The sequence below is a fragment of the Ictalurus furcatus genome, chromosome 17 (assembly GCF_023375685.1).
Source record: "Ictalurus furcatus strain D&B chromosome 17, Billie_1.0, whole genome shotgun sequence".
NCBI lineage: Eukaryota > Metazoa > Chordata > Actinopteri > Siluriformes > Ictaluridae > Ictalurus > Ictalurus furcatus.
In genome coordinates this window covers 12,229,673-12,348,788 of record NC_071271.1, presented here as the reverse complement: position 1 = coordinate 12,348,788, position 119,116 = coordinate 12,229,673, and the positions used below count along the sequence as shown (strand labels likewise).

General features: G+C 40.1%; 7 protein-coding genes across 10 annotated transcripts in view; 4 read left to right on the top strand and 3 right to left on the bottom strand.

The window, feature by feature from the left end:
* Positions 1-19,224: 19,224 nt before the first annotated feature.
* Positions 19,225-29,475, bottom strand: hic1 (hypermethylated in cancer 1). 2 transcript variants are annotated; one of them, XM_053646946.1, is made up of 2 exons: positions 29,407-29,475; positions 19,225-21,746 (listed from the first exon to the last, which is right to left on the bottom strand). In XM_053646946.1, exon 2 carries the CDS (start codon positions 21,727-21,729, stop codon positions 19,513-19,515), a length of 2,217 nt encoding a protein of 738 aa, XP_053502921.1. In that variant the 5' UTR covers positions 21,730-21,746; positions 29,407-29,475; the 3' UTR covers positions 19,225-19,512. The 2 variants fall into 2 exon arrangements, with proteins under 2 accessions (XP_053502921.1, XP_053502920.1); XM_053646945.1 differs by lacking the exon at positions 29,407-29,475 and adding an exon at positions 27,241-28,699.
* LOC128621720 (uncharacterized) lies at positions 29,012-37,006 on the top strand. Its single transcript, XM_053647677.1, has 5 exons — positions 29,012-29,050; positions 29,570-29,677; positions 31,257-31,346; positions 31,836-31,880; positions 35,896-37,006. Exons 1-5 carry the CDS (start codon positions 29,012-29,014, stop codon positions 36,301-36,303), a joined length of 690 nt encoding a protein of 229 aa, XP_053503652.1. The 3' UTR covers positions 36,304-37,006.
* A 1,050-nt stretch (positions 37,007-38,056) lies between these two features.
* Positions 38,057-50,707, bottom strand: tsr1 (TSR1 ribosome maturation factor). Its single transcript, XM_053646944.1, has 15 exons — positions 50,566-50,707; positions 49,977-50,080; positions 49,660-49,888; positions 46,717-46,851; positions 46,116-46,567; positions 45,601-45,763; positions 44,403-44,584; positions 42,835-43,049; positions 41,957-42,116; positions 41,730-41,840; positions 41,314-41,446; positions 39,026-39,142; positions 38,802-38,942; positions 38,606-38,680; positions 38,057-38,437 (listed from the first exon to the last, which is right to left on the bottom strand). Exons 1-15 carry the CDS (start codon positions 50,681-50,683, stop codon positions 38,259-38,261), a joined length of 2,514 nt encoding a protein of 837 aa, XP_053502919.1. The 5' UTR covers positions 50,684-50,707; the 3' UTR covers positions 38,057-38,258.
* A 1,604-nt stretch (positions 50,708-52,311) lies between these two features.
* Positions 52,312-85,597, top strand: taok1a (TAO kinase 1a). Its single transcript, XM_053646943.1, has 20 exons — positions 52,312-53,339; positions 65,739-65,979; positions 66,111-66,182; positions 67,811-67,912; positions 68,112-68,157; positions 68,373-68,469; positions 68,851-68,964; positions 70,184-70,275; positions 71,253-71,346; positions 71,485-71,566; positions 71,983-72,150; positions 73,900-74,106; positions 74,869-75,003; positions 75,206-75,442; positions 75,565-75,693; positions 76,597-76,800; positions 77,065-77,304; positions 78,479-78,691; positions 78,791-78,973; positions 80,372-85,597. The coding sequence occupies exons 2-20, from the start codon at positions 65,848-65,850 to the stop codon at positions 80,876-80,878; spliced, it is 3,054 nt and encodes a 1,017-aa protein (XP_053502918.1). The 5' UTR covers positions 52,312-53,339; positions 65,739-65,847; the 3' UTR covers positions 80,879-85,597.
* A 1,900-nt stretch (positions 85,598-87,497) lies between these two features.
* Positions 87,498-100,245, top strand: tp53i13 (tumor protein p53 inducible protein 13). Of its 2 annotated transcripts, none has more exons than XM_053646949.1 (9): positions 87,498-88,049; positions 88,179-88,253; positions 90,499-90,531; positions 92,237-92,295; positions 92,612-92,690; positions 95,298-95,426; positions 96,038-96,223; positions 96,331-97,057; positions 97,937-100,245. In XM_053646949.1, exons 1-9 carry the CDS (start codon positions 87,951-87,953, stop codon positions 98,044-98,046), a joined length of 1,497 nt encoding a protein of 498 aa, XP_053502924.1. In that variant the 5' UTR covers positions 87,498-87,950; the 3' UTR covers positions 98,047-100,245. The 2 variants fall into 2 exon arrangements, with proteins under 2 accessions (XP_053502924.1, XP_053502923.1); XM_053646948.1 differs by having other exon boundaries at positions 90,496-90,531.
* Positions 100,246-100,379: 134 nt separating this feature from the next.
* On the top strand, positions 100,380-109,001 carry mmp20b (matrix metallopeptidase 20b (enamelysin)). The gene is given in 9 exon segments (XM_053646950.1): positions 100,380-101,958; positions 103,643-103,881; positions 105,203-105,351; positions 105,534-105,659; positions 106,327-106,774; positions 107,450-107,580; positions 107,667-107,823; positions 107,898-108,001; positions 108,120-109,001. Coding segments are annotated over 9 exon segments (1,596 nt in total). The 5' UTR covers positions 100,380-101,817; the 3' UTR covers positions 108,221-109,001.
* A 4,969-nt stretch (positions 109,002-113,970) lies between these two features.
* Positions 113,971-119,116, bottom strand: part of npat (nuclear protein, ataxia-telangiectasia locus) — an 11,381-nt gene continuing 6,235 nt past the window's right edge. For both annotated transcript variants that reach the window (XM_053647410.1, XM_053647409.1), the window contains 6 exons: positions 117,769-117,867; positions 116,177-117,532; positions 115,859-115,971; positions 115,663-115,753; positions 114,311-115,554; positions 113,971-114,160 (listed from right to left, as the gene is read on the bottom strand). In XM_053647410.1, coding sequence (XP_053503385.1) covers positions 114,080-114,160; positions 114,311-115,554; positions 115,663-115,753; positions 115,859-115,971; positions 116,177-117,532; positions 117,769-117,867 — 2,984 coding nt within the window. In that variant the 3' untranslated portion in view covers positions 113,971-114,079. The remainder of the gene's footprint in view (positions 114,161-114,310; positions 115,555-115,662; positions 115,754-115,858; positions 115,972-116,176; positions 117,533-117,768; positions 117,868-119,116) is intronic.

Genomic DNA, 119,116 nt, shown 5'->3' with positions numbered 1-119,116 from the left:
GGGGTGAGAGAATGAGCGAGAGGAGGAGAAAGACTGACAGTTACAGAGAGAACATGCTCTTTGCAGTAGACAGTGTTCCCCAGCTTATTGTAAGATGTGCTGTTTTCCTTCAGACGGACCTGGTCCCCTTACCCAAGTTCTCAGATAAAGTGCACATGTATCGATGTCCACCAGATTCCGCTTTAGAGCTGAACCAGTTTTGAATTATTAAAATCCGCAGCAAAGGTACGTTCCCGGCACGCGCACATACACACACACACGTTAGCTAAAAAGAAAGGACAAAAGCATCGAAGGTGTGGTTATGCTTTTCCTCAAGTACAGGGCAAGAACAAATTCAGTTGTCAAGAGACAAAATATTAAGAGTAAATTCAGAGCAAATACACAAATGCTCTGCTCACAGCTCTCCTTATCCTACCTTGTCTACTGAAGGTATATCAGTATTACTAATACAGAAAAGCTCATTTCACTAGGCTAATAATACATTATGACAAATAGGCTAATTTAGGAAGGGTTATTGGTTAGCCAAATGGTTTTACATATTTTAAGTTTTAAAAAAAATACACATTTTATGGATCAGCCATTCATGTATCTTGTCAGGCTTGTCAGAAGAGTTAGCTGATTTGAAACTCAAAATCCAAACAAATGGACCCATCCTGTTGTGTTCCCTTCAAAAAAAAAAAAAAAAAGAAAAGAAAAAGAAAAAGAAAAGTACTTAAATGCAATTTTAAAAATGCCTTTTTTTGATGAGTGATTTCCCAACAGGAATCTATCTACTCATCAAGTACAAGCGCAAGAAGGGGAGCTTTTGAATTGCCAGACAAGTAAGATAAGATAAAAGATAAGATTACACTTTATTCATCCCAGAAGGCAAATTTAAGATATGGGGCTGAGTAAATCCTCCTCCTTGTCCTGATTTGGTGAAAGTTTATGGTCCACATCATTTGTTTGTTTTCTCCTGATTACAGCATGTTGGGTGCCACAGATAGAGTTACTTCTGAGTTCTCAGAATTTATTCACTGATATACACTCACTGAGCACTTTATTAGGAACACCTGTACACCTACTCATTCATACAATTATCTAATCAGCCAATCGTGTGGCAGCAGTGCAATGCATAAAATCATGCAGATATGAGTAAAGTTCACATCAACCATCAGAATGTGATCTCAGTTAACCATGGCATGATTGTTGGTGCCAGAAGGGCTGCTTTGACTATTTCTATAATTGCTGATTTCTTGGCATTTTCACACGCAACAGTCTTTAACTTTACTCAGAATGGTGCAACAAAGAAAAAACAGTTCTGCAGACAGAAACACCTTGTTGATGAGAAAGGTCAAGACTGGTTCAAGCTGACAGAAAGGCTACAGTAACTCAGATAACCACTCTGTGGTGAGAACAAAGGCATCTCAGAATGGTGTGGGGAATGTTTTCTTGGCACACTTTGGGCCAGTTAATACCAGTCAATCATCACTTGAATGCCACAGACTATTTGAGTATTGTTGCTGACCATGTGCAACCCTTCATAGCCACAATTTACCCATCTTATAATGGCTAATCCCAGCATGATAATGCACCATGTCACAAAGCAAAAGTCATCGCAAACCAATTTCATGAACATGACAATGAGTTCAGAGTTCTTCAGTGGCCTTCCCAGTCACCGGATCTGAATCCAGTAGAACACCTTTGGGATGTGGTAGAACGGGAGATTCACAGCATGAAAGTGCACCTGAAAACTCTGCAGTAACTGTGTGGTGCAATCTTGTCAACATGCACCAACATCTCAAAGGAATGTTTCCAACATCTTGTGGAATTAATGCCATGAAGAATTGAAGCTGTTTTGAGAGCTAAGGGAGGCCCTGCCCAGTATTAGTACAGTGTTCCTAATAAAGTGGTCTGTGGGTGTATTATAAACATCTAGTGGAATGTGAGCAGAACTACACCAAGTACACTGACTTGAATCACTTTTGAATTGAAAAATCCCACCATTAAATTGACAGTGCAGTAATATGACATCTCTATTAGTAATATTTTATTATAATTTTATGTTCTTTCAATTTTGTAATGACATTGATTTGTTCCAGCTGAAGAAATCATTTGTTATACTGATTACACTGAGCACCAAATAGGCTTGTGTGATATAACGATTTTATTATCCCTGATTACCGGACCTGTCAACCTTTACGCATTTTATGTAGGGGCCCCGCAAGCTAACATTGGAGTACACAAGTACAGGTTATTACTCAAAAATATCCCTTAAAAGCAGTCTTTTTCTGTACAATATAAACGGGAGCCAACCAGCATGTGAATCTGGAAAGATTTGCGCAGGTGTTTTGAACTCTCCAGTATTAACTCACAATGCCTGGAAGCCACGCCCCCTTCTCCCAGGCTCACATGCTCTCAACTGAAATAGCGCAGGCGCCCTCGCTTTCTATCGAGGTAAATGGCTTAACTACCATCGACTTTAACCTCTAACTTTAGATAGGCCTGCAATGAAGTGTCAAATCTAACACTCTCCAAATAATGGTAATGGTGATGTTCATTACAAAGTGATAACATAGTTTTTTTTTTTTTTTTTACCAACACAGCTGCAGATGTAAGCAGTGAAAATTTCAACGATGTGGACATTAGAGAATCGATTTGTAAAAGGACTGTTTAAAAAATGTTCTGTTATGTTTTTGGGTTTGTTTGTTTGTTGCTCTTTACTGCGCATTACTGCAGAATCACTTAAAAATCTACCATGCAGACTTCACAGCTGATAATATTATTATACCCTCTTTATCTCTGAAATGCTAGAAATGTTCATTTTATCAGCTATTGGCTCTGACTGATTAAATTGTTTATTGCGAATTTTAAAATTATTAGCAGGAAAAAAAATCTATATTGCACAAGCCTAGTACCTAATGCTAAGCAATACTTGATAGCAGTATCAGTATCCTATTAATATCCAACCCTAGTAACATGACATCCAGCTTCTATTTAGGGTGTTGCAGGCGTGATGACCCCATGGAGCCTGACATCACACCTCAGCTATGTGTCGATGTACAACCTGCATCACACAAAAGGTGCAACGCCTAGACACGTACCACATGCTGTGCCGCCGGGAAACACAGCAACACAGCACCATGGGTCTGATGGACAAACCAGACACGCAACAACAGCACACGACTACAGAGGAAAATTAGACTGGGCAGTTCAGAGCAGCAGAATGGCCGGTTTCACCTTTATTGTTGTGGCTGACTGTGGCCTGGCTTCCTGACACCTTCCGCTCAGGCTTAGACACAGATGGCCACGGCTGGAACAAGTGCGCCCGCTGAGAATGCATCCAAACACTGTAGAAGGAAGGTTGGAGTGTGTGTGTGTGTGTGTGTGTGTGTAGCAGGTTCAGGCAGACTAGGATGGGACAGCAGGTTTGGGTGACCCATGACCTGCTATGAGCTGCGCCATGTGTGTGTGTGTGTGTGTGTGTGTGTGTTTGAGTGTGTGTGATGAGCATGTGCATACCAGCACCTGTAGCAGTCAAGTGGCCAGACAGGGCTTTCTACAGAAGAGTTGGCTTTGATGGAGTCAAGAAAGGATGCTTCTGGAGACATTGTGTTTGTTTGTGCGTGTATGTGTGTGTGTGATGAACTGTGGGGGTGTTGCTGTCTGACAGGAAGTGTGGGTCAGCTGTATACGTGTGTGTGGCCGGGCCTGGGCCAGAAGGTCAGGGCTGGGCAGCCCGCAGGAAATGGCCAAGACATTCCGGCCTTGCGCAGGCGGACTTAACCCCTTCACTACGAGCATAAACATGCAGTACACATACACACATGCAGACTGTCTCCGGAACTGGAAACCTGACGAAAGACCATGCATACACAGCTCATTGCTAAAAATAGATCATGACTTGATAGGGATCTGTTTATTTGGTTTTTGGATGCTTAATTATTCCAGTTATTATTCTAGTCCACATGTTCAATTTACCATTACAGCACTGATAACCACAGAGCACATAAAATTGTTTGGCGTTCAGTTCTAAATATAACCCCACCGCCTGCCCTTGACCTTGACCGCCTTCCCCGAAGACACACATACCAACCCCACAAACAGATTTACCTCCCACACTGGAAACAATGGTGAGCAGCACCCTTGTTGTGTAACACACACCCCTCCAACCCACCCACAAATGGTTTGTCCTGCCTGCTACAGCTGAAAGGCCGACTCTCTGGAGTGCACTAAGTAGAGGGGAGTGCGGCTCCTCTGTGGCCACAGGGACACTCTGGGGAGCAGAGACAGGAAGTGACTCTTGGAGATGAGGAATTCTCCAGCAGTGGGAGACATTTCGGAGAAGTGTGATGCCATAACGGAGCTCTGAAGGCCCATGCTGGGATTGACAGGCAGGAAGTGGAGGTCTGTGGCAGGGCACGTTTACATTCCTGCGCTCCAGTGCTCTTGCATTAATGGTCTTTTATAAATAGGTGAGGGATGAGTCACGAGCTGGCTGCTAGCCCCGAGACCCTGCACCTTAGGAGTGGCCCTGCGGGACAGGCAGCCCTTTCGGCTTCCTGGTGCCACATGCAGGCAGGGCTTCGGTCCACAGTCGCTCCCAGATAGCAGGCAGAACGCGCGCAGGGGTCTTCCTGTTTTGGGATGCTGCCCTAACCTTGAGCAATTTCATTTTCCTGCATCAACCTGCAAAACAGACAGCTGTTATCTTTCTGCTCTCTATTTGCATCCTGAAGCGTTATGTTTTCCCGTACCCATGTCATGCTTTCAACTCCAGCTCTTTTCTCTTGTCTTGCAGAATTAGTTGGGGTTAGTAAAAACTCCAAACACTTTACAGTATGTGGTGAGGTTCTCACCACATTCTACCAGGTTCTGTAAATGCAGTTAAAATCAAATGCAGACATCCCTGCTTGCTTGTCAATCATGCTGCCCGTTCATATCACTCCCACTCCCTGCACTCTGATTTCGGCTTTTTTGGAGCTGCATTAATAGTTAGACAAATGAGTGTGTGCGTGTGTGTGTCTTGTGTAAGATGAGTATGTCCATCGTGGTAATGGCACTGTTCCAGGTCAAGAGCAGAGCCAGTGAGGGGTCTGTGTGTTTCACATCCCTCTTCAGCCAAACACAAACACACATGTCCGGCCAATCTAATCCACACTGTCTCTCAGCTTGCTTGTGCCAGACGCGCACACACACACGCACACACCCACACACACACTTCATTCCTTCTCCTCTCCAGCTCTTTCTGCATTCTTCCAGTGATCTTCCCCCATTCTCTGCTTACGCTTCCTCATCCTCATCCTCATCCTCCTCTCTCCTCCAGAGTAGTGGCAGCTCGCACCTCACTGGCCTCACTCGCATCATCTTTTTCCACTTCCTGTGTCTTGATCCCTATGCCCCTTACGCCCACTTCTCTTTCCTCCCCCTATTTCTCACAGCTTCTCTCACTGTCTATGTCCCTCTCTCTCTCTCTCTCTCTCTCTCTCTCTTCGGGACGTGACTCTAAGCACAGACATTGGGGCGTCTGCCAGCATATTGGGGCAGAATGTCTAAACAGTGTCCATACACATACACACACTTGCATGTATGGGTACACACCCCCAGAAGCTTGTCAGTGATATTGACGCCAGTTACTAGAACTGCAAGTAAATATCCTCGTTACTCATAGTATTCTTACACATCATATGATTACCAGATATACTTCTGTTTAAGTTAACGGTACAGTTTCCTAACAACATACTCTCACTGCATTTATTTAACACTTAGGGAGGGAAATAAAGAGATCACACTTTCAGCCATCCTCAACGAGCCATACATCTCACTTCAGTTCTCCTCCCTAGCATGTCTCTCTCACACTTTAAATATTTCATTTTTACACTTTTTTCCCACCCTTCTTGCCTTTCTCTCTATCAATGTCACTTTTTTCACATCACACAGGAGAGAGGAAGAGAGTGCAAAGTCCTGTCCCGTGACTGAATTCTGCTATGCTCAACTAAAATGTTTTAGATGTGTGGTAATTTTTCCAGAGTTGGACAAATCAACCATGGGATATGTGATCCTGGGAACAAAAGGGAGGCTGAAAGTGGGTCAAAGTGCCTTGTTAGAAGTGGCAAGAAAGAAAGAGAAAGAGTGAGGTGCAAGCTGTGGCCTGCGCATAAAGCAAGGGAGGTTGGTGCGGTGCAGGAGAGGGCACAGGCAAGCCACACATTAGAGAGAACAAGAGAGAGATGTTCTTATCTGAGCAGCAGTCTGAGCACGCACACGCACACACACACACACACTGTGCTATCAGCGGCGAGTTTGAATCTATAGTGGAACTCATAGAGGACTATAGCTCTCACAATGTTTACTCCTCAGCTAAACACTGGCCAGTTAGGCTTACTAATGGGAGCACTAATCTCCTTCACCATGACATACACTTATTCTTCCTTGCAAACATTTACACACACACATATGCAGGTTCTCGTACACTCTCATCCCTCATCTCATATGCATATACACATGCACCACATAATCACTGTACAGCTTTTGAAAATTCTCACACAAACACGTAGAATATGTCTGGCAATATGCTGTGCATATAATTGCTCTTACTGTTCATAGTGACACCAATCTTTAACGTAAATCCTTATTAGCAGCAGTGGATCACGATCATGTATTTTGGTGGGACAGGACAACATTAATAACAACATAGCCTTGAACAAAATTCAGTTGAGAGGTTATCACACTAGGCCACTGTCTAGTGTATTTGTAGTGCAACTCCTTAATATATGTAGCTAAGAGTCACATGGTCATCCAGCACAGAGTCTAGCAGATCATTTTGAGAGGTTTTAGATGTACAAATGTGTTTTGTTCAGCTGTGTTCAAGGTAATCTTGTTAACTAGGATTGACAGATTCCAGCAGAATTTCTAGCCCAAGTACATCTCAAAAACCACACAAAAGACCTGAAACTAGCCCAAAAAATTTTGCCATTGGAAAAGGGGGACATTTTTCTGCTTTTTCTCAGCCTTTGCATGGAAAACAAGTATTTCACACATATTTCTGATGTACAGGTATTTATCCACTCCATAAATCCCCTTTCCCTATCCTCATCGTTGCAATATATCTTACAATAGAAATGGTTCTGTACATCACAGACACACACTGTCTGCACTTACACTTTGCCTTTGTTTGCAGAAATGTATTATTGTTCATTGTGAAGATTTGCTATTATATTTGTGACCATTGAATATTTTTACCCTGGCAACCATATTAACTGCCCTGACCCCCAAGCAATAGGCAGTGTGATTCCGTCCCCAGATGGGCCTTTTTAGTTCTCACTGCAGTTCTTATTTTTGACCATTAGTTGCGAAATTAACTCTGTGAGAGCTAAGTGTGGAAGTTCGCACACTGCCTTCTGATCTAGAAAGGCAAGTAAATCAGTGGGAACATCTTCTATCTGTAAAATAGTGACATTTTTTTAAAAACGTTGGTCACTCAGAGGTAATCAAATGAATATTTGTTGAATCTCTTATTTAAATGGCAGGGCTCTGCTTCACCTACCTCTATGTATGATTACATTATGTTTCACTCCTCTTGCCTCACCCCCCAGTTGTCATCAATTAAAGCATGAGCTGTTTTCCTTAGAAATGTATCACATTATAACACAAAACTGTGCTATGAGTTCTGTTTTTAAAGCTGCTGTAAGCATTCATTCCCACATCAGTCCTCCATTCTTCAATTTATGCAAAGTGTTCTTAAAACATTGCTTGCAACCACTTTAAGGTTGTGCAGGATTTGAATATGTGCGGCCCAAGGAAGTAACTGCCATCTTCACACATCCGTAGTCAGTTTCGCCACATATACACTATTCAGAGGGTTGGAGGAGATAGTGATACTGATAAGTCTTGTGCTGCCATGCATCTTTCACAGAATTAATAGAGCGCGTGTAATGGTCTCACACAGACCGGGGCAGTGGCTGCTTCACTGGCCACGAGGGAGCAAAGTCTGGAAAGATCTCTGTACACCCAGCCAAACCTGTACAGACCAGGCCTGTTTGAATCTCAAATCCACAGCAACAGAGTAAGAATCAGCATCAAAGAGCCAGCATAGCCTCAAACCGATAGAGTCACACCTTACACACACACACTCACACACAGTATCAAGTTCTGTAGAGTATGTGTGTGTGAAAGAGAGCGTATGGATACAATTCTCTCACCCTGCCAGGTCTTTGCTTAGCTGAGTCTGGGCTTGCTCCCACTGCTCTCTGCTGTTTCTCCTCCCTCGTCTTCCCTGCATATCACTATTCCAACTCTGCAGCTCGTCCAGCATCCCACATCACTAATTCATCACCTTTGTGTGCGTGTGTGCGTGTGTGCATGTGTGCATGTGTGTTAGAGAGAGAGAGACTCATTTGTATTCACTGTATGGTGTAGGGCTATACAATCACAGCTTACATGGTAAAGAAAATTATTTTCTCAATGGAGATATCGGGGCGCACGGTGGCTTAGTGGTTAGCATGTTCGCCTCACACCTCCAGGGTCCGGGGTGCGTGGGTTTCCTCCCACGGGGGTTTACCTGGTCTCCTCCGGGTACTCTGGTTTCCTCCCTCAGTCCAAAGACATGCATGGTAGGCTGATTGGCGTGTCTGTAGTGTATGAATGGGTGTGTGAATGTGTATGTGATTGTGCCCTGTGATGGATTGGCATCCTGTCCAGGGTATACCCCACCTTGTGCCCGATGCTCCCTGGGATAGGCTCCAGGTTCCCCGTGACCCTGAAAAGGAGTAAGCGGTAGAAGATGGATGGATGGATGGATGCAGATATCAGGACTATGTTTCACAACTATTCAGCAATGGAAACATTGGATCAAAATAGTTTTGTTGTACTGATTATACATCATACAAAAACAAAAATATATATATTGCTTTAAACTTCTAGAATCTAAATTAGACTCACCATAACTGAATAAATCCTTTAAATGTTCATTAAATATGCTACAAAATTATGTGTGTGTGTGTGTGTGTGCATGCCACTATAGCATGCAACCGAACAGACATTTATATTTGTTTATAAATAGGATGTCTACATGAATTGTAAATGATATACACTATATTCATTATTGATCACAATGAAAATATGCCATTTTGCACCCTAGTACCTTTAATTTAAAAAGAACTTCCAGTAAGACAACAGTGACAACAGTATATGATTGCGAAGGTGTGTATGTGTGAGTTTGTGCCTTCGTTCTTGTTTTAACACCTCTGCTGTAAACAGTGGGTGGTTCTACGCAAGTAGATACCCACAGCCATGTGGCAGGAAATGGAATGGTTAGATTTATACTCTTGCCCTCCTCACGCCCACAACAACACCACACTTTTTCTGACTTATATTTTTGCTGCTGTGAAAATGAATTAGAGACTGGTTTACTTTTAGTTCAAAACAGTTTGAAATGGCTGTTATTTCTTTTGTTGCCACTGACGAACTGCCATTGGGTTCAGTGGCATCTGCATTTTATTTATTTATTTATTTATTTATTTAATCTTTATTTTTAACCAAGAAGTTCCTTGAGATTAAATCTCTTTTTTAAGAGAGACCTGGCCAAAAAGGCACACCATTAGAGAGTGATTGAATGTAGCTAAAAAATAATTAAATAAATAATAATAAAAAAATACCCACATGCATAATAATAAGGCTGCAAAAGAGAAGTGTTAGTCTGCTTATGTATGCCAAATTGTGGGAGTGAATATAAATGTAGGTTAGAGCCATAGGCAGGCTTTGCTTACAGCAGTTTGTGTAAGGAAATAGTGACACATCAGCACACGCAAGTAGCTTCTTTCAGTTTCCCTCATCCAAATAACTTTTGTTATCCTCAGAGTAATAGCTGATTGCCTGATCTCCATCCACTGTTGCTCATAGCCTCTCTCTCTCTCTCCCTTTCTTTTTGCTGCATGACTTTGGCTACACTGCTCTGTGCCAGATGTCCTGGCAAGACTGAACTGGCAGTGGAGAAGACTTCAGGAGTACGACATATTCATCTAAAGTAATGCACAAAAACAAGGGGATCAACTTCATCTAGCTCAAGAACAGTACCTTCATGCAGACCGAGAAGGAAAAATATGGAAAAGGGCAAAGGTGAATCAGACATTTGCAAGCACTAAAAGTGTCAGAATGTTAATTTATCCAATTATTTATGGTCACTGAAATTGGGGCACCTGTTGTAAAAGGGTATGATGCATCTACTGTAAATACGAATACCTTTGACTGTAATAGTCTACTTCAATCTCATAGTCGCTTCAATTAAAATTCTGTGGGCTGGACACTCTAATCATGTTCCTTTAAAAGAAATCTGTGGCTACACTCAGCACTATGAGGTTCAGATTAAATAAAAGGACACATTCAATTGAGAGTATGAAACCTAAAGCTAAACCCATAGTGCTGTAGTTGAGATTTTTCACATATCCTCGCTCTGCATGTCACTGAGCTGTAGTCATGCAGTGTGTGCTGTGTTGGCAGAGTGTGTGTACCCTTTCGCTCTGCTTGGATGGAGTCATAGCCCCTTGCTGTGATTGTTATGGCCCCGTCAGCACAATATGCACTGTTGCCCTTCTCCACTACACCATTCCCCTCGCATGTCAGTGACGACTCAACTCTTTAGAATCCAGTTGCCCACACACTGTCAAATCCATAAAAGCTTACTTATAGATATATTTTTTAAAATGCTGTAATATTTGTGTGTGTGTGTGTGTGTGTGTGTGTGTGTGTGTGTGTGAGTGTTTCATGCACACATGATTCGCTTGGTAAAGTTCAAATGTAACATGCTTGTTGACAACTCAAAGTGGCATGAGAGCATCATGGGCATCCACTATCAGTCCGCACCCTTTGACATTAGCAAGCCTGAAGTGGGTAGTGGTACCGCTTGCTGCCCGACACCAGACACCTCTGACCCCTGGCATTTCATGTAGAATGACCCACTGGCACAATTCCTTTGGATAGGAAGAGCCAGGCTGGGCATTGAGCACTTGCCTGACACCGAGCCTCTCTTGTTCATAATGAAAAGCAATCATGTTAAACTTCTTACCACCTTTGTAACTTTTCATTTAGTCATTTTAGTCTTTTAGTCATATATGTTTTGCAAAGAAAACACAGGTTATAAAGTCTACCTAAAATACAGGGTGTCCCAAAAGTCTCCATACATAGGGGACTATGTTTTCCAGCACCACATCGGCTGTGTCTTCGTCAGTGGATGTTCGTGGACGGCCACTTCTCTGTTGGTCTGCAACACTTCCAGTCTTTATGATTTTGTTAATAAGTTTGGTAGTAGTGTTGTGTGTGATGTGCTTGCCATGTTTCCTGTTAAAGTCCATCACAACCTTGCGACATCTTCCTGATCCAGCCATGAGAATGGTTTCAATACATTGTTTTCTTGTCAAAGGCATTCTTAAAGGCTATGCAAAAAAAGGTCAAATATATAAATATATATGAAATATGAACTAAGTATGAAAAATTTTGGAAGACAAAAGTGAGTGGTTAGCCAGCTAAAATGTGATCTTCTAAGTTAACATTTGTAAGGAAATAAATTGTTGGTACTACATTAAATATTATTTCATTGAGGTATAGAAAGACAAATGGACAAATGGCATTATGGATCATTTCCAAGTAGCCAAGATCCATACAGGCAGCCCTGAGACTATGCAAAACCAGATAATTTACTGTATTTAAGAGTTCCTACTTAAAAAGTTCATGATTTAAAAGTTCATGATAATGATAAATGTTATATATTAAATGTGATATCTATTAATATAATGATAAATGAAAAATACATTTAGATATATCTACACACTGTAGACAGTGTGTCTAATCAGAGATACAGACCAGGCAAACTAAAACATTTGTTCATGATGTAAAGAACACGACACAGTAAATGTTTATTTTTTTTATAATTAGTCTATAAAATAAATTTGGGTTGGACACGAACCAGCTCTAATAATATAGGCAAGGTTTCATTCTCACTTGGCAATTACACTGAGCACAATTGAATCATTTACTGTTCTGTGAACAGAAGGTGAGCGTATGCAGTGAAAAATGTATTTTTGGTCTGGGTTACTAAGTACTATATCAGGTATCTGAATCAGGTACTATAATAAGCTATAATAAATATGAAGTGAATAAACTGAACGCTAATCATTTTTAGGTAAAGTTCAGAACTAAGAACATTTTCCAATTGAAAAATGTGCAGCATCCTTAAAACCTGTTCTAATCTGCACGAATTGGCTTAAATTCTCAAAGCTCTGTATCTTTGGCTGTAGCACTGAAACAGACACAATCTTCAGGCTTTAAGTGCTGTCGTTTTGTAACATTAATTCTGGTGAAGCTCCTGGAATTTCTCCCCCAAGTCTGCCCCTGCTTGTTTTTATAAACTTTTTATGACTTCATTATAGCTCTTGACATTGGACTGAGTCTTTTTCTCTCTCTCTCTTTTTTTTTTTTAACTTAGCGCAATACTCTACACGTGGCAGAGTCCTGGATATGATTATGTTTCTGATGGTTTCATGAAATATACTTTTGCCATTCATCTTGGTGTGTGCAGGACTGTATTTAGCTCTTTGTGGGGACCAAATGTCCATGTCCATGATGACAGGAAGATATGACAATTTTGACAATGTGGGGATGTGGGATGGTCTCCATGAAGAAGATTGCTTTAGTAGCTTATATTTTTAAAATGATAAGATGGCGGTTCTATTTTAAAAACTGTAAGAGACAAAAAAAAAAGGTCATTTTGTGCTAGGCTAGGTTTAGGTGCATCAATAAAAAAAATAGTTTTTTCTCCTTCTGTCTTAGAATAGTTTTTGAGTTACTCTCGCATAGGCCTTGTCAGGAGAATAATCAATTGTGTTAGTGCTTCATGTTGAACTTTTTGTCATTAATGAGTTTCATTAAAAACTGTCTCTCCATTACGAATCTCCTACACTACTGTTCTGAACTCTGACCTAAAGAAGGTTCCAGTAGTAACCTACACACACACACACACGCATACACACACACATCCTGCCTCACTAGGAAGTTTATCTGTCTGCATTTTGTGATGTAATAATATATACCTAATTTAGAAAACTAACATTGTTATACATATAAAGTAGACAAAGCTTTGCATTTGTGAAACCATTATGCAACTCATTTTATTGCCAAAATGATTTAGAGTACAGATGCAAAAAAAAAAAAAATTCACAATGGCTTTTAAAACAAATAAAAGCCTAATCAAAAATAACATAATATCCCACAATTGAATTTTGTATTTTTACACAAAAAAAACTATAAAACATTTGACATGCAATAAATACATTCATTTCACTAAAAGCAATTTGTAAAAATGAAAACAATATTGACAATGTAATGCAAAAATAAAAAAAATACTGTTCGGTTTTAATTGTATTGCTTTTTTTCTTGGTTGTGAAGTCACATCAATCTAGCAAAAAAGCACTTGAAAGTTGTGTTACATTTGTGTTATATTTGAAATAAGTTCAGAACAAGAAGTGATGTTGACCCTTGAAATCAAAGCAGACATGCTGGTGTGTTAGTTGGCTGGAAAGCAATGGGAACATCCACAGTAAGGCTTTTTCCCCCATTTCTCTCTATTACAGTAACTGAGTCAGGTCATTGTTACATGTCTGCTTTCTACACTGGCTTGCTTTTCTTCGTCTCATGCCACTTCTTTCCCTTCTTTTGGTTATATAACTATGGCTTTTTGAACCATTATTGAATGTGTGTGTGTGTGTGTGTGTGTGTGTGTGTGTGTGTGTGTGTGTGTGTGTGCGTATGCGAGTGCATGTGTGGCCACATATATGAACTTGTAAATAGGTGTGTGTGCAGAGTGTCCAGATGTCTCAGCAATGTTCTGGCTGGTCTGATTTCTGCTTTACCCCATCAGTAACACAGCCTGCGTTTTAGTAATGGTTTTTTAAACTCAAAGTGACACTCCAAAAGGAGCTGGGTAACCTAATTAAATCTGACCTAATCTGGAACACAGAGCAGTGACAGGGATGTCTGCCATCCAGCTGTGTGTGTGTGTGTGTGTGTGTGTGTGTGTGTGTGTGTGTGTGTGTGTGTGTGTGTGTGTGTGTGTGTGTGTGTGTGTGTGTGTGTGTGTGTGTGTGTGTTCGGGGTGGGGGGGTGGGGTCATGCATGACTATCAACAATGCGATAAAATCAGGCACTCTGCTCTGCCATTCTCCTCGTGTTAAACTTTTCCTTTGTTTACATGTTTGAATTGAATTGCCCAGTTGGCTGATTTGAAGCTGCATTCAAATCCAATCAATGTAAGGGCACTGTACACAGCTCTGTGTAACCAGTCCATATTTATGTAGCTTTTTTTATGGACTCTGTCTAATCTGCTAATCAGGACTCTCCTCTATCCATTTCAGAGCTGCAGAATGTTCAGCAGAGTGAGCGCACCAAACCAAACACACTAAAGGAACCATTGACGGACTCGTTGTAAGCCTGTAGAGAACCAGTTCATGTTGTGGGAAGATGGAGCAATAATTTGAGGCCAGGTAACATGATACCGACTCTGAGAGAACAAACTTTGAAATGGAAATGCAAACCCAATTCACTATGCAGTCATTCAATGCTAGGTAAATAAAGAACGTACACCACCTGAAAGAACTATGCCCTTTAAAAAAAAAATACTGACAGCCAAATTAAAGAGTCCAAACCTGACCCACAGGATGGCAAGTTACCCAAGGTGAAACAGAAAAGCGCATTAATCTTATCTCCATATAAACTCCAGAACTCTGACATGTTCTCTCGTTTTATCTCCAGGATTGGTTCCTACATCTACGCACTAGAGAGAATAGTGCACAACTTACTGCGTTCTGCTTGTTAGCATTGAATGTATTTTCCCTCACGTGTCCTTTTATATCATCCTGGAGTTTTCTTCAGTCACAAAGCTCCCTCTTTTATCTCCAGTTATGACACATTTTTATAGTAACTAAGTCTGAGATGATAGCATCGTCAGCTGTTTATTTAGCTGATCTAGCCCCACAGAGTATCTTAACACATGCCTTCATGTTTATCATGGAACTTGATAAGGGCGTGAAGAAAAAGAAACTAGTTTTTCACATAAACATTTAGACAACTGTCTTCTATAGCAAGAAGAGCAGCTGGACGCCACTTGATCAGAAGGTGTGGCCGTGGGCTTGTGGTCAGACCTCTGGGTCAGCCGGTGGGAGGGAGTGCGTATGGATCCAAGGTGCTTCCAGAGAAGTAGAAGAAAGCACCAAGCTAGTCTGGGAGAAGCTGGGATGGCGTGGGTAGAAAGAGAGGGAGTGGTGCGAGCAGCCACGGAGCAGGAACAATTATGAGCCGATGATTTCTCCAGAAATGTGCCCTTTTTATGAGTCAATGTGAAACAGCTGAGTGCAATCAAATTTGTCAAGGATCACTCACTTTTTTAGCACACTGCTGAAAGGCAAGGCAAATGGACAAGTGCATTATGGGTCATTTCCCAATCAGTCAAAGCTCCAGACAGACAGAAAAGAGACAGCACACTGCCAGAGGATTGAGTTTAAAAAGTTCTCATTCAGTCAAGAGTCAGCATCCATAACCATAGATGGATAACAAGACAGACTGTAACTACTGTTACACAGAAGTGTGGGGGTTTGCTGCATATTATGAATAAGAAATTTCTAAGAATCTCTGTGTGTATGGGCTAGATAAGATTATCTCAACATCATGCATGTGGCCATCTTTTGAATCTGATATTTTAGACCATGGGATTGAGCTAGAATTAAGCCTTTAGTGGGACCACAATGGCCATGTTTTAAACACCCGCAGTAACACAGTAATATGCTTTTGATTTGGATGTTTATACTACTCTTCTGCGGAGTAGATTCTGTCCATATAAACTTTAAGGCTGGCTTCAGTAAGCTTTGGTTTCTGCTCTGACTGAGGGAGCTTCCTCAGACTGAGAGGAATATTTCCTTTGGACCAGTTTATGAAGTATGGTTAGTAGAGTGTATTGTTCCACATATTTCTCTTCATCTCCCAAGCTTTGCTTTTCTTCGTTTGGCCCACTCTTTGGATGAGAAGAGTGACCAGAGAGTTAACAGCTCTTTGTAAACTGTCAAACACTGCCTCTGTCCAGAGTAAAAAAGGCATGAAGAAGCAAAAGGAAACGTAAAGCAGGCCAGACATCGCATTCCTTTTCTGAATGGAAAGGAGTCATAGATTACTCTTTTATAATCAGGACAAGACTTGGAACCCCCAACCTCTGCTAACCTCTCTTTTCCTCTCTCTCACTCTCTCCTGCTCTTTACTAGCATTATCTGGCTTTGAGAAGAACCACACTATGCATCCTGCTCACTGCTACTACCAAGATGAAAGTGCACTTCTGCTCAAGTTCGCTTCATTGACTGAAGCACACACATGCTTTCCAATCACTCAATGAGCTCACTTAGACTAAGACACAAGTAATCATGTCACCTTTTCCATGTGTGCATGTGCACAGATTCCCAACTGTGTTAGAAGTTACTGTAATACATCTAGAACAGTACAGAAAATAAATAGTAGAAAATAGTATCTGGAATGGGTATGGATAAAAAAAAATATTGCTACTTTTCTTTCTTGTTTTGTCTGTAGGAAACAGCAAGAAAGATAGTCCCAGAGGTGCTTAATGAATGGCAGAGAAGGGGAGTGTGAGATTTATATCCCCAGGACTAAAATCCACATTTTCTATGTGTATTAATATGTCTGCGGTCACAGATTTCACTGTTATAGTAGTAGTAATATTGTAGTAATATTGTTCGTAGGCTTGAGACAGTAGATTTGTAACTCGTTTGCACTGTGTGTGTGTGTGTGTGTGTGGTGCGTGCGTGTGCGCGTGCGCGTGTGTGTGTACGTGTGTCTAGATCCCTGCTATCCACTTAAAATGTATTGGGAAATCACAGCATTTCTCTGAGGCCCAAACACGCTGGTTTCTTGTGTGTGGTTTGATAGTCAGTATATACAAAGTCTAAGTGGGAACCCAGTCCTATTTTATTGCCAAGGTTTCAGCTGATGCTCCTTCAGTCACACCCTGAACATGGGTCAGTCAACTTTAGAAACTATGCTTCTTCTTTAACAAGTCAACCCCAGTGTTTATCATTGCAGCGGATTATTGATAAACACACAGCATTTTATATACAGCACAGCATTTAACACTAAGGATTGATATTGCTCTGGGGAAGAGGGTGTGTTCAGAGTTGTGCTACACACACAGGAATATTTACAGGTGCTCATGCAGAAATATCCATAGACGATAGTTGAGTAAACTACTCAGAAACATTGTTAATAATTATAGAATCTTTTAAGAAATTGACAACATGAACACATTTTCATATTCATGAAATAACCACAGGTTTGAATAGGACAACTCTGCCATAAGAGAGAGAGTGTGTGTGTGTGTGTGTGTGTGTGTGTGTGTGTGTGTGTGTGTGTGCGAGCGCACTTGTATGTGCATGCTTAGCTATTTCCTAACTTTGTGTCCCCATACTGAGATGGGTCAGGTCCTGAGGTAAGCACCAGTTTCACTTCTCTTTGGTTTAAGAGTCAATCGATCAAATGTGACCCACAGAAACATCAACATGATGACATGCTACAGACAAGTCTCTAGAAGGCAGTGTACTGAAGTTGCCTACAACAATTGTAACATGTTCAGTATTCTCAATAAGGCTGGGAGGGTTATTAGTCTCATCACAGTGCATTTATGGCTTAAGTAAGTCTTCACATTTACCTATTGAGGTTGTAAATGTCAATAGTGGTCAACAAACTCCCCTCTTTTACAAAATAAAAAAATAAAGGAAAATTCCCAGTATCATTGGTATATAAGAATAAGGTACAGGTGCATAAATAATATTGATATGTGACATAATAAGACGTAATATGTCTTTCAAGACTTTGCGAAATTGGGTGCGCTGTTTGTTTGTTAGGTGGCAGGTGGTGGTCGGGAGTGCGGTTGGGGTGATCCAGGCAAGTGTGTACATCACAAGACTGCTTAGCAGCCATGAAATCTGGGATCATGCTGACAGACAGCACGAACAGTCTGAGAGAATTGGGGATTTCACAGGGCTTATCCTGAGTGGAGCAGCTGCTGTGAGCGTGCTGAGATTTATCCATGCTATCAGTGTCAGGGAGAGTGCCCTATGTCTAATCTTCGTGGCTGTCACATTAACAGCTTCACATATTAACCTGAAAGCAACAACACCATGAGTGGGCCTATGCAGCTCTCTGTGACATATACTCTGATTATGGAAGTTTACTTTAAATGCTATTAGATTCATTATTTATCAAATAATGTGGGTTACTTGGATAGAGTTTATATACACTGGATCTGGAAAAGAAATGCTTTTGTTTCGATCGCTATTTGTTTGGTTTTGAGTGTTGTTGAGGCTTGACAGCTTTCTAATGGGTTCACTGTGTTCTCCTGAAGAATGTTTGGGCTGCATTGCTGAATTGTAAATATTACCCGATTTTAAAGGCAACACCCATGCTTAGTCTATCTCACCAGATGGACATGTATTCACCACCATGGATTACTGGCATGATTGGAATATGCACAATAATATGTCAGTGGTGCACTCAAATGGATTTTCTCATTGCTCTTTAAACAACCAGTATGAAGGCACTTGAAAGGGGGTGGGGTATAATATGCAAAAATAGTTCAAACTATATATATGACACTCTGGATATCTTCTCTACAAAATGGGACTTACTATCTCAATGCATAGATAAGCTTAAGTCACTTTACCAAAGTGCTGGAACAATTACTGGCTTCAAGTAGTTGCTCCCGTTTGTATGGGAATGCTGGGCCACTCAGCAAAGCAGGAAACTGATTTATAGGAGATATCCAGTATTCCAAAAAAAAACAAAAAAAAAGTCGTCCAATTATGATAAAATTCCAAAGATGCTGCTTCTCTTTTGCCCAGAATCCCTTTTCCATCTTGGTCAGAAGCCCTGAAAATTGTTCATATGTGCTTTGTTACTTATTCTATATACACTAGTCACACTTATTACACAGGTTAAGGGTATGATTGCAACACTCTTTTGAAACCTATTTTCTTTGGGTTTTACTTACATACAAAAACAAATAAAATAAATAAAAATGTCTTTTTTTGGTTTTCAATTGACTGGTTGGCTCGGAAGTTGGATAAAAACGATCTTATTTGTATATATATATATATATATATATATATATATATATATATATATATATATATATAAATACTGCACTGTTATGTGAGTGTGTCCATGGTTGGAGCAAATTATAAATAACACAGTTCTCCTTTTTTTTTAAATGGCTATACTGCAAAATGTGTAGAGAAAGGCACTTTTAACAGTCAATGCATCCTGTGTGCATTTTTCTGGGTGAAGGTCTCTTTCCTCCTGTGTCTGAGGTGCAGGTTCATTGAAATTGAGGTGAGAGTTAAAATACTGTGGGCAGCATACAAGCATTTAGTTATGTGTCATAGCTGGGCAATTGACCTCTGCTGATGGAAGACAGAGTTGGTGGTCTCCTCTCTAGCTGGGGGAGTAACGGTCAATGGTGCGTGCCTCTGCAGAGAGCTGTTGAGAGGCAGGTGGCAGTGGCAGGACATCCATCTTATCATGGGTGAGGCCTAGGTGCTCTGCAGTTAGTTTGGACAGTGGATAAAGGCTCTCCATGGCCTTGGCATCTGCCAGCAACTGCTGAGAGGCCTGTGCGAGAAGCTCCGAGGCCTTCTCTTGTTTCAGGCCTAGATGTTCAGCTGCATACTTACTTAGGGGAAAGATGCCCTCAGAGAAGTCCATCTTCATCTTGCCATCAGATATGAACCCCCCACCATTCCCTCCACTGCTGTGCATCTTCATGTGACTAATGAGGTTCCGCTGCTGGGCAAATTTGCCACCACACACCTGGCACTCATACGGCTTTTCACCAGAGTGAATGCGCATATGCTCAGTGAGCCTGTACTGCCTAGTGAAGCGCATGCCACAGGCATCGCAGGCAAAAGGCTTCAAGCCCAGGTGGCTACGCATGTGGCGGGTCATGGTGCCACGCTGGGTGAATTTCTTCCCACAGATGCTGCAGGGGTAAGGGCGGGTCAGCCAGTGGGTCTTCTCGTGCTGCCTTAGCGTGGCCGGATCTTTGTAGGTTTTGTCACAGGAGGCACAGCGATATGGCCGAATCATTTCCCCAATGCCCCCTGGATGTAGGTTCTGCCCTGATTTACTGTCTAGGTAGGTGCTGTGGAGGCTGCCGGTGCTGTTCAGGTTTGTGGGTCCATTGGTGCTGGCGGGTTTGTCAGTGCCATTGCTGTTTGGGTTTTCTAGCTCTCCCACATGGTTGAGATCCTCTTCAGCATGGGTTTCCACATGGGCATTGAGCTGCTCAGAGCTGGGGAACCCTTTGCCACATGGGATGCACACATATAGGTTATCTCCAAAGCTCTCTGGCTCATAGGGCATATGATACCTCCCGCGGGGACCAGGGGGAGATGGCCTGCCTTCGCTGCTGCCTGTTTCCTCACTGCCTGTCCCATTCTCATCCTCTCCATCACAGGTTCCTGGCCTGTCATAGCCTCCCTCACTCAGGTTCAATTTCTCCTCACTGTTTTTGTGGTGATTCATATGTTGGTGGTGTGTGTCTTTATCCTGCTCACCCATGCCCCCACTATCATCCTCTTCATCATCCTCATCTTCATCCTCCACACTGTAGGTCATGGGCTCATTCTTCACCCAGCGGTAAATGTTGGAACCATCCCTGCTGCGGTCCCCTGGTTCTTCTGAGGGCTCAGGGCTTGGGGGGCAGGGGTAACCCTCTTGGCCCTGGGAACTTGAACGCTGAAAACGAGGGAGCTGGGGCAGTGGGTTAAGGAGGGGAAAAGACCGTGGAGTAAGAGAGCCAGTGTGGTGTACAGACTCCATTTTCCCTGAGCCATTGGTAGGGCTAAGCAGCGGGCTTGTGCGGTGATTCAGTTCCCCCTCTGGCTCCTCATTAGGGTGACTCAGATGAGGATGGGTAGAATGATGCTGGGAGCTGGGGCTCTTCTTGGACAGGTCTAGGCCGTATATGGGTGAGCAGTTCCTGTCAGCAGAAGGCAAACGTAAACCTGGCTGTGGAGGCAGGGTTACTTGAGTATGAGGGTAGGGCTGCTGGCCCTGTGTAGGGACTGGAGCATAAAGCTCTCCTACATGGGGGGCCAAGGAGTGGGGTGGTAGATCCTCCAATGATTGGCCTCGTGGTGTGCTCATCACCCCACCAGGGAAGCAGGGCTGTATTACTGGAGTGGACACTCGCAGCCGTCCGCCCAGCACTCCACTGGGGCTCATTTTACTGTAAGGCAGAAACCCAGACGTGGGTCGTAAGTGGTATTTCCCATTCCTTTTTAGCTTTTTTTTGCACAGGGCCACCAAGTCCAGCAGCTGCAAATAACTAGCAGCTGCTAGCACTGCACCTATGTTGGGCTCTGTTGGAGAGGTGGGGTCACCTTCATTTAAGCGTCCTGTGTATATATAGTCAAGGATGACTCGGAAAACACCTGGACTCACCATCTCATGGTCCAGGTTGATGAGGTTGTCGTGGACAACAAGGGATTTAAGGTAGAGGCTGCTGGCAGCCAGAATGTTCTTATGAGCACGAAATAGAGCATTTTGCACCACTATGATGACATCACACAAGAAGCCTTTGGTGCGTTGCGTGTTCAGTTGCAAGAGGAGGTGCCTAGCATGACTTGGGACTTCCATGGCATCCAGCATTGTCTTCCGTCCGCCACCTGAAACAGTAAGAAAAGAAGTTCAGACCTTATCCAATAACCTCTATATGAACCCTAGTACACTGTTGGTTTTTAAAATGCTGCCAAAGCCCAAAGTACAGCTGGAAGGCAGCATAGTAAACTGACACTTCAGTTCAGGATGTCATTCTTATGCCAAATTGTCTTGTTTAATAAGTATTGATCGAAAAGACAACTGAAGACCTGTTACTTGAGAAGAGTACCTGAGAGAGGGTCTACGTATATTATTGGTTTGCAGAGAAAAAATACACTGGATTTACAGCCCAAAACAGGTCCCTGCGGTTCACCGCACAAAACTAATGTCAAAATATTTCGAATGCATGGTCCATAAAAAGTCCAAATAAATATTTACAATTCAGCTCCTAATAAACAAGAATATACACAATGGTAAGCACATAAGTATGTGTTCAAAACCCACAGTAAAAAGGCAAAAAAAAAAAAAAAAACATAGGTGGAAAATAGCAGTATAAATGTGTTTTCCTATTGCTGTCTTCTTGATAAAGAATTCCAGAGGTGGTGTGTGAAGTTTTAAACAAAGTCTTACTGAAGGTTTTGCAAGTGTGATGAACAGCAGGTATAAACCAGTGGGACAAAAATGTGTCCAATAAATGATAGGACAGTCGGCTCCCTTTCAGCTCGGTCAAATAAGGAACTACAGACACGCTTACTGTAAATCTTATCAGAACTACAGGGCACAGGGCTGGGGTGCAAACTAATATTTTTCAACATTACATTTTAAAATGATCATTATTACCAGGGACGTTTAACAAAAATAACATCTCTGCTCTGTATTAGATCCTGTATTACAAATTCCTATTACATAACCTATACACATTTTACAGGATGTGTTGTTTAAACACTGCTACAGAGTAAGTGTACTTTATATACAAGATAAAACAGATTTCTGGGGTCCCTTAGGGCTTGACTTCAGTGATGGGAAACCAGCAGCTAAATAAATAAGGTCAGCCATAGTCATCCCGACTTTAGCTCATCCTCTCTTTGTTTATGTCCTTGCACGTTTGCTTCTTTTAAGAGGAATAAGGAAGTCTGTATTTATAAGCTTAACTTTTATTTTTCCCTTAATGTTTTAGTGCATGTTTACCGTTCTGATAGATGATACTGTAAACGTTTCATTAATGTGCAGAAGAAAACATAACGTAGTCAGTACTATGTTAGGGAGCATGCACGACCCGGAGCATCAGTATTGTTTTAAATGAGGCAATGAAAACACATTCTGTTTCGGGTTTTTTGTGTTGTTTTGTTTTGTTTTTTGTTTTTTTTTTTTGGTTGGTTTTTTTTTTTTTATCACGCTACAAAATCAGGGCGATCCGTGTAAACGTGTCAAAATGGCATGAGGGTAAATATACAAGTGATCAGATGCACGGATCTCTCCCTCACACTTCCCTACAGACGGAGTTGCAGTCCGGGCGATGTGCTTCACTGCGCGCGCAGCTGATCAAGTGCGCCTGCACACAAACGCGGTGACACGCTCCTAAAACTGTTCTCACAGCTATCCGTGTACTGACGGCAAAATACTCAGTAACTTTGTGAGTAGACTATAAGTTAACAATCTGGCACAAAACAAACAACTTGCAAAAATAAAAAAATATATAGATCATCTGTAACACTCAGCACGACAAAAAAAAAAAAAACTAATAATAATAATAATAATAATTATTATTATTATTATTATTATTATTATTATTATTATTATTATAAAAGGCCGTAGATAGCAACATATCAAATCATGAATTTTTAGGTCTATAGTACACCTGTAGCACCTGTGCTCCGTTTGCTGCCTGCTTTAAGCATTAGGTTACAGTTCATTTTACGCATTTCTGTTTTTGACATGAAGGAATAGTATTTGCAATAGGCTAATAATAATAATAATAATAATAATAATAATAATAATAATAATAATAATAATCTCAACATCCGCTACAAATATTTACGTCTTAGAAAACATGTTTAAATGTATATAACTACATCCTTTATGAGCCTACACCTTTACTTATTACCGAAACTGTCATGCAGATTAATGTAATGCGATGGTCATCGCCACTAGTGACCTTACACTGAGATGATATTCTTCCTAGATCCCTCCTTGTGAAAATCCCCCACAGTTTGGGGTTTGCCTCAGTAATTTTCCTTAGTAATTCCTTAGTAAACTTGGCTGATCATTTCGTCATTTGCAGGTGTAATATAAATCGAAAGGAGAAAGGGTCATAGCTAAGAACGACAGTGTTTGGGGGGAAAACCCAAAAATTCATGACTTATTGTCATGCTTTTTTTCTCTCTCTGAGTGTGTGTGTTGGTTTTGTCACTGCTTGCAGAAATAATACAACATACCAAAACAACAGCATTTAAAAGAGCTGCGTTAAATGTGCCTGTTTCTAAATATGACCAATAACCACATTTTTATGTCGATTAAGGCATGAAACATCCCCTGTATTCTGTCAGGCGCTCACAGCGTCGAGCGAAAAGGGAAGTGGTAGCACAAGTAAATCATGTTTAAAAAGCTTTGTTTGAACTCCACCGTAAACACTTATATCCTCCTGTACATGTCCCTTGTGCTTCTTACAAACCGTGATTAGACAAATGTGTCTCCTCTGAAGACTTTTGCAGCCTAAAATAAACCCCCAATAACTGAATGTCAAATACCTTACATACCAGTTACATTACAAGTCCTAAAAATGAATGATAATTATCAAAATACACGGACCTAATCTTAATCCTAATAATCCCTTTTCAGATCAGCAGTGTTTGCTTTACTGAAGCCCGTTAAATAAAACACTTTACCTATAAAAAGTAAACAGGTGCAAACACAGAAGTTAGATGTAAGGAAAAGTCTTACTAAGAATAAATCTAAAGACGCTGTATATTTAAAAAAAAAAAAAAATGAAAGTGCCTTCAGGATGTGGTAAGGTAACGCTTATTCAAAATGGCAATCGCCGTATTCCCATTATATAGTCTGGGTGTGATGGACTAATTTGCTATATTTGGTATGATCCATGCTCTTGCTTTAAGGCGGCCCGTGGGTCCTATTTTGGACGGTTTGGTATTCATTAGGCCCTGTGTTTTGTCTGTGTTGTCACTTGGCTGGTTTTGGGTTGAGGCAGGGGTCTAAAAGTGAGGGATTTAAAGTCTGCCTGTACCTACATCCATCTGACCCCCCCCCCCCCCCCCATTTTCTTTCTCTCTCTCTCTCTCTGATTCTCTGTCTCTCTCTCTCTCTCTCTTTCTGTTTCTCTCTCTCTCTCTCTCTCTGTTTTTCTGTCTCTCTCTCTCTCTGTTTCTCTGACTCTCTCGCTCTCTGTCTCTCTCTGTTTCTCTGTCTCTCTCTCTGTTTCTCTGTCTCTCTCTCGCCCTGTCTCTCTCTGTGTTTCTCTCTGTCTCTTTCCACCCTCAGTCTGTCTATCAGCTCTTGACCACAACTCCATCCTCCCATTGAGATTTATTTTGTCCTCAGTCTAGTGCATTATATGTTCAACAAGTCATATCTTATCCATATTTTCTGTTAGGTTATTGAGCACTTATATATAAGTGTTTACAGGTCGTTTAATAGTAGTTATATACGTCGTAATTTTATAGTTAAGCCTCGAAAACTTATAGGCTATAACAGCTGATTAAAAGGCTCTGTTGGGAATAGAATAGAAAACCATCATTAAAGAATATGTGCAGTAAAAAATGTGCTTGGATTTGTTTTCGTAGCTACGTATATAACCCCAGAAAAAAATCATAGTGTTAACAAATAATAGCCTAATAATAACACGTTTGTCATGAAACAACTATTCGTATACAAGTACCAAGATGTTACCTAATAATCCGTTTAATATAGCTACTGAAATAATCTAATCTGATGTCAAATAAATTATGACCAAAAAAAACTTTATCATTTATTCTAAACGGTTAGGACGATCAAATGTTTTACTTAAATCAGCCCAGCTTTTGAATCATGATTTCTAGCCCTGGTGAGTCCTGTTAACGAGCACGATGAGTGATTTAAAGGCGCATTTTTAGTCATTGCTTAAACTATATTTTTTATACAGCCTTATTGTCGTGCACACATTTCAGCCGCTCGGAGAAGAAAGTGCAGAACTCCGGCAGCAGCGCTCTCACTGTCGCTCTGTCCCTCAGCACACACACACACACACACACACACACACACACACACACACACGTGCGCACGCACACACACACACACACACACACACACACACACACACACACACACACACACACACACACACACACACGGACTCGAAGTTCATTCACAAATCCATTTAACACTGCAACAGCCGTTTTTAACACACACCAGCTCAACTTTCAATCACATTTTTAAACGTTTTCCTTCAGGCAAAGAAAGGCACTTACTTCAATCTAACAGTCTAACTGAAAGAAACACACTCTGTTATCCGCTTAAAAAATATTGCTCTGCTCTTTCTCCTCAGCTCCTAAAGGCATCTTGTCATTTTGCGCCACTGTGAGCATTTACAGTTTGGTCATCTACTTTTTGAAGAATTGCTTAAAACTATTTCAATCCTTCCCCCTTTTCTTGCATGTATTTTAACGATAACATACAAGAAATCGATTAGTTGAGGAATATGATGTTTGAATAACTAATAACTCTTTTTAATTCTAGTCTTTATTTAAAAAAAATAAAATAAAATAAACATTTTCGGGATCCCCCCAAACTTCACTTCACCACTTCTACAGGCACTAGTTAAAGTGGCACTAGTTTCAATGATATTCATCATCTTATTCATGCTCACGATGTCCTTACATTTCACACCCTGACAGCAGTTTAAATAACTGAAATGATCTTCACGTGCTTTTGCTTTGCTTTGTGAAAACAAACAACAGTCACACATCAGCATCCATGCCTTGACCAATCGTACAATCTCATTAAACTCTCAAACACCGGGCACTCTTAGGAAAACTCTACTGTCTGTCTTGTCACTTGGCAAATGTGCTGAAATGAACCTAATTAGACCAATAAATACATGTTGTGTTTGCCCAACAGCCTTATAGCCTAATGACACTTTCGGAGCTGAAGCCTGTAACGCAATAATTTAAGGAAAAATGTATTAGACCATGAGGAATTATTCTGTTCAAAAGCGCAAAAGCGCTACAAGACAACTTGTAAAATAAAACAAATTGTTTAGTTTTTATTATTTGTAATGCCACTAATGCAGATACACACTATTTATGTCGTAGCATACACATACACACACACTCACACAAAACGAAAAACAAGAATTAATCTAAGAGTAATAGCCTATGTCCGTATATCGAAGCAGCGGGGATTTTTCATAAAAAAAAAAAAGCCTTTGTAAAATACATTTATAAGCGTTTTAATAAGTGAGCAAATACATACGGAGGAAATATATACATATACACACACATATATATATATATATATATATATATATATATATATATATATATATATATATATATATATATAAGGAGTTACCTGGATACCCGAGATCTTCTACCATCCGCTCTGAGTCTCCGGTAATGATCATCTCAGCTCTCTAATGCACGCATTTCTGACGTCTCAACTCTGAACTGCCAGCCTCCAAAAACCATGCCAGTTTTCCGCACACGACTGCCAACTATTTTTTTTTTTTAAAGATTATTAATTGCTATGAATCTTGTTCGCCCTCCTCTCTCTCTCTCTCTCTCTCGCACACACACACTCTCTCTCTCTCTCTCTTTCTCTCACTCTCCACCTCTTTCCCTCCTCCTATAAAATATGTGCCCTCGCTACAGCATGGCTTTTTTATTGTAGTAATTTCCTTTAATTTGTGTGTGTGTGTGTGAGAGAGAGAGAGTGTGTGTGAGTGTATGTAAAAAGGCGAACGGAGCTGATGATGCAGTGTGCTTTAGCTCTGTGTGTGTGATGTCAGTCTACAATAAAACTCAAAAGGTAAAAGCAAGGGCAGGAACTAACAGTGACCCCAACTTGAACTTCACAACACTCCGCTGCCTCGCCTTAAAGAGACAGGCGTTTTATTGTATAGTTCTATAGAAAAACACACAGGCAGGTGTTAATCCCACACAACAAGGTATCTTCTTCATCATGTGTACACTGAGGGGGGAAAAGATTCATGATGCTTTGTGCTTTAAGAGCGAATCTTATGCTGCCTGATGTTAGTTTCAAATCAATCCACGCTTTAACAAGCCAGAATGAACTAATTCACGATAATGCATGGGGTTTAGTCTGAATACAACAGGAGAAATATATTCTAACAGTGGGGGAGGACTTTGTAGAATGATATTGAATGGGACATCAACTTTACAGAGGTCTAAAATAAGCTTGCAATAAAGTTTTTTGTTGTTGTTGGTTTTTTTGTTTGTTTGTTTTTGTTTTTTTCATTTGTTAAAAGTTTAGCAGAGATATAATTCATTACATATACACAACCTGGGTGCATTTGTGCTCTTTACAAAAGTACTGTTTAAAAAAAAATTGCTTCACTGTTCTTAAAAAAACTGAAGAAATTTATTCAGTGGTTTGTTTATCGTTATAAGTGATTATAAGTCATTATAGGTTAGATATCCAAACTCAGGGTGTTCCTCATTTGATGAATGGTATAGCTTATATTGTGTACATGTTTTCAGATGGACACAGTGACTATTGTCTGTTTGAGTGCATACATGTAAAGTGAACATACACAGGTTAAGAACTAGGCTATAAAACCAGTGAACATGCAGACTACTTACTTTTTTTCCTATCATCTATCTTATATCTACTTGACTTTTTATTGTTTATAGTGAATTATATTGCATTTAGTTAAAAGATCCAATTAATCACACGTGAGGTATATAGATTTGTTGCTGTGTAAAATGAATAAGAGATTCAGTGAAGAATCAGTCTTGTCTGGTCAGCCTGTAGCGCTTTAGCAAACTTCCCTCCAGCAAGGGTAAAAAAAAAGTAGGCCCACCTTTGGCCTGAAACAGTGTCAGCCGTGGTGTGAACCTCATTCTTCTGAATTTAACTCCTATGACTAACTTCACACAGGAAATTCTCAGCGCAATAGGCGTTTTATTAGTCCTAATTTAGATTTTTACATTCGATGCTGTCAGTGGTATCCAGTCACTTTGTTAGATGGGCTAGATTGTGCTATTTTATTTTACTTTTTAAATTTTTTTTTTTTAATGTGTTATTTATGAAAAAAAAATTTGCGTCAAAAGTTTAAACGCACTATACATAAAAGTATAATAATAATAAAGTAATGTCATCAATGTTCAGACGCAGCGGCTGCGTGTCCTGCGTCTCCATGGTAACGGCGCACTGGTCTCGCGCTCACTCAGCTCACCTAAACATGGCCGCCGCAGGTAGGCTACTCTTTGGCTCCGTTCCAATAACCGCTCACCACTGCACTGTAATGTCTGTCCAAAAACAGCAAACTATTTTGACATACCATTTAGTGTGCGGATTAGCACGCGGCCACAGTCGCACCCCAGAGCACACTCTCTCCGTCTGTTTTTTTTAAACCCACCTCGGAGTCATGTCTGATGGACCGCTCGGCTGAGTTCTCTCTCTCTCTCTCTCTCTGTCTCTCTCTCTGTCTCTCTCTCTCTCTGCAGGATTTCCTCATCCACAGATATCCAAAAAAAGTCCTCTGCTGATCGCTACCTTGAGTTATGGTGGAGTCTTCGCTTCTTCTTCTTCTTCTTCTTCTTCTCCCTCTCTGTGTCTCGCTCTCTTTTGACTCCGCACGTGCCGCGGTTTGTATCGGACGTTCCGGTTGGAGTTGCTCTAGGTGCTGAGTGTAGCGACCTGCTGACCGCGCGCGCAGCGACACCTACTGGTTAACGCATGCGCTGTGAGTACCGGAGAGCGCCAGCGGCCAGCAAACTCTGAACCTTCAATATCTTTCACAACGTTCGCAAAATGTATACATGCAGTACGTATGTCTGGTCTTTTAACTCCTAACACCTGTGATATTGATGCACTTTGTATTGGTACAGCTACTGTTTACAGTCCATCTGCTGCTCTATAGCTACTTACAGTCTATCAGATCTCTTTTTACATAATCTGTCAATGGAAGTTTTTTGTATTAGGGATAAATTGTGTACAGTTTCATTCTTTTCCATCTCAATCTGTTATATTAATAGTTGTGGGCAAATTTGTGATTTTTTTTAAACCAGAAATAATATAAAGATATTTATGGGAAAACCCCTGCATGCTATTAAAGCCACCTTGTAATTTTTAAAGGGAATACATTCACAGCAACTTCATAATGCACGATTCAAGAGAGGACAACAGTTGTTTTTTTTTTTCTTCTGAATATTTTTCAGTCAATGCCAGTATATATTATGACTTTACAGCTTTAGTTTGCTGGCTACAGGTTTGTTGTTTTGAGGAGAGTTAAAGTGGCAGTTTGCAAACAGGGACCCTTTCCTGTAGACTAATAATAATAATAATAATAATAATAATAATAATAATAATAATAATAATAATATCACATCTTATATCAATTTAATGAAGATAATCCAACATTAGGAAGATATGTACCATCATATTTATTTATTTCAGGCTTGAGAGCTATCTATTGCTGAAAATTCCACAGGTGTGTTATAATTTAGACTATCTTTCTGATTTAAAAATTGCAGTCAGATTCAAGCTAAATTACTTATACACTCTTAGAAACATTCAGGTTCTTGTTCCTCTGAGGAAACAATAAAAAGTTTCATGGAGAAACCTACAAGTGTTTCCCTTTCAGAAAGGTTTCCAGGTAGAACCTAAGTATCCGGCATTATCAGATGAAACTGTACAGAACCATTGAAAAAAAATTGATTAGGTATTTAGGTTTATGTGAACTGTAAGAACCTCAGCAGTGGCTGATCATGACCCTTACCACAGGAACGTCATTTAAAAAATGCAGACTCCTGCCAATACTTCACCTATACCTCTGAGAGATCTCAGACCCCATTTTGAGAACTATGATAACATGCTGTAGAGGTAATTAAAAAGGTAACTATTTAATTATTAATTATTTAATCATTTGAACTAAGCATAGCCAAACACTTTAAAAAAAAAAAAAGGTACAAAAATATTCAGATGTTTCATGGTTGTATATCTCATTTCTGTGACATTGTTATTTTTAAATGGGTTAGACATGTCATTAAAACCAGTTGCAGAGGTTGTGACTGTGCACTGTGCAGAACTGAGCCTTCTTACTTCCTGAGTAATCAGAATGACCAGTGATACATCACTGATCCCTGATCAATTCTAGCATCGTTATTAATTATACAAATAACTTCACACACTTCAAACTGGCTTCAACAAATTCACTCGTGTTGTCGTTCAATACAGTTGTCATATTGCCATGTTCATTATTCTTCAGTTTTAGCGGCATACAGGTTGTGGTTCAGTGCAGCGATAATAGTGATGATTGAGAGAGACACTCACCTGACAGTAGTCTGTTTGTCACTGCCCCTGAGCTTTGAATCACTTTAACAGATGACTGATGTCCGTTCCAGGGCCTTTCCTTTCAAATTACCCAAGATCAAGATGCTGCTCTTTCACTAGAGTGGTCAAAGTCACAGGAGTCCAGCTTAAAAGAAGAGGAGGTATTGTCTCTCACTTCCAGTTTCCCTTGATGAACTGCTGATAACCTCAGTGAAACAGATAGGCAAAGCTAGACAAAGGACAGATGTGAGCCCTCCAGCACCTGGCTGTTTTTCAGTTCACTTTTAACGCCAGAGTGTGGAATATAATTCATAAGCCATAAGTATTGGTGGCAGAAACAGTGGTTAAAGATAGCAAACAATAGCTTGGGAGAAAGCTGCAAGGTGCAATATGATGTTTTACTGCTTGACCTTCTGGACTTGGATTCCTAAAATAAATGTGGGTCATGATGGAGGTCTTAATATGCAGCGCTCTTTGAGCATATTTTATTTTTCGCGTTTCAGGTCGCAATAGCTGAAGTTAAACTGTAATTGGAAGAAAGGAGAAAGAAATTCCACTGTTTGCGGTAACTGATGTTAGCCACAACGAATTGAAGAAAAATGAATAGAAACATCTATTCATTAATATTCAATGACTGTTTTATTCCGCAGGGTCATGATGAATCCGGAGCCTATCCTGGGAACACTGGGCATGAGGTGGGAATACACCAAGGATACGCTACCAGTCCAGTACAGGTCACACAACATGAACACACAATAACGTAAAATAACAGCAAAATGCTGCAGCAAATGCTCAGATACACTGTTCTTTATCATATCCTCTTAATCAAGGCCTCTGCCAAACTTTAAATCCAACTTGTCCAAACACTATTTAAAGAAATCTCCGTTAAGACCAGTGTTGAACAATGAACTCTAATTGAACTGTCAGCACTTATACACCTCCAGATCGATTATGTAAGCAGTGATTTCATTTGAATTAACAGAGAATACACAAAGCAGCTTCCTTATGACCTGCTGGAAAACCCCAGGTAGACACAGAGTGACATTTAACAATGATGAAGATATTACTTCAGCAAGTTGCCTATATATATATATATATATATATATATATATATATATATATATATATATATATATATATATATATATAAACAAGGAATTGAGAAAAAAGATAGCTTGAGAGGAAACATAACACAAAAATGCCAATTGGTATAAAAATAGTAGCCAAAAAGGATTTGCAAAGGGCATTTTTTCTCAATTCCTTATTTTTTGTTTGCGATAGCTAAATATTTTTGCACCTTGCTGAAGTTAAATCTATGCAATATTCACTTTTTTCGTGACTATTAAAGTCCACGATTTGACTCCATAGCCACACAGCTTCTCACAGCTTCAGGGTTTGATCCTGAGCTCAGGTTTCTGTCTGAATGGAGTTTTGCATGTTCTCTGGGTTTCCTCCAGGTTCTACAGATTTTTTCTCACTTCTTAGAAACATGCTAGTCTAAGTTGCGCTAGGTGTGTGTGTGTGTGTGTATGTGTGTGTGTGTGTGTGTGTGTGTGTGTGTGTGTGTGTGTGCATGGTATCCAGGGTGTATTCCTGCCTCACACACAGTGGTTCTGGGATAGGCTGTAGATCCACCATTATCCATTATCCTTGATCAGGATGAAGCAGTTACTGAAGATGAAAGAACAAATGAAGAATTAAATGGTGCAGGGAATCTGCCAGACACAACAACAAGAACAACTATTTGTATGTTTTCTGTTAGTTTTCCCTGAGGTCCACAGGGTCCACAGCATTTCATTTCAATGCACACTGGGAATGACTAATAACATTCCAATTAAGTTATTCTTACTCCATAAGGACCTGGCAGATGGCCTGAAGTCGATGCAGAGGAGTTTGGGAACTGGGGTGAAGAGGGTAAGATTTAACCAGAGCATCCCCTTTATGGCAGAATGATGAGCGCTCTCTCTCTATTTGTGGTCTGCTCATATGCACGAACATTGACCCATTGCTGCCAGACTCACTCCGTTTGAATCAGTATCACACCAAGAATTTTGCAGTAGGACTGACATTTACATGCACCCTGTCCTAATTCACTCTAATGAGATGTACTGAGACAGCTTTAATGCACGGGCATGCACCAGGAGGATGATTTGCATCCTCTTATTCTTTTCTGAGAGAACCCTGGCCGACATGCGGCTCCATCCTGCGCTGGAAGTGTGTGCCGCTTAGTGGAGATGAAAGCTAAATTGAAGGACTTTCGTGATTGATAGTGATGATATGAGTGCGGGCTTTAATTGGGCACGTTGGGATTGGCGAAAAGGCACGTGCACCACTCTCTGGCCAACTGCTTCTCTGTGGAACCCAATGGCCCAGTGGTGCGACTCGTTCAAAATACCTTCCCAGGCATGTGTCTATTGTTACCAGATGTCATTCTGAAACGTGGCCTTTTTTTTGTTTCAGAGTGTTTAAGAGTGTGTTGTGTACCACGGCCCCATGCCTCCTGTGTGTGTCCTATGTTCTCGGCTGGTTCCCTTCTTTCCCAATGCCAGGTGCTGCAGCAGCAGAGCTAGTGGTTATGGGCTCTGTCTGTGTGTGCACAGCGGACCCGCCAGATGATAATCTGCAGGGCACATGGCTGTACACTGAGCAATCTCCGCCGCCTTCCCTCTCCTCATTAGCCCTACACAGACCAGCCATACGCTCCACTTAAAACACACACACACACACACACACACACACACACCGCAAAAGGGAAGAGTGGCCTTTGTTTTCTGTGTCCTACATACAACCCTTGTTGAACCACCTCCTTTTCTCTCCTCTCCACCATGTAAATCTCTTTTCTGGCTTAATTCTCGCTGAAAACCATATGGTGTGTGACATCATGAGGCCAGGAAGTAGAGAGCGAGAAAGACAGACCAAATGAGAGCAAGGGAAAGAGAACGATTGCACCACCAGGTCTCTGTTCAGTGATGTCAGCAGAGAGGCATGCTCAGAGGCCTGTTGGGGGGTGAGGGGAGCAGGTTGGAAGTGTTTTCACTTTTCTAGATTTCACCCCCACCTGTATAATCAGAGTACAGCAGGAAAAGTAGCAGGGGTGCTTGTGGACTCAGTGAGAACCGTTTTGCATTCTGGGGTTGTCCCTCTACTGGCATGAGGAATGTTTGTGCTCACTCATCATACACACGTATTCTCGCTTTCACGCCATATCCTGTTGGCTCTCTTGGCAGTGAAGTTAAGTTTGGCATATGGATTGCATGGATTTTTTTTTTGCCACATTATGGAAAAGTAAACATTAACATCACTGAAAACAGAACTTTCTGAGAGTTTTGAATGCTACCGATGAAAGCCTACATGTACATCATGAAAGCATATAGGATAGATTCGATCCTATTTGAGCTCTTGATGAGTGCAATGCGTGCAGTATAGTAATGCATGGAGACCTGGAAGAGAAGCAGACTTGACATCTGGGATATACGTTAAAGGCTCACAATGCGAAAAACCGTTTGCACCGAGTTGCCTTAATGAGACAAAAGTGCACATTCTACATCTGTTTGTATTGAACCATGAGATTTTCCATGTTTATACGCTATGATAGACAGAATCTAGGATTTCTCCTCCTACTCCTCAGTGGACTTCACGTCTGTTTCCGCTGCCCTCTCTTTCTCCCCCACTCCCCACTCTGTCTTGCTCCATCTCAGCTCCATCCAACTGCTCTGCTCTGTTTATCTATATCTCTCTCATCCTCTTAGTCTCTCTCACTGACGAGTCGCAATCTGCGCACCAGGCCTTTTTGTCTGACAGCCTCCCTCCCCTCCTGCATTCGCTCGCTGGGTGAACTCTTCAGCTTTGTTGGGAGGTCCTGGTCTCCATACCACCACCACCACTATCCCCCTTCCTGCCAGCTCTCTATCAGCACGTACACACACACATACACACATACACACACACACACACACACACACACACACACACACACACACACACACACACACACTACCCCTCTCCTCTCCTCTGATTAATGGCAGAGCTGGGGAGTATGCCAGGCCAGTTCCTTGCTTAGTGAAGTGAAGGGAGAGAAAGGGAAGGCAAGGCGAGGCAGGGTTGCTGCAGCTGTGGTTTTGGAGTCTGTCTCTCGGCCCCTGCTCTGCCCCCTTTCTCTCTCCATCTCCTCTCTGGCTCCTCCAGGGACACACGCCTTGGCCAGGCCCCAGGAACCAAGAACCAGGGAGTCAGGACTAGGGGGACAAAAAAAGGGGAAACAAGAAAGCAAGGCTGTGATGTATAGCGGGGGCGACTGCACGGGCGAACTGAGGGTGAATTTAAGGAAAACAGCAGGATGTTCAAGTTTTTTTGGCAGGAATTAAAGATAGCTCCAAAAAGTTCAGGGGACAGCAGGAATGCCAGGAAAGTCTGAAAGAATCCTAGGTTACACTTACATTGACATGATATGTGATGAGCTGATCATAGTAGATGGCACATTCTTCATCAGTTATTTATAGAGTATATCCTAATCCCTTAAATTTGGAGGAAATAACTTATGAGGTCAGAGGAAACCCTCAAGGAGTATTGTGTCCTTATTTGGGATATAAATGTAAGTACACTCAAATCTGCTTTAGATACAGTATATGGAGGTGTTATACCATGTGGATTTCAGTGTTCGGTGCAGTTTTGATGTACTCTCTCTCTCTTTTAATGTTTTATGAGCTGTAGGGCTGCAGTGTGCTGACCTCGCTCTCACCCCAATGCCACCCAGCCAGTGCGGGACTCAGGCGCGATTGGCCCCTGCCAAAACTCCACAGCGGCACATCTGCTATCCATAAACGCCAGCCACTCACTTCATCTCCCTCGCCCACCCCCTACCTACTCCACTTCTCCTGTTGGTTTATTTCTGCTTTGCCATCTGAGCAGGCCATGTACTGTTCTCCTGCCATCTTGGGGTTTTTTTTTCTTCTTTTTTCGACTCTGCCCAAGCAAGCAGTGGTTGTTCTCTTATTCCTGTCCTTCGCAACCCCATCTCTCCCTCTTTATCTTGTTCCAACGGAAAAATTTCTCACCCATTATATCCTAAACTGGAAGCCAGCTGAGTGTGGTGGCTGTGAATTAGGAGCCGCAGGATGATCCAGCTCCAAGCCACCAGCCTTAACCCTTTCTGTTCTTCCCACGGCACAGTACTATCACTGTCTGCATGAGATATCCTAATTATATCGCTCCAGTTTGGCTTTGTTGTGAGACATGCATTACTTTCACTCAACACTCAGTAAACCAAACATTTCCTTCTGCAAAGGGCAGGGATGTTTTCGGGTGATCTGTGTGGTTCTAGAGGAAAGCTCCCTATCCACATTCCATTCATGTGTTGCTTAAAGTTAAGGACAATCTCCAGTGTGGGAGGATTAGATTTCCTCTCTAGATCATAAGCATTTGGCCAGGCGCACCACACCCATTAGCTTTAAAAAAAAAAAAAAAAGATGTGTTTAACACGTCCTCACTGAATACCCTGTGTGCACTACGGCCTAAAAAAATGAACAAAGAAAATAAATTGAGTGCCTCGACTTAACCGTCCAGAGCTTCAAGTGCACCCCTAGGTAATAAAGAAGTATTACCCTTGTGCAATTGTTTTATCATTATTTTGACTTTTTTTCCACTGTAATCAAATTCACAGTGTGCAAAAAAAAATATCACATACTGAACTTTTGCTCCTTTATATCCTGGATCACTCTGTCCTTTCCAAGCCCAAGTATTCACCTTTTCTTTTCCCAGACATATTGGCACGAATCTATGGTGGGGTCCCAGCAGAACCCTGGGATGAATCATGTAGCTGTAAGCATGCAAGAGCACTGTCTTATGATAAATTTTACAAACCATAAATCATTGTTTCTTAGAAAAAAAAGGGGGGGGGGGGGGTTCAGAGCAAGGGAGAGAAAGTGTGTGCAGAAAAACATTTGGGAATCCTGAGAGAAAACAAAAGCAGGGTAACATTTAGTGTGTGTGTGTGTGTGTGTGTGTGTGTGTGTGTGTGTGTGTGTGAATGGTGGTGAAAATGGGGCTTCAGGTCAGAGGGACCATTGGGGAGTGGGAGTGGTGGAGGAGACAAAGGAATAGAGGATTGTGGAAACACAGCCAGTGCCTTCGGACTGAAGCCATGTTCTTCCACCAGAAAGTCCAATAGAAGTCTGCTGAGCTTTGTGTATACATACACACCACTGTCTCCTCTAATTTATCTAAGCGTCAGTGGTCAAGTGAGTATAAGGACCATTATTTTTGGTTCGAATTGAAGATGAGCTCATGATGGCATCATTTAATACATGTCCATGGATGTTACTGTCAACTCAGAAGACGTTATTAGTTGAGATTTCAGCAGGAATTCTGCTCAAGATCCAGAGTATTCCTTGTTAAACTTGCAATAAATTCTCTGCAAATTAAAACCGTTGGACACAATGGCACATCAGGTAACGTCGCTGCCTCAGTTCCAGGTGCTCTGGTTCAATCCTAAACTTGGGTTATTGTCTGTGTGGAGTTTCACGTTCTCCACATGCGTTTCCTCTCGGTTCTACACATCTGATCCACCTACATCCCACTAAAGTGCATGTGTGAGCATGGTGTGTGCATGCAGGGTCTGTTCCTGTCTAGTTCTCATTGTTCCAAGGATAAACTCTGGGATCCACCAAGACTCAGACCAGGATAAAGCAGTTCCTGAAGATGAAGGAAATGTCAAAGGCTGAGAATTAACTACACAATACTAAATGGTGGTCATGTGTCATGAAATGGCTGCAACAAGCAGATGATTATATAAAATGGTGCAGTGATTTCAGAATACTATTAGACCTCAGGAAGAAATAAGTTCTCAAACGTCAATCCATCAAACACTCCGACAGCCAAGCGCCTTCATTTTAATACACGCATGCCATCTAGTGGCCATCGCAAGCAATGCTTAAATACAGATTTGTCATAAAGACAAATGTAATATATTTCATTCATTCGTTTATTCTGTTAGAACTGTATACAGTGTGATAGAAGCCAATCGTGTGAAAGTCATGTCCACTGCTTCTGCCAGTCCATAATCATCTTTCCTCTCTCTATTCCATGTCAACATCATGGAGATCCTCCGGCTCCTCTTTCTTCACCCAGGGCACAGGATGAGGCACATAGGGGTCATATGTCCAGCGAGGATACACTCTCTTATACAGGTTCATCAACACTGTGTCCTGAGAACGCAGCTGACTGTCAAATACACATTTCATGTGACCATGTGTACCTGCGTAAAAAGAGGAACAGAGAAAAATACACTTTAGTTTCAATCTCTAACCACAAACATCAAGCCGTTTTCATGCGAGATGTAACTCCACGTGACTCAATTTATGGCTGACTGAAACTCAAGTTTAGTTCAACGATGAAGAATTGTGCTTTTCTCTTTTCTTCTCACCCAAAGCCTCCTTGATGTGTCCTCTCCGTCCCCACTTCGTACGCAACTCCACTGGCTTAAACCACAAAATATCATCTGCAAGGAAAGTCACAAATGAGAAAGTTTAGTTTTGGTAACACAAAACTGCCCCTGCTGCTTATGAACTGTTCCTGAGCTGCTTGTATAATTTCACATAAGCAGTGATCCTCCTCCTCACCCCTGTTGAAGAACATGTAGCGGACAACGGCAGAACGGCGGTTAATCTTGAAGGGGTGTCCACTCAGCACAATCCTCTTCAGCACTACACGCTGAGGGTCACAGCTCAGAAGGCTGCCTGTGGCCACCAGGTCCTGCATTCCTGAAGCAAGAAGAATCACAGTGAACAATCAGCTCATTACAAACACACTTAACAGTAAAGCATGACCAGGAGGTGTGTCTTACCATTGGCCCTCTGTTTGAAGAGCAGGACTCCGGCAGTCGGGAAGGTGATTGGAGCGTAAATGGACACAACCGTAGGAGCATCAGCACGTAGAAAACGCTCCATCTTATGCTTGTCCCCTAAAAATATTTAAATATCTCTCAACTTACAGTGGACTATTGGTAAATCCTCATTTGTAATGTTGCAAGTTCCCCAGTACATGTAACTTTGAACCATTATAAATAATCCATTATAAATAGAATAATAACTTAAAATAATATGTTTTGTTAATGACCAGGAAACTACTAAATGGTGGAACATCTCTATACATTTATCATTATTAATATGCTCATTAATATGCTCAGATGCTCAAAGCCTCCTGCCATCACACACACAACTATCTGGTTAGTTACTTGCTCATGAGCTAGCTTGCATTTGTCACAGATTTTATTTGACTCTCAAAGATCCTTTGGAATTTATTTAAATTGTCAAAATATACCCCAATCAATAACATTAGCTAAGCTGGCACGCAAATTGTGTGGCTAAAAGTTGTGGATACCACATCATCGTCTAATAACTTGCATAACAGACACGATTGGTTCAAACTAAGCGGAGCTTGTTTTGTGACATCACAAACTGAGCTGAACCCTGAATCATTTTTTAAAGAAATCTGAGAATGCAAAATAGAAATAAAACTGACCCAAATATCAATCTACAGTGCTTTGAAAACACATTTGCCCCATCCTGATTTCTTCCATTTTTGTGTCTCTCTCATATTAAATATTTTTAGATCTTCAAATGAAATACAACATAAAACAAAAGGCAACCTGAGTAAACACACAATACAGTTTTTATTTATTTATTTATTTTATTGAAGCACAAAAAAAAGTGAAAAACTAATTGCCCCTTAACCTTCTGGTTGTGCCACCTTTAGCAGCAATTACTGCAACTAAACACTTCCAATAACTGGAGATCGGTCTTTCACTTAATTCTAGGACTAGGACTTACTCCTATACTTTGGATCATAGTCTTGCTGCATAATCCAGTTGCACTTGAGGTTCAACTTGTGGACGCAAGACCAGACATTCTCCTTCAGGATTTTCTGGTAGAGCACAGAATTCATTTGTGTTTAGGTTTCCTTCAATTATTGCAAGTTACCCAGACCCTGAAGCAGCAAAGCATCCCTACACCATCACACTTCCACCACCATGCTTGACCGTAGGTATAATCATCTTTTTGTGGGAACCCTGTCTTCCAAACAGTTTCACTTTCGACTCAGCAATCCACAGAACATTCTCCCAAAAGGTTTGAGGATCATCAAGGTGTGTTTTGGCAAAATTCAGATGAACTTTAATGTTCTTCTGGGTTAGCAGTGGTTTTTGCCTCATCATTCTTCCATGACATTTTTGCCCAGTGTCTTTCTGATAGTGGAGTCATGAACAGTGACCTTTATTGATGCAAGAGAGGCCTTTAGGTCCTCTGACATTGTCCTTGGCTCTTTCGTGACTTGCTAGATGAGTCATTGCAGTGATCTTGGAGGAATTTTGGAAGGTCAGCCACTTCTGGGAAGATTCACTACTGTGCTGAGTTTTTCCATTTGGAGATATTGGCTCTTGCTGTGGTTCTTTGGAGTCCTGGAGCCTTTGAAATAGCTTTGTAATCCTTCCTAGACTGATGTATTTCAATCACCTTCTTCCTCATCATTTGTGGATTTTCATTCAATTTTGCATAATGTGTTACTGGGTAAGACCTTTTAACCAATTTCATGCTGTTGAAAAAGTTCTATTTAAGTGTTGATTTGATTGAACAGGGTTTGCAGTAATCAGGCCTGGTTGCGTTTAGTTCAGCTGAACCCTGTTATGAATGCAGATTCATAGATTTGGGGAATTAGTAACTACGGGGCAAATACATTTTCACACAGGCCCAGTTGGTACTGGATAACTTTTTTGCTTCAACAAATAACATTATCATTTAAAAACTGTATTTTGTGTTTACTCAGGTTGCCCGATATACACAAAAACAGAAGAAATCAGGCAAATACTTTTTCACAGCACTGTTTTTAATTAGAATCAACTGTCCAAGAGGTGTGTGCAGGACTGTTTTGTCTTTTTAATCCCATTTGCACCCACTCCCAAAGGAATTCTGAACAATCCTGCCTGCTTCCGCAGTTATTTTTGTCCCTGACAGTGATAAAGTATTTCTTGAAAATGAATGAACGAACACAGTAAATTAGACAGTCGAGCAACCTGTCCAAAGCACACGTTTACCAACGGGTATGGGTATCACATATAGAAGTTAATAAGGGCCATACCGGTGGTGTGCTGAGAGAAGATGGGAGAAGCTCGGAAGCGTCTGAAGCCACACTGGAACACCAGCTCCTCTTTAGATGCAATGGGCTCGTTGAAACCCGGATGCCGTCGTACCAGCACATGCATCACTGACATCTACACAGAGACCAAAAAACGGGTGCTTCTTATTATTTGATTAATATATTTTTTATTAAAATAAAGCAAACGCACATTATAGTCAAGATCCTGTTATTCTGATCAACTGATCAGATCAAGGGAATCTCAATCAAGGTGGATAGAATGTCTCTAGTTTTAACCAGTACGATCACGTTTTGGAAAAGCAATCAAACTGACCAAGTTGACCAATGAGGTCCTATTCTATTCAGGCTGTACAATTGACAGATGGATGAATGAATGAATAAATGAATGTTTTCGATACCTTCTGTTCATGTGGGAGCAGGGAGACCAGCACCAGGGGTTTGCCTGCCTGAAAGCTCTCCATCACTGAGACAGGCACGTCCTCAATGTGCAGCGTCACGTACCAGCCAATCTGCATGATCACATGACATCACACATTATCAACATCTGAGCAGGACAAGAACATACACCTTGTTTTTTGCATTAATGAGACGTATAACACACTCGCTCTCTCTCTCTCTCGCTCACCATGGCCCCTTCCTCCTCAGTGGCTGCCTCGGCCAGGACGCGGCGACGGGTGCGCTCAAAGTTCTGGAACTGGAAGATGCGCGAGTAGTTGAGAGGCAGGTTCTCCATGGGGTCCCATGGAGAGGAGCGGAAACTCTTCAGACCTCTGTACCTCTGAAATCTGAGACACATCCCCAACCAAACAAAGCTGTGAGTCTGACCTTCACACTTTACAAAAGGATCTGTGTAGGTGTTAAATTTCAAAGTGTGTCAGACCCCCAGCGAGGAACGAAAGATTATTCATATGCACGATGCAACGCAGAGGCTGTAGCAACTGGATGTGGAGAAGCCACTGATTTATCAAAACCGGATACTAACAAATTTCTTTGTAAACAGTTCACAAGAGTATTTACATAAGCAACGTGATCATGAAAATCCAGATAGTTATAAAATCGTCTGGATCATGCGAGATCTCCTGAGTTTGTGTAAATGTACGTACAAGGAGCCTTAATCTGAAGCCTCGACTAGGTTTCAGATCATATGATTGACATGAGTTACTCTGATTTTATTTCAATTGACATGTTTATAAAGCTTATTTATTTCAAGTGCAAAGTTGATATGTGCCTACAGTTTGAGATTCTGCAGTGGTGGAGCTGTATTTAAGGCTCTTTCACCGTTTAGTCGTGTTTTTGCTGTTGTGTTTTTGTGGGCGTCACTAACTAAGAAAATACATGAGTACAAAGAAAATGTTGTATAAATAATAAACTATTGTAAATCTGTCTTGGCATTTTTAGTATGGTTTGGTCTACGAAAACATTTACACGCAACTTTGCTGAAAGATTAATAAATGAGGCCCTTCGTGTTTTAACACAGAGCAGTTGAAACATTTTGTCCTTCACCTTGTCCTAGCAGAAACATCTAACGGTGTGTCCACTTCATCAGGGAACATTTCGTGTGAGCGAGCTTCACGATAGCGCTTCAGCCCGTCTTCCTCCTCGGCCTCATCCATGGCTTCGTCATACTTCTGCTCGGCTCCAACACGGCCTGCAGAGCTTATTTCCTCCTCTTCCTCATCCTCATCATCCTTTCCAGCATCATGACAAGCCTCACCATCCTTAATGAAGGAAGAGTAAGCATGTAGGAGTGGATGATGACAAAAATGTCCTAACACAATATTTGCTTTCACAATACGCTAGAGACATGGGAATAGATTTATTTAGGATGTGGGTAGAATTGGATTCCACACACAACACATTAGCACTATATGTCTAATGATTTGATCATTTAAAAATATTATAAAAGGAACTGAGACAAAGCTAACTAGATCATAATATTTCAGAAAGGTGTATCGTGGACAGATTTATCAAGATGATAATATCCTCTTGCTATAGAACTATAAGCAACCGAAAATTTTTGAAAACCCAAAATCAGCAGCTAAGAGAAAGATTCAGATTTTGTTGCCAATTGTAATTCTCCTTTGAAAATCTTTTTGGTTATATACACGGTTTAAACTTGGTCCAGAAATCTATTTTCTTCTTTGATATCCATCACTAAACACAGACAGCCTTTGTCAGGCGCGAGCATGTGGCCACTGAGATGAGACAGGGGCAAGACATACTGCTGGGGTGAATCCACACCCTGTAGGGGTCAAGCTGCAGAACAATCACAGGTGCACTAATAAAAATAATCTCCCTGAATCATCTGTGGTACCACTTCCCTCCTTGTTAACATCTTGCATTGTGAAGCCCTCTTTGGTGCTCAACCAGACATCAAACACATGCTAATTGGGATTAAAGGAAAATAAAACTTCCAAACATGGGGAGCTTCCCCCCTGCTCCTTTCAAGCCTAGCTGGTATAAATAAATGGCCGCCTGCTCCGTAAACCCCAACAGGAAGCCCTGTCCAAAGTGGAGGAAGTCAGAAGGCTTCTCTCGGGACAGGCCTGCCGCTCCAAACACTATTGTTGCTCTGCGCAGCCTGGCACTAAGACTGAGAGGCAGACACTGAGAAAACAAACAATGCCTCTCCACCATGCAGTGCACAAAGAACCAGTCACGTATGCACTGTTCCGCCAGCAGTGTGCCTGCCCTCCTGCCCGCGCTTAGCCAATCAGCCGCACCTTCTGCCATTACGTACACGTGCTATGCTTTGTCAGCCTGTGCAGTATGTATGAAGTAACTTTGTTCTCATTTCTCACTGCCTTCCTTTGCTATCAGCTTAGACAACACCATGGTAACGCAGAAAATACCGACATATACCAATGGCTTTCTAGGCAGTAAGAGTCACATATAAAAATTTGTATAGCTCTGTTCATGAGCTTTGGAGCCGAGATTCCCAAGCTCACTTTAATGAAAAAGTTATACGATATTTATGATATTACCTGGAAGAACAATTCCAGGAAGCAGGAAACCTGGAAGAAGGGTTAGGCCTGCTCAACCTTGTGTATCTAGTGTAGGTGCCTGGGTACCTGAGACTCATTTTCAGCGTCCTCTCCATCTTCCATCATCTCATCAGCATCATCAGCACAGCTGTCCAGATCATCCTCTTCATCGTTTTCATTCTCTTCATCGTCATCATCCACAATCCACATGGCCTGATAGTCCGAAGTGCCCTTTGGCACCTTCATGACCCTTCGGCTCTTCCTGGCTTCTGAACATCCAGGATCACACAGAATCTCAGTTCGCACACTATATTACTCAGTCCTGACTACGCAATTAACCATAATGTTAATGTTAATCCTACAATGGATACACAGTCTCTCTTGATTTTATAGCTATACAAGTGGAAAATGTATTACAACACCCAATCTTAACAGTTAGCGATATCAGTAATATTCATTATTCAGTAGTCTGGCAAAACTGGCATCCAAACAGGCTTTCAAAAGGTTCCAAAGGCACTTCAGATGTAGAAGAACGCACTGTATCGTTTTATGTTTCTTTAGTAAATTCAGTGCTTTCCCATGTTACTCAGTCATGTAACTTAATTCACCTTATTCACTTAATTCACTCTCACGTCAGTTAAGACGAACATTATCTCTGTTAAATAAATATGGCATTTTTATGTTCATTAATCTTTTTATGTACTATTGCCTTTTAAGTAAAACATTTAAACTGGTCATTTAAAATTTCCCAAAAGCATCACAGTGCAAAGATCATTGTCAAAGTGAGTATCACACTCTATAACAGATTAGACTTTATCATGATTTTAGGAAACTTGGCCCTGAAAGCAAGTATTACATATGATTCATGTTTCCACTCTAATATACTGGTAGACTGCTGAAATAACCATAACTTTGTTGGTGTCCAAATATTTATGGCCCTGACCGTATGCAAGAAAATGCTCGATAATGCAAAGAATTGCTAATAACCACTATAATGAAAATAAGACACCAACTGTCCTTATGCGGTTGTCTGAAATAAGGTTCCTTCAATGTACAGGTGAGCACTGTTCTGGGACAACTTCATCACACCTGGTATAACTTGGGCTTTACTCGTTCATTCATTCAACCGATTTATCTTATGTTTAAACTATTTATTTTGGGACACACAACCAACTAAGGGATTGGCCAAGAGTGTCAGCAGAAATGGGAAAAAATGCACATCTCTAAATTAATGCCAGTTCACGTGTTACTTTGTGTAAAGGATAGATTTCGGCATTTGTTATACCTTCAGCCTCCTGAAGCTCAGACTCAGTAGGCCAAGTCTGTTCTCCATCCATGGGATCCACCTCAGCTTCTGTCTGCACGCTCTCTCTCTGAGAAGGGTCAGACTTCATTAACACACGCACCTCTTCTCCAGCTCCAATCACTCCATCTCCTACACCCCTGTCCTGTGTGGCACACATCAGACACACAAGTGCAATCAGCATGGCTAACTATGATTACTAACAAAAGAGCAAAACCAGTACCATTCAACATACCCTCCATTTGTGATTTCAATATTTTTAGTTTGCATACCCGAACCCATTTTGAATAACAAAATATAGCATGAAATAACTGAATGTGCCATTATTTAAGAAGGCAAAAGTCTCCTGCAAAAGACATATCGATAAATCTTATTTTAACAGTTTCAGCAGTTCCAGTCATTTGCTCAGATTTTTCACAATGCATATTTTATTAGATTCTGAGTGTGTCAAAAAATTACTGCTGAAGATGGACTGCCTCAGTCCAAATTGCACTCACCATCTCCACATCTTGTCCCTTGGCTGGTTTTAAAGGCCGTTGTGTACCTGTGACAATGGGCAGAGGGTCTGTGGGTGCATCGATCTGACTGAGCTGAAAGTCCCCATGGCCTGCAATATGTACCAGCCTGTTCACCTGCAGGGGCCTGCCTCGGACGTACCCCGACACCCGCAGAGTGCCCAGTCCTGTAGGCGGCCCTCCTGTGCCTTCTTGCCTACTGCTGGGGTTGTAAGAAGCACTTTTAACTAGCATGTGTGAGCGTCTTGAGCGGAAGGCCAGTCGCCTCTGTTTCTGTGCCCCCAGGTGGCGGAGCAGCTGCACTGCATCCTGCTCTGTGTCCAGGGGGAAGAGACGTGCCTCTGGGAAACGAGCCTCGGCCACGCGTGACAGTGCACGTCGAGATTCAGTCCGCTTCTTCACCGCCATGTCAGCAATGCCCTGACACACCAAAGCTGAGCAGCACAGACAGAGGTAATAGAATGGAGAAAGCAAACAGTCATGAATGTGAGAATAAAAGGTGTTCAGAGGTACAGAAGGTATACATTAAAACTGTTCAATGTCTGAGGAAGCCTTTGATTTCCTCTCCAGCTTCATCTCTTACCATGACTTGGTAATCCTTGTGCAAAGAGACAGGAAAGGCAGTAATCTCCATAACTGTCCCAACCCTCCATGGACTCAAGCACAAACAACAAACTGTCTGCCACCTTGGCCACGTCTAGGAGCGAGTGTAAGTCAGCTGGAAACAAAAAGGACAGCAATTAAAATTTAAATGAAAACACCAACTGATAAAATATGGATCAATTTCAATGTTTGTTTCAGTAAATAACCAGAGGGCTATTCACAAAGGATCTTAAAGTAGCTCCTAAATAAGGATTAGCATGTTAATCCTAATATAATCATAATATCCTACTCTGTCTAAGAGTAATTCACAAAGAATCTCAGCAATTAAGTCTTAAACTGTGAAAACCAGAGAGCTCCAGATCATTTCTTATACTCTGGACTTCAATTCATATTTAAATGAAAAAGGACATACTTTTACTGCAGTCACACAAGCATGTAAGTGCTATGCAATGAGCCAGTCCGTGGCAATCAATTTGCATCAATATTCGTGTCCATCAAACAGGACATGATTGGGGAAACGGTGCTCAGACCTTTTTTGCCCACAGCCAGCTTGGCAGAGTATGGTTATTACACCATATTACTCTCACAGTTTTAGAAATTTGACCTTAAAGGGGAAAAAGCATTTCAACTAAGTGGTTCAGATTGCATCTCAAATGATAATTACCATAATTTGCTTCTTGTTTGCATGTATTGGGCTTATAACCACACCACTGATATGCACACCCATACAGCTGAGGACAAAAGTTTACATTCCCCTAGGCTAAAAACAGTTACACTTCATTTTTCACAAGCCCCATGTTATCATACATTTCCTGTGTTAAATCAATTAGGGTATTTGTTATTTATTGGTTTATTTCCACAATAGGTAATTCCAAATTAATAGCCAAGAGAGATTTATTTAAGCTTTTATTTACTAGATCAGATTTTTTTTGTGGGTCAAAAGCTTACATACATTTTGTTAGTATTTGGTGGCATTGCCTTTTAATTGCTTAATTTAAATCAAATGCTTGGGGCAGCCTTCCATAAGCTTCATACAATACTTTGCCAGGATTTTTGCCCATAACTCCTGATAGAAGTGGTGTAACTCAGTCAGGTTTGTGGGCCGCCTTGCTCAGACATGCTTTTCCATTTCAGTCCTCAACTTTTCTATGGGATTCAGGTCAGGGCTTTGTTGTCTTTAAGCCATTTTTTTTTTTTTTTTACAACTTTGGAGGTATGCTTAGGATTACTGTCCTGCTGGAATCCACAGTTGTTTTAACTTTGAGTGATATCTTGAGTTTTGCTTCAGTATTTCTAGATAACCTTCCTTCCTTGTGATGCTATCTATTTTTATAAAGTGCACCAGTCCATTTTATAGCAAAACACCTCCACAACATGATGCCGCCACCAACATGCGTCACAGTTGGGATGGTGTTCTTTAGATTAAAAAAAAAAAAATCAGTTTTTCCTCCAATAGATGTTAGTGATCCAAAAGACTGGTGATCACCTGCAGTCTTCAGTCTGTTTTTTTTTTATGCTGGTCTTGGAGTAGGGGCTTCTTCTTTGCATGACAGCCTTTCAGGCCATAGCAATGTAGGACTCTTTAATTGTGGATGTACATAGTGTAGTACCTGATGCTTCCTTCCTTCACCAACTCCATAACTTTGTTGTTGTCTTGGGGTTCAGTTGAACCTTTTGGACAACTGTTTGTTCATCTCTGAGTTAATCTGCCTGTGTGGTCACAAGATTTTTATTGCATACAGTTGTTTGTACAGATGCTTGTGGTACCTTCAGATGCTTGTGGTGCACAGGTGAAAATTGCTCCTAAGGAGGAACTGGACTTGTTCAGGTCCCATTTTTCTTTTCTGAGGTCTTGGCTGAGTTTTTTGGATATTGCCCTGGTATAATGGGCAAAAAGGCCACTCAGAATCTTCTCCAAGTTATTACATACATTTCTGGAATCTTCCAGACCAGGGCAATATTGACATACATATGTAGGACTATATACATTTTTCTATTGATAGATATTTTCTTATATTTTCTATATAGCCAATGTTTTAAAAGCTACTTTTTGGCAGCCGATTTACATCACCAAGATCATAGCTACTAGCGGTGTGTTGTAACAAAAACAAAAACAAGCATGGAGGAGAGGGACACAGAGCGAAACTCCCCACAACACTTCAACACAGAACAGGCATCAATCCAACTAAAAGATGAGGAACTTGTACCTGAAAAGGGAGGCATATCTGTTGTTTGGACGTGGTTTGAGTATAAGAAATCAGACACTCTCCAGAAAAAGATCATTTGTAAGGTATGCCGCAGACCAATCATGCATGCATGCAATTATTTTCTACAGATAACTTTTTCATCAGTTTTACAGAAAATGTAACATATATCGTGATCTATATTGTTTCAAGACATGAAATTATCCAGATCACGATATCTTGATGTATGTAAACTTGGACCCACTGGAATTCTGATGAATGACTTAAAGCTGCAATAAATCTGTCTCTCGTCTATTTTTATAATTACCTCTGATGGGAACAAAGTAATTGACTTGCCAAAAGAAATGTATGGCAATGTGAAATGTGTGAGTATGTGTCAAACAGATTAAATATATTTCGTCTAGGATTTAGTCTAAGGGCATCAGATATTGCCCACAAATCCGATTCTCAACCAGGGAGCAGGTGTGTCAAACAATTTCTGAGCATCTTTCCCAGAATCAAAATGGCATTTTCAGACCAATGTCTGTGGCCAGCTAAGCAGTAACTATAAAAGGGATCAACTCTGCAATACATGATGAATTAAAGAGAACATTACAGTAAATGATTTGCCTCCTAATGTGTAGCAATTCTTACTTCAAAAACTTTTCAATTGACAGCACAGTAAATACATTATAATTATGACTGCTCCAAATATTCTGCTCCAAATAAAGCTGTGTAACCTGTGTCAGCCCTGTAGAAAGTGAATCTCTGTTTAAAGCGTGGAAGGACGAGGCCAAAGCTGTCCCGTTCCACTGTGATTCCCTGGTGTTCATGCAGCACTCCTCCAATTCCATCTGCTCTCAAAAGCCGGGTGACTGCAGCAGCATCGACCTGTGCGTGCAGTCCAATCACAGCCACCAAATGAGGCGGCCCATCTCTGCTGCCCAGCCGGCGCTTCTCTGACAGCACCTGACACACCAAAAACACAACAAAGTTCATTTGCTAATTCTCCTCTACATCAATTTTAGATGTTGTGGACCTTACGTTAATTCCTTACCGAGTCCTTCTTGTTGCGACGGAGCTGATTGGCTTTGTGTCGCTTGTCCATCTTGCTCAGTTCTCGCCGTTGTTTTTTGGTAAGAGCAACCACAGCGACTCTGCCTAAAGGACGCAATGAACTTTAGATCGGTCTAGGGTTAAGATCTGTCCAGTGTTAATGTCATAGTTTAGAAAATCACTTTTCCAATCAGCCCATTTCACATCCTGTTTTATAGGGATTAAGATGGCAAGAATAGGACAATGTCTTTAAAAATGACATAAAAGATCATGTAAAGAGATGTAATAAATGCGATATCAGATCATATCTTCATATCACCAAGCCCTAATATCCATACCTGCAGTGGGCTACCTGTTAGCCAAAAAGATTACCTGAGCTGTGCATATACCGCATGAAGGTTTTTCATTAAAGAACTTAACAGTACTTTATTGTCTGGCTTACCACTGTCACTCTTGAAATATGATCTAGTGCCATTCTTGGCTCGGAAAAGTGAGTGCACTTTAAACACGTGTTTAGGCTTGACAGTCCCGGCTCAAATAATGGCGGAAAGAAATACAAAAAGGAAGTTAAACACGATTTAAAAAATTACCCTTGTTCTCCCGCCCGATCTCTCCCTTCGTTCGATGCTTTCCATGTTTGTGTTCCTTATTTTTCTGTTTGTAAATGCCAGGCCGATGAGCTTGTTGCTGCTCTTTACCGGCAGCCATTTTCCCTCACGCCGCGCATGTAAACTTTAAATGACGTCATATTCCTGCGCCGACTAATCTGCGAGAATTGGAGAAGCCTGCCATCTGCTGCTCAGTATCATCATTGTTGCGGTTTAAGGGTTTAGTAGGCAGAAAATTTGTCCGCAATGATTTTCAGTATATTATATTATAGATGAATAAACTCTCCAGCTATAGGAATTTTTTTTAACTCAGTATCACTTTATCTTCATAAAATGAGCCTTTTATACCAGGTGAAAAAATGCAGAAACAAGAAGGTTGTACTTGTGTATCTGACCTTATCTGGCAAAGTCAGGGAATTGAACATTGCACACTTCAAGAGGATTGCAACAGTAATCCTTTCTGGCTTTTAGCTGACATAATCTCATCTGTGGTGGGTCTTGCAGTGACAGGTTTCCTTCTTAATTTGGGGTTTTGCTCAGGAAATGCCAGCAGACAGAGATATGCCACAGAAAAACTGTACAGGATACAGGAATTATGTTTTCAGTAGCCTAAATGTCGTCACTTTCTTTCTCAAACCTTAAAATGTCTTGAGTGCTTCTCATATCTATCTCACAAGAGAATCCAGTGTCCTGCTCTTGGATTTGGTGTGAATACTGAGAGTTTTAGTGTGTTGTTTATAATGTGTATGGTTAAAATGAGTTCACCAAACATTCACAGCACAATACTATTTCAGCAGTTTGAACTCTATTTAAAATATTATATAAATGTTTTCCATATTGCCAATATTCAAAGGCAACATATACCATAAACTGGCTTGTAGTAGTAGGTGATGTTGCTGTCCTGAATGGTTTTATATGTTGTTGGTGGCTCTATAACGAAAACAAGGTTTGTAGTATGGATCTTTAAATTCATTTTGGTAAGTGGGGTTTTCTTGCATTAAAGTATTACTTCTATGTCAAATGTAGACTTGGATTTTTAACAACACCATAGCTCTACCACTGTGCATTTGTAGCAGGTGAGTTGATCTTATTCTTATACATTGCTCTTTCCAGTGGAGACATTTTTCATGAACTGACTAGTAATAGGTAAATGAGTTGACATGTTTTCCTAAATGCCTTTATAGAGTCTGTCACATTACACCGCAGTGGCTCTACAATGAAAACAAAAGGATGGAGTATGGCTCTTTAAATGCCATTCAGAAAACACAGACTGAAGAGCTTCAAAGCCCCGCTGTTCGCCTGGATACAGAGAACAGAAATCCTGCATTCCCGTTGGCTGGGAGAGCCGGCTGCTCGGGGACCAATCAGCAGCTTCCGCTCGGTGCTCTGTTTACCTACTGGCTGTTTAGCAAACCGAGGACAGCACGATGATGCTGTTTACTTCTAACCTCTTGGTGATGTATACCTCATAATGCAAAGCCACAGTGTCCTATGACTTACTACTGAAAGGTTTGTTAAAAAATTTCCTCACTCGTTTAATGTCTAGACGTAGCTGACTGTACTGATAAACGTTTTTAGATATTTACATTGATCTTTTATAATAGTACAATTTGGAGTCAGATCGAACTACTAAAAACAAATTCTCCATGTTTTTAATTTAACCTTTTAATTTGAATTGGTTGGGTTTGTTTTTGTGTTTGTTTTTTTAAAAAAAAAAACTTGAATTGTTTAGACTGCTAAATCGTATTACACCCATCAACATTAGTTCTTTCAGCCTGCCCATTCTTAAGTATTTTAATGGTCTTTTCATATAATATTTGCATGTGTATATTGAGCTGAGTAATGGATCCGGCTGTTTCTTTTATGAACCGTTTGTATTTAGATATTTAAGAAAACATTTACACATATGCAAATCTCACGTCCTCAAAAAAGACATTTGAATTCTGGGCGTGACTGGTGTTGTCATTTTATAATTGTCATTTTATTATTGTCATTGAAAAGACTGCTGTAATGAATAAGAAAACATGAATGAAGAACTTGTTCTCAGTTGAGTTCTAACTGGCTGCTGGTGTCTTGGTGTTTTACACAGAAAACTACAGATGGGTTAAGTTATTGTTTTGTATTATGTATTGAGCACAGTCAGCATTAGTGAATGATGAACAGGTTTATTTTAGTCATGCAGGCTGTGTGCGTGTTGTCCCAGGGCTGAGTGGGTGTTTCCCGCAGCGTTAGGGCGGTACCAGCCGGCCTTCCAGGAACAAGCAGCAGGCGCAGAGGGAAGAAAAGCACCACAACATGCTCTCACTGTGAACGCGTCTCTATGCGCGCTGTAGCGATTTCCAAATCGCTCTCTGCCTTTAGGTTTTCGGCCTGTTAGGGTGTGGTCGTCTTTTCGGTGATCTTTCCTGCATGTTGGCGCGTTTTTTATGCCCGTCAAACTTGTCAGAGGCGACTTGGAGCTGTCGGACGCCATCTTTAGAACTGCTCAGGGAAGAGGCGAGTGGCTGGGCCACCGTTAGCCCGGGCTGGAGTTTCGCTCTCCTGGATTATCTGCTCCATGCGCGTCCATAGGTCAGCGACGGCAGCGCGGTTTGGAGATCAATCCAGTGTTTATTCAGTAAAGCTCTAGAAAACTGACAGTGAGTCGAGAAAACTGCTGTCGTGCTCGAGTAATACTTTGTGGACTATTTCTCGAGTTGAAACTTAAACAAGGGTACGCTAGCTGACTTTAACCCCCCAGCCTGGCTGTCGGAACGGTAAGTCGCGATGTGCTAGTCAGTTAGCCTGCTAGCTAACTTCGCTGACGCTAGCTAAAGGGTTAGCTAATGTTATTGACACAAAATAGCTGCTCTGTACGTTAATATTAGCTACCCCTTTATGAATGGGAGCGGACTGACTTTTCATAGTATTTCCGTATAACACTAAGCACAGCTATAACTTAGACATTTTTGATAACTAACCTTAGTTAGTTTTTTAGTTAGCGTATTTTTTCCCTAATACCAGCCTTGAAGCTTTCCGTTTTTAAGCTCACAAGCTAAGCTAGTGGCAGTCTATTTGTAAACATAAAACAAAAAAACATTAACGTGAGCTTACAAGTATTGTGTAGAAAGCTTTCCTTTCGTATAGTTTTGTATATTAGTATGTCGTGTATGTTTTTGTGTTGTTTGTGGAGGTGAGGCGTCCATTCTGCAGCCTGTGCTATGTAATAAGATAACCTACTGTACATATCAGTGTAAATCTTACATTAGGGTTTCTCAGACGTTTTGGACCCTCTCAGGACAGATTTATTTCACGAACATCATTTAGATGTGTGTTTGTAATATTTAGTTTATTTATTGGCGCCATATAAGTTTCTATTCCTGATTTTTTTTTTTTCCACTGACTACACATTAGGTTCAAGTTGACATTCCTTACAGACTGCTTGTTTTTGAGTCGTTGAGGTTTGGATGTCTGGTCAAATTAAGAACTTAATAGGAAATATAACGATTTCCACAACTGTAACTAAATAAAAATAAATCAATAAATAAATCACAAATCCCCTGGCTGTGTGTCACACACCCTTGGGTTCTCCAGACCCCACATTGAGAAGCTCTGCAGTACAGTGGGTTATCCCTTGCTCTAACGCTTTTATATGAACCTGAGATGGGTTTGTTGATTTAGTTTGTGATTTTAAGAGTTGGTGTGTTTTGAGCTGAAACACCAATACCGTCAGCAAGTAACCCTGAACCAGCTTATTCCTGTCTGTAACAATGGCTCTTTCTGCTTTTCTTGATGCAAACTGACCAGAGTACCAAGGTGTGGTTTTCCACCTCGAGCTGCCTGTAAAAGAAGGCATTCACACTGTGTGATCTCACACAGTCCTCTTCTTATAATCATCTACACTTCTCAGCCGGTCAGTGTTTCCGTGCAGCAGGATGCACGTACACGCGCACGCGCTTGCTTACGCTCACTTTCAAACCTCTGATTAAACCATGGCCTTGCTGTTGGATTAAAATAACGGGGTGTGAATTTGGTGGGATGAACTCGATGCACCTCGTGCCTCTGTAGATGTTTTCATCCTTAGAAGAAACAGACAGCGCCGTATCCTTCCACCCCCCCCCCCCAAACAGGAAGTCTGATCCCATTTCATTGGAATCTAGATGTTAGATTAGAGCCCGTTTTTGTGTAAATAAGTATTGCTTGTGGTGGAGTTTTGTGACTTCTGTTTCATTTATGGTGTGTATATATACACATACATTTAAAGTCACAAACTCCACTGCTGTGTGTGTCTGCCAAGCGAGTTGTCGTGATTCCTATCACACTGATTGTAAAGGAGCAAGAATGCAGTAATTATAATTTAATAAGCATGTGCTTTAGTGGCCTGCTGGATTTGTTTATGGGTTTGTTTCGCAGACGTATGCAAACCCAGGGTGTGTCAAACTGACTGAATGGTGCATCTGTTAATGGGAGACACTGTCCCCTTTCTCTCTCTTTTTCCTGATCTTGTTGCTGCCACTTAAAGCTAAGCCTCTGTCTTTCTTCCCAGCATCACTTGGATTCCATGCGGTCTCTCCACTCCAACATACAGATTGAATTTGCCTTCTGATTTGCGCTGATGTCTTTAAGTGCTTAGAGAACGTTTTGTCTCCGACTTCAGCTCATCAATTTTGACTTGTTACTGTCATATTAGGTGAGTGTGTACTTGAGAAGAACACTCTACCAGAACTGATAGTTTCCTAGGGTGGTAAGATTGATCTTTCAGATCTCACCAGAGATTGTTCATTACAGATTCATTTTTAACCTTTTTTTATCATATGAATTGAATCATTGTATGATATTTTGTCTGGCACTGTTTTTCACATTAGCTTCACTTCCACTAAACCTGATGTGGAAGTGGTAGCTCAGCGGTTAAGACGTTGGATTTCTGCTCGGTGGGTTGTGAGTTTAAATCCCAGCCCTGCCGAGCTGCCACTGTTGGGCCCTTGAGTAAGGCCCTTAACCCTCATTGCTCAGTTGGATAAAAATGAGATAATTGTAAGTCGCTCTGGATAAGGGTGTCTGCCAAATGCTGTAATGTACCAGAACTGAAAGCTGTATTTTTTTTTTTTTTTTTTTTTTTACAAATGTACAAACCCACTTGGTGCTGTTTATTCTAGAGGAGCAAATTTACTACATATAAAGGTATATTGAACGTAATATCATTTTTAATGGAGTTGGACAGCTTGTTTTGCTGCATGTGAGGTAGGGATGGGCGATATGGATATAAATATAGTATTGTGCACCACAGTTTTTGGCTACAATTGACCGCTGCATGCAGTTTTGAGAGCCTCAGAAACACAATCATTGATCTAAAACTAAAACTGATTTTCTGTAAGCAAACCAGTTCCAGATTGTAGAGGTAGCTCCTCGTTTAGCAATAAACTCCTCCTCAGCTTCACATCCGCCTTCCGCCCATACTGGTTTTCGCTCTGCACGTGAGCTGCGAACGGGTCTCAGACCGTCGCACACAAATACATCATCAACTAGGCTTTATCATCATTATCGCAGGAAGACTAATTCTTATTGTGGGGAGAATTTCTACCGGTATATCACACACGGTAAAATATCGCCCAATCCCCTAATGTGAGGTGAATGTACAGAGGCTGAATTGTTTATAGTGGGTATTTAAGGAATTGCGTACAACCTTGTTTAACCCCACGTCATAATAGGTTTTTTTTTCTTCTATTTGTAATTCTTATTTTCTTTTCACTTTTATTTAAAATTTTTTTTAAACTTAAGGTATAAACTGGGGCATGATTCCTTTCAAGGCCTCTAAATTAAAAGATGTCAAAATGTCCCTCATTTATTCACTAAGGTTGAATATAAATCAGACTTAGACTATTTGCAAATGAAATGATCAGCACAGGTGGAGCAGCTTGCTGTCATGTGACTCACAGGGTTCCTGTCAGGCCATTCGTAAGTACACCATAATCGTCTCTGGGCATGACCTCTACAACTCGAACAGCATTGTGGACAGACGTGCCTTACATTCAGGTCGCACCATTTTGAAAAGGGTGGTGAAAGCAGCTTTCTATTGTGAGTGTTTTCCTTCAGCGCTGGAGTTAGCAGGGTAGTTTAAATACCTCGGATGATTGGGAAGTTACACACTCTTTAAGTGCTGATTAGGTGTCCAGCTTGTGATGAGGGAGTAGCTGAAGCGTGAGACAGAAACGCATGCACGAGGAATTCCTGCCCTCCTTCTTTATTGTCCTGTCCTGCTGCATTCCTTGTGAGTGTGTTGGGTGACATGCTGTGGCTTTATTCAGCGTCTTGCCTCTACAGTGTGCATTGACCAATCCCTTTTGTCATCAGTAGAACGTAGTGTAATGAGAAGCCATGCAACATATCGGCACGGTGAGAATGCAGTCTGTCATTGCTGTGTGTTTGTAAATGTCAAGTGTTCTGTTTGCCGTTGGTACACGAGATTGTGTATCGTCTCCTTGTGTGTTGAAGAATCATGTTGACTATATTAATAGCTTAATTAATTAAGTGTTTGGTGGGAAATGATTAGCAGTGCGCATATAGATGTTAGTCTCATTTTCTGTTGTGTTGAGTTATTGTGGGCAGCGTATAAGGTCATTGAGCCACGTGAGGCTGTTCAGTGTGATTTGTACTGTGGTGTGTGTGTGTTGGCATTAAGAGAGTGGAGCTCAGTGCCAGGGTGCGAGGCAGCTGGTGAGTTGGTGGGAGGCAGGAGCGCAGGCCGGTCTTGTGACCAACGCATCAGATCATTTCTCAGCTCTCAGCATTGTCTGTGCAGCTGATCATCTGAGCAGCGTTCAGTAGGTTGGGGGTGATACCGAGCCAAGCAAAAGCAACAAACAAGGCACTATTTTAGAACACTTAATTCCCATACAGGTTGACCTCATTCATAGACCAGTTTGTGCTCGAGCCCATTACGGCAGTGCAGTCAAATGAAAGCAAGTGATGAGTTTAATGGCATTGATCTTGGAGCCGTACTCCACATGACCTATCTGCATCGTCACGTCTCGTCTTACTTTCACAGAAAGAGTCGATTTGACTAACATGGAGGATGAACAACCACAGACCTTTTCCCATTGTTTGATGGTAAAAATGATCATCTTTTTTTAATCACCACTAATATAAAAAAATTCCACTCCAAAGCCCCGTTCAGACCAGCGACAATTTTCGCAGCGCGAAAAACACTCCATTTAACGTCCCAGTGGCTGTCAATGGAGGTGTTCCCACCCTTCAAAGCGGCAAAAAAATTTTAACGTCAAGGAGTTAGATTTTTTTTTTTGCCGCACAGCGTCAAAAACTGTCTGACCAATGAGATTCGCGCTTTTGTTCACATGCCTGGAGATTTACAGAACTTGACCAATTATGGCTGACTGTACGAAATCAGATGTTCACGATATCTACTGAAATATCAACGCTTCATCTACCCAGATAGCAGCTTCGAGGAATGGGCTACCACTAAAAGATCCTCGCCACTTTTCAAAACGAATCTGTATGCACCCATCTGCATTTGTTGTTGTTGTTGTTGTCTGTTAAAAGCAGCACAACTCCATTAGCGTACTATGATTGGGAATGTATACAAGCGCTTACCAGAAATACACGAGGGGGGAATTTAAAGGTCAAGGAAAAGGTGGCTGCACAGAGCTGTTTCACTGGAACAGAGCAAGTGGGGACCGTTGAAGTTGACCAGCTGTTATTAGCACACAGTTCACTTGTTGTCATAAGGGACAGCGACCGAGTGGCATATTTGTGAAATCTAATTCTCTGTGACTGCAAGCTACACCATCATTAAATTGTCCAAAATTGTGATTTTTACATATTGGTCACATTTAAAAAGTAGGGTTAGTTGATTATGAATGCATTTCTGTAGATTTTTACACTTTATTCACACATGCGATGTGAATAAAATTCGGCAGTTTGAGGTCACATTTTAACGGATATCTGTTAAAACATGTAGATTGAAATGTTGCTTAAAATAGAAGTGAACGTGTTAAAATAGAACGTGAATGTGTTCCCCCCCCCTCCCCCCCACCTTATTGGGGGAGACCAGGGGTAATGGTTATCTATTCTATATCAAATCTATCTATCTAATCGGTTTCTGATATTTATTTTTTTGCTTTTGTGTTTTTGTGCTTTAATTACTTTTCATAACTTATGATTTTAAAAAAATCACTTTTATGACCTTTATAAAACTATATAATTTATATAATAGAATATATAATTATATAATATAATAAGATATTATTGGGACAAGTAAACATTTGATCCTCTGTGAAACAGTGCCTATTAATAAAGTTCATGCATTCCATCAAAACACACAAAATTAACATTTTGTAGTAATTTTCACAATTTAAATTAATAAACAGATCAGTCACATGGGGAAAAAAGTAAGTACACACCTTCAAATCCATAAAATTAGATTCAGGTGTTGAAGATTGGGTGCCAGTGATTAGAACCTGCTTAGGGAGTGCAGGTGGAACCTCTTATTTATACCCCTCTCATATCTAGTGTCTGGTGTTCCCTTTGTTATTGAGGTGTGTGGTGTCATCATGTCAAGATCTAAGAGTTATATAAGGCCTTCAAAAAAAAGTTTGCCTATGGATGAATTGGAGTCTGGCAATGGATTTTAAAAGATCTCCAAATGATTTGAAATGCATCATTCCACTGTAAGGAAAATCATTTACAAGTGGCACAGAACGACTGCCAACTTGTCCAGGACTGGCCGTCCCAGCAAATTCAGCCCAAGAGCAGACCTTCTGATGCAAAAAGAAGTCTCCAAGAACCTGGAAATTTCATCACAGGATCTGCTAGTAAGTCTTGCAACTGTTGGTGTCAAAGTGCATGATTCTACAATCAGAAAGAGATTGCACAAATTTGATCTGTATGGGAGGTGTGCCAGGAAAAAGCATTTGCAAGACTACAGTTTGCCAATGAGCATATACAAGGGCTTTTGGAATAATGTGCTCTGGACAGATGAATCAAAGATAGTTGTTTGGCCACAGTAACGGCAGACATGTTTGGCGCAGACCAAAGACAACTTTTCAGGAGAAACATACCTGTGAAGCACAGTGGTGGAAATGTTATGGTTTGGGGTTGCTTTGCTGCCTCAGGGACTGGACAACTTGCATTCATTGATTCAAGGGTGTACTTACTTTTTCCACTGAAGAATCGCATCTATTGGTATTTCCGTTGAATAAATGATTGAAAAAATCTCTTTCCTTGGGTTTTTTTTCCCTCAAATATATCAACTTTATTAATAGGCACTGTTTCAAAGAGGATCAAATGTTTGCTTGTCCAAATATGTAAAAAAAAAAAAAAAAAAAAAAAAAAAAAAATGCCAACAACTTCCATGGGGTGTACCTATTTTTTTCGCATGACTGTATCTATTGTATGATATTCAAAAACACGAAAACAATTTTGTCATGTGACCCTTTCTGCTCCAAACAAACAAGATGGTGGACGATGTTCTCCTGCAGTTGTTGTACCTGCTATCCTGTTTGATAGCGTTGTTAAAGATTACGCGTATGTCGCGTTGTACAACCTTCAGATTGCATTTTTAAATGATGCAGGCCAAAGCTTCTTACATTTTTACGCATGCACAGTATAGGGATGAGTGTTTCAGTGAGGATGAGCAATTTTTGGAAAACATTTGAAAACACCAGTATAGATGGACAGCGTTTTAAAACGAGAATGCAGTTTTCAGATCTATCCAGATTAATGTGGACGTAGCCTAAAACGAACTGTACTTTACTGTACGTGTTTAAAAGATCCTTTGCACTTTTAGTCCTCTTGAGACATCAGATTCCCTGCTTTGTAAGAATGGTTTAACTTTTTTGAAAGGGTTTATTAAAGAAAAAGTGATGAAGTTGATATTATATTTATAGTGAATTGTTAGCTTGTAACAATATATATATATTTTTTTCTATATCTATATCTGATCTAGCATTTTCTGTTGAATATCAGGATCAGTGCCATCTCTAGTATTAGAACATCATCATGAAGACCTGACCAAATGCTTGGTATGCTGGGAATGCTTTACACAGAGAATAGGCTGATCGATCTTATGTCTCTCTTTTCCTGTCTCTCTGTTTGTGTGTGTATCAGACGGTCTCTCAGCACGCACAGAACTAACACATGCTGTGTCAGAGCCTGGCACAGAGCAGAGTTTGGTGGCTCTTTGCCCACTGGCTCATGGATGCAGTTGCCATGGAAACTGGGGTGTGTGTTCAGTAAGGCTAGAGCAGAGGGTTCTCTCTCATAACTGCTCTGTCCAGCATAACGTGGTAGGACCTTAGGGGACAAGTGTGAGTTGCCTTATTAGTTTCCACTGAGAATTAAAAACCTTTTTAAGGGATCAGTTTAGGGTTGCACATCATACATGTATCATTCTGTGAACATTGGCCTTTGCAATATTAGTAATATGCAATATGTAAATGAGGTGTTTAATACTTTTTTTTTTCCTCCCCATATTTTTGTGAGTGCCATGAGCATTCATATTAACCTCAAATACTCCAGATGAATGTTTCTGTGGGTGCTTTTATGAACCACAATTATTCACAAATAATTTCAGTCACAGTAAGGCATGCCAACCTGGGGAAAAAATACTAATCATGATTAGGGATGTCACGATGCCAAAAATCTAGTAGTCGGTACCGATACCACCAATAGCACACGATACTTGATACCAAAGTCGATACCACGGAGTGGTTTAAAAATAAAATTAAATTAAAAACACTCCTGGAAGACATCCTCCTCTGGCTGATACTGGCCAAAAAAACAGTTAGGGGGGGGTTAATTTTAGTTATCAAACACTGTCTGACAATGAGTGGAGGTGCACTCCTAAACACACACATACACACCTTATACTCTGAATGCAAGCATTAATTTAAATTCACTGATATGGTGGCAGGCCAAAAAGATTTATTAAAAGCATGAACATTTGAATAATAATTATAGGACACGGGCTGAATGGCGATGCATGGTGGCCCATTAGGAGGTAGTTTATAACACTGTAATGTGTATGCAATGCGTTAGCGTCGTTAACAAATAACTGGCTATCGCAAACATTACATGGAGCATAACGTTAGCTGGTTTCACGGCAACAGTGCCAGTTGCCTCAAACAAATATAATATAGGACCGTCTTTCAGGTGCTTTGCCAAATTCCAGGTGTTTCCTCACTTTGTTTGAAATGAACGATAGCATCGGTTGCACACCAGCTTCACAGCATCAATTATATGTTTGTTGTCATCCGCCTCGAATGCGAAGTATTTCCATTTTCCATACCACATTTCCTCTCAACGAGCTGCGGCGGAGCCAAACTTCTGTAGTTTTTCCTGTGTGCGTGGTGGTGTTGTTTTACACCACTTGTGGACCGACTAAAACACTTGCGCGTATTTGTTGCCCCCTTTAGGTCTGGAAGAATTGCAACCTCTGCACCTCCCTTAGAACCGGTACCAACGCTGCTCCAGAAACGCAAGTACCGTCACGTTTTAAGAATCTTGGTACTGAAGTATCGGTTCTCATGACATCCCTAAATGTAGAGTTACATAATTTACTGCCTATCTCAGGGTAATGTTAGAAATTTGACAAGGCTTTCTTAGGGGGCTTTCACACTGGCAGTTTCAACTGAAACGGAGCATGGTTCGCATGAAAAATCAGTAATGTGAAAGCTGTTGTGTGAACCAGGAAGCGCAATATATAGTGAGTCGCATTGTGTTCTCTGTGCGTGTTTATGACGTAAGATGAACACAAATGTACCGGTGTTCAAAGAATCAAGTGAGTGTGAACCCAATGCTGCAGAGGGCGCCGGGAACAATCGCCCTCGGATTCGAACTGCAGCAAACGTGCCCAATGTGAAAATAACCCTCAGCATCCCTAAGTTCTTTGATGAGCTGAAACATGTAAACCTTTCCCACAGTGTGTGTGTGTGTGCGCATGTGCGCGTGCACGCACTGTCCCTCCCACCTTGAGAACATGACCAGTTTTTCTCTCTTGGACTCCCGGCCACAAACGGCTGTAACGTTGTCAGGATTCGGTCGACCACTTTTCTATTGCACCACTCTTGAGCCTGCAATTGATTTTTTTTTTTTTATAAATAAGTGTTTCAACAATACATTTTGCACCACTGCATATACTTAAGCAGGCGTTCATACATATAGGCTGTGTCCGAAACCGCATACTTGCCTACTATATAGTAGCTGAAATACATGTATTTACTATGTATTTTCTATATATATGTATACATACATGCATATATATAAAATATAGTGGCTAAGTGCGTGGTTTCAGATGCAGCCGTGGTGTTTTAAAAAAAAAAAAAAAAAAAAATTCAGGTGATTTTCTGTGGAATGACTGTTCATCTGTTTCGACCGGTGAAGCAAGTGCTGGTGTATTGGTGATGTGAGACAGCAGGAGAGTGGTCTGGGTTGATGACGCATGCTTTTGATAATGAAATGGTAATTGCAGTTCTTTTTAGTGAGATAAAGGTGGTTTGCTGAAATGATGCATGCACTTCTTTAGTCGTAGTGCGCTACACAGAGGCCTGACTGAGAGTGAGAGCGAGAGCTGATGAGTGCTCAGGTCTGATGAGAATGACCGCGCTCTGAGTGTCTGCTGCACATTTTTCTCTCTCTCTCTCTCTCTCTCAGCAGAAGAACACATTGTTCTGCAGTCAGCTCAGCATTTAGTCATTTGTCGCCAGTTTTGTTGCACAGTGTACCACTTGTACTGCTGAGGTTGACCACACTGCTCAGTGGTTTGAAAAAGCTGGTATCATTTCTCTGATGAAAGGATCAACAAAAATCAACACCAAGTGGGTTTTTAAAGTCCCCATGAGTTCGATATTGAAAGTTTTGTGGCTTTCAGTGTGAATGTTAGCCTTAAGGTTATCTAAGCTAGTGTAACATTGGCATTTAGAATATATGTGCATTCCAAGTTAAATTTTTGTCAAGTACAGCTTAGCCAGGACTGTGAGGTAAGCTGATCGCTATCGACTATTTAAAAAGGAGTCACTTGATCTGTCCGGCTGTGACTTCCTGTTTCAGTTGAAATTACGTCCAAATGGCATTTCTCCAGGACCATGGCTCAACACATAACAGTACAGTAGTGCAGTGCACAAGATTACATAAAGTGCAAATACACAACAACACGAGACTTGTGAAGCCCAAAGTATACTTCACTTTTTACTCGTATGCTAGGAACAGCACCACCAGATTTGTATAAATGCGCCTACTTTGTACACACATTTAATTATTTTGCACTATTTAGTTGTTCCACAAGGTGGCACCAGTGACCCAGGGCCGTTGATTATCAAGGTAATCGAAGAAAAAACGGAGGAAACAAGTGCAAGTTCGAACAGGAATGGATGTCTATGTGGATAAGAGATTGTGCAAGGATTTCTTTTTCTTCTAGGAACAAGTGAAGCAACATGTCTTTCTCCTCATTGTTCTTCATGTTGTGATTCTTCTTCTTTGTCATCTTTCACACCAGAAGACCACCTTTACTGCTCTGTACTGACTCTTGTAGGCCAGGAGGGGCAGTGCAAGTCATGCGTGTGTGTCGACTGCCTGTGTACGCATACATGTCAAATGGAGTATACTTTTGAAAGCCTATGACAACAGAACAGCGTTGTGTGAGAATTGCAACAATACGCTTTAAACTACTGAGTCTTGTAGCAGCAGTATTGTTCAATTTAAGCCTTATGTTCTGTTGGGCTCAAACTAATCAATTTTTACTAAAAGTGGAATCATTAATATTAATGCCCCCCCAATTAAATGAATGCTAAAAATCATATTTTATGCTCAGGTTAGGTTAATAATTGTTTAAAAATAGCTAGTCTTTGCTGTCTCTGTCTGTCTTCAGTCTTACTTTACTCCTGCTTTTGCACACACGCTTTCCAAGTATGATAAGGGCTGGTGTGTGTCTATAAATACTGTCTATGTTGAAGAATGTAGATAGGTTGGCTATTTTAAAATGGTTTGAAATGTGTTTGGACATCCATTGCTAGTTCTGGAAACAGAATGAGGCATAAACAGATACCAGAACTGTTTATTTTCTTAGAGGAGAATGCCATAATGGTCAGGAGTCTACAGTGTTTGATTTTGAGTAGAATTTTGACCTTTTTTTTTTTTTCCAGACCAGGTTTTGGCCCATGTAGCCTACAACTCTGGCTAAACAATAATTTTCTATGCGTTCAGACTTAAATATAATTTATTTGCAAAACAAAAGTCTATATTTATTAAAGTCTTTTCATACAGCAGATGGCTCTTTCTGTCTTTCTGTTTCATGGATGAAAGATGAGAACATCTGTGCACAGTGTTTCATTCAGCAGGTTAAAAGAACACTCATGCTATCTGCGGTCATGTTCATAGTAATGGCAGTGGCATAAAGAACTTTTTTTTTTTTTTTTAATAAAAAAGGTTCCCTGTTAGATCATCACACACATCATGCATTTATTTTTGCTCATATAGCAACCAAATTTGTTAGCCAAAGGTGGTAAATAGTAGAAATGTTGGCCAAAGCTGATGCAATAACCATCCACCATTCTTGTTGCAGAATTCTAGTTACATTTACATTTATTCATTTAGCAGACACTTTTATCCAAAGCGACTTGCAAATGAGGAAATACAAGCAAAGCAATCTATCAAGCGGAGAACCATACAAGTAGTTCTACTATACAAGATCTTTAAATTGAGTTCTAGAGAAGCAAAGTGTGCAGGGTCGAGGTGTAAGAGCCAGAGTAGGTGTTTTTTATTGTTTTGTTTTTTTAGGATAATGTGGGGTTGGCATTTTAGGGGTTAGGTGTCCACGGAAGAGGTGGGTCTTTAGCTGTTTTTTGAAGATGGTGACAGATTCTGCAATCAGGATTGAGGTTGGAAGTTCATTCCACCACTGAGGAACAGTTAGTGTGAAGGTTCTGGAAAGGGACCAGATTTTAGAGTTGGACAGATTTTGCATTATTAAATGCGCCAGAACTGTTTGTAACATTTAATGAACAAATTTTGTGCTTGTAGATTTTCATATGAGCTCCTGTTCTCCTCGAATCTTGCTCCTTGGCCAAAAGCCAATGTACCCTAATGGTTTAGGAAAAAACATAAAGATAAAAAAATAATATCTCTCAAATTAGTCTAATGTTTCTATCTTTTGTGTGTATGTTTAGGTATCTGTATGAGGCCATTGTCCTGCAGATGAGCCATATCCGGGGGCTGTTGCGTCGCAGACCCAGATAATTCCTGGTGGCTGCGGCCCAGGCCCCGCCCCTACCCATTATGCCCAACGCTGTTCGAGCGGGGAGCCTGAAGGACCCCGAGATCTCTGAGCTCTTCTTCAAGGAGGATCCTGAAAAACTCTTCACTGATCTCCGAGAGATCGGCCATGGCAGCTTTGGCGCAGTTTACTTTGTAAGCGTTAACCCTTTAAGCCAAAAAGGAACATCGTCTACATGTTTTCAGCTGTGTTTTAATCAACACGGTCATTTTAAAAACACCAAGAAAAGTGTGCTTTCTCACTACAATTTATGCTTTGCTCACAGGCACGAGATGTGCGCACCTCAGAGGTGGTGGCTATCAAGAAAATGTCCTACAGTGGAAAACAAACGAACGAGGTTGGTGTTTGAATTTCATTGCGATTTTTATGATTAATCATGATTCTTACTGAGGCCTGAATCTTATTCTGTTGCTGTGTTAGCTGTCTGCCATTTGTATGTTGACAGTCCTGCTCCCTACTGTTCATTAGCCAGCATGCCAGCATTTTTTTTTTCCCCCGCGTGATCTTTCCCTCCACCAAATAATGTCTTTTTAACCACCTGGCTTGTTTTAAGTAAGGGAAAGTTGGATTTAGAGTAGATTGAGATTTCCTGCTTAAATTTCAATCAAAATAAAAACTCCCTGAACTGTTTGTCATGTATAAGATCTTATGTCACTTCTAGTAGTATTTTTCCTCTGCCATTCATAGGCCATGTTTACACTAGTGCGTTTTACTTTTAAAATGGCGTTTTAAAATGAAAACGATCCTCGCCCACACTGGCGTTTCCGCTGTGTTTCAGAAACGATCTCCGTCTACACTACATGACTGAAAATGCATGTCACATGACCATCCATGCACACTGGGCATGCGTATACAAGTGTAAACAGGACGTTGGTTGCTAGTCACCAGCAGGCACAACAAACCAGCGTTCCATGTAGGGTTTATGCCACTTGAAATGAGATTTGTTGTTGATTGCTCTAATCATAGCTCACTTCTTGCACATGTAGGCAGCTGCAGTATTATAAAATACAGAATTAACTGCACAATGGCTGCTAAAATTGACAACAAAGCCAGCAAAGCTTGCGGTTCAGTCTCCGTGTTGTGTATACGTTTAAGGTAGCGTAACGGTCATATGGTAGGGGCTTGACTAATCAGGGAACGATATACAATGATCCAGAAGACCCAGTTTGGGGCAAGTGTGGGCGGAGCCACGCCTTCGTTTTCAAAAGTCTTCGTTTTAGTCCGTTTACACTGAAACGTGAGCCCGGAGTTTTCAAACTAAAACGGGGTCTTCTGCGTTTCCAAAAGTCTCCTCCGGAGTAGCGTAGACGACAGGCGTAACCATAGTAAAAGTTATGTGTTTTAAAACAAAAACGCACTAGTGTAAACAGGGCCATGGTCTAGGCATAATTAGATAAATAGGTATAAAAACATAAATAACATAATAAAGATGGGTCTCAGCAACTTTGTCATCCGCTGCTACCTTTACAGCTGTTGCTGCTATCAAATTCATGATACAAAGTGCTATAAAGCCAAATATATCTCCAATATGTATTCATGGGGAAAGATAATGACTAATAATGTTGGCTTACACTGAACACTATATGGTTACAATAAACTAACCCAAAGCTTACTGCAGCCGAGCTCATTAGCTTGGATAATCAACACTATTTCAACAATATTTTCCAGTCAGTCATGAGAACTACTGAAGTCAATATTCACAAAAAAACAAGTATAGTCTACACAATAGTCTGTATTTCTATAAACACTAAGGTTAGTTTTCCTGATATGCAGAAGAAAGTGATGGCATCGGCCAGCGTGTTGTGAACGGCCTCACGCTTTAGTCTTTTGCAATGAACACGAGTTAGGACAGTGCCATGTCTGAACCATTTTGTTTGCTCCTGCCATGTGGAGAAAATGTGTTATCCATTCATTCACATCTTTTTTTTTTTTTCTTTTTTTTTTAATTTGTACTCTTTCTCTTAGAAATGGCAAGACATAATCAAGGAGGTGAAATTTCTCCAGAATATAAAGCACCCCAACAGCATTGAGTACAAAGGCTGCTACCTGAGAGAGCACACAGCATGGGTCAGTGTTGCACCTGTCTCGTACACCTGGGAGAATTCAAGACTGCTAATTCACATGTAGTTTTATATGCTTGATTCATTTACTATGCAATACATCATAATTTTCTGATCTGATCACTTGGAGTAAATCTGTGACCTGTAGATGTGAAATGTTGGCTGTTTGATTATATTAATGTTTTATGTCTCCTCTGTGTGTCTAGCTGGTAATGGAGTATTGTCTGGGATCTGCTTCAGATATCCTAGAGGGTAAGCTGTGATATGCTTGTGTAATGTTCTCTCACTGCAGAGATATGGAGAATGAAAACACAGCTTCTAATTAACATGCAGATGAACTGAATGTGTTTATTAGGCTGATGTGTTCAAATGTGTCGACAGCTTCCATCTTCTTGGAGCCCTTCACAAGGTCTGATTTTATTTTATTTCTTTTTATTTTTTTTTATTTTTTTTTTTATATCTTTCAGTACACAAAAAGCCCTTACAAGAAGTGGAGATAGCAGCAATTACCCATGGTGCTCTACAGGGGCTGGCATACCTTCACTCCCACAACATGATACACAGGTGAGTGTGAACCCCTTAAGCAGGTATTATTTTTCTCTCCTGCATACTGATGTGAACGTTCTGCGTATGGCTGACGAACAATCCTCTTAGGCCTTTAAATTTCTTTAAATGTTCTCTTGTAACAGTCTCTGTATGTGTTGGGTTGTGTTTTTTCCCCCCATCAAGTTGTAAGCTTGTGTAAGACTAGTTTTTGAGCCTACTGAAGATCCAGTTTTGTCCTAGATTTGTGTGAAGTTGTGTCCCAAATGCAATATTGTCAGACAGTTTGTCTGCCTGTATCAGCAGAACATAAATATAAACAGTATACATCATCCAGTCTGTTCTCAGGCTGTTTAAAGTGTTTTATGAACTGAAATGTGTCCGTCTTGTCCAATATAACAGAGACATCAAAGCTGGGAATATCCTGCTGACTAAACCTGGCCAAGTTAAACTGGCTGACTTTGGCTCTGCTTCGATTGCTTCTCCTGCTAACTCCTTTGTGGGAACTCCATATTGGTGAGTGCTGTTAGCTCTGTGTTCCTTCCCATGCATCTTCTGCCAAACCCACAGCTCTGTATTCATTTCAGTGCAACACTGTCTGGTCCCAAAACAGATGGGCTGTTTTGATAAATTCACCTGGCTTAATGTGACAGTTGACTAATTTGTGAATTTGATAACTATGAACCATGTTCTTGTGAGTCAATAGAAAATGCATTAAGATGGGTCTGTGGTCTCTTCATCCAGTAAAAATAATTGAGGAGCCACTCTGACTGTTATTTGGCATACATCTGTGGGCAATGGTAGCGCCGTGGTTAATATGTTGGACTAGTGATCAGAAGGTCCTGAGTTTAAATCCCACTGACCTTAATCCTCATCTTCTCAAATGAGATGAGTCCAAGTTGATCTGGATAAGGACATCTGCCAAATGCCATAAATGTAAATCTATGGGGGGGTGGAATTAAAAAAATAAATTAGCTTGCTAGGACATTGAGATGATATGTGGTCATGGTCCAGACTGGACATATGTATATGTTAATTTTTTAATAATTGTATAAAGTAATTTTATACACTCAGCTAGTGGCTTATAATTCCAAACATTTCTTAATTGCTGTTAAATATCAGTTCAACCCATACATGTAATTGGCATGCGCTAGGTGGTAAAATAGTGTTTTTCTCCCTCTACCTCCTAGTATTTTCTTAGCATTCTTTGCACCTTTGGGTTATGTATAATTCAAGCCTCTCATGTTTAAATAAGTTAAAAGTCCAGCTTCTGACTAGAGGTTTTCTACAGAGTTTGGTGTGACTAAAGCTCTAGACAGACTGGATTAGTTTTACATGGGAAGGTGAGATAATGCAATTATTACCAGTGTGGTGTTGGAATTTTAATCAGGTTGGTAATTTTTGATCAAGCGAATACTTGCACTGAACAAAGTATGCCTAGAGCTTTAGGAATGACAACCATGAAGACACTCCCATCACTAACGGGAATAGATCAGAAAGCGCCTATCCCGTACGAAACTATCATAATATCTCGACATCCCCCAGCAGCATTACTTAATGCACATATGTCTGGAAACTGTATCCGGTCCGAATATTACCTAAGCTGATCTTGGACAGTTACGTTGAGTACATGAGGATCCAGGGCAAATAGCATTAAAGCCATTTGTATAAAAAGTCCCTAATGTTATTTTGTGATTTAGTAACAAAATTGAAAATAATCATGTTTCTGTCTTAGGATGGCCCCAGAGGTGATCTTGGCAATGGATGAGGGTCAGTATGATGGCAAAGTGGATGTCTGGTCCTTGGGGATAACTTGTATTGAGTTAGGTAAGTTTGCACCTGTTACAGGAAATGTATTCTGGATTTGTAGTACATTTATGTACATGTACTACTATATACATGCTCTTCTTGTTGTGCTTTTTGGGATTTTTTTTCTTTTTTGTATATATTTTAAAGTACAACCCCAATTCCAAAAAAGTTGTGATGCTGTGTAAAATGTAAATAAAAACAGAGTGCAATGATTTGCAAATCTCATAAACCCATGTTATTCACAATAGAACATAGAAAACATATCAAATGTTTCAACTGCGGAAATGTAAAATTTTAAGAAAAAAATAAGGTAATTTTGAATTTGATGGACGCAACACATCTCAAAGTTGGGACGGGGCAACAAAGGGCTGGAAAAGTGTTTCTTTTTAGTAACAGCTGGAGGTTAATAGGCAACAGGTCAGTAACATGATTGGGTAAAAAATAGTATCAGAAACGCTGCCTTCTTCTCTGGGTCAAAGCTCATTTAAAATGGACTGAGACAAAGTGGAAAACTGTTCTGTGGTCAGACGAATCGAAATTCTAAATCTTTTTGGAAACCATGGACACCGCATCCTCTAAAGTAAAGAGGAATAAAGAAGGACCATCGGCTTTTTATCAGTGCTCAGTTCAAAAGCTAAAAAACATAGTCTTCCATCCCATGTTTACTTCTGAGAGACTCTGCCTCTCTAAGATGCTCTTTTTATACCCAATCATGTTACTGTGTTGCCAGTTAACCTCCAGCTGTTTCTATTTAGTAACAGAAACAGCCTTTTGTTGCCCTTGTCCCCAAGTTACCTTATTTTTTTCTTAATATGGTATATTTATTCATTTGATGTTTTCTATGTTCTATTGTGAATAACATGGGTTTGAGATTTGCTAATCTGTTTTTATTTACATTTTACACAGCGGCCCAACTTTTTTTGAATTTGGGTGGTCTATTGATTCCTCTAGAATTTTATTTTTTTTTACATTTAGTCAATTTTATTTCTTTGCAGCGGAGAGAAAACCTCCACTTTTCAACATGAATGCAATGAGTGCCTTATACCATATAGCGCAGAATGAGAGCCCAGTACTGCAGTCAAGTGAATGGTGAGTGTACGGCATATTGATTTTCTCTGGTTCAAACGAAGTGTCTGTGCACCTCTCCATGCATTATTTAATTAGGCCTTCAGCACTGTTAATGTGACGTGAGTTGTGTAAAAATCAGCCTCTCCACTCTGTCCTCAGGACTGAATTCTTTAGAAACTTTGTGGACTCCTGCCTCCAGAAACTGCCTCATGACAGGCCCACTTCTGAGGAGCTTTTGCAGGTACATCAACAAACGTTGTTAAACTACACAATAACTTTAAGACCATCTGGAGTGTGTTTTGCTGTGACTGATATAATTTATCACTTGTTCAAAACACAGAGAAGGTGATTATAAACATAACACCTGTTATGCTCTGACAGGACTCGCAAGCTTCTTGCTGTTACGGAAACTTTGTCACTAAATGCCAGTGCTCAACTGTGCATATAACCTGCTCAGAGTACTGAGCTTAGGGCACATCATTTAATCACAGCACTGCTATTCTGCAGTTTTCCCTTCGTTCCAGTCATTTATATTGTCGAATATTTGAGAGTAAACATGGACATCTATGAATGTATTAAATTTACTGTCTTTTATATCATACTTATTCATTAATTCATTCATTTGTTCTCATGGCGGTTCCTCCTGCTCTACCACAGCACGCCTTTGTGTTGCGTGAGCGACCCGAGTCTGTGCTGACGGACCTGATCCAGCGCACCAAAGATGCTGTGAGAGAGCTGGACAACCTACAGTACCGCAGGATGAAGAAAATCATCTTCCCCGATCCACAAAATGGGCCAGTGGCAGAGGCCCAGGACGAGGAGGAGGTTAGCTCTCTGACTTGAAGTTTATTTATTTTGCACATTTACAGTATCTCACAAAAGTGAGTACACCCCTCACATTTTTGTAAATATTTGATTATATCTTTTCATGTGACAACACTGAAGAAATGACACTTTGCTATAATGTAATGTAGTGAGTGTACAGCTTGTGTAACAGTGTAAATTTGCTGTCCCCTCAAAATAACTCAACACACAGCCGTTCATGTCTAAACCGCTGGCAACAAATGTGAGTACACCATTAAGTGAATGTCCAGGTGTGAATGGGGAGCAGGTGTGTTAAATTTGGTGTCATCGCTCTCACACTCCCTCATACTGGTCACTGGAAGTTCAACATGGCACCTCATGGCAAAGAACTCTCTGAGGATCTGAAAAAAAGAATTTTTGCTCTACATAAAGATGGCCTAGGCTATAAGAAGATTGCAAGACCCTGACACTGAGCTGCAGCATGGTGGCCAAGTCCATACAGCAGTTTAACAGGACAGGTTTCACTCAGAACAGGCCTCGCCATGGTCAACCAAAGAAGTTGAGTACACGTGCTCAGCGTCATATCCAGAGGTTGTCTTTGGGCAATAGACGTATGAGTGTTGCCAGCATTGCTGCAGAGGTTGAAGGGGTGGGGGGGTCAGCTTGTCAGTGCTGAGACCATACACCACACACTGCATCAAATTGGTCTGCATGGCTGTCGTTCCCGAAGGAAGCCTCTTCTAAGGATGATGCACAAGAAAGCCCACAAACAGTTTGCTGTAGACAGGCAGACTAAGGACATGGATTACTGGAACCATGTCCTGTTGTCTGATGAGACCAAGATAAACTTATTTGGTTCAGATGGTGTCAAGCGTGTGTGGCGGCAACCAGGTGAGGAGTACAAAGACAAGTGTGTCTTGCCTACAGTCAAGCATGGTGGTGGGAGTGTCATGGTCTGGGGCTGCATGAGTGCTGCCGGCACTGGGGAGCTACAGTTCATTGAAGGAACCATGAATGCCAACATGTACTGTGACATACTGAAGCAGAGCATGATCCCCTTCCATTCGGAGACCGGGCCGCAGGGCAGTATTCCAGCATGATAACAACCCCAAACGCACCTCCAAGACGACCACTGCCTTGCTAAAGAAGGTGAAGGTGATGGACTGGCCAGGCATGTCTCCAGACCTAAACCCTATTGAACATCGGTGGGGCATCCTCAAACGGAAGGTGGAGAAGCACAAGGTCTCGAACATCCACCAGCTCCTTGATGTCGTCATGGAGGAGTGGAAGAGAACTCCAGTGGCAACCTGTGAAGCTCTGGTGAACTCCTATGCCTACGAGGGTTAAGGCAGTGCTGGAAAATAATGGTGGCCACACAAAATATTGACACTTTGGCCCCAATTTGGACATTTTCACTAAGAGGTGTACTCACTTTTGTTGCCAGTGGTTTAGACATTGATGGCTGTGTGTTGAGTTATTTTGCGGGGACAGCAAATTTACACTGTTACACAAGCTGTACACTCACTACTTTACATTGTAGCAAAGTGTCATTTCTTCAGTGTTGTCACATTAAAAGATATAATCAAATATTTACAAAAATGTGAGGGGTGTACTCACTTTTTTGTGAGATACTGTATATCCATCATTGTTGCTTTTAGGTTTCTGATTCGTTGATAGTCATGATCTCTAAGCCATATTTTGTGCCTGATTGTAATAGTTTGCTGAGAAACCACAGATAACTGCAGTGAAGGTATTTGTTCACTTCTGTAGGAGCCGGAGCAGATTACAGGTCATACAGGCACAGTGAACAGTGTGGGTAGCAGCCAGTCCATCCCTAGCATGTCCATCAGCGCCAGCTCTCAGAGTAGCTCTGTCAATAGCTTGCCTGATGCTACTGAGGACAACAAGAGTGAGCTGGACCTACTGGAGGGGGACCACACAGTCATGTCCAACAGCTCCGTCATACACCTTAAACCGGTCAGTGCACTAACTTGATGATTTGAGTCATTACAAAACTCAGGGCTGTACATTATCTTAAATATGTTACTCTGGAGGGTAAAAAGCTGCAAAGGTCCTACGCACAATTTTGCATTAAAATGACAAGTGCGGAATATACTCCTAAATGTAGTTCATTGTGTCATTTAACAAAAAAAAATTGAGCTAAATATTTCGAATTGAATTTGTTTTTGAATTATACAGATAATTTAAAGTAAAAAAAAAAATGAATGTATGGATTGTTGCTAAATACTTTTTCACCTGCAGCACTGTAGACAAAACATTTTTAATAAATCGCTCAGGGTTAATTGTTGTTCATTTGAGGATTACTATCTGAAGGTACTAACTCAAACATTAACGTTAGTATTACATTATGGACTTTTTATTTGATTACTGAGGCTAATTGTGTGCTTGTTTTAGACTCATTTTCCAGTTTTTGCTATTTGTTCCCGGCTCTTCTTCTCCCTCAAGTTAAAGAAAAATCATGGTTCATCTGTGTTACAATACACAGTGACTCCAAAATCATAATTGATTTCCAGTTTAGCCTTTTTGACATGCAATGTGACTACAGGCACATGGGGAATGTTTGACATTGCACACACAATGACCATGAGCATCAGTACTTCAAAACTAGAGTATAGAAGCAATTTCTCCTAGAATAAGCAATTGTATTGTCAGACTATAGCAATACTTAAGAGAGGAACTGAGTTTTCTCCATGGTGTCATTTGGTTGTCTTGTTGCAGGAAGAGGAGGAGAGTCAACAGGAGACCCCAGAGGTTCCTAGCGAGCCAACTGAAGAGCAGTCTCCTTCTGCACAGACTCCTCGTCGTCACCACCGCAACAGAGAGCATTTTGCCACCATCCGCACAGCCTCACTGGTGTGACAGCATTTCACTATGCCATTCCTTGCTATGAATCATGTTTTAGTCATTAATTCTCTGGCCTAAAATTCATTTAGGCCCTAATAATAATAATAATAATAATAATAATAATAATAATAAAAATTTAGTTAACTGCACCAGCTTGATGGTAAGTCCCTGAATATGTGCGTACTCAATAATGTTTGTGTGTCTTCTCCAGGTGACGCGTCAAATCCAGGAGCATGAGCAGAATTCAGAGCTGCGGGAGCAGATATCTGGGTACAAGCGAATGCGGCGGCAGCACCAGAAGCAGCTGTTGGCTCTGGAGAACAAGCTAAGGGCAGACCTAGATGAGCACAGGCTCAAATTAGACAAGGAGCTGGAGAGCCAGAGGAACAGCTTCTCTGCCGAGATGGACAAACTTGTCAAGAAGCACCAGACATCCTTGGAGAAAGATGTACTTGACAGCCCTATCATTCAATTCCAAAGCATTATCTTTTTTGCTGTCGTTTGAATATCATAGTCTGTATTATAGGTCTTTTGTTTACAATTGTTAAAAGAACCTTCCCCCCACTTTAGGCCAAGAACTTTGCCAATGATGAGAAGAAGTTCCAGCAGCACATCCAGAGCCAGCAGAAGAAAGAGCTCAACAGCTTCCTGGAGTCCCAGAAACGCGAGTACAAGCTGCGCAAGGAGCAACTCAAAGAGGTTTAAAAACTCCTCTTGACTAACCTGGAATACTTCATTTTCTTAATTCATACCATTTTTTTTTTCTTTCTATCGTATAAACAGCTACTAATCTGGGAGGGTGAAGGTTAAGCTAGCCACTGTAGACTATTTGTTGCTTATTCTGTTTAATGTAATGTTAATGCATAAGGATAAACTGTAGATGTAGGGGAGTCTGTTTTACTTAATCATAATATCCATCAGGTATTTGTCAACACCACATGAGCTTCCAGTGATATGTAATTTTTAAAAAATGCTTTAAATAATAAGCCTTCATGCCACAGCCATTCATGGTTGGGAGCCAAGGGAACAAAACCAGCCATGCTCTCTGAGTGGGAGAGATGGCGTACCCGCTCTCCTGTCAATCACAGTCACACTAGCAGATTGTGTGCGTCTATGATCTCATGCATGTGGAAGAGGGGAGATCTCTCCAACTGTGGTTGGCTGGTTTCACGCATCTCCTGAGGAAGCACATGTTAGCCTTTGCTAGCTTTTTTATGATTGAGGCGAGCTGGCTTGTGGGTGTAAATTGGGAAGTCAAATGTGAGCAAACTGGGGAAAAAATGGAGGTGGGCAGGATAAAAATAAGTAAATCTTCAGTATAATTAAGAGAAATAATAAGGTAAGAGGAGGCAGTGCTCAATCATTTGTACTGATTTTGTCCAAATGTCCTTAAAACTTTTTTCCTATAAAGTTCTTTAAATTTCGAGCTCTCCCTCTACATATCATGCGTTGTTTATTGCCCTCCTGGTATCCTTATGTAATTCTGAATTATGTATTTTATATTCTAAGGTAGCTGTAATTCATGCTAATGCAATTCATATAGATGTGGGTTTGTACAACCAATCACCCAATAACATCTCTTTCACATATCCCTTTTTTCAGGAACTAAATGAGAATCAATCCACACCAAAGAAAGAAAAACAAGAGTGGCTGTCAAAGCAGAAAGAGAACTTGCAGCACTTCCAGGCTGAAGAGGAGGCAAACCTTCAGCGCAGGCAGCGTCAGTACCTGGAGCTCGAGTGCCGCAGGTTCAAACGGCGTATTCTCGTTGTTCGGCACAATGTGGAGCAGGACCTGGCAAGAGAGGTGAGCAGAGCCAGCATCAGCTGAAGTACACCATTTAATAGGTAGTTCCAGCTAGAAGAACATGAAGTGTACTTATTGTTCATCCCTTGTTCAGATGTTTTCCTCAGCAAAGACATTTGGAAATTGAGACGAGAACTCTTTTTGGCTATCAATTGTCTGATCAATTGTTGAGTGATCAAATTTTCTCGTTAATGCCAGAAGTAAAGCACTGTTGTTCTCCACACTGAGACTGCTGGTTTTCTCGTCTTTGTGTTTGTTTTGAAGGAGTTAAACAAGCGACAGACACAGAAGGACCTGGAGCATGCCATGCTACTTCGACACCATGAGTCCATGCAGGAGCTGGAGTTCAGGCACCTGAGCACCATCCAAAAGATGCGGGCTGAGCTCATTCGCTTACAGCACCACACTGAACTCACCAACCAGATTGAGTACAATAAACGCAGAGAGAGAGAGCTTCGACGCAAGCACGTCATGGAGGTCCGGCAGCAGCCCAAGAGTCTGAAGGTAACACACCAACTGTCAGCGTAACGTTTAGGGTGAATGTGAAACATGTTTACATTGTAGGTACTGTCCTGAACTACAGGTAACATGAGTGCCTTTGTCAGTCTGTATATGCATCTTGTTTATAGAGTACATATTGGAGACCTAATGAAGCCACTACTCCAGAAGCACATTCATTTTCTTTTATGTTTAAATATATATATATATATATAAAAATATATAAAATAGCATTTTAATATACAGTCTATTGTGTGTATATGTATATAATATATACTACTCGTCAAAAGTTTAGATACACTCATTCTTTATTTTTATTTTTTTTCCCACATTTTAGAATAATAATAAAGTCATCAAAACTCAGGAATAACACAAATGGAACTATGGGAATTATGTTGTGATTAAAAAATCCAAAGTAAATCAAAATAATTTAATAATGCATCTTCAAATTAGACACCCTTTTTGCCTAGAATTTTCAGAAATGTATTCTTGGCATTTTCTCAACCTATTTCTTGAGGAATCCCCCGAGATGCTTTTTAAACAGTGTTGAGCGTAGGTGGGAACTCCTTTGACACTTATTGGCTGCTTTTTGGAATAGTTCACTCCAAGTCATCAGTTTAAAAAATATTCTTTTGTAAATAAAATGTTATTAATTTCTTTCATTAGAAAACTATGTTGGCACAATTATTTTTGTCTACAAACCGATTTCAAACATTTAATCATACACCTCAGATCAAAAGATTTTAAGATCAGGAGAAACATTTCAGTCGAGTGTCTCCAAACTTTTGACCGGTAGTATATTATTTACATATAAACATATATTAATATAATTCATTTTCTGTTGAAGAGAAGGAGAGAAAAAAACACAGCCTTGTGTACTAAACTGTTTTCAGGCCAAGTGTTATTGAGGCAGTTTTTGTGCAGTTCTTTAAAACTGCTTCAACAGCATTGTGTGGTACAGTCGGTTTAGCACTGCTGCCCCCAGTGGCTTCACTATGGTATTACATTGTACCAGGGAGAAGAGACCTGTGCTATCTTAGCTTTCTGTTACTGGTTAAGTAAATGACTTGTCAAAAAATTCGTCTTGATGATTTTTCATAGTCCGTATTATTGATTATTATTGAGTCAGTCTAATTGCTGCAGTCATAATCCCAGTCCACTCTCACTGTTTGTCCATCAGCCAAAAGAGGTTCAGATCAAGAAGCAGTTTCAAGAAACATGTAAAATCCAGACACGGCAATACAAAGCCCTGAAGAACCAACTGCTGGAGAGCACACCCAAGTCAGAACACAAAACCATGCTCAAGAGGCTGAAGGAGGAGCAGACACGCAAGCTGGCCATCCTCGCTGAGCAGTACGACCATTCAATCAATGACATGCTCTCTACACAGGCTGTGAGTCATGCACATACCAGTCATTTAGTGAAATTCTGGGCAAGGAGGTGATTTTCGATGCAAATTTATTTAAATGGTCAATTTTTCTGTCTGTCACAGTTGCGGCTGGATGAGGCCCAGGAGTCTGAGTGTCAGGCATTGCGGATGCAGCTGCAGCAGGAGCTGGAGCTGCTGAATGCGTATCAAAGTAAGATTAAGATGCAGACTGAGTCACAGCAGGATCGAGAGAGGAAGGAGCTGGAGCAGAGAGTATCTTTGCGCAGGGCTCTGCTGGAGCAGAAGGTTTGGTGCATTCCACTCATAAGCAAATCACTCATCAGTTAATAGAGAATGGAGAATACAGGCTGCTTTTGACTTGCAGCTAGTGTTGGGTCCGAGTCCACCTTTGTCCATTCCGAGTCGAGACAAAGTCCTTAACCAATCGAGTCCAAGTCCAAAAAGGGCAGAGTTGAACTTAAGTCCGAGTCCTTAATGGCCGAGTCCAGAAAGTAATTAAATTGAAAAAAAGATTTGAAATTGCAATTGTAAACTCAACACTGAGCTGTTAAATTAATGTTAACCTTCACAAACCAATGGCAACATAAATTTAATATATACCACTATTACATCCTGCCATTGCCATTTAATATTTTTATTTCTTGTCATCAGCACCTCAAGTAGTTTCATATCAAAAAATGGTTTCAAAGAAAGTAAGGGATATAGAGGTATATGTAGAACTTTTATTATATTACAAGTGTATGAAAATACAAATTAACTTGTTTTGTTATTGTATCACACTATATTGTGACCTCCAGTTTGAGTTGACATTTCAGTGATGTGTCTCCGCCACAGTTATATAGACTGAGCGAGAGAGTACAGAGTAGAGTTACATTTAACAGCAGGTCATAAAAACAAGCTTCATGCTTTATTACTGCTTTTAATCTGTATATAAATGACGACAAACTCATTTCTGAACACAGCTCTGTTCTCGTAACTTTATTTTTATTTTAATTCCTAAAATGGACAAAAATCCCTGTCAGCAGGGTTTGATATTTACTACATTAAGAAGTACATTTCAGATTTTACATGAAATACAAGATTGAAATCACCAAATGCTAATGTTTAGGAGTGGGCAATATGACTGCAATCTTATTTCACGATAACAGTGTGTTTTCTCAGGTAGGTCTATCAGTATTCAAGTAAGAAATACTACAAAAATTGAATAAAGCAATTTTAAAAATAATAAAATAAACTTCACTATACGATATATACAGTGCTTCACATTAAATTTACTGAAGTTATTCAGTCAAAGGAGTGAGTGAGTGATTTTCTCTTTGTCTTTTGTTGTTTGATTAACATTATTGACACAGCAGGGTTATTTTTTACCCTTCGGTCACTTTAAGACCTAATGCACAGATCTAATATATCTAATACCGTCTCCAAAAGTATTGGAATAGTAAGGCCAGTTCTTTGGTTTTTGCTGTACAGTACACTGAAGACATTTGGGTTTGCGATCAAATGATGAATGAGACAGAAGATCAAAATTTAGATTTTTTTTCCCCACAATATTCTAAAAAAAAAAAAATTTTTTTTTTTTTAGCTCCACCTGTATATACTTCTTGTATGTGTTAGGACATATACTTAGTGCTGCCTGTTTTGCATTGTTGATGACCACAATGTTCTCTGCTGTGCGGCCCACAGATCGAGGATGAGATGCAGTCTCTGCAGAATGATCGCTCTGAGCGTATTCGCAGCCTGCTGGAACGTCAAGCTCGAGAGATCGAGGCCTTCGACTCGGAAAGCATGCGCCTCGGCTTCAGCAACATGGTGCTGGCCAACATCTCCCCAGAGTCGCTGAGCAACAGCTTTCCTGGGGCACCAGCCAGCTGGGCCCACTCATCCACTACCCAGAATTCCCAGTGGAGCTGTTGTTCAGGCTCTGGCTATCAGTACCACGCAAATCAGGGAGGAGCGCCTGGCCAGCAGGTCTGGGGAGCACCTGTCTCAGGAGCAGCACCTCCACCTTGGAGCCACTCACCAGGGGGCCTCCTGGGGGCCGTGCCAAAGAGCAGCGGGAGTATGGCCATGAGAAACAGCCCCCAGGCCCTCAGGAGGACCACATCAGGGGGGCACAGTGAGCAGAACATGAGCAGGAGCACCAGCATCACGTCTCAGATATCCAACGGCTCCCACCTATCCTACACATAGACCCCAGAGTACCAGTGCCAGGTCCCCCCCACACACACATACTCACTCATACAGGTTAAGGGACTGCCAAATTGCAGACAGGCACCTAGGATCAGCTAAATGGCACTCAAACTTGCTTGTCCCTACCCGTTTTGTCTCTCTGTCTCCTGATTTTTCTCACATGCAGTGGGTGAGGAACAGATCAACATTGCTCAGGTCAATAGCTATTCTATCTGTGCATGACCGTTAATTGGCCCACATGCAGAGCTAGAATTTTTTTTAAAACACTGCAACTTACATGATGCTCTGTTGATTTCTGTGAATCCTTTTAACTGTCTTTGCAATCCCCACTAACTATTTAAAAAGCATGTACATTATGTATGATGGATACAGAGAACATTTTAAACATTTTGGCCATTTGTTGAACTCCATACCATTGAACTGATGGATTTAAATAGTATAGGGACATTGAACAGACAGCTACACAAGTGTAATAATAATCCTAGACAAAATGCCAAAATGAAGCCAACTTAGAGATGCTTAAGTTCCCATCCTGCCACATTGCCAGCCTGCTGTTATGCCCCAGGTGAATCAGGTGAATGTTCCTCTTCAGCTAGAATGTTGAGTTGTAGTTCGTCTTGAAGAAAGTTATTTGTATTCGCCACAATTTGAGTGCAGAGTGTTGTGTAATATGGTGTTGAGAGTAGAGTCAGTAGTCTTCAGTGTAGGTGTGCAATCATGCACACTCTCATATTGCCAGACATGTGGATTTTGTGCTTTTAAAGCGTTTGTTTTATTGGTTGGGACTTTAAGTTAGGATTTTTTTGGGCCCTTGTACTTTTACTCTCAGTAATAGCAAAATAGTTGGTTTTTTTGTTCTTGTTTTTTTTTTTTTTTTTAAAGTCCAGATTAAACTGTTAGTTGTATGGAGTCTGAGATAAAATGCCAACAGGACGATTTGTCAGCATTGTTGTCGCCATCATGTTTTTTAGAAAGTATTTGGATATCCATAAAATGTTTTGCTTTTCCTCAGGCCAAAGGAACCTTCTCTACAAACCTGCAGAAACTCTAAAGCATCATCCAAACTGAAGGTTAGATGTTCTCAAGCACCTTGAAAATGTAAAGGAAAATTACACGTCATGTCCTTTACATTTTACTACTAGATTTATTTGTGAATCTGGTTTGTTTTTAATGCTTTGCCATCTCATCTAGCAGCGTATTTAGCCAAAGATATCAGGTATATTTTCAAAATTTGAGCTCAGTGAGTGCCTTTTAATTCAGGATTATATTCAGTGGACAGTACGTACATGCAGGGGTTTGATTATTTTTTCATGTCTACGTTAAATAAATAAATAAACCTCTCGTGCTGATTACTGATGCGTGCTGTGGTCTGGGAAAATCCTTTTGTGTAGTGCCATTTTCTAAGTTTTGACATTTTTCTACTGTATATAGTTCTGAAAACTACAGACTTTCCTCTTTTACATTTAAATAAGCCACAAGTAATATTCTATAATTTTGTGTTCCCAAAAGTGAAAATGGAGTTAAACATTGAAAACTTTCCCACTTTGTTCAGAAAAAAATTATTTATGGGTTCTTAAAGTTAATGTGTCAAATCACTGAAATTTCAACTTAATGTGTTTAAAATGAGACGAAGGAAAAAAAAAAAGACCAAAACTTGGTATTTTGGGGGTTTCTTTTGTTGTTTGTCAGAATTCAGCTACAGTAAGAGATTTTCCCAGACCACCACACACAAGACATACCTTATTCGACTACAGGGGAGTGAATTAGTCAACAGTCCGTGAGGGTTTTATAGCTGAATCTGTCTGCCATGCTGGAAACCACTTGGAATGAAATGGATGGAGAGTGTATGCTTACCTGAATATATGATTTTCCATGTTAAATGATTCTCCGCTATATTCTATAGACAGTGGTTTTTGTGGTGCCTTCTTGAAAAGATGCCAAACAGGAGCACTTTATGTGAATTTAAATTTTTATTATTAAGTAAAATGCTTTGACCACAAATTTAAATTTTTACTGTTTGACTAAAAGACAAGCCAGGATCCAATGTCTAACAAACACCAAATACAGGCACAGGACTTCCACATGCTGACTTTCAGAGTAAGGTTTACTGTAGTAGCCATGTATTACAGATACAGTTTGTTCAAACCTTTCTGAACAAAGGACGTGAGGTTTATTGGCGATCAGTCGTTATTACTGTATCATGATCTCTAAACACAAAGTGGGAGAATGAAAACAGAATGAATGTATTTCTTAGCAGTAGCCTCATCAGGGCAGAGTGGGGGTGTGTTTGCGACTGAAGGACTGCATGTAGGGAAGAGGATTGCACATTGTGTTGATCATTAAGGTCATGACAGCAGGCTTATCAGTGCAAATGGGCAGATCTGTATGGGAGCAGGTGCTCACTCAGGATCAAGTCAAATAGCTAAATAGTTTTATTTCATGTGAATATGACACACAGTTGCCAGACAAAGCTTTAGATGTGACCAAACACAGACAGGGAATATAGGTTAATCATTTTCATCCTTGCTCTCGCTTGGTCTTGTGCTCTGTGGAGTAGGTAGTGCTGCCTGGAGCGCTGGGTACATGAGTAGTGTTGCTAATGCCCCTGTTAGCCCTTTTTCTCGGACATCTTCCTCCTCCTCATGTGCTCATCACACTAAGCCAAGATCTACCTGGATCAGGTGTTTCAGCTGACGGATGAGTGAATGCACTTTGAAACAAAAAATAGTTTGCTCTCCAAATCAGTTTTGTTTACACTCTGAAAACGGTGACTGATTGGATCCATAGTGATTGAATTGTTATTTTTTTAACCTTTTAAATGGATTCTGATGCACGCTTTGTTTCTTCCTTGTATGTTTTTTGTTTTGCTGTTGTGCACTTGCGAGTAAAGTAGATTGTTCTCTCTCACTCTCAAGGCAAGACAAATGAGATGAGGCACTGGTGTTTTGTTCTTTTGTTTTAGTTTTGTTTAGTTTTGGTTTTTAATTCAAATCTTCTGATTTTTATAACCCAAAATCCTTACTTACCAAAAGGCATCATCCTTCAAAGACAAAGTTTATTGATACAGTTTATTTAATTAACAATCAATATACTTAAATCCACATGGGTGTGTGTGGAATGTTCATATTGTATATTAAGATAGATTAAAAACATAGTCTAAAACTAGTCATCTATGTGAAACCTCTTGTCAAGAAAGATACTGAGATATATGAACTGTTTGATTAGGTTGTGCAAGTGGAGAATTACTCTGGAGAGGTCTCCAGGTTGAATTTCAGGGATTTGTGTGTTTTTTTTACACTGCACACTTTTTGTTCTCCCAGTTCCATGAAAGAGTTCGGACATCAGCTCACGGCAGTGAGTCTGCATCTATCGTACTCGTCGTGATTCTTTGTTTTTCTCCGTTGCGTTTATGATAGACCTACTCAAGTGAAAGCCTCAGAATATAATGCTTCCATTGTATAAGAAAACTGGTGAAGGTTATCACTCATATCCCCTCCTATAAACAAAGGCTACAGTCCTGATAGAACAGTAGCACAATCTTTGTGTAAACGTTAGGATGTAGACTTAGTTTTGGCCGAATCAGTTTTCTAGTTTTAAATGTTTATCTTTGTGGTTAAATACATTAACACTTTCCCTTTTTTTTTTTTTTCTTTTTCTTTTTTTTTCTCCATAGTTATTGTTTACTTCCATCGTCTGGATAAAGCATTGATTCTTTTTATATTTAATTTTTTCGTTAATTTCGTTAAACTTTTGTCCTACTGACTAAATTTAGGGGATGTGTAATACTGATGTAAGAAATACTGGTATCAGTTGTATACATATATTCGTCTTACATTTTCTAGGTGTTGGAGGTTAAACCTCCATTAAAACACTGTGCCATCTCACAGCAGCCAAGCTCACTCAATACTGCAGTGTCTCCTCTCCAGTGAAATCAGCAGTGGTTATTTTACAGAGTATTGCACTCTATTGCCAACGTGTAAGAAATAAAAATGGATAAAGGAGCTCATAAAAGAAGAAATGGTACATTTCTGTAAAGATTAATGTCAGTATTCATTGTTCTCTGGTTGAGTATCACCACTACAATTCATATGTAATCTGTATCAAAATGTATAGATTGTGAAACATGTTACTGAATGTCTAAAAGATTATGGCTTGAGATTATATTAAAGTATTCATAAATCAGAGAGAGAAAAAAACATCTAGGATTTAATGAACAATTTTGCTTGTACTGTATTGTCTTGATTGAGGAATAATGGAGAGAGGATTGGCTGTAATAAAATCTTTTTAGTAGAAAGGTTTGTCTGGCTTTTTATGTGGGTGGACTGGTTATCAGTTGTTTTATAATATGTGCCTCTTTGTTATAATTAAATTGTTATAATTGTTACTATTTAGTGAAGGCAAACTTAGTATATGAGTAATGCACATTTTTTCTTTCCCTTATCAATAAGCGCAAGTTAATCTAATGAAAATGCATGAACAAGTTTTTATTGTGGACACTGTATATGTATTCAGACAAGTTCTAGGCCATCAGAAGCCACCAGAACAGCGCCAGTGTGCCTTGGCCTCAATTTGAAGTCTCTGGTGGGATGAACACCATTGTTCCAAAACATGTTGCCTCAATTTGTTTTTGATGGTTATGGAAAACACTGTCGAACACATCACTCCAAAATCTCCCATAGGTGTTTAATCAGATTGGGATCTGGAATCTAAAATTAAGATAATTCATTTGAAGCATTAATAACAATAAATATAAATATAAATAAATATAAATAAATATATATATATATATATATATATATATATATATATATATAATCTATCTACAGCACTTAGAAAACAGCAATTTAGCCTGTTGCAATTCATGAATACTTCACTTTAACATTAAAGTTAATCAATAAAATACTTATTTTCCATTAATGTGTAAATCCATTATACATGTACTTGTTGAACATCCTCATTCCAGGTCTGTTCCCCTTTGCTGTTATAAATAACGTCCACTCTTCTGGGAAGGCTTTCCACTAGATTTTGGAGCATGGCTGTGGGGATTTGCCCATTCAACCACCAGAGCCTTAGTGAGATCAGTTACAGATATCAGCTGAGGACAACTGGGGTGCAGTCAGCATTCCTGTTCATCCCGAAGGTGTTCATTGGGGTTGAGGTCAGAGCTCTGTGCAGGACACTCAAGTACTTCCACTCCAACCTCAACAAACCATATTGTTTTTGTGGATTTCGCTTTGTGCACAAGGGCATGGTCATGCTGGAACAGGTTTGGGCCCATTAGTGTCAGTAAAAGGAAATTGTAATGCTACAGCATATAAAGACATCCTATACATTTGTGGCACCAGTTTGGTGAAAGGCCCATATATGGGTGTGATGGTCAGGTGTCCACATACTTTTGGCCATATACTGTAGCTTATGGAAAAAAAATGAACCTGAACACATTACATGTATGCAATATTTGGGATATTTCACGTCACATTACATGACACACACATCCTGGAGATCATGAAAAAAAATTCTAGAAAAGAAAATTTTTTATTTTTCTTTATTTCAAATGATGGTGACATTGACAGAGAAGGTCACTTTGAACATACAACCATATTACCAAAATTATAGACGGAGTCATTTGTTAATTTAAAAAATGTTAAGTAAGTCAGGGTGCACAGGGGCTTAGTGGTTAGCACGTTCGCCAAACTCCTCCAGGGTTGGGGGTTCGATTCCCGCTGCTGCCCTGTTTGTGTGGAGCTTGCATGCTTTCCCTGTGCTGCGGGGGCTTCTTCGGGGTACTCCAGTTTCCTCCCCAGTCCAAAGACATGCATGGTAGGCTGACTTGTTCATAGTGTGTGAATGTGTATGTGATTGTACCCTGTGATGAACTGGCACCCTGTCCAGGGTGTACCCCAATGCTCCCTCGAATAGGCTCCAGGTTCCCCGCGACCCTGAAGGATAAGCGGTATAGAAAATGGATGGATGGACAGATAAGTAAGTCTTTAGAATGTCCTTAATGTCCCTGTTGTGCCATTGTGATTTAACTACTGTGTATTTGTTAATTATATGCTTTAAAAAATAATATGCTTTAAAATCTCAAAATTTATGAGCTAAATGCAGCCATCATCAGCAAAAAAGTAAAAAATTAAATATTTTTGTTGCCTGAGATGGCTTAACACATTTCCGAATGGTTAAAAATGTTTTCGTAAATTCAATGTTTTGAAAAAATGTTTATATACTTTTCTTTTAAAGAAAAGTAAACTTTTAAGTCTCTTTTGTTATTTTACAAATTGTCTATTCCTGATTAGGTAAGCCAGTGGGGGCAAGTCTGCCTGTGTCCACAGTGCGTCTCTACTCCCTACAAACTGCAAACATGCCTTATGGGTGTTCTGCTTTCTTTAGCTCATGTCGTTAGTCCACTAACTTGCTGCAGTGCATTGTGTGATTTGTGGACTGCACAGAATATTTAACATTGTGGGTAATAAAATGGGGATGGGGTTAAACCCCTAACAAATGAGCTACACAGTGAATACAGCGTGGTTTTGGACGTAGCACTGGAGTGAAGGAAGTCTGGTATGAGCCATTTGGGCCACCGTAGTGAAAATGTAGTCGTGGTTTGGGGGGGGGGCGGGGTTTATTTACCAGTGACGTGACATCTGTGTGTCGGACATGTTGCAGTTCTTCAGATTTATGAGACTCTTCATTAGAGATGGTTACAGGTGATGATCGGACATCAGCGTTGTACTGGTGATATTTTTAACTTCGTTTTAAGCCGGGTAATTTGTTTACCGCAATACGATGGCCTTAGTGTGGACAGAATACACACTTTTCTAGACTTCACTGCTGAACACTGGCGGCGGTGAAGTGAAAGAAGCGGGAGCTGAGAGAGAGCTTCTCCTCTCCGCTTCAGTGTTTTGGGATGACGGAATGGATTTCCACTTGTGTTTACACGGAAACCTGCGCAGTGAACAAAGAGTACAGGGGGAGAAAGCAGAGCTTAGTGGACTACAGAGCAGTGGAGCAGGTTTTATAAAAGAGCTGTGTTGTGTTTAACTGACTGTGGAGACTGCAGTGTGTTGTAGTTATGAGGCTCAGAGCTGAGGCGTTGATGTGGGGACTTGTGTGGCTCTGTGTGTTAACAACATGCCACTCAGGACTCACTCAGCACTGCGACAACGGCAAGGTAACGTTAATAAGTGCAAGTATCGTCAGTTTAAAGCCTTTAGGTGGCAGTAAGTGGTTGTTTATTCTCTAATGGAGTTCTTGCTTGTTCTCAAATTGTTTATTTCTTATTCTCAAATGTAACCCAAAGGCAAAGCTGGAGACAGACCTCCCTCCTCCCGATGAGTTTCTGTGTCTGAAGCAGAGAGCAGTAACATCAGCCCCGGTAACATCTCTGATCATAATCACACTGAGGGACACACTCTGAAAATTTTACTCTGTGAAAAAGTAATCTGAAATACGTCACGGTTTCATCGTATCACGATAATTACAACTATGGGATTAGATTTGTGCTGAAAGTATTGAACGTAACTTTTCAAGAAGCGACTATAAATATACAATAAGAAACGGAAAAAAAAACACTTTGAAAATGAAAACAGTGAACTCAGTGAGAACAATTTAACATGGTCTTCAAATAAACAGCATATTCAGTATTACAGTTTTCTATGAATGTGCTGCAAGAGTTATTGTTTATGCTCCACAAGTTTACATTTGCCATTCTGGTACAAATCTCACATGTGGGCAGGGTTTAACAGTGATTTACTCTCATTGGCTAGTGAGATTTAGATTGACAGTGCCCTGACCAGGAAGTAGAGACTTCACTGTTGTGAATTTTGGAGAGAGTTCTGGATGTGGTTCTCTGTATAGTTATAGTGTTTGTACTTTGTAGTAGAAATTACTTACTTACTTAGTATATTAGTTCGTAATTAATATTTGAGGTTTGGGTAGTTTCATATGACAATTTTTTCGAGATGAGCCTTGAGGAGTCATCATCACTGTCATCATTGAAACTCAAGCTGTCGATCCAAATTTCACTAGCCAATGATAGTAAATCGCTGTTAAGCCCCGCCCACATGTGAGATTTGTGTCAGAATGGCGAAAGTAAGCTTGCAGAGCGGAAATGAAAAGTTTGAAAGCCTAAACAAAAACTCTGGCAGCGCATTCATAAACCATGATTAGCGAAAACGAAGCTTAGAAAACTAATAACCACGAACGCTGTTTATTTGATGACCATGTTTCATTTTTACTACTGAGTTCTCTGTTTTCAGTTTCTGTGTTTTTATTCTTTCTCATTGATTTTGTTTGTTTCTTGAAAAGTTGTGTTAAATACTTTTGGCACAAATCTAATCCCATAAAAAACCCAAGCCAGTGTTGAAAATTAGGGGAAATATTTATGATGAAATTTCTGTCCAAAATTTTTTTCTTTGCATATCCGTGTACAAGACTACATGGTGTCCCAAAAGGCTCTGTACATAGGGGGAACTGAACACTTTCTTGCAAAATGTCTTCAAAAAGCTTTCATACTTAGTTTATTTTAGTTTTTTTTTTTTTTTTTCAGATATCCTTTAAGAATGCCTTTGACAAGAGTAGTGTATTGGTCTACCAGGAAATGATACAGCCCTGCTAAAAAAAACCAATAGAAACCACACATAAATTTGAATAGTTTCCAAATACACTTGCATTACAAATACCATTAAATACTATCAGCTAACCATTAACATTACTGTTATTGGTCCTTAACAAATTACCAGTAGAGACCCACAGGGACCATTACACTTTCCATTAAAACCAATACAATTCCATTATAACCATTAAAACCATAAAAAAAATTCTGTGAGGGGTTTGTATTGTTTTTTTCAGCAGGGAGCACAAAGATCATTTAAAGGAACCCATTTGAAGTGCAATTACATGCATAACACCAGGTGCGTTAACAAGAGTTGATCAGGAGTGGGAGAGATGATTCTGTGTGTGTTTACAAAGAAATTGCAATCATGTAAAGGTGTTTTGTAAATAAAGTTACATTTTGCTAAAAAGTGTTAATTTCTGATATGTATGGAGAATTTTAGGACACCCTGTATATTTCGGATTCATGGTATCACAGTATTATGATGAAATATTTGTACAAAATTCACTTTGCACATTCTTGTACAAGATTACACAACACAAGTAAAAGTAAACATAAATAACAAAATGGCCTTATTGTTTTCTTTGTTTGCTGTTTTTTAAGAAAAATATTTAGAGAATGTCTTTTTTCCCATAAAATCTCATACATTGGGCATACATTTATCATTCTCTAAGTAAACTTTTGTGTAAATGAAATGATTACACAAATGATAATTTGTGTAAATTATCCATGCCATAAAATACACAGTTGAATCATACTGCAAAAATGTCCAACTCTGATCTGCTACCAAGTCATCACTTCAGACCAGTATCTGATTGGTGAATCACTAATCACACAGTATTCATGTACAGGAACAAAGCATCATGTGAACCTAAGTTATGTACCTATCTAGTACATGTAGAGAGAAATCTCAGTACAAGTGTGAACATGTCTGGCCTGATGAACCTTGTCCTGAATTGGGAATTTGACCTAATTTGTTATCTTCCTCCCCCTTCTGTTGCAGCAGCTCCTCGATATTTCCACCAAATATTCTCTACAGGTAAAACATTCACCATGTTTAATTAACTTCCTTACTATACTAGTGTTTTTACACTTACACACTAAGAGATATTAGTAAATCAAATTGTTAAACATCGTTAAACATGTCAAGTCAGGGGTCCCAGCTTGAAATGGGAAACACACTCACCTAAGTTCCCTCTTAGTAGATATGGACAAATACACAGACCATCATATGCATGTGAGCTAGAAAGGTGCTAGTAATTAGCAAAACTAATGAGCAAATGCATATTGAGTAAAATCGTAAACTTATCAAAACCCAGACCTACAAGTTATAGTGTACAAGATGTGGCAAAAAGAAAATACAATATTGTATGTGGAACAATAGATATACAGTTTCAATCAAAGTTATTCAACCCCATTGCAAATCAGGTTTATTGTCAAAATGTATAGACTTTCAACGGTTTGCAATGAACAAATCAAACAAAAGCAATTGAAATAGTTCAACACAATAAATGCTTCAAGTGATTTCCCCAAATTCAACTGAAAATGCAACTTATAATGACCTTTCCAGTTTCAAAATTATTCAACCCCTTCATAGCGAGCATCTTTAGTACTTAATAGAGCATCCTTTTGCTGTTATGAGCTGCTGCAAACGAGATGCATAGCCAGACACCAGCTTCTGGCAGTGTTCCTGAGGAATCTTAGCCCATTCCTCTTGAGCAATGGCCTCCTGTTCAGAAATATTCTTGGGTTTGCGTGCTGCAACCGCCTTCTTCAAATCCCACTAGAGATTTTCTATGGGGTTCAAGTCAGGTGACTGTGATGGCCCTGTAGAATCTTCCAGGACTACTACTGCAACCAAGCCTCGGTTGAATTTTAGGTATGGTTGGGATCATTGTCCTGTTGGAAGTTTCAGCTTCCTCATAGACAGCATGTTTTCTCCTAGGATTTTCTGATACTGCAGTGAATCCATCTTGCCTTCCACACGCTTCAGGTTTTCGGTGCCAGAGGATGAGAAGCAGCCCCAAAGCATCACCAAGCCACCATATATGATGATTTATATGATTTTGTGCCGACTTTTCTTGTGCTTTGGGTCAATAATGGTGTACATCTTGGAGTTCTGGCATGGAAACCTTCTGCGTTTAGTACGCGCCATACTGTGCTCACTCAAACCTCAGTGCCTGTTGTCACCAAATCTTGCTGCAGGTCTTTTGCAGTCGCTCGAGGGTTTTTCACAACCTGCCTTCTCAGAAATCAGGTTGCTGCTGTTGATAGCTTCCTTTTTCTGCCATGTTCAGGTATTTCATATATTTTCTGCCCCTAGCTACTTCAAGTATTTCATGTGTTCCAGCTCAACTAATGAAGCCCTTGATCAGGTGTGCTTGAGACAGCACCTGTTTTGCATATTAGTGCTGTTGTGAACGATTCTCTTCAGGGGGTTGAATAATTTTGAAACTGGAGAAATCATTATAAGTTGCATTTTCAGTTGAATTTGGGGAAACCACTTGAAGCATTCATTGTGTTGAACTATTTAAATTGCTTTCGTTTGATTTGTTCATTGTAAACAGCTGAAAGTCTGTAAATTTTGACAATAAACCTGATTTGCAATGGGAGTTGAATAATTTTGATTGCAACCGTAAGTAGATTGCTTTTAATCCTGTCTTCAACTTTGCCGAAGCGTCAGTGCCTGCCAAGGCAAATAGATAATCTACATGATCAACCTTTCATGGCCTTTATCTTTTCAGCCATCTGAGCATGTCTGCATGGATCTGCCCATAACATACAATCACACAATCCCCAACAGGTAGGTTCAATTCAGTACAGTTTTATTTGTATAGCGCTTTTAACAATGGACATTGTCAATTTGCATACTCACTGTGCAAGTTCTATGAACACACACACACACACACACATTGTGCAGCTGTACTCTCGGGTTGTTTGTGGGTTTTTGACTAAAAGGGTTCTGCATGGAGCCCTTTCTAATGGGGAGACACTTTTTTTGTATTGTAGGGTTCAACATAGAAAAAGTCACACATTACGAAGTCCTAAAAATATTATCTGTCTGTAGAGAGGTCCTGTATGTGGAGTATTTTATTCCGTATATGTTGGTTTGTCTCCAGTGGAGCTCACAGGCCTGTAGGAGCTCAGAGTGGACAGTACCTGTACTGCCCTCCTCAGCGCTGGATAAACAACCTGAAGGTAAACTCTAGTCTCACCTAATCCGGCACATAGCTCTAGCTCTTCAGTGGGGAAGAACTCTTTTTAAGCACAGGATCAAGACATTCTCCCAAGTGACACTGTCATTTTAAAAGAAGATTATCCGGATGGAGCATGTGGCATGCACAGGCTGTGAAGTCTGCCACTGATGCTGTGGGGATGTTCATGAGTGTGTCCACCACATTGTTAGCTGCAGTGGATGTGAGTGTTTTGTTAGTGGATGGATGGGGTTTATGATCATTGGGTTGGTATCAGCAGTGAAGACTGGGTGAGAGGTGTTAAATCTTATGAAAAACAAGTTAAACTCGGTTGCCATTGTATTGGCTGCTCCCTTAACTGGTATGCTGGTATCTTCCCCATTCTTCCCCAGACCTGTCTCTCTTTCTCAGTTGTTGTACTCTGCTGTTGGGTTTAATTTTTCCTTCTCTTGTCGTTATCTTCACTTCTTTGTGGACACAAAGGCCCTGTTTTCTTATTGAGGAGTATCTTAATCTCTTGAGGTATCAGTGGCTTGTTGTTGAGGAAAGACCTCACTTTCTTTGTCTTTGAAATTGTATGTAGACTGGCATACAATTGGTAAGGCTATCAGGGTCTGCTCTATAGTCCTCAAAGAAACGTGCCAGAGCCATCACAGAATCCTTTGTAAGACTTTAAAAGGCACACTGGTCGCAGCATAGGTTTGTAACATATAGTAAGATGGAGGTGCCCAGAATTACACAAGGAGGAAGGGCAGTGAAGCTGTTAACATAGATTAACATAGACAAGGTCTAGTATTTTATTTCCTCATGTTAACATTGGGTTACATATTGCGTGAACTTTGACAGCATGGAGGATGGGAGTGCATGACCAAACCCTAGCCTGTATTAAACAAACCATGGATCAGTAAACAGGAAGAAAAACACCACCGACATCCAGCCAATCAGGAAAAGAAGGCATTTCAACATGCTTATCAGTCATATTGGCTTCTGTCACCTTCTGAACCTGCCTGATTTATCCTGATGCTCTACTTCTGCTTGGAGATTTTTGCCCTTATCTTAGCTCTTCTTGCTGTCGATGGTTCCACATGGATACTCTAAAGAACTGCACTTCCCAAGAACCGTTTTAGCCCAGGACTTAACCGTGCCTCAGTGGATAAATTTTCCTTGATACTGCGTCAGTGTTCTCATTAGCATTCAGATATTTTGGCGTGGATTTGTCTTTAAAGGGCTGTGATTTTGAATGGAAAACTGAAAAGGACAAATTTCAATTTGCTCGAATTTTGCGTTTCAAAACTGTTGGCTACAGATAACGCCCACAACAATTGCTATACCTTTAAAGGAAAAAAAGCTGCCTTATGCAAAAAATCATGATAATGATGTTCCAGTTATATTAGCTTATGTATCTTGTCAGTGTTGTTCGTTTTCCTCCGTATGGAATTATTTTACTGTATTTAGGACTTCAGTGTTATATTCACAGTCTTCAGAGACTCTCGGCAACAGGCCAGTAAACATAGATGTGCTTGTATTTTAATACAGGTTAAAATAGAAATGAGCTAGAAATGTTTTTACACTAGTACGTTTTCATTTTAAAATGGCGTTTTAATATGAAAACGATCCTCGTCCACACTGGCATATACGCTGTGTTTCAGAAACGATCTCCGTCCACACTACACGACCGAAAACACATCACATGACCATCCATGCACACTGGGCATAAAAATGTAAACAGGAACTTGGCTGCTAGTCCAAACCAGTGTTCCATGTACGACGTACGCCGCTTGAAATGAGATTTGTTGACGATTGCTCTAATCATAGCTCACCTCTTGCGCATGCAGGTAGCTGCAGTATTATAAAATACAGAATTAACTGTACAGTGGCTGCTAAAAATTACAACAAAGCCAGCAAATCTTGCGGTTCAGTCTCCATGTTGTTGTATATACGTTCAAGGTAGCATAATTGTCATATGGCAAGGGCTTGCCGAATCAAGGAGGGAAGGATCCACAGTGATCTGGGGGAAAATGTGGGTGGAGCCACGCCTTCATTTTCAAAAGTCTTCATTTTGGTCTGTTTACACTGAAACGCGAGCCTGGAGTTTTCAAACTAAAACGGGGTCTTCAGCATTTCCAAAAGTCTCTGTTTTCGAGGCTCGAAATCGCCGTAGTAGTGTAGACGACAGGCGTAACCGTAGTAAAAGTCATGCGTTTTGAAACGAAAACACACTAGTTTAAACAGGGCCTAAGAGCTATGGTGGATTAGTGGTTAGCACGTTTGCCTCACACCTCCGGTGTTGGGGGTTTGAATGCCACCTCCACCCTTTGTGTGCAGAGTTTGCATGTTCTCCCTGTGCTTCAGGGGTTTCCTCTGGTTTACTCTGGTTTCCTCCCCCAGTCCAAAGACATGCAAGGTAGGCTGACTTGTTCGTAGTGTGTGAATGTGTAAGTAATTGTGCCCTGTGATGGACTGGCACCCTGTCCAGGGTGTCTTCTGCCTTGTGCCTCGATTTCCGTGGGATAGGCTTCAGGCTCCCCATTCAGCCCTGTGTAGGATGGTACAGAAAACGGATGGATGCAAGACTTGGAGTGAAGCTGTAATAATTTTCTCATCTCCACAGGATGGCGCCACAGTGCTCCTGTTTCACCCCTGTTCTTTGAAGGACGCTCACAGGAGTCTGGCAGCGGTGGCTCACTCCTGCCTGCCTCACTTCATCCTCACAGCTCATCCTCAACTCAGCCAGCGCAGAGTGAGTCAGTGCTTCACACCACCACCCATCGGATACAGCTTAAAGACTGTTTCAGGAACGGGGACACTTGCTGACTCAGTGTGCTTCACACTAATGAATGTGTCTTGAATGAAGGACAACATCCTATATAGTGTATACATGCAGTTAGAAGCAGTGAGGTTTGACTGTGCCAAGTGTCCACACAACAGAAATTAAATAGCCTGCAAAGACTATTAAATATTCAACAACAATGGATTGACATAAAAATAAGGTGTATTTTACTGTGAGTAACTATTGAGTGGTAGATCTGTCATCAGTACTCATGATACCCTTGAGTATTTTGACTTACAGTATTTAAGCATAATGTACATGTCATAGTATAACCCACTTTATTGAATGCTATTGGTTTGAAATGTTGACATGCAGGAAGCAGAATAATTCAAATGCAATAGCAAAGTTTTCTTTAAGATTTAAACCGAATAAGATGAGAGAGAGAAGCCAAAACAAATGGTAAGGAGTTTTTGTAACAGTGTGTATAATGCCCTTTACTCTGATATTATCCAGCATTACACATGAGAGGACTATGCTTAAAAGGCTGTTTACAGTTACTTTCCTGTTTTATTTCCTATAAGCCGTTTGCCTTGGTCTCCTGGGGTCACACGCTAGAGATGTCCCACATCACCACAACAAGAGTGTGTGAGTGGCTACTCATGTTTTCCTCCAACCTTAACCAAACAACAGCAAGCCAAAGCCAAAATTACAACCTGTATTTGACAAAATCTGCCCCAGTGGACCGTGCACTGGACACCTCTGTGAAGGTCAGTGATCCTGAGCTGCTCCAAATACGGTTAAGGAAAGGCACAAAGCAAACAGGATATGCGATTATTACAATGTATTGTTAATTCTTTGTCTAATATTTTGCCAGTCTCTGAAAGCATGCTGTGAGGAGGCTCTGTCTGTATACGAGGCTACAACAAGAGCAAGGATGATACGATCCATTCTGCAGCGTGCAAAAAGAGAAATGGAAAAAGATGACGAGAAACACTCTGAAAATCCTACGCCGATCAGCTCTGAGTCAGACACGCTAAATCCTACGCTCACACAGCCACTGAACAACGGTGAGGTTAAAGGTTCACTATCTATAGGGCCTCATGGTCATGTTACACCCCCTCTACACACTGCCGTGCACTCAGAGGAGCATGGTGGTGGTGTTGTGGAGACGGACGAAAAGACAACAGCCACACAGATGAAGATGGTGAAAGAGCCACATGGGAACACCAGGGGTGAGGAAACAATGGTTAAGTTGCATGATTCACAGACTGATGTGAAGTCTCACAAGATGAGCAGCACCATGGCTGCAGGGAAGCAGCGCATTAAGACTGATGTAGCTGAACTGAGTGCAGGAGGACGCTGCACAGTTCCAGGTCACTGCGGACCTCCTGATGTGGCCACTGCAGTGTTAGGAGGACCACCGAGGGGACGCAAGATGACCTTCCAGCGCACCGATGAGGCCGTGTGGGCAGCGGCAGCTCTGGGTTTTCTCCTGGTGCTGCTCACGCTTTCAGTGCTCCATACACGTCTGTACCGTAACTGCCGTACACCATCCAGCCTGTACTGGCGCGAGAGCCAGCAGGACTACGAGAGTGTAGCAGGTATGAGCTTACGAATCAAATTCACCAGCACATTTAGCATTTACAACATATTTAATAGGTGACTAGCTTTTTAATCAAGGTAGTCTTAGTCTTCATATCACATAATTATTGCATAATGTTTTCATAGAGCAATTTGTTGGATTTATATTGGGCATATGTCAAAACATCACAGAAAAGATTAGAGAAGAAACCTCATTTATTTATTTATTTATTTATTTATTTATTTATTTATTTATTTATTATTATTATTATTATTATTATTATTATTATTATTATTACAAAACATGACTGTTTGAGACTAATCTATAATTTTTCAGATAAAGCAGCGGTCAGACCAAACATGAATAAATTCACCTAACAGGAAAGGGAAATCATTGATGGGGAAAGACTAAAAATCACATGTTTACTTTTGGTAGTGATTAATTTCACTTCATGTGACTTTGACCTGTGAATTCTTAAACCTCCATCCTGTGAGCCAGTAGAAACCACATGGGAGCGTGGACTTTTTCTTTGGTTAAAAAATAACGGCAGATCTGTTTTTACTCATTAATGTTGTTTGGAGCGTTTCCTCGTTTCCTTAATGTTGTTCGGCGGTTTCCTCGGGGTACTCCGGTTTCCTCCCCCAGTCCAAAGACATGCGTTGAAGTCTGATTGGCATTTCCACATTGTCCGTAGATTGTGCGAGTGTGTGTGCAATTGTGCCCTATGAATGGTTTGGCACCCCATCCAGGGTGTCCCTCACCTTGATAGGCTCCCAGGCAACCCTGTTTGCAACTAATTATTGTTAGTAATGACATTGCAAATTGATTATGGTAGGTTTGTTTAGCAGTAGTAGTCAGCTGCTGTAGAAAGCTATAACAGGTGGTATTTGTGTTGCAGACATCATTCGCAGGAGGCTGAGGATGGTGGGCAGGAGGAAGAGGAGAGCAAGCCAGAGCAGGCGGCAAGAGTGTCCTTTGCTCTCTGACTCCAGCACTGATAACGACTGACTCACTGTATGGGAATGTGCGAGAGGAGTCTGGTCTGTCTAATTGACTAAAACAGAGTCTGCGTTTTTTAGCACTACAGTTCCTTGTGGAAAAGTAAATGCAGGATTCAGGAATTCAGGACCTTAAGCAGGGGCTTTTTTTCCACACCAGTGAAGTCCTTAAATATATACTCTGACATGTTATTTTATTTAAGCCTTTTAATTGTGTTTTTGAAGGTACAGTGCCTTGACAAAGTATTCAGTCCCCAGTGATCATTTCTCTTTTTGCTGTATTTCAACATCAAATTTAAACATATAGAGTGGGATTTTTGTGCTCCTTTTGAAGTGATCTTATCCTCAAAGGTCTGGTGTGGGTGCAGGTTTTCATTCCAACCAAGCAGGAGCCACACCGGATTCCACCTGTTTAACCAGGTGATTTTGTCTTTCAGTAGACTCAGGTGTGGCTTCTGCTTGGTTGGAATGAAAACCTGCATCCATACCGGCCCTTTCCAGATAAGATGGGACACCCCTGCTCTACAGAAATAAAATTAATGTAATTTGATGACAGAATTACTTGGAGAAAAAAAAAATCTAAAAATTGCTCAATTTATAAATATGCACTCCCTCAGTGTGAATTGTGCTTTTGTAGCTATTACAGATTGGAGTTGCCTCAGATTTGTCTCTATGAGCATTGCGCATTTTCTTCCATTCCGCAATGCAAATTTTCTCTAACTTTGTCACATTAGATGCTGAATGTTGGTGGATTTTAAATATGTGCTTTGACTGCCATGTCAGAACATAAACCTTGTCCTGTTGGAATATATATGAACCCTAACTGCAGATGTCATGACAGCAGACCTAATCTGATCTGCCATTTTAGCTGTCGGAGATATTTATTATGCAAGATAAAGAGCCGTTTTTAGGCTTTTTATTTTTTATTTTTTTAATAATTTGGAGGATGTCTAAATACTTTATTTAATTGTATTCACATAGAGAGTCACTTCAAAATGAGCAGAAAAAAAAATCTAATTCTAATATATTAATATACTTGTATCTAATGTACTTAAATTTGATGTTGAAATATAGCAAAGATGAGTAATCACTGGGGGCAGGGGGACACTATATGTAGTTTGCAAGCCATGCAAAACATATTTGCACACAGTATAATGCAAAAGATGAAGGCGAAAGCAGAAGTATTATTGCTGAGATGCATATCCTATATTCAGTATGTTAAAATATGAAAACTGAACCAGTACAATGTTGTGTTTTTTTGGTTTTTTTTTTTTTTTGTGTGTTTTTTTTTAATTTATTTTTTTTATAAAAAGTGTTTTATGTTTATTGTACATTTAAAGGGTTTCTAGACTTGTAGTAATCAAAGAATTTTAAAAACATTTTAATAGATCAGTCTTCTGTTTACATTCTCCCAGAAATCAGCTCTTCCTTCAACTAGGACTCAACTGTGGAGCTCAGCCCAGTTCCTTGAAAGTCAGTTTGAGGCATGTGTAGAGTAGATTTAGAGAGGAACACTGGGGATTGGACAGATTTATCAGTGTTTGCAATTAGGTGTCATCTTGAAGGCAGCAGTTTGCTCTAACAATGACTAAATTGACACCCCTAAAGAATATTGCAAATAAATTCAAACAAAATAATTGTTGAAAAATTCCTGTTTGTTTCCACAAACTGTGATGTTGCTTTGGCGTTACAAATATCATTAATCACAATCAGTGCTATAATAATTTTAAAAAATTATTTCAAAACTTTCAGTGGAAAATGTAATGAAGGAGAATGGATGAGCAGCAGAACATTTTAGCCCATAACCTCTCCCAGGAGGTTTAGACTTGGCTGTAGATGGATCCTTAAACAATATGACTTGAAACAGACATTAAAAAAAATTCAACACAGAAATTGGTGTACTGCACAAAATCAGTGTCTTGCAATGGTCATCTCATTTTCTGTAGCTGAGCCCTACTGAAAAGCTGTGTTTTTCAGCTTTACGCAAACCTAAGGAGAATTTAAAGGAACTGCAATGGTTTCCATGGAGTAGGGTCCAAGGTCTTTCTACAAGTGTTCTCTATTTGTTAACCATTATGGTATGATGCTTGGTGCGGTTATTTTCTCCAGGAGAAATACCACCAAATAGTTTCTTAATCATATGGGTGCAGATAATATTGTCGTGCTGTTTTACTCTGTGCATTAAAGGGTTCCAGATGTTGAAACTGCAGACTTGTGGCTGATTTCTGCTGGTGATGTTGTGTATTATGATAATCTCACACTAGTCTCAGGGTGGTGAAAGCTAAGGAATAGGCATTTTTTCCCTTGAGGACTGATGGACCAATACATCTTGTTGGTACATCATGTCCTAGATTTATGAAATATAATGCTGTTTAATATCAGATTAGTAAATATGTGCTAATGGTCCTCTGCAATCTGAGCTTGATGCACAACACCATGTTTATTATTATGATTATTATTAGAGGTGTTAGAGTTCCACCTACCAGCCCTTCGAAACAAACAAGCCTTTGAAACTTAGTGGTAATCTGTACATTCTTATGCGTGTGAGTGTATGTGTGTTGTGGTTACTGTTTGTGATTCTCACAGCATTGTGCAACTGAAGCAAAATAATAAATTCAGTGCAATGTGTGGCTCATTCGCCTTAGGCTTCACATTGTGAAATTGTTGTAGTAAATAAGAGACACTGAAATAATATGACAAGCTATTAGGATTGCACTCCAGCAACAGCTATTATGCAATTTGCCATGTATTATTATATTCTGAGTGTAGACAGACTGTTGATTCTAAAAGGAAAATGAATGCCTTGGTTCAAATGCAGAATTGATGATATATGGATAAAATATCACTTTGCTCAGAGCAACTCTCCATCCACGTCAAAATATTTGACAAAGCTTGATGAATCAGACAAATGGTATGTTCATGGCATATCTATGTAAGCCTGTCATGTCTTTAATACCCTGCCACCCCTACGTTTCCATTTCCAATAGCCACTTTCACAAGATTTTATAGAAAACAGCCTACATTCCAATAATTCCAATGGGGTTTGTTTTGTTTTGTTTTTTTTCTAATTTTCTCATACAAAATATCCGCTTTCTATAGATGTCGCAATGCCAAGGAGTAATAAGAGTTGAAATGTTTGAGTTTTTTTTATTTCCCAGATCTGAGAGGGAGACTGAGGCTGGCAGAAACTGGATGTGAAATAAAATGTTAGTACAGCAGTATCCTGTTAGATTTACATCTATGTGGAAAATTATTAGCTCTCTGAATATGTTCTTTCTAGCAGATCAAACTGCTTACTGAAGTTTTCCAACTCCTCTGTTTCATTTAATATGACATGGACAGTCTCTAAACTAAAGTTGTACAGATAACATAAATATCTGGGTAAAATATTTATTAAAAGCCACATTTATTTAAAAATGATCGGCAGGACATGTAGCAAAAACAAATGGGTAAAGTGATGTAATTATTGTGGTCTTGGTTTAAGAACGGATTAATTAATGATTAATTAATTAATGAACATATTAATGATTCAGCTCTATAGCTGGTAATGATGATTATCATTATTATTATTATTATTTCATCTATACATTTCCACAAATGTCTTGTTTTTTTTATGTCTTGTGTCCTTACTGAACTCCTCCCAGTGTGTGAGGTTTTTCAGCCTCAGCACTTGATTGAGTCATAGGTACGTGTTAAAAAGCCTTTCCAGCAACCTTGATCATCCAGTCCAGCTCTTCTCCAGCTGGCCGCTTTCAACACCTCTGTGATTCAGAGCTGGACGATGGGGATCTTTTTTGGTTTAGTTTGTGCCTTTGCTGTTTTTGCTCCTCCGTGTCTTGGTGCTCCTCTTCTGCAGGTCGAGCGAGGAGATGCAACATTACATCATTGTGAAAAACTCCAGGATGATGTGGTACTGGCAGCTGTAAGTTTTTGGGGGTTTTTTTCATATTCTTTGATAATACATTATTAATTGATTTACAGTATAATATAAAATCACTTTTGTGATCATCAATGGAATGTTGTATTTAACACTACTCAAGAATTGTTAATTTGTTCTTTGTTGATGAATGTGTTTTTGTCTCTTTACACTGGTGCAGTCTTTTAATTGCAGTGATGCTTCTTTTATTAATGCTAGATATTGGATATGTAGATATGTAAATAGATATGTAAAATATAAAGAAGGCCACAAATAGCATAATCAGTGGTGAAGACATGACTGATGGCCTCTGATGAAGAAACATGCATACAATGGGTCTAAAAAGTCTGCACACACCTGTTAAAATTCGCAAGTTTTTGTGAAAAAAATTATACCAAGATGAATAATGTCAGAACCTTTTCTACCTTTATTGTGAAACTGCAAAGTATATAAGCAAAGTGAAAAACAATCAGATTTTTTTTAGGGGGGAATAAAAACATAAGTGTGCTCAACCCTAAACTAATACTTTGTTGAAGCAACTTTTGATTTTATTACACCACTCTGTTTATTGTGGTAAGAGTCTGTCAGTGTGGCACGTCTTGACTTTTTCTCACTCTTTCTTGAAAAAATATTCTAGATCCATCCATATCACCCCACATCCATGTCACTTCAAGTCACGTCACAGAGTTTTAGTTGAATTCAGGTCTGGACTCTAGCTAGATCATTCAAAAAACCTAGATCTTCTTTTGGTTAAGCCATTTCTTTGTTGATTTAGATGTATGTATTGGGTCATTGTCATGCTGAAAGGTGAAAATCCTTTTGTATTCAGCTTGCTAGCAGACACATGAATGTTTTGTGCTAAAATTGACTGGTATTTGTCAATTCATGATTCCCTCCACCTTGATAAAAGCCCCAGTTCTGGCTGAAGAAAAGCAGCCCTAATGCATGATGCTGCTGCCACCACCATGCTTCACAGCGAGTTTGGTGGCCTTGAATTGACAAATTGACAAATACCAGTCAATTTTAGCACAAAATAATCATGTGTCTGCTAGCAAGCTGAATATGAAAAGGAATTTCAGCATGACAATGACCCAAAACATACATCAAACTTCTTCCCCTCTCCTTATCGATATCTTTTGACAGTGAGATCCTGTACATGCTTTGTAAGCTCTTTGCAGACCATGGCTTCAGCAGTCAGATGAAACCAAGAACATGTCAAGAAAATCCTACAGAAACAGCTGGTCTTTATTTTGGGCTAATCAGAACAATTTCATATATGACAGCTGTATGATAATTACTTTTGAACATGAGATTGAATGTGATTGGTTCATTCTGAACACTAAACTTTTTATTTTTCCCTAAAATGTTTAATATTTTTCATAAAATTAATTTCATTCATTAAAAACTTGCTATTTATATATATATATATATATATATATATATATATATATATATATATATATATATATATATGAATTCTGTTAATATATATATATATATATATATATATATATATATATATATATATATATATATATATATATATATATATATATATCCACTGTAACTACTGTAATTATCTTTTTATTAAGTATTTATCTACACCATAAATAATTCTGATTGAGATGAAGAGGAAACAGGAAAGCCATTCAAACTTCCATTGCAGTCATTTCTTCTTCCTCTCTCTCAGAAATACATCGAACGCTTCTACAGTTTTCAGACAGGTCCCCCTGGTCATAGGAAGAGAAGTCGCCCCTCTTTTTCCTCTAAACTGAAGGACATGCAGAGCTTTTTTGGACTTAATCAGACAGGCAGCTTGGACACTGAGACACTAGCTGTAATAAAGATGCCCAGGTGTGGTGTTCCTGATATTGAGGAATATGTTTACAACCGAGGCAACAGATGGAAGAAAAATGTGATATCTTACAGGTAATAAACTTCAGCAGTATAAGTGTTCAGAACTGGTGATCAGGTGTACAGTTAAGACCAATAGTTTACATACACCATGACTAAAGACATTCAAACTCCATACATTTCACGTTACCATACATTACATTTCCTGTGTTAAGTCAATTAGGGTATCTGCTTTATTTCCATTAGAGGACATTTACACCATTTAGCAGACTTTATTTTTCTTTAGGCATTTATGGCCTTACCTAGAGCAATATTGTTCTCATTTATACAACTGAGCAGTTGAGTTTGTGCAGTGGCAGTTTGGCAGTCCTGGGATTTGACCTCACAACCTTCCGATCAGTAGTCCAGCATCTTAACCACTGAACTACCACTGTTTATTTCAAAATAATAGTTGAGAGCCAGATTTGTACTATTTCAGATTTTTAGTGGGTCAGATGTTTACATACACTTTGTAAGTATTTAGTGGAATTGCCTTTTACTTGCTTAACTTGAATCACGTTTTAAATCTCTTCCTGATATCGTGAGGTGTTGCATTAGTTGCATTAGTACATAATCCTCCTTCCTCATGATGCACCAGTCCCTTTTTCAGCAAAACACCCACACAACAGGATGCTGCCACCTCCATGCTTCATAGTTGCAATTGTGTTCTCCAAATTAAAACCTCACTCTTTTTGTCCTCCACAAATAGCACTGATTATTACAGCTAAACAGTTACATTTTTATTTCATCTGACCAGAAAACATTCCTCTGAAAGACTAGGTCTTCATTCTGGTGATCACCTGCAAACTTCAGTCTGGTCTTGGAGTAGGAGCTTCTTCCTTGTTCAGCAGCCTTTCAGGCTTGGCGATGTAGGATATTCATAATGGTGGATGTACATATTCCTTCACTATTTCATTTGTTGTTGTCTTGGGGATTAGTTAAACCTTTTCAACCAAAATTCATTTATCCCTGTGAGTTCATTTCTGCCTCTTTCCTGAGCAATGCAGTGTCTAAGGGGTCCCAATATTTTTTTATATTTTAGTACAGTTGTTTGTGCAGACTGTTGTGCACTTGTGCATGGTACCTGCTGTTGTTTGGAAATTGCTCCTAAGGAGGATCTGGTCTTTTGGAAGTCCACTGACACTGACCCAATTCTAATATAGCAAAGACAAGCTGAAATAAATCCGTCACTATTTGATTGTTTTAAAATGACCTCTGATGTAAACAAGGTAGATGTCCTAATTTAAAAAACTGAGATTTTATATATTTAGCCTTGGTGTATTTAAACTTTTGGCCTCAACTGTATTTGGCTTTCTCTCAGTTATTAATTAAGCTTACATTTCTCTCGAAATTTCAGCATTGGGAGGTACACCACTGACCTACCTACGAATACAGTAGACTCCTTGATTGGAGCAGCTCTGGACGTGTGGGCTAAAGCCAGCCCTTTACATTTCTTCAGGTCTTCCTCTCAGCAAGCTGACATCATGGTGGAGTTTGGCTCCAAATGTAAGGACCCATGGGGTGATTTCAGCCCTTCAATAATGTACATGAAGTTTACATAGAATGATTTTGGACTGGATGGACATGAACGCCGTGTCAGCCCTCAGATTTTAATGAGACTGACCACTCCTGTTGTCTAATCATGACAATTCATTTTTTTTGTGTGTCTTTATACAAAACAATCCAAGACCATGGCGACAACTACCCCTTTGATGGACCTAAAGGCACACTGGCTCATGCTTTTGACCCTGGAGAGGGCATCGGAGGAGATGTTCACTTTGATGAAGATGAACTTTGGACAGCAGATTCCAGAGGTACTTTTTCAGCTTGCCAGATTAAATATATACCATATCAAAGACTATACTAGTGGGACAATTTAACTAGATACATGTCTTCAATTTAGGGGAAAAACATGATTTGCATGTATAATTCATATCCTAATACACAGTTACGTCTCCCCTCTCCTAATAAAAGCACCAGTGCTGTCAGGTAATATTACACCAAGTGTCAAGATAGTTCATGTCAATGTTTAGTTATTTTAGTGTGCAAATCAGCTTGTTCTTGTTGTCTGTTTGGACATTTCACCTTCTCTTCCAAACAATCCCACAAGTTTTCTATGGGATTAAGGTCTGGTGACTTTGCAGGACAGTCAAAATGAAACCAGTCACACACGGATTTGGTCCCAAGTACCCTACCGTTGTCATCCTTGAACATATGCATGTCAATGTTGTCCTCTGCCTGGACATAAAGCACTAAAGGCAGCCTCAAACTCTGGCCAACATCCAACAATTCGGTTTTATGCTCAATTACATTTACATAGGTGTGCAACCTATTGGCATTGTAAAATACAGTGCTGTATTTATTTATTTTTTAGTCTGAGGAATTTGTCATACCTTGTAGTAAGATGAGAAAATGTAAAAGTATTTGTTTTTCTTAGTAGTGTATTTGACAATGACTGTGGTTTCATGTCTCCCACTCCAGGATTTAACCTGTATTTGGTTGCAGCACATGAGTTTGGACACGCCTTGGGTTTGAAACATTCTCAAAACCCACAGTCCCTCATGTATCCCACGTACAGAAACCGTCAACCACAAAATATGCTTTCCAGTGAAGATATTATGAACATCAACGCACTGTATGGTATAAATTCACTTACTTTCTGTACCCATGTTGTCCACAGAGATGTATTGAATTTCCCCTCATATAAAGTCTTACTTGCTTTTCACAATTAAACATAAAATCATAAATGATATTCCACAGGGCCGAGCGTTACAGCACCTTATTACCCAAGGCTGAATTGGAACTATCCCTTCAACTCTTGGTACACTGGCTTTTACTATCCAAGGGCAGTAAAGGACAAATGTGATCCTGGCCTGTCTTTTGACTCTGTTACTAATATAGGGACAGACATGTTCTTTTTCAAAGACCGGTGAGTCATTAAAAAAAAACCTATATATAAATATATAAAACTATAGACTTTAATTTGGTGCCAAATTAAAGGAAATCTGGTGGTTCTTTTATGTTATGAGAGACATTTTGTTCTGGCATGTTTGGGTCCACTTGTCCACTTAGACAGAAGTCACTACAAACTAAAATTATCCTGATTTGAATGATGGGAGTGTCCACATCCACTGAATGTGATGAGTATGAAACTGATGTAAATAATATGCTAGGGCCTTCACAGTTGTCAGGTCTCAACCCAGTTAAACACCTTTGGGAGATTTTGGACTGATGTGTAAAACTCTCTACCACCATCATCAGAACACCAACTGAAGCAATATCTTTTGGAAGAATGATGTTCATCTCTCTAGTACATTTCCAGAACTGTGTAGAACATCTTTGTTATAGATGTGCACCGAAGTTGTTTTGGCAGCTCATGGTGGCCCAACGCTTCACAAAGACACTTTACGTAGTTTTTCTTTAATTTGTCACCTGCCTGTACATATTGAACTTTTAGAATCATTTAGCATCTGTTGCAAATGACTAAGATACAATTATGATTGTGCATGTAGAGTTAATCAGTGCATATTATTGTACCAGATGAAACTTAAGTCACTCTATTTACTTTTCTTCACATAATTGTTCTCTTTCTTTATCTATAAAGGTATTTATGGATCAAGAATGCTACAAATGGCATAAAGGAGGGTCCCATCAACAGTTTCATTTCAAAAATCAATTCAAGAATTGATGCTGCCTACTGGCATCCACAACACTCTACTACCTTCCTTTTCAGTGGTACTGACCCTCACTGAAGCTGTTCGGTACAATTATGTACCAGACACAATATCTTAATATTCTCCATTCAATCCATTTCCATACAGGTTCCAGCTTCTGGACAGTGAAGGGCTCTCGGATGAAATGCCAGCGTAAAAAAATCACCAGCTTCGGTTTCCCAGCCTCAGTGGACCACATAGATGCTGCAGTCCACGTTCCCAACACTGGCCATACCTTATTCTTTACTCGGGATCAATACTGGAGGTATGTTATAGATGTACAAGAGTCATACATTATTGTATGTACATCATATTTATTCAGAGTTTTTATTCCCTTAGATACAATGAGAATGATAACACCTTGGAAAAATCTAACCCACACGTCATCTCAGATGTTTTCCCAGGCATTAAGACGCCCATCAGTGCAGCTGTTTATAAGCATGGTGGGTAAACAGACAAGTCTGTGTCCTATTTTATCTCAAATAGTTCAGTGACTTGTATACTAAAATATTAAATATTGCTTTAATATTCATATTGTTTAATATATGTATATTTTTCCAGGTTTCCTTCATTTCTTTGTTGAAGCTGAGGTGTACAAATATGATGTAATGGAGAGGAGGGTTATTACAATTAAAAAAGCAAGTTCTTGGCTTGGATGTTAACAAAGAGTTTTAAAAAAAAAATTATAGGCTTACACAATGTAATTATATGAACGTAGGCTGTATTCTATGCCTATAATTGTACAGAATGCAGAAAATCAGACTGCATATAGTGTGTTAATGTGCATCTACTGGTTTGAAAATCAATTTCTTATTCTTCTATCTTCTTTAAAACTACATGAAAAACAGGTGTCTGTGTGTGTTGGGGGGAGGGGGAGATCTTGACCGTCTTCATAGGAATTAAGGACTATTTGCTATAAGCACTTATTATGCTATGTTTGTTTTCAGCACTTGTGTGAACACTAAATACACTGAAAAATACCTAGGCTGCTAATTAGGCAGTATGTTATTTGTTAGGTTTCTATACAATTAGCACAGATTCATATAAAATACTGGTGTTTTAAGCTGGATGAGGGAGCACCTGCTTGAACAGGTTTAGATTTCTGATTAATGCCGTTGTACTACTGGCCACCATTACTTTAACACATTATTTGTTTTATTTTACACACTAGCTGGTCAAATAACTCCGTATGAATATTAGTTTCAGAAAGTGATACTGTAGATGTTGTATAGAGAGAATATTTAAAAGAAAAAATAAATAACTTTTTAATAACCACATAAAACATTAAAATATACAGGCCGAATGTGTAATGATTAATAATGTTGATGTAACTGATTCTTAACATATTAATTATGTTTCATTATGGTTGACCAAAGCCTACATAGTGTTTAAAATCCTACTAGAAATGTACCAAAAAGATAGATTAACATTATCCCAATTTTAAAAAATAACAATAAAAAAGATTGATGTTAGTATTTGTGTGGCCTCCCATAAAAATCACAGCTCAATTATTTTTATGGTATATTATTCCTTTTCATACAGGATTTGGTAACTTTTTTTTTTTTTTTTTTTTTTTTTTTTTTTTGGCTTTAAAAAAAAAAGCAGCTTATGTTGAGTTGGAGGTCAGAGATGGCAGACTTCCAAACTTGAATTTTTTAACTTAAAAATTGGCTCCACACAACTTTCTGTAAATGGTTATTGCATACGACTTATGATATTTTATGTACTGTGAGCTCTTCTGCTTTGCCTTTATGCCAAAAGCAAAAATGGTGAAAAACAAAATTCATACTAAACTTTCTCACAAGATGCATTCAAAAGCAATGTAAAATGTTGACCCTGTAAAAGTCCAAAGCGATTATCAGTCTCTAAACCTCAAACTGTTTAGTAAAAGAAACTACACGACACATGAGACTGTGTTATGTAGTGAAGGTAACCATTAACTCACTTAAGTTAAGGAGGCATGTGATTTTGCTGTCCTGAAGTATGCTAACATCTTGCAGATACAAGCCAAGAGCTTTAGTTAATTTTGACATAAAATATCAGAATGGGCGATGTCAGGGGCATGGTCGTTGGTGTCAGACAGGCAGGTTTGCGTATTTCAGAAACTGCTGATCCCCTTTCACTCATCAATAATTTACACATAATGGGGCAAAAAGCAAAAAAAAAAAGAGTGCGCCCATTGGGAGTTCTGTAGGCAGAAACACCTTGTTGATGAGAGCGGTCAGAGGAGAATGACCAGACTAGTTACAAATGATAGGAATGCTACGGTAACATAAATAAGCACTCTTTACAATGGAGGTGTACTGTATCTGAGAGATTAATAATTCCGCTCTCTCTCTCTTTCTCATGAAAATGTCTCATGAGCATCAAAGGAACACATTATTCAATATATCTGGAGTAACATACCATTCCTTGTTAATTTGTTTTTTTAATGTGTGAACTGTGTTTCTTTGATACTGTGTTCCTCCACAGATTTGTTCAGTGATTCTTGTGTTGTACTGGGGGTGTTTTATCAGTGTGTATTATCAAGATATATGCTTGTATCTTTCATAATGCTAAATGTCATCGTATTAAACTGCAGAATTGTGCCACAGATTTCAAGAGGAATGAGGTCAAAAGCTATTTGCATGTGGTATTTTCAGCTGTGTAGACATGCCATTTCCCTGAAGCTGCTCAAAGTAAACTGCTTCAATGCCTTTACTATAACGTACCTTCCTGATACAGTACAAATCATTCCACTTTATGTATTCATTTCTTTTTACTACTAGAGCAGCCAAATGTCGTAGATCATCTATTATACTTATAACACTTCTAACACAATAATATATTTACCAGCAACTTTTTCAGGAACACTATACTAATACTGGTGACTAGGACCCTAAGACTCTCAGAACAGCCTCACTTCTTTCTGGCACAGATTCTGGTCCATGTTGATGTGACTGCATCACATTACTGCAAATCTCCCATATTACCATATCCCAAAGGTGCTCTACTGGGTTCAGATCTGGTGACTGGGGAGGCCACTGAAATACACATCTCAGATTTTTGCATGGACCAGTTTCAGACAACTTGTGATTTGTGACATGGCACATTATCATGGTGGACGTAGCCATAATAAAATTGGTCAATTCTGGCTATAATCTGTCAAGAAAACATTCCCCACACTGTTATACTACCACCACCCTGATCTCTTAATGCCAGATTTTGGCCATACACATGTCACAAGAGAAATCAAGATTCATCAGCCCAGTAGGGCTGCACGATTATGGCCAAAATGATAATCTCGATTATTTATCACAATTATTCATTGATTTTAGGGACAACATATTTTTATTGCACTTTCACATTTAAATAAGCAGACCGCTGCTTTCACCTCCATGTTGTGCTACATTCCTGCTAATGTACAAATCTTTGCATCAAATTAGACTGATCCTTAAAGTGCATCATCTCATAGAAGAAAATATAAATAAAATTGTGCCCAAAATATAGGATAATTAAAAATAAAAATGCCATCAACCAAATGAAAACAATTCAGGCCTATGCAGAAAAAGCAATAACAGTGTTTACAGGAGGAGAGACACAAGACAATTTCTTTTAGGAGCACTTGTGCACCTAACTACAAAAATTAGGAGGACAGTTGAAGTTGAGGGTTTATTTATGTATTTATTTTTGAGATGGTAACATTAATGTGCCACAATATAACACACAAGTAGCATGAGAAAACTTGAGCTGGTCAATTATGACAGAATTTAGGAACATAGTGTGAGCCATGACACATTAATTTACCTTCTGATAAACTAAATTTAATATTTTCAGTTCATTTTACACACTGTATGCAAAAAAACCACTGTTACCCTGTCCACCTTGTAAAGAAATACAATAAACCTCAATGTTCAGTCTTTGAAGTCTGTTCCTTTTAAATATATTTAAAGCTACACTATTCGACATTTCCCACTGTCATGGTTCTGGGCTGGAGTCAGTTCTCGAACCACTCTGTATATTGTGTATATATCTGAATAATCTCATACAGGATGTGATCGGGTGAGTTCATTTACCTGTCAGATGCAAAGCGCTTTAGTTTAATGGTGTAAAAAGGGACGCACCGATCAGGATTTTTTCGACCAAAACAGATCCAGATACCAATCTTTTTTAATTTAAGCTTTAATCAGGAGGTCATAAACAGTTAAATGTAGGCTCTCTGCTCATGGTCACTGTTAATTGAGTTAAAATAATAGCGATAAGATATAACTTTATTAATCCCCCGTAGGGGAATTTAGCAATGAGAAATACTGTTGGTTAATTGATAAATAAACAAGCATAAAATATTTATTTTTAAATATCTTAGACAATAAAGAGTTCTAATTAAAAGTAGATTAACACAAACATGATCCATATTAGGAAAAATCCTTCTAAGCCTTCTAAGGAAATAGCGAACTAAGCTTAATGTCAAATTGATATTAAATGCAACCCATAGTAATTAAACATTATTTCATTTATATGATTTAGTTATAACTAAGCACATTTTGTCTTTGCATTTTATTAGTTTTCTGTTTGTTTATCAGTTGTTCCTTTTAGATGGGTTCCCCCAGTAGTGTTGTCATGTCTGCTGATATTGTTTTGGGGGTTTACATCAAAACATGGAAACTGGAGCTGACTCTTCTAGTGATATCTGGCAACCCTGAGTTTAAATGAAGTGAATACGCTATGTATTTGAGTTACGGAAGAGCGTGAAGGAGAGCAGCAGTGTACTCCTTCGGAACAGTTGCTAATCTTGATTATGATTGGTGAGGAATTATTTAATAAAGAAGTTTGAATTAAACCCACCTTGTAGTGTTGGCATTATTATTAATTTACTCCGCCCGACGCCGCTGTGTCTACACGAGCAGGTGAAAGTTCAGGTCATTTTGCGGGATCAATAAAAAAAAATGGCGGTTGTGAGCTTGGGCAGTTGAGAGAAGCAGATGATGTTCGGTTTTATTCTTGTCATCATAATGGCTTCTCTGCAGTATTTCCACACTTGTTCGGTTGACTGAGGAGATGAAAAGCGGTGTGAAAGTAACTGTTGTGCGGTGTAGATGCATTTTGGACTTCCTGTAGTTTTTATTCCGATTGTATTATACAACTCCGAACAGGTCACTCGCACCGGTTCGAATAAATATTTATTCACAGTCGCACAAAACACTTTTCAGTCGAGTAAAATGGTCGCACTGTAGAGCCCTGAGTTTATCTGCAAAGTTTTTTCCTGTTCGTCGTGATGACGTCTAATGTCCCCGACAACCTCTGTAGGGCCATTTAGCATCATGTTAATGTCATGCTTTTCCCTCGCAGCGAAACTGGCAGCTAGAGCGCTAAAATGGTAACACCGTTTCCGGGTTTTGGCGTTACAAAATGACGTCACCCCTGCGCCGCGCTATGTGATTGGCTGTAAGTGTAGAAAGCGCTTGATTTGATCAACAGCGGAGTTTTCTATTAGCGGTGGACGGACTTTAGACGTTAATATCGCAGTCGATCATGTTCATTTAATCGTGGGCAGTCAAAATCGTAATCGCGATCAATATCCGATTAATTGTGCAGCCCTACAGACCAGTTTTCCAAACTTCAACTGTCCAGAGCCTGTACCCACTCTAACCATCTGCCTCCGCTTTCTGTTCTTGGCTGAATGGAGTGTAACTTGATGTGGTGCTCTGCTGTTGTAACCCATCCACATTAAGATTTGACATTTGCATACTTTCCTGCTCACCCCAGTTGTAAAGAGACTTCATTTCATCTTGAACCAGTCTGGCCATTCTCCTTTGAATCTCCTCTCTCTCATCTACAAGGTGCTTCTACCTACAGAATGTATGCTCACCGGATGGTTTTTTGTTCTTCCACATCATTCTGTGTAAACTCTAGAGACTGTTGTGTCAAAATCCCAGTAGAGCAACAGTTTGTTTAAAAACTCAAACCAGTCCTTCTGGCAACACCACTACTGCCATAGTCGGAGATAACGAGGTCACATTTTTCCACATTCTGCTGTTTGTTAAGAACATTAACTGAAGCTCAGAACCTATCAGCATGCTTTTATGCATGGCGCTGCTGCCAGATGATTTCAAAAAATGAGATTTCCCTTATTTAGAAGTTCTATTTAGTTTAAAAATCTTCAAGAGAACTTTAAAAAAAGAGGTTTGTAGAATTTACATTTAACAAAAGTATCATGTGCATTTGAACTACTGTACAATGTTTCAGAACTGCCAGTATAATGTAGTACTGAATATAAATAATACATCTTAAATGTACTATATTAATGTAGACTTCAAAATGATGGACTGCAGTGTGTGTGTGTGTGTGTGTGTGTGTGTGTGGCTATACAATAACTAATCTTTTTTATAATAATTTTCCCTGCATCAGTAAGTATTACACACATACAACTATACATATCAATATGAAGCATGAGAAAGAGGAGTATTTCGTTGTTGTGTTCTCGCTTGGTGTTCTCTCTCACTGCCTCATCAGCATTTATTCTGGAATTTTTGCCCGTTTCCTCATTCATCATAATGCAGCGATGAGAGGAACTTGTCGACATCTAGGTCATGTGGGAAGGAATCGAGAAGCTTCTTCTGCTTCTACAAGATAAAAGGAATGACAGACATTTTCTGAACAATGTTCCTTCATAACCGATTATTCTGATATCATACACAAAAGGACAGGAAATGTCTTTTCATCGCTGGACCACGGGTCACGTTCTTCTGCAATGAACAATTAACTCCACTTACCTTAGCTTTCTTCTTACTGCCTGATGAACTTGTGAGGTGCGGTTCTTTCTTCCCTTTAGGGCTTGGTTCAATGTGCTTGCGCTTCTTTCCTTTGGAAGCGCTCGATTTGGCCACCCCAGCCTCCTCCTGGCGCAAGCTGTCTTTTAAAGGCGCTCCTGTTCTGGCTGCACGAGACAGGATCATAAGTGTATGGGCAGCCATGTTGATGCTGTTCTCGCTCCCTGCCTCGCTGGCTGGGCTGCAGGTAGGAAGGTCAGGTGTAGCAGGAGGAGCCAGGTGTTTAGGTGTGGCCTCTACTTCACGCCCATGCCTTGGGGGTGTTCTCAAACCATCCACCACGTCCTCCTGGAGACGACCTGGTACAGGTGTTTTTGGAAGCGGTAGGTCTGAGGAGCCTCTCTTCCTGGGTGGCGTGGAGATGGGACTCTGGCTCTGGATGTCCTGTAGCATCTCCACTGCTTGCTTGGTAAGTGGGCTTGTTTTGCATGTTGGTTTCCCCGAACCGCCCTGAGACACAGGTGTAGGAGATCTTACTGTAGACAATATTGGGGCAGCTGCTTGACGCAGCTCTTGCCAACCACCTTCTACTTCGTTCTCCTTGTTTGCAGTGACATTGGGTGAGTCCTGTGTGACATTGCTCTTAGAGAGCACCTCGGGTGTTTTCACAGGTCTCTGTTCATGTGTTTCCTCTTTGTCTTTTGTGGTGCAGGTAGACTTGGGCCTGAGGCTCTGAGAGGAAGACTTCAAACTGTGCCCAGGGTTCGATAGTGCTGCTGAATCACCTCCCGTATTTGATGTGGGCTGTATTCTCTTTTTGGAATCCAATCTAACAGATGGATTTTGCTGTACAGCACTGTTTAAGAGTGTGATGGAATTAACAGTTCGCTCAATCCCTGTTTCTGTCCGTGTGTGTGTTGTAGCCTCTTTTTGCTGCTGAAGTGTAGAAGTCTTTTCAGATTCCTTTGTTCCTGTACTCTGACTAGGCTCTGATAATCTTATGGTCTCGACCCTTCTCTTGGCATCAGTCTTGCCTAAAATGCAAGGGTGGGTTTGCTTTGTCCTTATGGACTCCTTCACAGCAGGAGAAGCAGCAGCCGCATTTGTACTTGTCTGGCTGGTTTTCTCATCAAAGCAAAGTATTCTTCGGGTACTAGGGCTTGCTCCAGTAGAGCTGTTGAGCTGCTGTGAGCCCTGAGAGCTGTTTGAGATTTGGTTGGACCCACTAACAGGTATTACAGTTTTGCCTGGAAAATAGAAATACCTTCTTTAGATTACAAAAATAATGAGAGAAACAGGTACATAAAGAATTACTATCAGTCTTCTGTTAAGCTTCTTCCTTACTGAAACCTTACCCAATTCCACATTGTCCTGAGGCACTGATTTAGGTTTTGGCACAACCTTTGCTGATTGGTTCACCAAATTCGGACCAGGCAAAGCCAACATCTGGAAAGCAAATTCAATTATACTTTAATTAAACCACCATTTTCCAAAACAGTAAACTCAAAGTTAAATTTCCACCAAAAACTGATGTCTATCAGCATAACATACCTGACTGGGTACCACACTGAATTGTCCTGTACTGTTCTGTCCTAAGACAGACAGTGGGACTGCCATATTCTGTATCATGGGCTGAACTGGTGAGGAAATTATGATGGCTGATGCTAGAAGTATAAGAATGATTTCAATGAACAATAAAGAAAAAAAAGAACATTGATCAAAACACCAAAATCCTGGAAATGCTGAATGTGAAGATTTAATTAAAGACAGCTACGCTTTACAAATTCAAAATGAACTCAATCCGATTACACAAAGTAGCACTTTAGTTTATCGCTAGCTAACGCAGCAGTCTATAGGTCTCTGACTTACCAGGTGAGAAGGGTCGAGCTACATTTGGTGCAATGGAAACCACAGCCCGAGATCGAGGTGGTGTTGCCACAACATGTGCCGTAGAACATACTGCTCCTTCTCCTGCACCACCAGGAAGTAGCATCATACTGGAATGCTGGTCAACTCCTGAACTTGCATCCGTCACAACAAAATAGCTGCTCGGTCCTCCGAATGTTGGGTTAGTGGGTAACAGCTGGATGAAACCAGTCTCCGGTGCCATGGGCCGTGCCTGTGCAGGTTGCAAATTGTTCTGCACACTTATGCCTGGGTCTCCAGCAGAATCGGCCCCCTGCAAGCTGTTCACTGCCTGTGCTGTCTCCTCTGGGGTGATGGAGGAGCCAGGGGTAGAGGGCAGTACCTTAGTCAGAGATTTGGCTGGGGGGGACAGGAAGATTGTGGGAATACTGTCACCACTGATGCTGGAGACAGCTTGGTTTAGAGCAGAGTCGCTGCCCTGCTGCTCCTGCTCATCACTGATAATGATCTTAAGAGCTACTATCTTATTAGGGTCAGACTCAATGGTTTGAGACTGTGAAGGATTGATAACTGTGGAGGAGGAGGAGGTGGCAATAGACCCAGATACAACCGAAACTAATGGCTCAAAGGAAATAGGTCCTGGACTACTGGTCTTGCTCGTATTGGAGCTTGACTCCTCCTGCTGCATTACTGTGTTGAGTAAATTAGCATCACAAATACTGTGTGATGCTTGCTTAGATGTGGAAGTATCATTTGCTCTGTGGATCGAAAGCTCACTCTGTCCTGAAGCTTCAGGAGCTCTTGCAAGTAGTTGTGTTCTTCCTGCATTCTCAACTCCAAATTTATTCCCTGATGTGTCTGCTCCCGCTTTGGGAGTGTTTTCTGTTTGCTTCATGGAAACTGGAGCTTGTTTACTACTTGTTGAAGTTTGAGAGAACTCCTGAAACTCTCGTTGTGGCCTCCCTTCAGTACTGCAGTTCAAAGACATTTCAGACGTTGGAGCATCCACCTCCATGCTTGCTCCCTCTTCAGATAGAGAGGAGCTTGATACATTTGGATCAGATGATGATTTAGACTGTTGTTCAACTTTGTTGTTCAGCTGCCCTTTCAAGTTAGAGCTCGTGCCTCTGGCCTGCTTTTTGCTGACCAAGACTCTTCTGCCTTTTTTGTTTTGAGTAGTTCTTTTTGGAGTTGCTGTTTTTTTAGTAACTGCACATGACTGAGAGGGTGCTGGAACTGGCTTTAGTGTGCTGAGAGGAATGGCTGTCTTCCTTTTACTTTTTGCCTCTTTTACATTCCTACTCCTTAGTATTCTTGTAGTGGTTTCTCCACCTGATGTGGAATCTTCCTGTCCGGTCCCTTTGTGTGTGTGTGTGTGTGTGAGAGAGAGAGTGAGTGTGAGAGAGAGAGAGAGAGAGAGAGAGAGAGAGAAAAGATATTATCTTTTGTCTAGTGCTAAGTGATTTTGTGGTCTATATGACAGAGTTTCAGTGGTATGAGTACCACATAAAATACTACATAGTATTCCACAGAAATATTAACTGACAATGTAAAAGCATGGTCAGTTATACTTCTGAAGCTTACATAATGTTTACCTGTATCTGTAACATCGTCCATATGAACAGGCTCATCACTCTCCTGAGCACTGTTACTTCTATCAGCATTCTCACTACCTTCAGCCGTTTTATTTTTTCCTGAAAAGAATTAAATGGTTGATACATTAACGAGCAGTGTGTACAAGACAGGGATGCACAATACATTGATTATTACATTTCAACTGCAATATGTACACGAGTACTCAAAACAAAAGGTTTTTGTAACCATCCACACAAACGCTCTGTGGGTTCATTCAAAAATGACGCATTATAAATATAACGTAAATGTATATAAAAATGTGTTATTATATTTCTACACATATGCTGGCTGCATATTCAAACAAACGGTGAAGAAATTGTTGGCTTTTTTGACATATTTGCACAAGCAAACTTTTGATCATCTTTGAAACAGTGTCTATTAATAATGTTGATATACTTAAACAACACTATAAGGAAAATTGGCTTTTTCAATCATTTATTCAACAGAAATATCAATAGACGTGCTATTCTTCTGTGGAAAAAGTAAGTACACCCTTGGCCTCAGAAGTTAGTATTGTCCCCTTTAGCAGAAATAACTTCTTGTAGATGTTGTTGCATAATTGTCCACCAGTCTCGGACATCGGCCTGCTGGTATTTATGATCACTCTTCCATGCAATATTCTTTCAGCTGCAAGATGTTTGAGGATTTTCTTGCATGTACTGCCCATTTCACATCCCCCACAACATTTCAGTGGAATTCAAATCCAGGCTTTGACTGGGCCATTCCAAACCGTCCATTTCTTCTTTTTGAGCCATTCCTTGGTGGATTTGCTAGTGTGCTTAGGATCATTATCCTGTTGAAATGTCCACTTTCAGTTCAACTTCACCTTTTGGACAGATGGCCTCACATTATCTTCAAGCACTCTTTGATATGATGCAGAATTCATAGTTAAATCAATGAATGTAAGCTGTCCAGTCCTTAAGCCACCCCAAACCGTAACATTTCCACCACTGTGCTTCACAGTAGGTATCAGGTGTTTCTCCTGAAAAGTTGTCTTTGGTCTGCGCCAAACATCTGTGCTGTTACTATGGCCAAACAACTCTATATTTGATTCATCTGTCCAGAGCACATTATTCCAAAAGCCCTTGTATATGCTCATTGGCAAACTGTAGTCTTGCAAATGCTTTTTCCTGGCACACCTCCCATACAGATCAAATTTGTGCAATCTCTTTCTGATTGTAGAATCATGCACTTTGACACCAACAGTTGCAAGACTTACTAGCAGATCCTGTGATGAAGTTTTCAGGTTCTTGGAGACTTCTTTTTTCATCAGAAGGTCCGCAATTGGGCTGAATTTGCTGGGACGAC

What these genes read in the sequence shown, in the direction of transcription:
- tsr1 (XM_053646944.1), bottom strand. Translation starts at nt 50,683, where the DNA reads ATGGCTGCCGGTAAAGAGCAGCAACAAGCTCATCGGCCTGGCATTTAC. An exon ending in AGGGACAAGATGTGGAGATG is followed by an intron (nt 45,764 to 46,115) that starts GTGAGTGCAATT and finishes TGTGCCACACAG; the next exon opens with GACAGGGGTGTAGGAGATGG. An exon ending in CTGAGGAGGAAGGGGCCATG is followed by an intron (nt 41,841 to 41,956) that starts GTGAGCGAGAGA and finishes GTGATCATGCAG; the next exon opens with ATTGGCTGGTACGTGACGCT.
- hic1 (XM_053646945.1), bottom strand. Translation starts at nt 27,292, where the DNA reads ATGATCATTACCGGAGACTCAGAGCGGATGGTAGAAGATCTCGGGTAT. An exon ending in AGAAGATCTCGGGTATCCAG is followed by an intron (nt 21,747 to 27,240) that starts GTAACTCCTTAT and finishes TTACTGTTTCAG; the next exon opens with GTGGCGGACGGAAGACAATG.
- tp53i13 (XM_053646948.1), top strand. Translation starts at nt 87,951, where the DNA reads ATGAGGCTCAGAGCTGAGGCGTTGATGTGGGGACTTGTGTGGCTCTGT. An exon ending in CCACCAAATATTCTCTACAG is followed by an intron (nt 90,532 to 92,236) that starts GTAAAACATTCA and finishes TTATCTTTTCAG; the next exon opens with CCATCTGAGCATGTCTGCAT. An exon ending in CTCAACTCAGCCAGCGCAGA is followed by an intron (nt 95,427 to 96,037) that starts GTGAGTCAGTGC and finishes ATTTCCTATAAG; the next exon opens with CCGTTTGCCTTGGTCTCCTG.
- taok1a (XM_053646943.1), top strand. Translation starts at nt 65,848, where the DNA reads ATGCCCAACGCTGTTCGAGCGGGGAGCCTGAAGGACCCCGAGATCTCT. An exon ending in TTTGTGGGAACTCCATATTG is followed by an intron (nt 68,965 to 70,183) that starts GTGAGTGCTGTT and finishes TTTCTGTCTTAG; the next exon opens with GATGGCCCCAGAGGTGATCT. An exon ending in CTTCTGAGGAGCTTTTGCAG is followed by an intron (nt 71,567 to 71,982) that starts GTACATCAACAA and finishes GCTCTACCACAG; the next exon opens with CACGCCTTTGTGTTGCGTGA.
- LOC128621720 (XM_053647677.1), top strand. Translation starts at nt 29,012, where the DNA reads ATGTTCAGACGCAGCGGCTGCGTGTCCTGCGTCTCCATG. An exon ending in GCGTGTCCTGCGTCTCCATG is followed by an intron (nt 29,051 to 29,569) that starts GTAACGGCGCAC and finishes CCGCGCGCGCAG; the next exon opens with CGACACCTACTGGTTAACGC. An exon ending in CCAGCTTAAAAGAAGAGGAG is followed by an intron (nt 31,347 to 31,835) that starts GTATTGTCTCTC and finishes TTTATTCCGCAG; the next exon opens with GGTCATGATGAATCCGGAGC.